Source organism: Argiope bruennichi, chromosome X1, assembly GCF_947563725.1.
Source record: "Argiope bruennichi chromosome X1, qqArgBrue1.1, whole genome shotgun sequence".
Lineage (NCBI taxonomy): Eukaryota > Metazoa > Arthropoda > Arachnida > Araneae > Araneidae > Argiope > Argiope bruennichi.
The window spans coordinates 67,521,790-67,640,548 of NC_079162.1; the positions used below are offsets into that span (position 1 = coordinate 67,521,790).

General features: G+C 28.2%; 1 protein-coding gene and 1 long non-coding RNA gene across 2 annotated transcripts; one reads left to right on the top strand and one right to left on the bottom strand.

Annotated features, from left to right (window-relative positions):
* Positions 1-24,997: 24,997 nt before the first annotated feature.
* Positions 24,998-78,519, top strand: LOC129958338 (calcium permeable stress-gated cation channel 1-like). Its single transcript, XM_056070755.1, has 23 exons — positions 24,998-25,148; positions 31,281-31,480; positions 34,609-34,691; positions 37,066-37,168; positions 37,250-37,287; positions 37,388-37,527; positions 40,777-40,828; positions 43,420-43,531; positions 46,648-46,721; positions 47,497-47,577; positions 50,898-51,015; positions 51,605-51,738; positions 57,572-57,697; positions 57,823-57,979; positions 65,359-65,465; positions 65,545-65,631; positions 66,630-66,683; positions 66,785-66,947; positions 69,807-69,912; positions 70,162-70,329; positions 71,202-71,314; positions 71,895-71,963; positions 72,796-78,519. The coding sequence occupies exons 2-23, from the start codon at positions 31,292-31,294 to the stop codon at positions 72,985-72,987; spliced, it is 2,466 nt and encodes an 821-aa protein (XP_055926730.1). The 5' UTR covers positions 24,998-25,148; positions 31,281-31,291; the 3' UTR covers positions 72,988-78,519.
* Positions 78,520-112,933: 34,414 nt separating this feature from the next.
* LOC129959021 (uncharacterized) lies at positions 112,934-114,263 on the bottom strand. The gene is made up of 3 exons (XR_008783381.1): positions 113,934-114,263; positions 113,684-113,837; positions 112,934-113,348 (listed from the first exon to the last, which is right to left on the bottom strand). It is a non-coding gene; the product is annotated as an uncharacterized LOC129959021 (long non-coding RNA).
* Positions 114,264-118,759: the final 4,496 nt, after the last annotated feature.

Here is a 118,759-nt window from a genome sequence, read left to right on the forward strand (position 1 = left end):
TAGCCCCTCTTCCCGAAGAAACTTATTTACAAATATGGCTGATGGAAGGAACATGATGTCTTCTCAATAAAGCAACCTCCTCCCAAAATCCGGTTCACATGACTGATCCCACTGGTCGGATCCAGATTCAATCTTTCGCTTTGCCGATCCGGATTGTTCTGGAATGAACGAAAAGTCACTGATATCCACTTTGATGGAGTTACAATTACAGTTATGCATTTCTCAAGAGAATAGAAAGTTGTGGATAGCGATGATCAATACATAGACTTGAAAAATCCTCAAATGGTCTGACAGGGTCACAGTGAGAATTTTCGGAATGTCATTTTCTTTTATCACAAATGCAGCTTGTCCAGAGGCTGATTTAGACATTTTGAGGTGCTAGACAGAGCACACCATAAAATCTTACTTTTAATATGCCGCTCAGTTTAGTTTCTCATTTCGTTAACTTCGCATCATATACTTAAACGGTTTATTTTATTATTTTAATAACAATGACGAAGTGCATATGTTTATTTATTTATTTATTATGACTTGTGGTTAGGTTCCATTCCCGTCAGTACACATAGTTATTTTAGCAGTATACATTATAATTGTTTATCTAATATATAAAAAGGAATTTTTGTTTGTTCATACCTTATGCACTGCCGTACCGTTCAACCGACTGCAATGAAACTTGGTCAACTTATTGCTTGTACTTGTGCGAAGATTATATTTTAAAATTGACAATTGAGAAAAGACAAACAGGAAACGGAAATCGGCACATGCCATTCGGAATTAATCGCACATATATCAACCAAAATAAAATTATTGTGATTGATGCCAATCAATGTGAGTGAAATGAAATCGAAAATATTTAATGCAAGCGCTAATTTTTTCTTTTCATTAATGAATTGTCATCTACACAGAATGTTGTCATTCATCTTACACGATATTTTGTCTGCGGTACACCACACATATTATTCAAAATTTATCTCACACATACAAAATAGAATTATTATTATCGATGCCAATCAAATTAAGTTGTATATATAATGGAAATTTTCCAGTGCAGATAGTAATTTTTCTATTTATTCAGTGAATCGACAAACGATATTTCGGTTATACAACCGTATATCGTGTTGATTACTTCGACAAAAAATATGTCACCAAGCGTTCGTCACTTAACAAATCTACTACTTAAGAGATCTACCACTTTGGCAGCTGCCAAGTTTGGTTTATTGGAAATCCGCCACTGACACTGTATTCAAAAATATACGTACAGCTGCAAAAGTGTCCATGCTTATTTTTTCCCGAATCCTCTTCTTAATGCATCTGAGATACTACATTGCTTGAAAACATGAAAACATTTTAACTAATGCTCGAATTGAAGATCGTCTCTCTTAAGTAGTAGAGCAGATCAATTGGGCTAATATCTTTGAAAAAAGTATTTGTGGAAAAAACAGATAATGTAAGTCCAGCACGATACAAATGCTTTATGACTCTAAAATGGACTTGCGTGCAAGTGGAGCAGCATTAAATTTTCGTTTAAATTTCCGCTATACCTGCATATTTATTTAACTTGGCGTGCTTTATTTAATTTGGTGCAACTATTGCGAAGATGGGATTTTGAAATCGATTTTTCACTCGCTTCCTGATGACCATAGTTCTAAAATTTTGTAGAATTGTGTGCTTCCGAGGAAAATAAACTATTTTAATATTTCAAAACTTAATTGACAATTAATCGATTAACTTAATCAAATTTTGATCCCATGACAAGTGGCGGGACTTGGTTGCAAATACGACGAAAAGATGAATTTAAGATTCCGTGATGATAAAAATAATTTCAATAAAAAAAATCTTATTATCAATGCACTAATAAAAGTGTGTTTCGAAAAATGTTTTTATTCAATTTATTTTAACAAATTACACACCAGTCTTTTTGCTGTGGTGAGAAGATTCGATGCATAGCCCTCTAATTGCCGATTAAACAAACAATTCCCAAAAGAAAATATAAAGAAAAACTTTGAGTTGACTGGATATCAGCGATGGCAGTTCGTCCATTTGGACTGCGGAGCTGCAACATTTTCTTAAATTATTTTAAAAAGGTTTTTTTTCCGTTTTTAAACTTATTTGAGGATTTTTTCCCACTTCGAGAATTCAATGAACAACGAAAATGAAAAATAATATAAACAATAATAACAAAGAAAGAAGATAGAAAATTAATCAATGATTAAACGGTGCATGAGCTGGAGCTGCGCGGTGACCATTTCCAGAAGACATCGAAATCACTCATCACGTAATAGCAAAAGTGTAAACATAAAATTCCTCCTTGAGCTTAGCTGTGATTGGCTGCTCTGATTTTCAGACTGGATATGGGAGTACGGCCATTTTTTTTTATTTTTTTTTTGTGTGTGTGTGTGTGTGTGTGTCTTACCCAAGTAAAGCAGGATTTTTTTATTTGTTTTTTTATTTATTTATTTTTTATTTGGTAGTTATTTAGTTCTTGTTACGCTTTTACATTATTCCAATGGTGACCCATCTACTTTAATATGCATTAATGTTCTTTTATTAGAATACACTTATCGAAAAAAGGTTTGGCGATAATTTTCTAAAATACAAATTTTAGGGTTTTTAGAGGTAAAGCCATTTTTAAAGAATTCTGTTCAAACTGCATTTTCTTGTAAAATATTTTTTCTCAGTCGATACTACTAGTTTCTGAACTGACGAATTGCGACTGGATATCAATTCTATCAAAGTATACAAATGTCTATTAATTTTATGATATTTTGAAATTAAGGATTGTTTTTACGATCTCCCTGTGTGATAAACCTATTAATCAAAGCCGAGAAGCTAATGTTTGTTCGACAATGTACTTCCTACAGCAAAGGTTAATATTTCTGTTGAAAACTGTTAACTGATCATACCTTATTCAAGTATTAAGAACAAATGATTATAGCTGATTCCAGAATATTCATTTGATTCCAGATAATTTGTTTCCAGAACATTTGTGCAATATAATAATAATTCCAAGGACATTAAAGTGTCTTTTAACCTGAGAGGTTCAACACAATAATATATTCAATAAAAAGCATCAATTTTTTTCTCTTAAAAATACTCCGTACATTTCCTAATCTGAACTATTGTGTTCTGATCAACAAACCTCAATGCCAGAATGGGCTGAAAATAATAATAAAAAGATAACAAATTGCATCTAAGAAAAATTTTAATAATTTTTTCCTTGAAATGCTTCAATCATTTTTCATGTCTAATATTCCGTTGACATTGATAGTAATAAACAGAACATGAAATGCAGTGCTTAGGCTGAATTTTTTCTATCTAAACCAATGCAATTAAGCAAAAAATATTTATCTGGACCTTACTTGGTTTTCAAAAATTCAGGTCAGTTTAGGACTCGGCATTTCTCCAGTATTAAAGTTTTGAATAATTACAGGAGACATTTTAAAAAATAAATAGACCAGAAGGAGAAATTTTCCCTTGTACTTTTTTGTACGTACTCAAGTAATATCACAAGCATTGTGTTTTTGTTTTTTTATCAAGTAACCACAAATTCTTTTACTCTGACATCTTATGATCTTATCAAAATTCTTATGACAAATACGCGCAACAGAATACCCCTATGAAAGCCAACAAGCTTATACAACCAATAGTTTCTATACAAAAATATAGATATTATAAGTGATAGCAAATAATTAAAATAAAGAATTTTGACAAATTTATGAAAAATTAATGAAAAAAGGGAGTGAAAAATAAAAATAAAATAAAGAGTAAATGGAAAATATAAAAAGAAAGTATTAAAAATTTAGAAAATGTTTACAAAAAAAGCAAATTGTAAATTATTGTAAAACTAAGAATAAAAAATAAAAATAGTAACATTAGAATATTTAACAGAAATAAATAATATAGTTCAGCTAAATAAAGAAAATGGAAATGAAAGAGAAGGTCATAAGAAAGCAGAACAAAAGTTTAAACTTTTCTCTAAGATGTCACGGAAAAACAGTGCCACAACAGGGGAATCTTTAAAAAATAAATAAACCTGCAGAAATATTCTTCTTTAGACTTTTGCGTGCATACACAATATCCCAAGTATTTTGTTTAGTTTTGTATCAAGTATTTAGAAGTGTTTATTCTGGCCAACCCAGACATTCTAAATTCTTATGACAAATAAGAGCTACAAAATATTCCTACAAAATCCAACAATTTTGTAGTCGATATCATGTTAAAATACACAATATCCCAATAAAAGACATTTTTAAAAAAATAAACCAGTATGAGTATTCTCCCTTCAACTTTTTCATATATACGCAATATCACAAGTACTGTGTTCAATTTTGTATCAAGTATTGTGTTTTTGTTTTTTTTATCAAGTAACCACAAAGTGTTTTACTCATATCAAGTATTGTGATGATAATCGTGCATACATTTTATACCCTTCCTTTTGTCTGATTTTGTCCAAGATTGACTCCGATCTACAATCTTAATGTAAAGACCCCGTAACAAATTTCATTTGTCTAGCTGGTTACGCTTTTGAGTATTATATTAATTTTTTGAATATTATAATATTATTTTGAATATTATGTTATTATTTTGAATATTATATGAGAGCTTATAATAACAAGCGTAGATAGATGCCAGACAGTCAAACCCTTTGGTAGATTTTATTCCAAATTTGATATAAATATTCAGTAGAAATCAGAAGCCAAATTACAAGAATCTACCTTCTTCAATTTTTATCGAGTTCATAGTCACTCGAATGGACAGACAAAGAGACAGATTTCCCGTTGAACTGAGAAGCTTTTCGACTTGTCAGAAGTATGATAAAAATGTACAATTTTGTTGTTTACACAGCAAGCCGAATTTCATCTTTTTAGGTTCTTGGACTTGTGAATCATAATGTTTCAAGACTGACAGACCAAAAAGGGTTTTTCAAACTCAATGAGGTTTAGACGGTGAAAGTTCATCGACATTTCGTTATTTAGCTTTTTGACAATTACGATACTTTCTCTTCGTATATTTCGTAAACAAGAAAGTAAAATGAATATCTTCATTCTAATGACAAAATAATTAGCTTTTCTCCAACTTTTAGGTGAAGCATCATTTAATGCGTAATGAGCCACGTGAAGAGGCAAGAAACGTAAATCATGTACATGTACTGATTCTCAGCAGATTTTGGAGGAAAACAGAGCGCATTTTGCAGCATGAGATCGTGATCGAATAGTTAATGCCAAATATGACTGATGAAATATATTTAAACTTCTTGTTCTACAAGTTTTTCAAGCATGCCAATTGAAATGTGAATAAAAAAAGTGAGGAAACTTATCATTCTCTAGATAGAAATAATATTGTGTTCTTGAAAATCAGGATATTTGATCATGCATTTCACAAGGACTAATAACCTTTTCTATTATAAAATTTGTCGTATTAGTTTCCTCAAAATCAACCTCAGTTTTCTTATTTTTAAAATGATAAACTCTGGTATTTGAAAGAAAAAGATTCAAAAATTAAGGAAAGATTATAGATTTTTAGGTCGAACAACTGAACTTTGCAATAGAGGTAAAATGTTATTTTTTAAATAAACTTTTACATTTAAATTATTATTAATTAAGTTATCAAACCAAACCGTTTAACCTGAAATTGCCAGATTTGACGTAGATGTACTTGGGAAGAAGGAAATGTGCATTTAATGCAATTTTTTAAAATTTTTAATTAATTAAAAATTAATCTAAATTTTTACTTTTTTTATGATAGCATCTGAAAATATCATTATGCAAAATGATTTTTATAACACTTTTTTAAAAAATGTAATGTATTTTTCTTGTTAAATCATGTAATTTTTTCTGAAATTTCACAGTTTTTTTTTTAATTTATAATTTTTAACAATTATTTTTTATGTTATAATGAAATTCAAAACATTTTCATTGTTCCTTCAAATATTTAATCTCGTGATTTTCCTTTGCTGCTGAAAGCTGAGGGAGAAATATTCTATTCATCATCTGTGCATATCACATGAAAAATAAGAAAGTGAAGTTACGGGGGCATGACAGACAACGTGCATTTAGAAGATAGTTTGTTCGGACAATTGAGGGGTTTGCTGTAAAAAGAAGGAAGCTCCAATTATTCAAGTTTGCAGAAAGGCTTAAAAAATATTTGAAAATTCCGAATTCTAAATTGTGTGAAGATTTTATTTTTGATCAATCTTCTTAAATGTTCCTAAATATTATGACAGTATTTTCATTCAAAAATATATTTTCCAGATGGCATGGCACATGTTGGAATGTTGGAGCTACCTCTTTCTTGCAACTAAATAGATAGTCTGTCTACCTCTATGAAAAATATTTCACAATAAAAATGCAATTTACTATTATTTTATTTAAAGTAAACTAATAAAATATATACAAAATGTACATACAACTTGGTTTCAAAAACAACAAATTATATTCCTATTAATCATCACACTACCCTTATGTAACGTCGGGCCCCTTTGCTACGTAGTCATTTTGTGGGACGTATTTACGAGCTAGTTCCATTACATTTTTATATTTTGCACTCTTAAGTGGAAGAATCTACAGGAGAAAGTGGCAGAAGCTCCAGGAACTACCTATATATTGCAACAAACTAATGAGTAACGTGAGAACTAACGATTGGAGCTACATCTTTATGGCACCAAACAAACAATTTTTTTTACCACATGATAGTAAATGTAGCTCCGAATTCCCCCAAATTGGAGCAAACCCTTCAATTGTGTTTCTAATGGGGTTATGATGTCATGGGACTTGATTCCATCAGGAAGCTTCAAGTACCAATAAACAGAAAAGGTGTAAGGCTATTAAATTAACACGGCTGTTATGACTATCACAATTTGTGGCTTAAAATTACTTCGTTGATAGAATCATAAAAATAAAGATATACATAAGAAATTGAACTGAAATTAAAAACAGCTAATGTTTTTAATTAGTCGCAATATACGGCTAGACACTAGTAGTTATCATAATGACTCATTCAGCCATATTTTTAGTAATTTGTGTAAGGTGCTGCAGCATCATTATAATCACCCAATTCTTGGGTAAGGCTTAGATATTGCACACCGTTTTTTAAGTATCATAAGAAATAAAAACTGGAAACAAGAAAATATTAAATGTTTTAAAAAATAGAGGGTTTATGAGTGAATTTAAAAAAAAGATAAGGTAATGTTTTATCAAAAATATGGAAATCAAAAGAAAAATCGTAACAGTGTGAGCAATAGCAGAATTTTGTATAACCAAAATGAATACTATAAGAAGCAAAAATCTCAAAACCAAAAATTTAAAAAGAAAAAGAAAAAAAAACATTATAAATTGTGAATACGATTTTAATTTAATTACATTTTTTCTATCTGCCCTCACTATTTTACGATTTATGTTTTGATCTCTAGTTTTTTGACGAAAAAAATTATTTGTCCTTTTTAAAGCACTCATGATAGCGAATTTTTTAATGTTATTTTATTTATAGCTTCATATTTTTCATTCATTATGTCTTTGCAAACGGAAAGACGAAAAGTCTTAAAAAACATCTGTAATATATATAGAGGAACTCAACGAGTAGTAGTCCGGAAATTCACCTCTAGACAATGACAAATAGTTTGCGGCATTAAAACCAGGACAATTTTGATGACATGTACCTTCCTGAAACATGAAACCAGATAATGGCCTATCGATTTGAGACCCATCATTCATTTCACACAAAACACATTTAGTAACAGCCGAAATGCATGAAAGAGCTTCTAAGATAGTAAATGTTTCAAATGTGAAAGGTTCTGTTTGCTTGTCTGCTTCGAAGGATTTTCTTTATTGCTACTTATTTAAGGCTTAACCGATTAAAAATGATTTTAATCAGTTAAGGTCCCGTTTAAAATTATAAGTTTAAATAGTAATTTCTTAACCATTTTCTATAAGCAATTCATTTTGGGGTAGATAAACATTTCACGACACCATTTTTATCCCAAATATATTGTACGTTCCCAAAATTGGAAAAAAAATAAACAAATAACTAATAGACCAATATTAGAAGCAAATAAGTGGCAAAGAGTATTCAGTTATTAAAAAAATGTCATAATCGAAGCAATTTCTTAACTCTTCTTACTTCATCTCATAAAAAGTTTACAAAGCATTGTAATCTCGAAATTCTGATAAATCTACATGTCCCAGACCTATTTGGGTTCATTTTGGGAATTTTGTCTGACTGCCTGTCGATTTGTCTGATTGTCGGTGAAAATAGACAAAACATAGTTCAAAAACATTTTGAATTATTTGGGTGGGATTTGGTATGTGGTCTTTGCATCCAAATTGTAGACGTCTTCCAAATTATAGATAAGATTCATTTAAGAAGCATCACACCATCCATCCGTATAAACTCTATAACTAAAATATGCTAAGTTTAGTTATATTAATGCCCTTTCAGAATCAATGGAAGGACTATATTTGAATCGACCTTTCAACAAAAATCAGAAAACGATGAAGACACCTGGGCCGGCTTATTCGCTCTACACCTAGCCAACGGAAGGACATTTGATCCGAGTCGTTAGATTTAACAAGCAAGCAAACATGATATATTTTTAGCGAAATCGGATTTCGAGCATGGAACCCTCCAACCCCGAAGGCCGCGATCGTTTTACTATAGCATCGCAGCTGGGAATGAATACGCAAAGAGAGAGACCGATCAAATTTAGTAAATGCTTTTATCAGCAGAATAGTGGATGGGGACCAAATTTCGGATTAAATCCGAGAACGTATTAACCGGCTTTTGGTTTGTATATTCTTGTGTATACGAATGTAATAACTCAAAAATGCAATGATTTGGAAAATATTTAGAAAGTGAAATCAAAATTGTAAATCTGTACCAAATTTTGAATTCAATTAGCCAAAACGCAGATTTCCAGAATGCAAAAGTGGTTTCCTTTCTGCTATGAACCCCTAAACGCGCCAGATTGCGCGAATATGAGCGATAATCAAAGGTAATACACTCTCACTTTTGATATCGGAAGCTACTTGTCTACTGCACAAATCGGAGACTTGATTTGCATGTGGCCTTCGGACTTTCTCTGTGACATGCCCAGAAGATGCAGACTAGGAGAAATGTGCAGAAAAGTCATAATTTGCTAGTATACGACAAAGTTTGAAGCAAAAAAACTACATTTGGTCGTTTACAAATATTAAAAAATCTGGAAAGACAAAGCTGTGTAAAATTTCCGTGGTTAATATCCTCATTTTCGGTTCGGACCTGCAGTTTAAAAAGCCCTGATTTAAATGATTGTTTTAAACTTTTAAAAGGATATGCTTTTTTACTAATGTAGAAAATTAAAATCTGGCACTTAAGCCAGTAATTTAATTAATTAATTAATTTGATGTATTCCTAAACCATTGTCTATTATTTTTTATGAGTCAACAAATAAAATTTTTCATATCCTTTTTTTTTTTTTTTTTTTTTTTTTTGCTTTGAGTTATTTCACTTCTAATTTAGAAAGCTACTAGTTATTATTTCTGCGGTATTCCCCTAATTCAAGACTATAGTCTCCTTCATTTGATCTGTCCAATTCAAGCAAACTGTCCAATCTGCGCAAATTTTGGATTATATATATATATATATAATCTTATCTTTTAGTTACCTTAGGAAAATTTTGTAAATAAAATGTTGCCAAATAAGTTTCATGTCTGATATAAGAACATATTTTACATTTTACTTAAAAATAACCTAGGTACTAATAATCTCCCGTTAAAACTGTCGATGATATCTAAATGTAAACACTTGCTCTTGACTGCAGTCACGTAACGTTTTTCTATCTAGTCAATATCACTGCTTTCTCCAAGCTGCTTTTCTCCAAGTCTTCATAAGTAAGGCCTTTGAGATCTCCAAACGGGAAATTAGTTAATGTAAAATAATATTCATCTATTATAAAATGTTTTGGGAGATAATATTCTATATTAATATACTAATTATCTTGATTAGAACAGTTATTTTTGTATCGAAAAGTTATAACAGGAGGAGAATCTATGATCCAAGGACTTTTTTTTCCACCTACTAGTGGAAGATTTTAAGACAAGTTGTTTAATTAACTAAAAGCTTTCGCTGAAGCTTGTTTCAAAAAATTTGAATAACTTACCCCTACGTACTTAAAAGAAGTTTTTAAAAAATTGTGTTCTAAAAATATTGCTAATAGGAAGGGGGGGAGAAAACCTTTTCTAACAGTACTACAAATCTCCACTTCATTTAATTTTAATTTTTCCTTATTGCTATGCATCATAAATAGTTTTTACAATTTAGGAACTGGAGATGCCACTTAAATGAATTAAAATGGGTAAATTCACAGTTTTTATTTCAAACTTTTCTTCCTTTCCGGTTTAAAGCAAAACAAATAAAACAGAGGCCGGTAATTAACAGAAAAAGCAGACAATTAATAGGGGAACCCATAACCTTAGGGGAACCCCTCAAGGAATTTGGGCTTGTGTTTTTAAGTGAATTAATTTTGTGCTTTCGTTTAGTTATAAAAGCCGTGCAGTCGAACATATACAGATTAAAATCAAGTACCCATTAAAGTAATTTTGGTACATTAGTCGTGCTATGTTTCTAATTAATCACCATTTACAAGTTTCCATTGTGTTATTTTTTCAAACAAAATACGGTGTTTTATAATTTTAAAAAGTGTCCGATCTTATTATTAAATATTATGTAGATAAAGTTAAGAAAAGTTTAATCATTCTTTCTTTGGGAGCTATTTTGTTTAAAACTACTTTTAAATTTTAGCTGAGCATCTTTTTATATTCCATATACTGAAATCAACTTTTTTAAAGTATGATCTACAATCAAACATTTTGCTATTGTGGCGAGAAACTCAAATTTAGACATGGGAAAATTTGACGGTTGTGAAAAATTTCACACCACGTGTTCTGTCAAAATTTTCAAATCTTGAGAAGAAAAAGTCTACCCCAGAAAAATCTGTCAGAAGCTTCGTATTCCCTAATACAAAGAATATTTTTGTAGATAAATCAAGTAATGAGAACGTTCCATAAAACGAGAATGGCAGCTTTCAACTTTTCAATCACATAATCACTTTTAATTTTGTTCTCAAAATAATGTAACTGAAAAAGAAACAAGCTCTCAGTCCAGCTTCTCTAGGCAGCCCGCTTTTTGAACAGTAAAATGTAAGGGCCTAATTCTTTTGTATTAGTAGTTACAAATTATTTGATACATTTTCATTGTTTATCCATCAAAGTTTTGTTCAAATAATAATACATTTTTGTGCTTCATTTTCGCTATTTTTTTCCCGTATTTTCCAATTTTATTCATTTCTTGGTTGCTTAGAGGAATTAATGCTTTCAGTATACAAAAAATTAAATTAATTCAATAAATAAATTAAACTTGACTGACATTGCTTAATTAACCTCTTAACTGTTTTGTTTTCCCTTCTGTCTAATAGATGACATTTTTCGCATCAGCAAGGTGATGTTTGATTCAACTAAGAATCCATAGAAGGCCTGAATTGTTAGAGGATTGTGAGCAATTGTTTGTATTGAATTATAGTGTCATTGAATTGCTGAATTTTTTGCTTAAAAGTTTAAAAAAGATAAATTGAAATACGCATGACGCGAGAGCACGATGGTTAAAGGTATTATGGAAATTAATTTGATGGGTGAACCAGAATTTTACCGAACACGAATCGATAACATTAGTTCAAAAATCTTTTATACATTGACCTTTAAGAGTTCAGGTACGGACGTTTTTCTAAGCTACATAAAAAAAAAAATGGCAGTAACATTAATATTCACAGTTTATGTACATGATAGTAATAAACTTCAAGAAATCTTATGCAAAAAGAATGGCTACCACTTTTATTTTAAAGAATTGAATGTTTATTTAAGAGTGGGAAAAAGAAGCAAAAGCCTAAACTTCATAATTTTGTGTGTAAGTTTTATCCATGATTGTTGATCCTCAGTTGTTATTGGAATTTCGTTGACAATATCCAGGAGAGTCTAGAAATCGTTTGTCCAATTTGTTAAGATGAGGGTGGTCGGATGGATGGATGTAAATGTAGTTGTCATGAGCTGATACTGCTAGCCGTCTCGATTTGTCTTGTAGTGTGGTCAAACAAGAACAGTTTCAATCTGAGGATTCTGTGTCTAAAAAGTAAATCATGAGCTAAAATAACTGCGGCAGACCTCTGCGTTATTTAGCTTTCCGCTAGATTTCAGTTTGGAATAACGAACTTTAAAAAGCTAAGCAAAAAGTAATGAAAGAGTTTTTATTTAAATATATAATCAACATTTATAATTTAACCTGTTAACTGGGTATGACAAAATATTTCAATGTGAAATGCGTTAAAAACAAATTGATTACCTAATTAACAGGTTAACTGCATTAAGAATTCTTCCACTAGTTTAGAAAAAAAAATGTTCTGATATTATTCTTACTAATTTAAGTGATCTGACATTATTGAAAATGCAAGGATATGGCTTGAAGGACGATGACACTTTTGAAAAGAAGCAAATCTCATCAATACTGGCTCTGATCTATGAGGGAAAGAAAAATCACAAAATATCATCAGAATTCGAGGGCTGAGGTAAATTATTACTACTCGCAATTAATTCCTTTTATAGGATAAACAAAATACAGATAGATACTCTCTTTATGCATTTATCTTAAAAAATACAAGCTGCTTTTGGCGACCAGCTATTCGGTCACATTAGTAATAATTCAACCATGTCAACAACTTTTTTTAACTTATATAATACTTGACCATAATAAATGAAAATAATATTTTAAAGCATTCTTGAACAATAAATATAGAATTGAGTAACTATAATCCAAAATAGTGAAATTAATTGGCGAATCAGAATTACAGGCGAAATCAGTCTAATGTGGTGTAGTTTTATTTTGCGATAACTTTCGAATGGGGTTATAGGAGGTAGGTAGGGCGATCTTCCCTGGGTTGTCTAGGCATCATGAGCTTTCATGTGAAATAGAAATTGGCGACATCGAGTCTGTGGTTGAGGTTCGTGACTGGTTAATTTTTCTCCTCGTTATTTTATATATTTAGAATGTTTATTTAATAATATCTTTTTGTTGTCTTGTTTATATCTTAGAAACATCCTGAATACAGCAACTTTCGAAGTTATTTAATGATTTGTTTTTTTACACCGTATTTCCATCAATCCTTGATCCCCCCACAAAAAAAAAAAAAAAAAAAAAAAAAACTTTCATTTGGCTCTTTTTATTCGTTTATTTTCTGTCTTCCTTTCTTTTTTTAAAGAAAAAGTAAAGGAAGAAAATTTTATGTTCAGACTAAAAGAGAGACTGTGAGTAAGAAAATTCGCCTCCAACATATCATTCCGATATACGCCGCAATTGAAGTCCCTATAAAACTCGAGACGCGAGGCGACCATCTCCACTGCTTGTGCAGAAAATCGCCACAGTATCCCTCTCATGACCATAGAATTTTGACCTTGAGTAAGGCCAAGAATACCTTGCATATCATTGACGAACAATAGTTACGAAGTATTAACAATTGGCGTGAATTTAGTAATTTTTACTGAATCTATCGTGTCATCCTTGGCAAGTTTTTTGACGATTACAATTAAAAGTATCCAGAAATCGAATTTGTATTTTGACGGGTTTTTCCTAACCGATTAAAATCAAAATTTGACACAGAAATACAATAGAGTCCTAAAATCACGTATCAAATTTGATATAAAGTCATTGCGTTTTTGAGTTATTGCTTTTAAATGTTTCTGAAAGTACAGACCGACAAACAATCAACTCATTGTTGGATTTGGTTCAAAATTTGGCAACGGTACTAACAATATAAGTGTTAAAATCTGTTTGCCAAATTTTATCCATCTAGCTCTCTTCATGTTGTAGTAATCGGGCAAACTTATATTTGAAAAGCGAGAGAGAGAGACATCTTCTTAATGGTTTTTGCTCAAAATTTGATAAAAATTTACAAATTTGGTGTAAAGAACATAACCCAAATTTCATCCTTCTCGCTTACAGTTTTTTTTAGTTATCTTTATCTCAGACAAACGGACAGAAAGACAGACAGAATGTCAAAAATGTGTTTTTCGAACACAGTCTGAAACGAAAAGATTCGTAAAAATCTCGAGTTCGGATTTTTTGAAGATTACAATATTTTCTCTATACTTCATATATGAGAAAGTAAAAAGGAGGAGCAGTGAAGAAGCTGTTTTTTCACTTTCCATTAGTACTGTTTCACGTAGACATGCCACTTCTAATAAAGCCTTGTCGCATTAAGTCTAATATGCAGAGTTAACGGTCCTCTCGCTGATGTAGTGAGGAAGTTGGGAGAGTGGGTGCCGTTTTCGCTGTCTGATGAAATCGAGATCCTTTTCAAAATAGCCGTCAAGCTGCCTCGAAGTGTGAGAGTAATATAGCTAAGCAAGTCCTTGGAAAAACTAAATAAAATCTGCTTTATATATCCAAATATTAAGCTCGCCATCCCATTATTAAACTGAGGAAGAACACGTGTATTTTTTGTAAAGCATAGTTTTTTTGTTTTTTTTTCCCCTGCTCAAAGTGAAAGCCAGGTTTATATACGACTTAAAGCTTTTTTTTTGGTGAAAAGAATCCACACGTGGCCTATGTTAAAGACAAAATATCGAGAAGAGTTTTTTTGTTTCTTTATTTATTTGTCTGTTTCTACTGAATAGTTCCGAGAACGCGAAAAGATTTCTCTTAATTTCTCTCCGCATCGAGTGGGATATAAAAGTATTCTCGGAAGTTCTTAACTTTCTACTCCACTGATGTGAAAAATTCGGCATTGGCTTTGAATTCGCAAATTAGAACTCAAATGGGCATAAAAATGTTTAGCCAGTTAGCAAAAAAAGATTCCTTTGATTGGTTTTTTTCAAGAAAGACCGGTTCTTGGAAATCAACTTGATAGAAATTGCACAAATCAATGGAAATTGTTTCCTCCAAACTTTCCTGTATACTCTCCAATGCAGATCTTATTTCCCTTCCTATGCATAAAATTGTGGAATTTGGTTAAAGCCACTAATACCTTTCATATAACAGGTGAATGATCGTTACGATATATAATTCTTTGGCGTGAATCTAGAACTTTTAATAAATCAATTGCAAATGAATATTTTGAATGCCTTTTATTCCGGTCGATTGAATCTAAAATTTGAAAAACATTTTAACATTAAAAAAAAATGAAGCTGAAATTGATAAATGATAAAATACTATCATATAAAATAAAATTTGTTTTGAAATTGTCAAATGAATAAAATTTAATTAAAATCAAATAAAATTTTAATGATTTAAGACATTGCATTTATGAGATATTGCGCTTACATGCATGCGAAATTATTGACCGACAGATGGTCAACTGTTTGACAGATCTGTATCTATATTTAAATGTTAAATCTGTGTACCAAAATTTATCTTCCTAGCTCTTTGCATTTTGTACTTGTAGAATTCACTTGTACTCGAACAGCCAATCAGACAGATTTCCTGAATGGATTTCGTTGAAATGTAAGAGAAATCTACGAATTTGGTCTTAAGTCCGTATACCAAATTTCATCCGTGTAGCATAATAAGTGTTTGAGTTATCGTATTCACATACAGACATAATACCAAAAATGTGTTTTTCTGTTTAAGGGAGGTTTGAAGCGTTTCTTTTCAGTTTCTGGTGGAAGGATCCGTAATGTAATGAAAAGTGATTGAAACTGAAGCTGGCGTATTTGAATTACTAGAAATGCTTGACAATAATGTGTGACAAAGTAAACAACTAATTCTCAATACAGCGCTGTGGCCGCCTTATAAGAGACAATAAAAAAACATTTCGAAGACGTAAGTAAAGAATACATTGTACTTAGAGGAAAGGAAAAATTAAGCGTTGAATCACATTTACCTTTGTTGGATATTCTATACCCAGAACTTTCATGGTGTCTTGAAGCATATAGTAAAGTTAATTTAATATTTAGATTTTTAATTAATTTCCCGAAAAGAATCAACATCGAAATTAAGGGAATTGCTCGAAAATTAAAAGAATATTATTCATAGAATATCGGATCTGAATTTGGTAATGAAATAGTACATTTTGAATCCTTCATGTTACAAATTCTCAAAAGAAATGAAGAAATAATAGTACTTGCAGTGAATTCTTATAAGTTGATGCATGATAATATGGTTACAAACAGCTTTTCCGAATGAAATGACCACGTTGAAAATTTATAGATGCCCAATAGCCACAAATACAAACAGTGAACAAAGTTACGCGAAACTTAATGCTGAAAAATTGTTATAGAATTATGATAAATCAAGAATATCTAAACTCTCTGACTATTATGGCCAATGAGCATAATACATCAGAAATAATTGATTTCCAAGATATTTTAACCGAATATGTATGAAATAAATCGAGGTAAGTTACAACATGAGACTCTAATGTAATAATAAAAGATGTAAATATAAAATATGTTTTGTTTCATAATTTTTTAACATAATATTGTTTTGAATTTTAAAAATGCCCAATCCTATAATCGAAGAGTATTTAAACTGCTGCAAAATATGTTGGTATCTTTCCATTATTTTGTTTAAAATAAAATATTTAAATAATTAATTTAATCTATTAAATAATTTTAAATTATTATATTTAATACTAATGAATTTAATAAGCTAATTTTAAAATAAGATAATTATTATTTCATTTAAGTAAGATAGTAAGACTAATTTAATTATTTTAATAATATTTTTACTAAAAAATTAACATAAATATGAAATTGAATAGAAAATATCATTCAGTCCTTAGGTCAAAGAACATTGATTCTGTTTATTCTAGTTCGAAAGGAATATAAATTGGAATATTTTCCCTTAATTGCTCTTGGTTTATAATAAAATTCATTCTAGTTCATAAAAAAAGGTTGGTGATTTACTAATTCAAGTCATTTTTTTTTTTTTAATTGAGTAAGTTTCCTTTTTTAAAACGTAATAGAGAAAAACAAAAATAATTTATTTATCAAGAATAAATTTAAAACTTTTATTCATGTTTAAATCAAAATTTAAATGCTTGGATACTGTAATGTACATCCCATTTAGAAAATCCAAAAAAGTAAAAAGAAATTACTGTCACTTTATCCTTTCAAAATTATAAAAAAAATAGAAAAAAATGAGGATAAATGACAAAAACTTTATTTATTTTATATATGTCACATAAATAAAATAAGCATAAAGATGAATTTAATAGCCTAAATAAGTTTAGTTCACTTTTCTTTATTATCATCAATACAATTTAACTAAAAGGATGCCTTAGAATAAATTAGTGCCTGTGGTCTTGTCAAAGTCCGTCACTGCATTATCTGATAGATGCTTCTAACGCTCCACGCTGCTAGCCAGTAAAAACTTCCATATAGAAGCCACTGCTACGAGTTTGTTGCATGTTAGATAATGTTCCTATTTTTTTTCTGATGAGTTGTAATTTTCAGTTTTTAATGTAAGATCTCATTGACTGGCAAAGAAGATATTTGGCTATTTGGTGTTAAAATGACGATGACATGAGGGATGTCTGTGCTTAGCTGTAGGGAAACTAGTGTTCATTTTTTTGATAATAAAAATACGCTAGTTTTGAGATATTAATTCACTAGGAACTGAACTTTTAGATATAATAGCCATTTTATTACATACTATTCAAAATATATTCTATTTTTATCAGGTTTGTTTATCTTGTCCCAGTACCAGGGCAAAATGCCACTTTTCCAATATCTTTTTAAAATAGCAAAATAATACTGATTATATTAAAATAAAATTTTATCTTACTGCATTAGAATAATAGACCATTCTAATAATATATGCAAAGAAAAACAATTTATCTCAAAAACAGAATTTATTAAAAATGGTCAATTGTTAAATTCTTCAGTATGCCCCGGTCTCATCAACTACTTAAAGAAAGACATGCTTCAATCATTGATACTTACTTAGTGACTTTTTCAATTACAGCTATTGAACCATGAATTTAATCAATTAAAGTATCCGATTTGATCTGCCCAATCTATTTAACATCGATAATAGGAATCCATCGATATTTAAGAAAAATAATTTTCAACATAGAGCTCTTGTTGATGTGCCTTGTAAGAAGAGACCTCTCAAGCAATCTCAACACTACCATACATCCACGTATAACAAATTTTCTAGAAATGATAAAGGTTGTGGTGTCCTGGTGGAATGGTTTCGGAACCGGAAGGCTTCAGGTTCGAGATCCGATTCCACCGAAGAACCGTCGTATAAAATGGGTCTGGTGCACGCTAAATCCGTCGGGGTAAAACGTCCTCCTGCTGGTGTGGTGTGGAAGTTTGGAGAGGGGGTGCAGCTCAGATGTCGTCCTCGTCATCTGATCGGCGTTCAAAATTATGAAATCCATCCCAAAATAGCCGTAGTGTTGCCTTAAAACGGGACGTTAATATATAACTAAACTAAACATCTAGAAATGATAAAGAGATAGTAGATGTTTTTCCGAGCATGACCAGTTATAGTGATGGTTTTTCGTCAAAGCAATAAATCATTGACAGCAGGAAGAAAAAAATGCTTTCACAGTGCTGTTCAAAGAGAAACTGGGAATTTTCGTAATCTTAGTATAATCATAACGTTATAAAACGTTTTCAGCAATATTGTGAAATCCTAGAAATGTCGATTGCTGTTTCAACAATTTTGTTATGTTGAGTTTTTAACAATATGCAAGAAGAACTCAAATTTTTCAAAAGCATTTTCACCATAAAATTCTAGCTTAAAAATATTAATATTAGCTTTATAATTTATTTTATTTAGCTGAAACAATTTTTCAATAAAAGCCAAATATTATATAATATTGTAACATTGTGTTCACAATATTGAAAATTCTGCATTCAAAATCGTTGAGTAATATTGCAAAAACTATACTGCAGATTCTACATTTATCGACGCTTATCAACGTTATAAATTATACATTTAGCAATTCATTATAAAAATTTATTATTCATTTTTGTGTATTTTACTTGAATTGATCAGACAACCTGGACACAGTTTTTGATAAGTTGATTTTGATTCTCTATATTGATTTTAAAATAAAACATTCGATTTTTAATAAAATACTCTAAATCGTCCTTTACCTATTTATTTTAATTAAAATGAATTGATGCTAACGCGTTCGCTGCCACGATTCACACCTGATATTCGGGTCACCTATCTAGTTAGATGACCCTTTCTTTGCTATCTCTTAAATATAGTAAAGAAAGGGCCATCTAATAAGATAGACGGTTTGGTACAATTACATATTGTTTCAAATCTGTAATGTTGCTTCCCAAAGTGGTTAGTTCAATCGTTGGAAAAACCATTTTACTATCAGCTCTGTTGGATGTTGATCGGATGACGAATCAGTGATCTCAGGGTTTGGCGACAAACTTGGAGAGCATTTGGCGACTTGGCGACGAATTTAACGAATTTGGTGAAAAAAATAGATAATACTGTTCCAGAATTTTAGTGATAGAACCAATAAGAACCGAGATATGCTTGATGGTTTCAGAACCTTCTCTGCCCGGCTCCAGCGAACTATAAAAAGATGGCAGTCTCAAGCCGAAGACAGTCGTAATCGTGAAAAAAGTGAAAGGCGGAATAGTTGGATCAGTCCAGCAAAGAGCAAGCGTTGTGTGGAACTCAAGCGATTGCTGAATTGAGCTGAGTGCCGAGTTTCTGGTGTATACTTTAGAAGCAGCGTCAAGTCGTGTGTGGAGTAGCCAGTCGTGTAGTAGTGAGTCGGCAGTTGGATACAGCTAAAACGAGGAGACAATGGAAAATTGCAGGTGTCTGGAGAGACAGTAGAGTGTAACTACGAAGATAATATAAACTAAATATTAATTAATCATCTCCATAATATGCAAAGAAACTTCTTGGTCCGGTTTATCAGGGCGCGAAGAACTATGTCGGCTAACAGACATCTCTCGTTCCATTTTAATTAAAGCAAAATATATTAGGTTCCTAATTTGGGTTATGGTCTCCAATGATTTCAGCAATTACATGGATTATCCAAACTTGGACCGAAAATTTTTCATCAAAAACATTCTGACTAAACAAAGACTTATTTCTCTGGAGCACGCAATCTTTGGTGCTAACTGTGATACATATATCGCAGTTAGTTATCTAACAAAAAATTTTGATTTTATGTTGAATTCCCTTAACTCTATTTTTCAGACAGAATTGGTCTCCAGAGATTTTGCTGTCAGATGGGTGGTCAATAAAAACACTTGTCTACATTTGTTCCTGTAGCCTTTCTTCCATCACTACTTGAAGAATGTTAATATCAGATGTGGCTTGGTAAATAAAAAGAAAATTCAATATTTATAAAGCAAAAAACTTGGTCTGCCTATTGTGCTATTGTCGGTTAAAGCCCACGTGGAAATCAAAAGTAGCTAATTAGCTGAGTTATATGCAGAAAAATTTCACATTCAGGATATTCTCACAATTCCGGCCCACAAGTCATCTTTCAAAATCAAATTAAGATCATTTTTCTTAGACAAATGGAGCAACTATAGTATTACCATGATTCTACTTCTGGGATCCCAGTGAAATTCCATGAAAGAATTCATGGACAAGGAAAATGATTTTTTAAGAACAAATTTTTGATATGTTTTTTGAGTTGGCATGGTTTTTTCCCAGTCCATTCGCTTTGAAATTCTAAACTCCCCTTTGTGAGCTTGCCGATAGGAAGGTGAAGCAGAGCATCCATCATCTTTTGAAACTTGCCAATGCGCACAAGAGGGTTTGGTTCCAAAATTTAATTCTTGAAAGGCAGACTGTCACGAAACTCAACAAAGTGTTCAAAATCAGCAGGAATCTATGTTTTTCACTGGAAGATTTTATAAATCTGGACTAATAAGGATAAGATCACAACACAGATAGAAGATTTAATTAAAAATCATTCCTCTAAGGCTTGAAAATTACTCATCGGCTGTGTATGAAGTGTGCGTGTGTGGGGGTGCGGGTGAGTTATTTCTTTTCAGTTACTAGGAATACGGTTTTGAAATTAAGAAACAGAAAACTTATACCTACATCATAGCTTCTTCGGGGCCATCGTTTCTCGTCATCCTGTAAAAGAAAAGAAAGAATTTAAATTTATACTGAAATGGAAATAATCAGGAGGAGGATGAGATAATGAAACGTGATGATGTGATGTTAGAGTCCCTTATGTTTAGGTTAGAAGAAATTTTAAAAATTTCCTCTACTACTTAGGCTTGCTCTGTAATTCATATCATCTGTGTTCTTTTTCTCTAGGAGTCCTGTGAGGGACAAAATAAAACACACAAACAATTTATTTGTTCAGAAGCACTTAATCTAAAGTCTTAATTTGAAAGCTTAATTAAAGTTATAATTATTTCACTTAGGTTTATTGGTATTGTTATATGCAGTTAGTTACAGCTCCCAAATAGCACACGATAGCACAACTTTAGCGCAAATGCCCACACTCACTCATCCTTTTGAAACAGAATGCGATAAAGGAAAAAATTCGATTCTTCTGAACGGGAATCGAATGTAAGATAGCTATCGCACAGAGTACATATACAAGGAAAATGCCTCTCTTGCTTACTTTGCATCTCTTCTTCCCCAAGTCGCTCGCAAGCCTCATAGGTTCATTACCTACAAGTTTGCCATCTATCTGCATGATAGGAAGCATATCCAAGTACTGTGCCATAACTGCTGAGTCAAGCAATCTGAACCCCGATGTCCAATCAGTTCCCAATTCTATAAATAGTCTTTAAATTAATTCTAATTACTTATTCAACTATGAAAAAAAATACTCATTTTTAACATATCTCTTGTCTAACCTAGTTGATTTGTATTCCTGCGTTTCTTTTGCCTTCAGATCGAAACTGGAACACTTTGGTCTGCGCACGGTGTGTTAACCATTGGATTAGCAAAACTTCAAAACCACATTGTTGATTACGGTAACTGTGCGTTTAGCTCGATAGTCAAATCGTGCATTTCCGTATCTAATTTTGGATTGTCCTTTTAGCTTTTTTCTTTTTTACAATTTTGAGGTTTGAGTAATTGCATGTCGAAGAGGAAATCACTCAACTCGTTAACTATAATTTGTTATTTCGAATAAATCATGGAAGTTAGGTTCAAAATTAATAGCTCTTAAATACAGGGGGGGGGGGGGCAAAAGGTCCATAAAAACTTTAAAAATTTATAAAAGCCAGAAAATTAAGCAGAATAAAAAAAGATTTGAAGGTATAGCATTCATAAGCCACGAGATCTTTTTAAGGTAAGAAAAAAAAATAATTCAAAAAACAGCCGACAAGTGGTGTTTTATCAATAAGACAGGCAAATAAGATAAATAAATAAATGAGAAAGAAAAGACAGGCAAACAACAAAAATAATGTTACAAAACTTTTATTATAGCAATGTGTATTCCACATTTAGATTCTGACGCTAATGTTTTCATTTCAGCTGCAACGCACGCTGCACGTGTTTGCCTTAGACCTGATTGTCCGGACCTTACACGATCCAGTTTCCGCAAATCTCATAACAAGCTTTATGAGACCTGCCACTCTTAAAGGCCCTTTTCCAGTCTTCACATTTTTCTGAAATTGGAATTTACGCATGCAAAAGTCGCTGATTCCTGCCTCATATAAAATGACAGCTTCACCAGCAAAGCTTTATCTTATCCACTCAGCATCTTTGTTCACATACATGATGGCATGCAATGGAGAACTGGTTTCGGATCAAGAGCGTAAGTATTTATAATCGTCTGTCACATTTGCATACATCCAACACAATCGTTCTTATCAGCGCCATCTATCGGCTGATTTCTGATTTTTTTTTCTTATCTTAAAAAAAATTCCGTGGCCTATCAATGCTAAACTTGCAATCTGTTTTTTATTTTGATTATTTTTTCGGGTTTTTTGAATTTTTTAAGTTTTTTCGAATTTTTTGCCCATCCCGTATACGGGAAATAAAAGCTATATTATTATTTCGAAACTATTTAACGTTTTTTCAGTTTATGAAAATTATAATTTAAACATTAGGACAAAGTAAAATAAAGTTAACGATAAAACAACTAAATTTTTGTAGCTTGCTTAAACTAAGTATTTGGGTATTTTCTATTTATAGTAAAGATTGGATCAAGAATTCTTCAAAAGCATTTTTTATATCTTTATGTAATTAATTAATTTCATTTTACTTCCTTAAATTTCCTTTATTTATTTTTCTTTAATTTTCTAACATTAATAGATTTTACTTTAAATAAATAAAGAGTGGTCTAGGAAATTTTATTGAAAGTCAGTGCAAAGAATCAAAATCTGCACATCAAAAATGAATTCGTGTTGATTCATCAGTTCAATCAAAGCTCATAAAAATAAATATTATACTATTATATTATATGGTTAAATACCCAACATACTGCACTCTCAGTACAACATTGATCAATGTTGATATAAATATTATAGATCACATTATATTTTTTACAACTTTGTTCGCTATAAAATTTCCAATATTATTTTCCCATTATTCTACATCATTACAAAATATTCGGCTTTTATACAAAAAAATTATTACGGTTAATTTATTGGAATAGAATCTCAAACTGAAGTTATAGCCATTTATTTTTGGAAGATTTTTATTGTATCAATGCTTTTAAAAATTTCAATGGCTTTAATTATTGTTAATATTGCACAGTATTGTTATACAATAATAGGTATTTGTAATATTATGTAATATTTCTGAAATATTATACAATATTGTGGTGCCACTGTAAACTTCGGAGGGTCCTCTGATCCCTCAAAAGTCATCTGATTTAAATATCAACACGAATTTTGGTCGGTGAGTTGAAGAAATATTAAAATAAGTTGAAAGTATCAAACATTAACTAAAAAAAAACCAAGAGGATCTGTATACAAAGGAAAATTTAATTTTTTTTTTTTTTTTTTCTTGCTCTGACATTTTTCAGGTTTGTTTTGGGAAATATATGTAATATTGAGAACTATGTTGTATAATATTGGGAATTATATCACACTATACTAAGGAGTTTAATATCGAATTTTATAACAAAAATCTTATATTCTATACTACGTCTATAATTTGAAACAATATTATACATTGTATTTACCAAATTTTACATAATTATAGAATGTAGTATATTACTAAAGTGAAAAATGAAAGGGGGAGTTATTAATTTTCTTCTTCATAAATCACTTAAATCAATCTAAACCGCATATTACTATAATTGGTATTATTTATAAGAAAATGCCAAAAGCAGTGGTAGTCGCAAGTATCGATTTGTATCGTGAGTCGATTTTTATATTTATGATTTCTGAGAGAGTGAACGAAGTTGATTTTACTCGTGGCACCATCTATTGATAATATGTAAAACTAAAAGCACTAACTTTTAGTTCTAGATATAAAAATTAATGAAAATGACAAATTTTCAATTTTCTATTTTCAATTTTTTTCTAAAAACTTTTCGGATACTTATTAAGACTTTCTAAAAACTAAAGATGTGATTAAAATAACAGTTAGAAGCATATATTTTATTTAAAAATAACAATAGCTACATTATTGATTATTCCTAAAAACCGTGAATTCCCAAAGGCTATTTAACAACATAAATGACACATGCATAATTAATTATCTAATTTTTTTTAACAGACTACAACAAAGGAAGGCTTTGAAAGACATGATATCTGGATCTCTATCATAAATTATGCAACCTTCGATCATTACTTTTGAATGCTATAATTCTGTTTACACTCATGCAATTGAGAGGGTCGATAATTTAGAAGGTTTTGCAAAATATAATTTTCAGCTTAAAATTGTCTTTGAAAATTCGAATCTTTAAGCACTTTAAGATTCGAATTACTGATATTCTTTACAAGACAGTATTTCACTTTTTACTCTAGAGTGACATTGATTTCAGTCAAAAAACTGTTTTATTAACTTGGCAACACTGATTTCTACAATATTTTTATCTGCTGTTTTGACAGAACGAAAACAAATCAGCGTATCGCAAGTATTGCAGCTCAAAATGTGAAGCTTGCAAGGGAAAAAAAATAATTGTTTTTTACTTGATTTCGCGTGTCATGTGCTGAATCGATCGTCGTATAAATTTCTTCAATAAATTTGTAATCGCTGGATTCTTAAAAGTTAGTAATATTATTTTGATATTGAATATCACGTTGTTATTATTTATTAATAATTGATGCATTCAAAATTTTCTTATATCTAATGTGATTTTTCGGGTTAAAACCTTTCTTAATTTTAGATGTTCAAGGTTTTTTTTTTTAAAGATTTGTATTATGTCCTTGTGTGTCAACATATGGCTTTAATTGAAAATATGTACGTCGTATTATTAATTCCCCGTGAATCATTCCTTTCATACTATTCGCCGGTAGATTTTTTAAAAACGAATTCTTAATAAATGTTTATAAATCAGTCATTCTATATTTCTATTTAGTTTTTCGCAAAAATTCTGTGAAGTTGACTTTTGCTTCCACCCCCCCCCCCCCTCCCGTATTCTTTCTTTCCTTCCTTTTAAAGTTACTTCGCATGTTCTTAATTTTTTTATTTAAAAAATACTATAGAAATTAATCACAAGATAGAATAATTTATTTCGAAATTAGAGTTTTATTTATTTTGGTTATTCATCATTAATTGTAAGTTTTTCATTCATAAATTTTTGTTTGAATTATTTTTATAAAATGGTAATGTTTTTAAATGATAATCATTTTTATTATTTTCACAGCATTGACATTTCATTTTATGATTTTATTTTATTTTTTTCTTGTTTCTCGTTTCCCCCCTCTAAATATTGTAATTATTTGATAATAAACTAGTCTAAAAGTTTATATATAAATGATTTACATACTAACCACACTTTAGGTCAGCATTGTTCTTAATTTTTGTTTACATTCAAGAGTTTTTTTATAAATCTATTACTAAAATTTTATGTAACTTTAGTGATATATTCATAATTTAAAGTTAATCATTCAAAAGCAACTAATTTTGTAAACATTGACACTTTTTTTCCCATCATGGAAAATAGTTTGTCCTCTTTCTTTATTTTCATTATTAATTCACTGTATATTAGCCTCTTTAAACTCTTTCTATGCATTGTTTTTTTTCTTTTATATAGTAGGGCATGTAATGAGAAATGATTCAGATTAGAGCTCATATAGAACACTGAAGTATTCAATTTATTAATGTGAAGTGTATAATATTATTGTAATTATTTATTAAAAAGTTTTTAATTATTTTGCACCGGTATTTGATTTATTTTTAAATTAATTTTTTTAAAATCTGTTTGCTTTCTTTTTTGTCTCAAATTTTAAATGTTTCATGAAATTGTTTTTATGTAATCTCTAGAATAAAAAGTGAAAGGTAAAAATAGTTTTGGAACAAGTATAATTTATAAACTAAGAACAAAGTTATTAAAGAATCTAACTGTACCTGTAAAATGCTTAATATGAATGTTTTTTCTCCTTTATTTCAAATGGCTGATTAGTATAGTACTTTATACTTTCTATAACTGTTAATTTTCATTGTAAGACAGTTTAAAAGTGTAATAGGAGGCTTATAAAACATATCAATGATATTTGCTATCATGTTTAGACAGCATAGATAAAGAGAAAGAAAGTTTTATGAAATAAGAGAGATATTTATCACTATATATAATAAAAAAAATCATATGAAAACTTCCTGCATTAATTATGTTCTATCTAGGTATAAGGATGCTCACTATATCTGTGCTGATGGAAAACTGATATTCACTTTTTCAAAAAGAATTGAGTTTTCACTTTCTGAAATTTCATTTGTGGTTTAGATGCTGCATATAATACTGGGAACTCATTTAATCATGTAAAACAGCTTAATTAATTTATATGCCATTTTAAGATTCAATATGTTATAAAAAAATTCTGCAAGTTGTTGCTATCAAGTCAATATTTTAAAAATAAAATCATTCATTTAGCATCGGAGTAAGTGTACGTGGATCTTACATTTATGTGTTTCAATATCTTTTCATAATCTTACTTGTGTAGTTGTAATTTTTTTTTTTTTTTTCAGTTAAGGAACTCTAGTCATATTGGTATACATGGATATATTAAACTTACTGAACTGTATGTACTTAACTTGTGTAAAAATTTAAAATTTTCTTTTGTTTATTAATTTTAAAAAGGCAAACTCTTGTTTATAAAGATTTGGGACATCACAATCAAATAAACCTGAGTAACAATATTAGTATAAAATTAACTTTAAGAAGTAACTTGTTTATTTTTATTTTAGTATTTTTTCTTTATTTATTTAATTACATAATGATGGAGATAACAAGTGATTTGTGAAGTAATTTCATTATCATTAATCTATCAGGAAGGAAATTCAGATTTTCATTTTTTTAATATTTTATATATGTATTGATTTGCTTTATTATAAAATACAACTTTTGTGTTAATCATCATAATTGCAAGCACTTTATAATCCCCATTTTTAAAAAATGGATATATTAAATTAATAACTTTTAGATAATTAATATTATTGAAGGATAACTGAAGTTTATATTGCAAAGAAAGCTTCCAATGATCATATCATTAATAATTGATACAATATATGATTATATGCGTGTTAAAGTTTTAGGAAAAGTTTGGTGGAATTCAATTATTTTTATTCTCCATCTAAAATTTTATTTGACTGAAAATCTGTTACCAGTGTTTAATAATCTTGCAACTAACCCATACTGACCTAACTGCCAATTCTATACTGGTGGGCTAGTCTTGGACCAGTTTCTGTTTCAAACAGGGGGTAAAAGATGTAAAGTGAGCACTTGGTAATAATTCACTTTACAATCAATATCCCCCATTTGAAATAAAAACTGCCCAAAAATCGGCTCACCGGTATAGAATTTGCATGGTCAGTTTGGACCTGATTAGTAGTGAAAGGATTAAAAGTAAATTCTGTTCAAATGTTCTAGTTGCTTTTTAGTTGTAATAGAATCATAACATAATTATTAAATGAGTTTAAGAGCTGCATAGCTTTTTTCATACTGTCAAATTGAGTTGTCATTTTCTATTGTTCATTTTGAAATATAAATCTATTACTTTTAAATAATTTAAATGAAAATAAAACTTCTTCTTATTTGAATCATTATTTTTTTTAAAACTTTTTTTATTTTTCTGAACATGCGTAATTTATCCTTTTTGTTGTCTTGAAACCATTGAATTCATTCATGAATAGATTTATGTACTCTTCACTGGAAATAGTGTTATTCCTTCTTTGAAGATTCAAATTAAATGCTATGTAATTCTGGCTATCAGGGCCTAATGGATGCCAAAATAGCTATGTTCTTTTGAATGATCTGAGCATTAAGGAAAGGTATAGAAACTCTATGAAAAGAATGAAATAAATTCATGAGAGCTAATGCTTAATGTGGTTTCCAGTAAAATATCTTTATTAGCTATAGACATGGTTTATCAAGTTTCCCACAAAAATGGAGCTCTTTAAAGCACTGATAGAACATTCCCTGCAAAATTTATTAAAGTAGCATAAAATGCCATGACCTTATTAAGCAGTTTCCTTGACCTGTGTAAAATTTGGGCATGGATCCTGAAATTTTAGGATTAAAAAAATCTACACCAAAATAAGTTCATTTTGTCACTACTAACTGTTACATTATTACAATATTTAAGCATTTTTATCTGGCTAACTTTTGCAGTTTCTGTTGAAGTTTGATGGGGGTGATGTAGGCATCAGTAGTAATTAAATAAATTTGATGCAACCTATTAAGAGAGTTAAAGAAATCTGTATTTGAAATTTATTTGTATTTGTGTAAGATTTCATGCAGTGCTTACTACTCCAGATTTTATTATTTTTGAATTCTTTACTGTATAAAATGAGCCATGTTGTAATTTGTCTGTTTCATTCAATTATTCTATTGCATTGTGAACACACATTCTGCTAATTTTTCATATTTTAGAATTTCAGAATCTGTACCTCTTGCTTGATATAAAAAATTTAACCATTGTATTAGATGAATAATCTTGTTGAGAAGTTCTCTTACCCTAATCAATAATCATAGATTTGTTTGATATAACTGATTCTCTGATCTCTAAAAATATGTGGTATACCATCCATCTACTTAAAATTTATGTCAGCATTTTAAAGAAAATAAAGTAGATAGAATAATGTAAACAAATTTGTATAAATTGCTGAATAAAGTTATTAAGCAATTTAGGATGGATCAAAGTTTATTTAAGTCACTGCCTTGTTTTGTTAAGTGATATGACATGAGAAATTTGGAGTTTCTTCTGAAATATCATTCTTTTTCCATGTCAAGAGAAGTCATTAATCTTCTCTTCTCCAAATTTAAAAGGTAAGCTTAGAAATAATAAATTCATTTTATTAAAAAAAAAACCCTTCAAAACTTCATTTAAATTGGGTGATGTTTTGATCGAAAAAGTTCAAGGACAGGTTAAAAATCCTTAATAATTTAAGTTCTTTATATTTGAAAAAGGTACGACTAAAAACCTTGTTTTAGATGAATATATATATTGAATGTTTTTTAAGAGCAAAAATGGTTATTTGAATAATCTTCAGTGTTTTGCATTTAATAAAGACAAATGAAGGTCAGTTGTTGCATTACTAGGGATAATAAAATGTATTACTAGGGATGCATTTTACTAAGTCAATCTGAACACATCTCATATTAACTCATATTTATCACTCAATAGTGCTTTGGCGATATTTCTAGTTGTTGTATAATTATATTTTTAAAAAATATCGAGAATTTGTTTATTGACAACAGTTTTAATGCTTATATAAATATACATTCTTATAAATGCTGGATGAAATAATTTGAATCCTAAGATTTTTTTAAGTATTTTAAGTGAATGCTTAAGATAGTGTTTTTCTTTTAAGATTTCCTGAATCTTTTCAAAAACTTCTTGTCTGAAAATACATGAAACTATTTATCTTGTAATATTATTATTATTATTATTATTATTATTATTTTGTTTAAAGTTTTAATTTCCTTTGAAGCTGTTTTTATACAACCGTGCAAGCTATTTTTTTCAATTAAACTATTTACAGAAAATGTGTTTCCAATTAAGATATGAAATGTAGAACATTTATTATTATTATTATTTTTTTTTTTTTTGCTATAAATAATATTGTTGTGAATAACTTTATCAGAGAATATATATATGTGTGTGTGTGTGTAATAATTTCAATTTTTCTGCTTTCTAAAAGTAATTATTTTCTAATCATTCAAAATCGGGTTCCACTTTAACTTCTGAGTTGTGTAGGCTCTTATTTTCCCACAATGGCACTCCATGTGCTGAAAACTAAAAATCTGTTATCTGCAAAATTCCATTTTAAAAGTATTGAAGTTCAAAATACTTTTTTTTCCTTCTGTCTTCTACTTTCTCTTTTGGATAGCATCTTCTGTTTTTACCAAAAAATCTTGATAATGGAGAAAAATTTAAATCTTGTCATGACAGCATGCAGAAAAAGATATGAAACATTTCCATGCCTGCTTCACCTTAAAACTCTTACCTACATGTAATGACCTTTACATATATACATATAAGTGTGTGTTTATTTTTAAAATAAGTGTACAGAGTTCTATGTTCCAGCAGAGCTCTGTACTCCAGCATTGGAACGAAAATTCTGATGTTTGTGAGAAATAAGTACATAATGTTTCAGAGTCGCAACACTTTTAAAATTCACTCGTTGAAGAGTTCTATGTATATATATATATATATATATATATATATATATATATTGTTCAATAAATGTTGCCATGTATCATGAATTTGCATGCTAATTTTATGTTGATGTTTATATAGTTCCATTATGAATTCAGCTCCTCATCATTATTTGAATGTATAAACACTGTCAACAATGACTTGTAACTTCAAAATTCAGTGGAATGTAAGAGGCTGAATTAAAATCTAACATAATTGATCGCAATAAGACAAGTTAAAAGTGGGGGGGGGGGGAGAAAGAAAAAACGTTTGTTGATATGATATTAATTCAAATTAAATATATTTATATCCGAAGTTCTGCTTGTTGAATAAATATTCTTAGTTTAATGTAGGGATGTAAATTGAATTATTTGGTTTTGTAGCATTATTTGGTTTTGTAGCCTGTTTTAAATGTTATATATTAAAAATTGCCAGAATCCCTGATCATTGTAAATTTTCATTGGCTCTTTTCCTCATATGTTTGTGAAGGCCTTAAATGTATATACAATTGTATGCATTTTCTTCTTCTTTTTTTCTTTTTAGTTGACATAAGAATGGAAAACAGTGAAACGTTTCATTATATTTCAAATTTTCATCATGCCTATATTTCTGATGATGATAGTCCTATGGATAATGATTCCTACCATTGCAGTGTTTTGAAATCAAATCGCTCTATATTAGTTCTATCTGGAAAATTTGAAGGAATACCTGATAACCTTGCTATAAATGTTATAACATGGCTGGTAAGACTCTGTTTCAACTGCATTAATTTCACAATATATGTTACTGGCAATGTGTGAAGTTTATATATATGTTTGAATGTTTTAGGCAAATCATAAAATATGAGAATTATTATATACTTTCCCTTGGCATTTTATATAATACCTATGCTCTATAGAATGACAAATGCTATTTTGGTGAAGTATGGAAAAATGATCATGATAATGCTACTTTTAAACAGTTTATTAATTTTGAAACAAAGAATATATAAAATATCATTTTCCTTATCGTTATTAGCACGACTTCAGAAAGTATGAATTTTTTAGGACACTTTTTGTATGCATGTGCATCACTGATTTTTTTAAAAACATACACAACAAGTATGAGAGAGTGAAATCTCTAAGTATGTCACCTTCTTGTTGGTTTAATCTAACATCGACTATAATTTTATCCATGTTTTTTTTAAATGGGCTCTTTTTCTTATATTGGAGATGTATTTCCTGCTTTGTTGGTTTATCATTTGACGTTCTATAGAATGCATAGGAAATGTTGAAGTATTAATTATTTCATACATTGCCAGTCAGTTTTTGGCAATCTACAAAATGCCTATACAGAATGCCAGATTTTTTCAAACTTTTTTGGCAACATATATACAAATTCATAAGAGAGACATCTACAATATCTTTTAAACATTTAATTTTTCTTTTGAAGTAGATTTTTTTCTAAAGGAGGGGCAGTAAAATTGGGTTCTTTTTATAACTAATGCTATCAGCATTTATGATCAAACACACATTTATTGTTCATTTTATAAAATTATAGATGAATTAAATTTGCTATCATTTAAATTTATAAATTTTTAAATAAATTAAAAATTTAAATTCAGTTTTATTTTAAGTATTTGATATTTTTTAATGCATTCATCACTATTTTTTTCTTCTCTCTGTTATATAATATTATTGCTTCTCTTTGAATTACTGTGGAATATTGCTTAACCAGCATAATTCATTCTCAAATTTTACTCTTTATGTGAAAAACACTTGTTTAGCAAAAAAGATCTTCACGTAAGAATTCTTGTAAAATAGAAAATACTTTCCATTCTGACAAAAAATACTTAAACAAATTTATGGTTATGTGATTTATTATGCTTTTTTTTATATATATAAGTAAATAGTTTTACGGCATTTATTTTTGGTTACGCTTCAAAAAACAGCGAAAATGAAACATAGTATTGTGTCTTATTTTGTGAAATGAATTTGTACTGTACATAGGTATTGCCTTATTAAGGTGGTGCTTCTCAAGGTATGATGCAATAATTTCCTATATTTTCAGCATCCCTATTATTTCTTTGGAAGATTGTTGCTCTGTTGAATCTATTATCTCTTCCTCTCAGGACCAGATCTCCTATACAGCTTTTTGATGGGATACACAATGCAACTCCATTGAGTTCTTTGGTAGCTCTGGCTGCATACCTTTAGCAACTCACTGATTTCAATGCTATTTTCCTCTTGCCACATAGTGTTGACCAAAGACACAATCTCATTGTTTAAGGCTTTACTGGACTTGCTTAAACTTCTCGGAGTCTTGCTATCTGATAAAACTTCTTTCATGCAGATATAAGGGTTCTGTTTAAACAAATTCTCAATGCAAGGCAACATAACCCAGTCTAGCATGTGACATTACAGTGTCTCCTCTCTGCTCATTCTGTGAAACATCACTTGTTAAGCAAGTTATTTTGTTTTACTAATTATGCATATTACTTGTTAAACCTGGTTTGACTGTATTTCTATTTTGTTAGGTTAGTCTTCAAAAAGTTATTTCATTAATTGCTAAAAGGGAGCCCAATAATTTTAGGAAAATTGCTATTTATTGTTCAATTTTTAAAGACGAGGGCTAAGAAAATTTTAACCTTATCAGATACTAAAAAATTTTATCACTTACTAGAAAACCTTATCAAATACTTAACTGTTAAGATGCTTAAATATGCATTTCCACTAATTCATGTATGTTATTATCTTGTATACAATGCTTATTTTTTACATTCTTATCTGGGAATCAAAAGTTAAACTCTCTTCCAAGCAGTCACCAATATTATTATACATCCCCCCCCCCAAAAAAAGTAACTTGTTTGAATGTGTGATAGAATATGTTTAAAATCTTTCTGGTAAAGTATTGCCAAAGAACTTCACTTTTCAGGGAAAATGATGCACTATCAAATGAATCCATCACTAAGATTTCTTTTCTAAATTTTTGTTTAATAAAAAATATATTGCACAGATTTTGGCTTTCTATTTCCTATAGCAATGATTCTTTAGAGATATACATAATTAACTATTGATAGACTTTATAAGTTAAGAGATATTTGGATAGGGAGTAATTCTTGTAATTCAATTCTCAAACAATGGAACTAAAATGATTTTTAAAATTTGTTGCACATTTCTTCAGTTTTATGTATGAAATTTACACAAAATTAAAATTAGAAATTTCAAATAACTGTATTTGAGTAAAAGTTAGGAATATTTAAAAACACAAATTATTGTTTAATATGTTTGTAGTTACAATTTTAAGTTTGTTTAAACCAGCAATTCTTTTTCAAAACACTGCCTTGCTGGTATTTTTGTTGCTAAATAAGTCAAGTTAAATACTCTAGTTTAATACTTTGATAATTGTAATTCAAATATAGTAAAATATGAAACAAAATTATTTATTTATATATGAATAGAATAAAATATTTAGCAATATCTTTAATTAATACTTTGTTTTTCACAAAATGTTTTTATTATATTTTCTTGCTCTTTTGACAGTACACTCTCAAATAAAATTTCATTCTTTTAATTTATGTGCTTATTTTGTAAAACATTAGAAAAAAAATATTCAAATATAGCATTGTTCCCGAATTAATTATTCCTCAATAATTAATTTTTTGTACAACTTTTGAAATTGAGTTTTGTACTACAAATTGCCTACTATTAAAATAATCAATCGAAAGTGCATGAAACATTTGTTTGTTCTTAATTACCAATTAGTCTTATCATACCTATCTACATATTTTAGTATTTTTTTGTTGTTGTTAATTAACTCCAGTTTTAAATATGTCTTTTATGAAACAAATAATATTTTAAAATTGAAATCTGACACAGTTTTGTTTTTGTAGCTGCTTCTGATAATTTTCACCTTCTTGAGAAAAAGAGCTTGGGATTATGGCAGAATAGCATTAGTTCAAAAAAATGACCAAAGGTAGGTATTGGATCTAAATACTTGAAACGAATTTTTTCTCTGTGAATGTGAGCATTATTGTTCATTATCATGAAGTATATAGTTAAAATTGTTACAAACTATATGAGAAAAACATGTTTGTATATTTGTATAATACATTTATAACTAGTTAGCTTTTTTATGTCTTCTTAGTAAAGCATTTACTTCTGATTGACGGATCTTGTAAATTCCTTGAATTTCATATAATTTTTTTAAGCATTTTTGAAGTTGCATGACTGTTCTAAACTTGTCATTCAGTTCTTTTACTGCCATAAAAATGTTTAATATAATTAATTCACTTTAAGACTTGCAAAAATTGTTATTTTTACTTTCATTGTGGTAAGTTACGTTTCTGTGGTTCCATTATAGCTAGGAGATTTCATTTTTAGTATCGAAAGAATGATTACATTGTGATGCAAAAGTTTAGACAATGAACAAATTCACAAAGATTTCAAATTACATTCAATCAATTTTCCTAACACAACTTCATTGTAAAGTACTTCATATGCAGTATGATAATAATAAAAGTTGACTTTAGTGTATAGCAAATTATAAAGGAATTAAAAACAAAACTAACATTCAGAAGTTTAGACAAAGGTGAAATTAAATTAGAAAAAGGAAGATTTAAAAACCTTATTGCACATCCATTTTGATTAGTTCATAAATGCGAGTTCCCATTAATAAACTAAACCTTGCATGATTTGAGGCTGTATTTCGCACCTTATAACTGCAATACACCTCTTGAATTCATTTACAGAAGAATATTGCCTAACAGTATTGTAAAGCTTGTGGCATGTGATGCCCCAAAGATTCTCAACTGAGTTGAGATCTGTGATACATATTGATCAATCAAGAACTTTTATATTCTGTGATTTAAATTAAACTTTTGTGTTGCTTGCTCTTTGAATTAAAACATTTTCTTATTGAAATTTCCAAGATGGGCCTCATTGAAGCTCAGCAAATAACAATAGGTTGCCCTTTAATCTCTTAGCATAACATTAAGATGTTTGCTGATCAATATAAAAACACTTATCCATTGTAGCAAAGGGCTGTCCAAATCATCACTGAGCCATCATTTTGTCTGCAATTAAAAAGACTCTGAGATTCCTTTTTTAAGTCATGACATTGCGATGCCCAATGATCTAAACTATCCAGATTCCACTTATTTTTTTATCGCTGAATATCACTGATTGCTCTTTTGGTCCATATAGCATATGATTTCAAGCACTTTCTTTGTAACTTATGACGAGGCTTCAATGCTGGTTTCATTTTAAAATGAACCATTGTTCCTACATCCAAATCGTAAATCGTAATATCTTAAAAAGGTTTGAATATTTTGAGTCTTTTTGTAATTATGCTGTTACTATTCTAAATTTTAAGGCTGAGTGGCGGCAGTGTCTTAATCTATTGCATCGTACTGTATAATAGTAATTTAAATAAAGCAATTTAAGTATTAATTTTATATGTTTGTGAAATTAAATTGAATTTAAATAACATTGTTGATGATTGAAAAACAATCTCAATCACAGATTTGCAGGCTTTTATGTGAAGAATTTAAGTACAGTTTAAACAGGTCCTGCTTTGTATTAAAAAATGTAATCTTAACTTTAAATAATTTCAGTTGTGTTTATACTTGGAATTATACAAAATTAAAATAGTATTTGTAATCATTATATTAACTAAATAATGATTATTTTGTCAAAAAATTAATTAAAATTTTATAATTGCATTTGAAGAACATGACTTAATTGGTTTCAAATTATCATTCTCCTGTCGTAATAACAACATCAACATCAAATCGTAATCTTTCAATCCTAGCGTAATTTAACATCAAAATTGAATTTCCCAACACACGGTTAGAGAGCTGCTAAAAGAGATGAGCCATGTAGCAAATTAGTACTAGGAATTTATTATTTTTTTTATTCTAAAAAATTAATGTGAAGTTGTTTATATAGTTATTTTTGTTAATTGCACAATGTATATTTTAAACATTATAATTAATTCATATCATTGGCTAAAATTTAATTTTGAATATATTTACAGTTCTATTGAATTTCCTCTGGTTTACAAAACTTTAATATTTGATAGAATTATAGATTTTTAAAAAATAATATATCTGTAGTTTATCAGAATCTAGATCTTTTCTTAATATGTAATTTTGAATTTTAATTTTTTGTGCTTGAATCAGAAATAATAAACTTGTGCTAAAAATTATCTGCTTTAATTTTAAATACATGTTTAATCTGGATAGTTAATGAAACATTTTACAACCTGTTTAAAGTTTGCATTATGTTATAAATATCTTAATTACTTGTTATTAACCTTTAAAAACTGATGTAATAAATATTTTTGTTAGATGGACTCAGTTATTTTATGGGGATGGCACTGCTTCATCACATCGAGTAAATAGTGAAGAAGGGTCTATAGATTCAGTTGAAATTGCTTTACACATGGATAAGGTGAATATATGTCATTTAGTCTTTTCTGCACCATTATTTTTTTTAAATTTTGATTATTAACAGTTCAATTTCATATGATAGGGCATATGTTCATGGCTGAGAGCAATTTTTGTATTAAAGTAAGTTTTCCCCTTGGTCATATTTCTTTAAGTAATTTCTTTCTACCATCTATTAGAATTTCGATTCTAGATTTTTGTATTTTTAAAATTTTTTTTTCAGGGATGATCAAATATTGAAAAGGAACGGTACAGATGCAATTCAATATTTATCATTTCAGAGGCATATTATTGTATTTTTGGCTATCATCTGCATAATATGCTTAACTATAGTGCTACCAGTGAATTATCAAGGCGATTTAGGTAATGTAATATAGTGTAACTTTGTTCTTTCTTTTATACTATATCCTTCTAATTTCTTTGTTATATATATATATAATATGGTATCAGCGATTGTTTTAAAAACACTGATCACTTATCGTTTTTGAAATTTTTTTCCCATTATTATTTTAAGAAAACATAGAGATATTTGTGTGTGTGTGCGTGCGTGCGTGCTTAAAATAAGCCATAATTCTCAAGATTTTTTGTTATGTAATAAGACTTTCTCAAAATCATTGTCATTTTCTAACACATATCACTGGTGAGTTTAGTATCTGAAATCACTGTAAAAAAAAGGTTACAGAAATTGGTGCATTAAATAAATTTATATTATATTAATGCAATATCTGAATTTCTTGAAGAAAAAATATTGTTGTAAAAAATTTTTAAGATTTTGAGCTGCTCATTTTTTGTGTTAGAAATTTATTATTTAGTTGTTTTTATACAGACCAAGGAAGTCAAATATCATATCAGAAGCTGAAAAAAGAAAGCATAGCTATATAATTGAAGAGTTAGATTACTCATTTTGTTTGTAAAGGGTACTAATATTAAAGTTTGAAAACCTGATTGTTTCAGTATGTATCATAACCATTGTCTTAGTGGCTGTCCGAAAATTCCTTTTTCAATTAGCATATGTAATTATTATTAACATTTATCTGTATATTTATTTATCATAATGAATATTTTGTCATATTCATTACTTATGTGAGTGAGGAGAAATGACACAGTAAATTGCTCTTAATGATTTTACTAGTGAAGAGCAAACTGAATTTATTACAGAATATTTGCGGTGGTGTAAATTTACACGTGTATGAAATAACGTAAAAGATAGTGGTATTTGAATTTGTTTAACGTTTTTGTCTTATAATTGTACTAAAAAAGTAAGAAAATAAATTTTGCTAGGAAAATCTTCTAGAGAAATTGAGAGCGATCATCACTTAATCACGACCATTTGAAATAGATATTCCTTCATAAATTTTGTATCAAAATATATAATATTTCATACTTGCTATTGTATATGTATTTGCTGTAGTACATTTTTTGATGCCTCAAGGAGACAAATGTGTTTTTCTTTATTACTCAAAAGTTTATCTTGAAATTCGTTTCAGAATTCTGGATTGAAAAGAGCAGGAATTGCTTCTGTTGCCTACCTGATATCATATTAACCTTATTGTGTATATTAGTTCATTACTGCTTAGTTGAAGTTCTTAACAGATTTTATTATATTTTGATGAATAATTCCAACATGAATATACATTTTTTTTGTTTATTTAGTAGAAAATGAAATTTTTAATGTTATCCGCATGATAAAAATATCCTTTGATTAAAAGTATTTATTTCAGAGCATGATGTATTCAAGTGTCATTTCGGCGATAGTGATGTATTGATGCCTTCCTCTCATATTAACCTTTAAAAATATTACTTCCATTTCTTAGCAAATGTTTTAAAGCAATAAATGTGAAACTTAATTTAAAGTACATAAATGGAGGTTTTTTTTTCTTTTTTTTTTTTTTCTTGTGTGTCAATAATCTAAGATGAAGTTTAAACGTATTCACAACTTATTTACTTTTAGTGTTGATTAGTATGATTTTAAGTAACAACACATTTTTACTTATGCAAAGATTAACATTGTCTAGAGAATATTTACCAAACTATCTGAATAAAACCTAAGAAATACTCTTTCAAATATTGAAAATAATATCATTTTTAATGCCTTCAGAACTAACTCTTGTCCTTCTTTCTTTGAATTATCTTTTCTTTTTGGTTAAATTTATAAATTTTTTAAAATATTTAATGTTTATGTTTAAAATTGTATTACTTTATTTCAAAGAATTGTTTCTTTTATCTCTTCATTTTAAATATATATGTTTATCAATACATATAACATTATATAACAATAATAATATATATAACATTTTAATGTCCTTTAATTTCTAACCATTAGTTTTTATTCTGTACAGCAGTGTAATTGGGTGCTTTAATTCAATGTCTTTTGTAATCCAAAATCATGTTACTTATCTTCAGATTTTAATTTTTTTTTTATACGAATCCTATTAGTCAAAATGTTGTGTCTGAAATATATTTCCTCATGGTGATTTTTTTTTTTTTTTTTTTAATATTTACTCGAGTAAACACTGTTTATAGACATAATTTAACCATTCAGTTTATCATAAAAATATAGGAGACATATGTAAAAATTTGTGCATTGTACATTAAAATTATTAATATAATTGTATAATTAGGACTGCTATATTTATTTTAAATTGTTAAATAAAGTGTAGCTATTGAGAATGCAACATTTACAATATTTATTTAAAAGGAGTTCAAGTGACTCGTTAAATGTAGATACTATCATTTTCATACTGTTTTGGAATACATTATGAATTATGATTTACTGTATTTATAATTTTAATCAACACTATTCTCGGGCCTGTATATTATATGAATTTATATTCAATACCTAGACTGTTTTCATTGTAGATATTTTTTAAACTTTCAGTTTGAGTAGCCTTTTTTTAGTGCTTATTGTGCACTATTACATTTGTGTGTTTAGAAATCAATACTTTCTTCATAAGCTGAACATTATATATTTGATGGTATATAATGTTCACCTTCAACTTTGTAAAATTCCTGAATTAAAGATCATTGAGAGATGAAAAAGTTTAAAATTATGTCGGATAAAAGAGAAAGCTGAAATAGTGTTGAAACAATTTGCTACACTTTTTTTTTTTTTCAAACTATCTTTATGGCTATTTATATGATCAATATTCCTCTGTAGTTAGAATCTTTAATGTCTTCTAAAGAACTGAATTTACTGTCACTCAGATTCATTATTGTAATTTCAAAAAGATTGATTAACCTTTTATTTGGCACTGTTGCTCAAAATGTTAAGTGTTTCATTGTGTGGGACATTTTTATTACTGAATATCTACAACCCCAAGGTTTTACATGGGTATTGTAATCATACTTTCACACACAGGTTTCTTGGCAGTAATTAAAAACAATTTCTAAGAATTAATTGAATCAAAAAAATTTCAAAGAACATGTTATTATATATATCATACTTACGTAGCATGTGCAGCCGAAACATTTTTTTAATACATCTTTTCACCATTTGCCAATTAAAGGGTTAATTTGTGCATTGCCTGTGACTGTAAATCTTGAAATTTTTTAATATTCTGTGTTGGCAATCATGCTACATTGTATTGTAAATATATCTTTCTGATATTTCAGTTGATGAAAACAACAGCTTTGGACGTACTACATTGAGTAATTTGGATCCAGCGTAAGTTTTTTTTTTTTTTTTTTTTCTTTCATGGATGTTGATATAGTCTGTTGTGTGGAATCAGTAGTTTTAATTATATTGCATTTTTATTCTGTACTTCTTCAATTAGTAAAACCGATCGCATTAAAGATTTTAATATAAAATAGACTAATTCAGTAAGTAATGTTATATAGTTACTCTTTTATTGTAAGTAAAGTATTATATTTAAATTTTAATTACTGGTCATCCGGTGTATGATTTATTCGAAAAATGGTGAATTATATGTATGTAATAATAATTACATTTAAAAACACACTAATTTTTCAGAATATTGTAATTTTTAAAACCTTTATTGTAATAACAAAATCACATTTTTTCTGTAAATACAGGATTAGCAAGAAATAAGATACCCACTTCAGAGGACTCTAAAATGCGTTCTATTGGTCCAAATAAGATAAAAGTTGAACTACGGATTATTCAGATGATGCGCTTTACATTTATTCATTTAAAAACGTACAAAAATTCACCAATAGTTGGCGCTGTAACATAAATGGCATTTATTTGCATATGTTGAAAATGTGAAACAAAATTTGTGTTACAGCGCATGTCTATTACCATTTTTCTTTGAATAACAAGAAGGCGGATTCTGCACAAACATTAGTTTCTTCTCTATTCGTCATGCTTACGTTGCAAGAAAAAGCGCTACTGGTGAAATTGTTCTTACAGAACCAACAAAACTCCGTTGCAGCTCTAAAGGAATTTCGTCGTATGAAGCAAATACGAAGAGGTCCAATGTCTCCAGATTCCCTACGCAAGATGATGTAGAAATTTGAAAAGGCTGGGCTACTTGACATTCTCCCAGGTTAAGGACGGAAAAAAAAAAAAAAAAGAAAAGAAATCCAGTCTTCCAGCTTCGAAAATGTTGCGACCGCGTTCGTTGAAGCCAGCAGTCAGTCGAAGCATAATATTGTGAGTTTTCCAGTTGTTTCTCGTGTTTTGGATATGCCGTATTCAACTGTACGAAAAATTGTACGGCAGATTTTGCATTTTTAACCATACAAAGTCAAGTTTGTGAACCTGTTGCAAGACGAGGACGTAGAGGTCCGTAAAACTTTTGCACTTCATTTCCTTGCTCGAATGGTGGTTGACACGACTTGACCATAGAACATTCTGTGGGGTGATGGGGCCCACTTTTTTCGCAATGGGCAAGTTAACACCGACAACTGTCGAATTTGGATAGAGAAAACCCCTCACGTTATCCAGGAACAACCCTTGCATCCTGAAAAGTGACAGTATGGTGTGGATTTACAGCTACCTTTATCATTGGGCCATATTTCTTTGAAGAGATAACTTCAAATGGAATCCAAACCTGTTCGGTCACAGGACAAAGGTGCCTTGATATGCTGAGGAATTTTGTAATCCCGACTCTTCTACAGCGTGGATGCCTTCAAGGCGATCATTTTCATGCAGGATGACGATTGTCATATTGATCGTCGTGCAAAGCGATTGTTAATACAGCATTTCACTGAAGCACGTGTTATCAGTTATCATTTCCCAATAGCATGGCCTCCTCGCTTGCCGGAGATCACCGCTTGCGACTTTTGATTGTGGGGTTATTTGAAGGACAATATCTACCGTCAAAGGCCATCATCTGTACCAGATCTGAAGGACAACATTCAGCGCGATATTTTTAATATTCCGGCAGACTTACTCCGGTCATCTATAGAGAATATGGTTCTCCGATTTCAACATATTGTAGAAATGAAGGAGGACATATTGAGCAATTTTAGTTTTACTTTATTTAACTATTATAAACCATATTAAATGGTTTTATGTGTATTACAACGCTACCTAATGATGAATTTTTGTATTTTTTTTAAAAAAAATTTGTATTTGAATTTTTTTTATATATAAATGTAAAGCGCATCATCTCAATAGTATGTAATTCAAATTTTATCTCATTTGGATCTATAGAACGCATTTTAGACCCCTCTGAAGTGGGTAACTTATTTCTTGCTAACCCTGTACTTGTTTGCATTGCTTTGTAGTCTCTGGTTAATAGATATTAGTTAGTTAGTCTGCTAAAATATTATTCTGAATCCAACAGCACTTTATTTATTATATTTAATGAACAAATTATCACGTCTCAGTTCCAATTTTTATTTGAAGTTGCCAATTCACTCTAAAGGAAATTTTCCTGTCTTTTTTCATTTATTTTCTTTAAAATTCGCTTGTGATTGCTGCAGCTCTAAATTAAACTCAACTTCTAAAATCAAAAAAATACTAAAAAGAAGTTTCTTTTAGTATTCATGTTTTACAAATGAAAGTAATCCCTAATAGCCCAAGAATAGTTAATGATAATAGTAAATAATTTCTTTATTTTTATGAACGAAGAAAAGTAATGGATGTACTAATATTTATTCATGCTGCAGTCATTTTTTTATGCATTTTAATTTCAGTTGAAAGTTGCTGAAAAAAAAATTATAAGTATCATTTCCATTTCATTCTGTTGTTTTGAAATTGATATTTGCATGCATTTTTAGTGTTTAAAATTTATGATCTTCATCATTTACAAAAATTCTGTTTCTGAATATCTGAGACTATTTTTGCAGGTCATCATATCTTTGGGTCCATGTTGGTTGCTCATTTTTGTTCCTCTTTTTGGGTATACTTGTAATGAGGCATTTTTCTGCTAATCTGAAACTGCATGAAAATGAAAGCTTAGTAAGTAAAAGCTTACGATATTTATCTGTGAATAAATGTAGTATACATACACTTCATACAATCTCTATAAAAATAAATAAAATTATTCATAATTTGGGGGCTTGTCTTGAAAATGCATTTTCTATTCTTGTATACTTGGCTGCATCTTTTTTTTTTTCTTTTCTTTTTATTATTTTATTAATTTGTAATAAGAACATAATGATTTTAATTCACTCTTTTGGCGTATTCTTTAATAAATTTTTTATTGGTAATTTGTATTATGTTAAGCTATACGATTACTTCATTCTTTACACTTGTTAAAATCTGCTTTTGTGTGGAGTATTGATTTCTGCTTGGAAGTAAATGTTCTTTCTGATATGCGTGTAAGACCGGATTAACCATGAATAATTACTCAGAATGTTAAAATTCAGTTTTTATGTATCTGTTACTACTTTTAATTTTGCTATTTCCAGATGGCTAATATAATTTTCTTTGAGCTTGGTCTTAAGTTAAATTTGTATATTTATCTGATAAGAAACAAAATGCGTAACTAGGAAACAAACTGTCACAAAATATTTTAATTTACCAAGTATAATACAACAAATTTGTTTTATAATTTTCATGACCTAAGATGGGGTGGGCAGAATTTTCCAGGGTACCGGGTATTTCTGACTTTTTGAAGGTGGTGCGGTCCACCCAGTGGTGTAGGTTTGGTGAGCTAAAAAATGGTCTACAATATTTATTACAACTTAATAATAAATAGATATGGAATATATATTTACCTCCATAATAATGATAGCCACAAATATAACAATATGGAATGATTCATTTAATTTCAAACTATTCAAAATACTTTAAAAAATAAATCGTTTCATCTAAAGCTAGTTCTAGTAGTTATAATTAATAGAAAACTTGGTCTGTATACTATCCTCCAATTTTGAATATATCGGTATATAACTATTAACTGCTTATCTTGCATTGGATTCTAAGTGGTAGTCTGTGAAATGAGAACGATATGTTATCTTAATTATATTCTTCGTTGAAAATATATAGATCCATATAGTAATACAGATAGTAGGTACAGACAAAGACCGATGTTAAATGATCTGCAACTTTTTAAATTGGGATGTTTTACTTTGTCCATTAGGTTCCAAAAGTTATTCTTAGGTCCTGAACTACGTGTCTTTAAAATTATCATTTTGAAGTAGAAAAACCTCGTTTTCTTTAAAGAGATAAAGATAATATATAATTTATATTTTCAGTTATTTCTTCCACATCAACAATGCCAAATGGGTAATACACAAATGTAACAATTAGTTTCTTTTAGTATGCGTATCTTATGTCTTAGTAAAGGCGGCCACCACAAAATGGCTTGGTGATCCGCCGGTCGATCGCGATCGACTTAATGCCCTCCCTTGTCTTAAGAGAATGGAGCCTTGATAATTTCGGTATATATATATATATATATATATATATATATATATGTTTTGTTTTCATCTTCTTCCTGTATATATAGGTTTTTTTTTTTTTTTTCTCTTTCATTTGGGTCTTGGTAGGCTAAAGCGTGTTTATTTTTGCTCTCTGTATATAATTGGTAAAATCAGACCATTTATTGAGGCTGAGGAATCCGTCAAAGTTTTATTTGTGATATCTCACAAAACTTTAAAGCAGTAGTGATGGTGAGGTGGTTTGCAGATCTTGATAATATACAACTGCTGTAAAGTTGATGTTAGAGTTACTATTCATATAGAATAAAAAAAGGCAAAATTAGTGCATTAATTGAAGCTGGAGATCTCTGGTGTGATTTTTCCCCCTGTAAATAATGTACAGTTAAAGTAGAGTTTCGGAGATTTGGATGGGGGTAGGGATTGGTAAAGGCAAACAACCATAGATGACATATCTAAGCGTTATGAACTTTCATATGAAATACAAAGTCTTAAAATCGAACCTGTGGTTGGGATTAGCGAATTAATTCTCTGGTTTTGATTAATTTTTTAAAAATGTATAGAATATATAAGTAGGAAAAACAGAGCTGAATGTACAAGATTAAAGCTTATTTCTTTTCCTATTTTTGAAACTTCCAAGTCTAATAATCTGTACAGTAGTGCACCAACAAATACCCACGTACATTCATTTTTAACATTATAAGATATTCATTAAGAATAATGCTTACAAATAAATCGTTTCATTTCAATTAAATTTCCAATGCTTTTTCCTGCTTTGTTCACAATTTTTGGAACAAGATATTAAATTGTGATTGCTATTTCATACTATTTTAAGAGCCTTATTCATGTTCTGTTAATTAAGTCTACGGATCAATTTGATTCAAGTTTGTATATTTTTAAAAATTTGAGCATAATTGTAAAAGTGGATATGATAAGAAATTGATTAATCCGGTAGTATATTATCTGGATTAAATATATTGATATGAAATAAGAGTTGCAAGTATAATAAATTTAATACCGGATTTTAGTGTATTAATTAATTTGTTTAAGTAAACACATTTGTATAAGGAAATTTGTATAAGGAAAAACAATTTACATGCCTTTGTTTTCAGCAATGAATGTGAATGCCTACAATTAAATATTTAAAGAAATAATGAAAGCAGCTGTAACTTCATTTCAAGAATAGAAGGCTTTGTTGTAGATTATATTTACTATTATGTTTTGTTTTTTAAATTATTAATATGAAGGAAAAAATCGTTTAACTATTAAACTGAAGTCTCAGCTACAAAATTAAATTGCTCAATGATATGAAAGTGTGATTCTGTGTTAAAGATTGTGTAAAATTCGTTTCTGTGCAATAAAATTTTTCTTAGTCGTTAAAAGCGCCATAATTTTGCTTGCTTTCCGGTGAATTAAAAACAGTTTTTATAAAATCTTATATATTATCAATTTCCAGCAGGTGATATATAAGAACTCCAGGTTCAACGGTCTGTCCTGAAGAGGAACACCAGTCGCAGAAATACGCATTTTCTTATTATTTTGCATGCATGTATATTCTTTCATTTATTTCTTAATTTGTTGTCAGAGAAATTAATAAATTTTCTAAAATAATGGTACAACAATTTTTAGAAATTTAAAAACTTTTCTTAAAGTTTTTTTTATTGCAGTTATGAATTATAATATCTGTTTTAGGTGAATCGCACATTACTGATATCCAATGTGCCTAAAGAACTTTGTGATGAAAGTATTTTGTTATCTCATTTTCAGTAAGTATGCTTTTTTATTACACTCTGAAAACTGTATTGCAATTTAGTTTTAATTTTTTAGAAAAACTGTTACGAAATTAAAAGTCTGTAGATGCCTTCCGTAGTATGAAGTGTTAAAAAGGGTTTTTTCCCCCCTTGTTTTGTTTTTCCTTGTTTGTAAATTATATAGACTGCACTCAGTGTTATATACAACAAAGATTTTTTTTTGTTGTTGTTTAATTCACTGCTTTATGTTATCGTAGTGATCTTATCCATTGCTGTGTTTTATGCCAGACTTTATCTTTACTTGTAACTGTCTATTGAAAGAAAATAATTCCTCCTTTACTAAATATTTTAATTGTTTTTGCATTGGTGCCAAGAATCTTAACAGCTAATGTCATAAAATTTTTATCAGTTGATTTTTCTTCTGAAGAGGTCTGCCTAGTTCCGGTCTTTTACTTTTTGCTATAAGATTGCAGTGTGTCTACATTTCATTTTAAATATATGCCTATTTATAAAAATTTTCTAAAACGCTTGGATTTTAGGTATATATATATTTTTACATATGTATGTAAAATATTTAAGTGATGTATTATTGTATGGATAGATATTTATTTTCAATACCTTATGTGAAATTTTAAGAAATATTGTAAGATGGTGTTATTTTCATTTTAGTGTAAAATATGTTATGATATTATTAACAAATCTAATATAATTTAAAAAATTGTTTTTAAACGTAAAAAAGTTGTTTAACTTTTTTATATTATAATGTGAATGCTTTTATGTGTTTTAACAGAGAAGCATATCCAGAGTGCCATGTTGAAAAGGTGCATCTAGCTTACGACATGAGGACATTAACAAAATTAGATGCTGCAAGGTATTATAAAATTCTAGTTTTATAAATAACAATAAATGTTTCAGTTCTTTTTTGTAATTAAGAATGAATTAGTGCACTTTAAAAAAATAATTCTGTAATATTAGTTTTTGCCACAAATCTTAGATCCTTGTGGCAAGTTTATAAAAATGACATTAATTTTCAAGAGCATGTGAAAATTTAAATGAATTTCATGATCAATTGTTAATACTCATAAGAGAGTTATTAAAAGGCAGATAGTGAAAGTTAATTATGAATATTTTCACAGATTCAGATTTTTAGCATACTTTTTAAGTGATACTATTTGTATTAATTAATAAAACAATTAAAATGGAACTATAAAATAAGAAATCTAACATTAAAAGTCTTACACCAGCACACCAATTTTTAAAAAATTGGTATTTTAAGTATAGCATGCAGTATACAAAATTTCACCATACTTATGGTGAAAGCTATTTACTAAGTATATTTAACAAATAAGTAGTCTTAAAGAAAAGTGTGAGTGAATTGCATTTAACTTTTTTTACCTAGGAAGTTATCTGAATACCTATGCTATTAGTTTAGACACAGCTTTAAAAAATATACCAATTGTATATAAGTAATTTGCCTCCTTTGGATATCAAATCTATGTCATATTTACGCAAGCGATTTTCTAACTATTTAGGTTTTGTTAGATACTTATTATGTAGCACATATTCATTTTTAGCATGTTTACTATATTGAAAATGAATATGCGCAATATTCATATTCATTTAGAATCTTGCCATGTCCACACATTCATTTTTAGACTGTTTAATGTTTTATAACAATTAATTACAATGGATGCAGAGATAGGCTATTACAGCATATGCTGAGTTACTCTACTTTTTGACTTAAAGGATGGGAAATTTTACTTAATTTTCAATTAAAACAGTTTTTAAAGTAGAATTCTGATTTGGAGTTTGATATGAATCTTTTCCAATATTTTATTATATCGTTTGTAAAAATAGTTTCAATAAAAGTGTTGCTCATTTTTATAAAACAAATTCCAACGTAAGTAAGGAGTTAACAATCGGGTATTTTTCTTCATATCCTCAAATATTCTTTATTTTTCCATTATATCAATTGATTAGATTTATATTATTGATTTTTCTAAGTTAAGAAATTTGGTTTTCAAATCATATTTATCTTTTTGAAAAAAATTTTTTTAATGCATTTACTGATTTTTTTATATTTATTCTTCCTTCTTTTTCCCACATGTAATTCATTCAACTTGATATATCATGGATGCCCTTATTACAATATTCGAAAATATTCAGAAAAATGACGGAACAAATAAAAACAAGCCATAAAAAAGTGATTTGTTTGATATTAAATACTAGCCGCCTGAGGCGGCCAACCGGTTCGCCAATCTTAATGCTTGTTAAAATTTTAATAATTAAATATTTTATGTAATTCCTACTTTAATAGCTTCTTCATTAAAATATATTAAAACTTCAAATTTTGATAGTCATATAATTCACTCATAATATTATAAAGGCCTTCAGTCATAACGTAATATGTATCTCTCTAATTTTCTGTTAGCTCCCGTAGAATTTATGCTTTAAATTAAAGTGGAAATGATTAATTTGCAATTAATATAATAATATTTTTTACTGAAATATCTCAAGAAATTTGTCAACAAAATTTTCTGATATCATCATGAGCAGATCGATTAATTAACAATGTTTGATTTTAAATGCATTAAACACTAAGAAAATAAAAAGAATCATTTAAAAAAATCGGTCGAAAACAGGTAAAAAAAACTACTTAAAAAAACAATATACTTAAAACTATAAGCATATACAAAAAATATATGACTAACATAAATACAATTACAAAAGCACAAAACTAACCTAAAAATAATTTAAATCAAGTCCACATCCGTTGAAAATAAATGTCAACAATCAGAACACAATGCGCATGCGTGAATTTTCAACGCCAATTATGGTAACGCAAATGCGTGAATTTTCTACGCCAGTTGGGGTAGCTCTACGCAGATTAGAAATTTTTAATTTCCTTTATTCTGTTTTATTTTAATTCAAAAGTACTTCAGAAGGAATACGAAAGATCGATTAATTAACAATGTTTAATTTTAAATGCATCAAACATTAAGAAAATAAACAGAATCGTTTGAAATAATCTGCCGAAAAATCTTAAGTTTAGCCTCATTAGTGTTGGGGAAAAAAACTGAAGCCTTATTCATCTGGCGATGGGGAAAATTAAGATTTTTTTGGCGGAAAAGTTAGTTTTTAATTAATAATTAAAATTCTAATTAAAAATTCAAAAAAAGGGACACCAGGTGCCCATTCCCGACCTCCAAGGTATGCATGTGCCAAATTTGGTAGCTATAGATCTAATGGTCTGGCCTGTAGAGCGCCAACACACACACACACACACATTGAGCATTGTATAAGTATAGATAGTTAGTCATTACTATCTCTTGGAAATTTTGTAGTAACAAAAAACATGCATTAACAGTGGAATATTAGAATTTATATTAGAAATATTGTTTTGAAATTACAAAATTAATACTTTATGTACAATGACAAGATAGACATATGCATCAAATTACTGAATTTTTAGCTTCAAATTTGTAATTATTAAGTAATTTAAAATGCTGAATTCATTTAGAAATGCTCAAATAGCTTAAACATCCTTCATATTATTACAGACATTAAATAAAATAGGATGCATAATCTAATTAGGAAGTTAAGTAAAGTTGTAGATTAAAGAGTTAACTTTTAAAGAGAAATGCAAATCCATTAACACTCATGAATAATTTATGACATGATAAACGATAAACAAAATGATTTTTGTTTATCGTTTAAATCTCTTCAGTTTGGCATCTTCCTTATGGCAAAATTTAGATAATCTTATGATTTCATTTTCCATTTTTAATAATGGAAATACTATTTAAAATCACAAAATTTTATTTCAGTAGATATGGCAGTTTAATGCTATGAATACAAACTTCAAAATTATTGACCAAAGCTGTGTGTTACAATCTTTGGTGGATTTCTTTAATTATTTATGTTATAATTAAATGAAACCTTCTTGAATGTTATGTTTTATTATCTGTTATCTGAATCTATGGCTAATTAAATTAAAATATTTGATAACAAATCCAGTGTTTCAACATAATAATTTGTTTTCTTAATTAATTTTTATTTTCTAAATAATCAACACAAGTAGAAGAAAATTCATTCTACAAAAATTTTGAACATACATTATCTGTCTTCGCATATATCAAATTTATTTTTCTTCTGAAATATGTTTTGATTTTTTTTATTTTCTTTTCCTAGAGAAACATCTACTCATGCTAGGTTGTATTGTGAAAATATATTGAAGGAAACTGGAATTCGGCCAAAAATGAGGCCGTATTATTGTGGTCACATATGTGTTTGTTCTAGATGTGAGCAAGTGAGTGGCGTGCAAAAGCAACTAAAACTAATTTATTTACTTCTAAAAGTGTCAAAAATTATTTTTTGTTATTTTATTATAAATAAAGGTACTTAAATGGTTTTCAAATATCTTTTACAATTTTTATGAACTTTAACATGTTTACAATTGCTTTTTTTATAAAATTGAATTAGTGGTGTAAAAATAAAGCTTTTTAATTAAAACATCTTAAAATTGGAAACATTTCTTTATTTCCATAGTTCCTACAAAATATGAAAAATATGTGCATTGTAAAATATCTTAGTTTAGAACATAAAATGTTTCCTAATTTATATGAACTGGATTTAACCTATATCCAACTATTTCAGCAGTAAAAGACGATCTGCAAATCAAAAATGTTCTAAGATAAAATGCATGAATTATAATATTATGATAAATGTTCTCATCCTAAAAATGGAACACTGTTTAAGTAAACATATCAAATATGTTTTCCTTTCTATTGTATCATTGATGTGTAGCATTTCCTATTGATAACTTAAGCCTGCAGAATTTGTATCTTTGTAAAATTTATTGAAATATACATGCGATATGTGATTTTTTGTCATCTTAGGTCGATGCTTTGGATTATTATGCAGAAGAAGAAAATGCCTTAGCTACTGCTGTAGATCGGCAGAGATCAGTTTCTCTGTTAAAACCTGTGGGACTTGCCTTTGTTACTCTTAAGACTGAGGAAATGGCGGAAAGGTAATAAAATTTATATTGTAAAACTACCAATATTCTACTACATATATAACGTTATTTTTTCAGATAGTTTGCTCTTTAATTACAAAAAATATATCAATAAAGAGATAAATAGTATAATTTTTAAGTCAACATGTTTTTTGTTGTTTTTTTTTTTTATGCTTATATGTTCTTATTTCTATTGGTACATCTTTCACTGAAAATATGTTTCTTGTATGTTTTATTCATATGTTTAGAATTCTTTTTCTAAAATACTAGATGATGTGCTCATCTAGATGACTTGTTATTCTGCAAACAGTCTCATATATGACTGTCACAGATTAGCTAACGAAAGTTATAGTATAATATCTCATGCTAGCGGCAGAGTGCTTAAAAACTGTGTATCTATATATCTGAATTTAATTTAAATTCTAATTAGTTTCCTAATTTTTATATAGTCCATGCTAACTTCAATCTAAAATATTCTTTTATTTTCTGATCGAGTTTCCATATTTTTATTTAATAATTTATGCTTAACAGAATTGCTGACACCATGAAACGAAGGGATAAAAATCCTTATCACTTAAACATCTTTTTAAAAGATACTTACGATTCTGTTGCCTAAATAGGCACGTGGCAAAGAAATCCATGTGAGAATCTCATAGTAAAATCACTGCAGGGACAAATTTTTCTCTCTATGCGCTTGTGTTACGACGTCGACCGACACAACTTTTATCTCCACTTCCCTCTACCTAAGATGCCGCCCGTGTAATATAAATTGACAAAAAACGGAATTCGTTTGATCTCACTAGAATACAAGACCAAAGTGACACATTTTTCACTTAAGCTAAATAAAATCGTTTCATATGTAAACATGCCATTTTATTGTTATTATGAAAACTCCATCTCGATTCAGAAAAGTAAAATATTAAAAAAAAAAGAAAGAAAAAAAACCTTTTAAAGTTTGCTGTAAACATAGGCTCTGCGGACGATGACTACTGTATGTATCAGTGAAATTTTAATGAGTTACGAAGTATGTGCCACCTTTAAGGCTCTCTAGAGGAAGATGAACAACATTTTCTTGCTTTTTTTTACAAAGATAAAATAAAGACAAAGATTTTTTTAAAAATGTTTGTTTTCACAATAAAAATGCAAAAATAAGTTTTTATAATGAATTTAGATTTTTCATAGTTTAAAAAAAATGTTTAGAATAAAAATTTAAAAAAAAAATACTTTTGGTTAAAGCGAATTTTGTAACAGATTTAATTTATAATGTATATACGTAAATTTTTGAAGTGCATTACGAAATTTAGATTAGAGCTTCTATAAAAAAATTAAAACAAAAAAATGCTTTAAAAGTGATGCCAACGTTCGATTATCTGCTCTGAATTTTAAGTTTAAATAAATGTATTTTTTAATGATAATAAAAATTAATATTTTAATGGGACCGTAATACCTTAGTTAGATAAATGCTATAAATGATGTTTAAAAAGTAAATAACGTTTAGCATCTGTTGCCGAACAGATCATTTGGAGTTCAATTATTTGTATGATTTTTAAACTTAAATTCATAAAAATATTTAAAAAAATTATTACAAAACTGTTTTTGCGAAGACGCTTCAAAAGCCAAGACATTCTAATGAAAGAATGGAAAGAGATATTATAGTAAAACAAGAATTATCAAAATGTTTAAAAAAAGTATGGCAAGCAAAAGGTTTTTTCCAGAAAAAAAAATCTCCTTAAAGAATATTCCAGGATTTGTTAAAAATATTATTAAGAATAATAAATTAAGCCATAAAATAGAAAAAATTAAAAAAGAAGATGGTCAATGGGTAAACGGCTGAAGAAAATAGAAGTTATAACATATAATTTGTAATCAGTTTTTCAGAATTGATTACAAATTATACGTTATATTTTCTTGGGTTGATTGAATATTCCCTATCAGAAGATTCATGGCCAGCATTATAGAACTTTTTCCATTAATTCATTTTATTTTTATTTTTTTTACAAAAAAAAAAGTTGTCATTCATAATTTGCATCACTTAAAAACCAAAATTTACATCTTGCCCCCCCCCCTTTTTTTCCCGCTGTAACCACCAAATTATAAATTATTTTGTAAGAGCTGGAAGTTCAAGTTTTACTTCTGTAAAGCAAAAGTATCATACATGGGGGATGGAATTATATTTAGTATTTTAAAAATTGTCTGATCAAATATTTTTCAGTACAGTTTTTTTAGTAATTTAAATAAGGTCTACCGAAATGTTATTTTCATACTGATACACTTTTTGCTTTTGATAAATATGGAAAAGCGATTCACTAAAGGTTTCTCTATATTAAAGAGCAAATATTAGTAAAGAGCTTAAATTTTAAATGAAATTATATGGATGGTAATAAAAAATGGCAGTAGCAAGATGGTGATTGAAATGAAGGTTAGGGTGTAATCTAAAATCCAAAGCAGTCAAAGTATATTTAATTTCATTTTTAAATTCCAAAGGAGTCTTGTAACAACCTTCACAGTCATACAGAATTAAATAATTTGAATAAAGAACCCTTCATAATATTTTGCCAAGGAAAATGACTCTTATATTTTACCAGTAGAAAGAAATATTATCATACAATAAGACTAATTCTTCTTATTTTGGTCAGAAAATAAGTAAGTTGTTTAAGATTAAAATAGTTCTTATTCATTATTTGCTTCAATATACTTCGAAATTGTTTTATCAACCTTATATCCCCCATGATTAGAAAAGGGTTTTTTAATTGATTTAATTTTGGAATTTTCTTTCTCGGAAAATAGAGAGTATATTTGTTCATGTATATTGTAATAAACGTTGAAATTAGTTGAACTCTCTTTCTCCACTTCTAAGATATTCTAAATAAAAATTATAAATTTCATCTTGTATTTCTTTGGTAATTTTTAAAAAATAAAGCTATAATCTGTTCATTATTGATAAATTTAATTACAGAGCTCTGTTTTGCAAAATTCCTTAAGGGTCATATTAGTGAGATAAAAAAATCCATAATTTATTTCCATCATTATGCAGTTCTCTTCTGATTCGAAAGATTAATAGGTGACAAAGAATTTTACTGAACATTTATGTACATATTTATAAATAATAAAATAATAAATCAAGACAAATTAATTTAAAAAAATGATCCGATAATTAATTTAAGGAACATGTATTATCAATTTCTGTGATATTGATAATACATGTATTATCAATTTCTGTGATATTGATGTATTATAGATTACACAAACTAATTTTGCAAATGAATAAAAATATTAATTTACTGAGAAGCTTATATGTATTAGAAAATGATATAAAATGAAATGGAAATCATTGTGTCTAAACCAAAAGCTCAGAGCAAATAAAAAATATAACATATGCTTTGTACAAAATAGCTTTATCAATCTTTTTCTTATTATTAGATTCGTTATAGCAGCAAAATAAACCAAACTTCATCTTCTTTGCGTTACGAGCAGATATTCTAAATTGCTTAAAAATGGCGGAATATTACTTGGCCCAGGTCATTTGGTAATTGTCACTTGAATATGAATTGACCCCATTGTAAGGTAGAAAAAAATTATACTTTTTATAAAAACTGAAAAAACAACTGTGAAGATGTGTAGCAGTAATAATCGATATTGAATATGCATTGTACAGTCACTTTTTAAAAAGTTGTTTTTGACTATAAGAAAATAATTATTTTGACTACACAAATGGATTATGTTTTTGATTAATATAAGATGATCTTACTCTAAAGAACTTACCGAATATTTCTTGTTTATTTGTAACATGTACACCAGCCATTTCATTGCTATTTCTTGATTCATAATGACAATTCATCGTTACTGGAAAAGTGATTTCAAATCATTTACAGTTAATAATTTTCACTGTTGTAAACTTCTGCTTGGATTTAAAATTGATGATATTAATGTAAAAAAATTATTATCTGAATGAAGTATTAATTGTTGGCAATGTAAATGGTGAATTGCCTTTATATAAACTTTTCTTAATGATTAGAAAACATAAAATATATCGCTGAGATAATGCTTAGGTGTTTTTTTTTTTTGTTTTTTTTTTTCCGAAATTGAATATGTATGTGTTAATTTTTGCTTCACCAAATACATGATTTTTTTAACTTCAAAAATACTTTTTGCTCAACTTTTTTATGGATACTTATTTTGTTTTGTTGATACTATTTTGTTGTTTTATCTGTACATCCATTAATATGATAGTGAAAGTCAAGCCTTAGCACCTATTTAGCACTTAAAGTAATGCAAGGTAAAAGAGTAAAAATATATAATTTTTGTTTTGCCCTCAATGAATATGTTACAGGTAGTTTTATTCAAGGAGGGATCTATAGAATGCTATATTTGATCTAGTAGGCATAAAATGTAGCTAAATTTTAGCTAAAATGTTATTTATATCCAGGGGCTGCCTTTAGTAGACTGGCTCTATTGCTTCCAATAATTAAAAGCGTCAAATTGCTACAAAGAGTGTGCTCTAACTTATTCAAAATAAAATCAAGTATCGGTTTATTTTTGATAATTTATTTTATAATTTTGCGACCCAGGCCTTGTACAGAAGAGGTGATGTATTTATGGCAACAAGACCTATTGCTATTTTGTCTATTTGCTTGTGGAAAGGCACGAGAAGTTCCCACGATTATCTGCATGAGCAAATTCTTAGTTTTCTCTCTTTTTCTTTCATATTCACAATCTTGGGGGGGGGAGGTAATGTGTAAGGGTTGCTGTTGGTAAGCTGGTAAACTGGCCAGTCTTCCATTTGTGTAATTCGATGATGCTTTCGGTTAACAACATTTGTGAAAAGGGGGCTCGAAGTAAATGGACCCTAAAAGATTTATGGCTGGAGCATGTGGTGCAGAAACTTTTATATTCTTATTTGACAAATATTTAGAACTGCTACTAATATTAGGGCAGCAAATAGGAACGGAAAAAAAAAACTTTCCCGCTTTAATACAGAAAATTGAAGCTGAAAAAAATTATGCAGCATGTGTTAAACCTATCTTTAAAAAGGTGCGTGAAATTATTATTATTATTACTTTTAACTTGGCTAATATAAAAGTTTTAAATTCTAATTCGTCGGCAATTTAAAATGTTCCTTTGAATTTCTTATAAATGTTAAAATATATCTATTTAGACGAATTTATTATGGCACAATCATTTATAAAATGTTTGTGCCATAATAATATTATTTGTTTTTTATGCACATAGTTTTTTCAAGCATATAAATTTCTCAGAGACGGATTTCATCCACAATTTAATACAGATCTGCGATTTCGGTGTACAAAACTCATACCAAGTTCTATTTATATAACTCATTTCATTTCGGAATTATCATATTCACAACCAAACTGGCATAATTCCAATTGTTAGAGTCAAGTTGGGTAACACCGGGGAGATTCATCAAACTATTGAGGCCTAATTTTTGATTATTGTTATTTTCTTTCTATATTTTGTATACGGGGAAGTATATATATATATAAAGTAGTAGCGATTTTGATTGTTCAATGCAAAGAAAAGGGAGACAGGCAAGGAGGTAAAAAATATTTCCTCGGTATTACATATATTCTTAACATTTTTGAATTTTTTAAACAGTTCATGAAATTGCTGTAATTCAGTGGTCTATTCAGAATAATATAACTTTGAAATATTATGTAGCAAAATTTGTGATATAATGTCATTATAAAAAAGATTCGACAAAGAAACGTTTAAAATCTAGTTTTATGTGTTTGATCGTATTCCATTTACTAATTAAAAAGCGTATTCTAATGTCCATGCGAAAACAAAGTACTCGATTTTTATTTCATTGTGACATTCGATCTTTTTGCAGAATTTATAAAGATCACCAGACACGATGCCAATGCTCTGCTAACCCATCTTCTTCAAGTTACTCACGCCAGTTAAATCCATACAAATGGAATGTAGATTTTGCACCACCACCAGAGGATATATTTTGGTATTTATTTTTTAGCATTATTTTTTCTGCGTTAATGAGCAGTTATTCAAGTTTCAGTTGCTTCTCAAAACTAAATAATGTTTAAATAGAGCGATGACATTTTTCTTTCCTTGTTCTGGTTTCAGGGAAAATCTCAGTGTCAGCAAGAGTCTTTGGTATAGTCGAGCTATAACAACAAACTTAGTGTTATGTATTTTGTTCATCTTTCTCACAACACCGACTGTAGTGCTCAGTTATTTAGATGTTCTTTATACTCCAGCAGTGAAAAAATTTGTTAGAGAGGTTTGTGTTGCTTTTCTAATTATTTCTAATCTTATCTACTATTCTACGTGAATAAAATAGAAGGACACAAGGGTTTTTTTTTTTTAAATAAATGAAGAACATTGAGTTTTTTTTTTAGAACAATTTAATCCGCAAACTTTAAAGGCCTATTTATAAACAGATAACTGTAGTTGAAACTTTTAAAAAAGTTAATTACAATTTTAAAAAGCCAGTTTTTATTATATCATACTCTGTGAAAAACCAGATGGGAACTTCTAGATAGTAAAAATAAAAGTCTTACTAACAGGGATTCTATCACCATTGGCTTTGATTTCTTCAAATATATGGTTCGGCATCAAATCATATTAATTAATAACAATCATAATCATCATTTGAATTTCTGTTTGGCAAAAATTCTCCCTTGCATCATTCAAATCTATCCAAAGCTCAACTATAGATTCAAGCTGTTTGCCTTCCGCATAAACGCGATAAATAATCCTTGACCATATATTCTCTATAATGTTGAGGTATAGGCTTCGGGGGCAGGGAAAACTCAAACATTATTTGTTGCAAACCAATTTTTAATCCCAATATTTGTGTGAATTGATACTCCATCAGGTTGAAAAATCCACTCATTCCCACCTAGCTCAACGTCATAAGGCAGAAGATACTCGCTTTAACGAGACTTGGATATTGTCAATTTTTTTCTGCCTATCGCTTTGGAATATAAGACTTGTTCTTCCTCCATTCCGACTGCCAACCAAACAGTTAAACTCCCTCCACCCATCTGTCGGGTAGAATAAGTTTTTTCTTCATTAGTGAGATAATTCTAATAGTACTGGTATTTATCTGCGTGTGCGGGCTTTCTTTTTCTGGATACAAACTTTTTGGAGGTTTTTATGTAGTTGTAGATAGAGCTATGTATATCTTCTTGAGACCTGATACCTGCATTATTTTGAGCTTTAGCAACACTTCCATCAGCTTTTTGTTGTTGTTTGTTTGTTTGTTCTTGAGTGATTTTTTTTCTTTGGTCGCGTTGCGTCAGATTTTTAGATCTGCCGATTTTCTTTTTGATCTCCTGATTACTAAGATTTCTTATAAAGTTCGAAGCAGTATTTGGACTGATATGTAGTTGGCTTGCAATCTCTGTTATACCATTGCCATCATTTTTGTAAGTGTCAATTATATCTTTTTGAAATTCATTTACAGATTTTCCTTTAAACATTTTTAAAAAGATTAAAACAACGGTTTGCAATAAAAAAAATAAATCATGTTTTCCTTAACTAAAACAGCTAAAAAGAAAGAAAAACCCACTTTTAAAGTTTACAGTATCTTCTCAATTATTTTAGCGCATGTCCTTCTACTTTTTTCATGTATTAAAATCGTTAAGTACTGTATTTTTAATTTTTATTAGTAGTAATTAAAATTTGCTTATTTAAAATAAAAGAAATTAATAGCCAATCAACATAAAAACGAAATTTAGAATCAATGGGATCAAAATACAAAGCATAATTTACGAAATATGACTGTCCTTTTTTCATGTAGTGTATATATCTATTTGCTTTAATTTTCTCTGTTTCCTTTTTGTAGATATCCAGATTAAATAATTTTTCAAATTTCGTAATATTTCCATTTATTCTTTCATACTGCCAGTTTTCAGTTATGCTTTAGTTGATTTATATAGCGATATCAATTTAGCTAAAATTCTTCCTTCATTGAATTATATATATGGCATTAAAATGCTGTGTCATCATAATCAAAATTGCCAATTCTTTCATTAAATAGTATTTCTGAGATATCCCTAATTGGTAAATTTCATAGATGATCATCTGACTACAAGATAATCACTGAGCGAACAAGCAGATTCCTTCTTCATAAAAAAAAAAAAGAGTACATATTTCAGTTTTTTGTATATTTTTAATATGAGATGACATTAATTTGTTATCTTCATCTTAAGAGGTTCATTGTTTTTATTCAAGTTTGAAACATGATGCATCACTTGTAAATTTAGTGGTAGAATTTTTATGAGATTTATCTAGAATCCAATTTTCCTGTAATCTGAATGAAAATATAGTTTTCTGAAACATTTATTTAAACAGATGCAACTGCCATTGAGTTATATTTCAGCTTACTCACTAGTTTATCATACTTCATTCAAATGTATCATGGAGTGAACTTTACATTCCTTTTTCAGAGTAAGTGATGCCAGGGATTAACGCTTGTGTGTGATAACCTGCTAGTCCTCTTTATTATTTTAAAAATGTAAACAAGAAGTTGTTTTTTGAGTTTAAAAAAAAGAGATAAGCTCTAGAAGTCTCTTGTGAAACCCCACTCTTGGAACTGTTGCAGATGTATTGCGATATGCTGTTTATTAATTTTACTGTGGATCAACAAGAATATCTTTATGAGAATCCCTTGCTGCTTACTCAAAATGGTTCGCCATAATTTCCGCAATATTTTAATCAATTTTGAAGATTCTGTCTAGAAACTCGCCATCTTCGTCATGGTTCTTTTATAAAAATGTCGATGCTGATTCCATGTGTTTGCTTTTATGTGGAAGTGGCAAGCTCTTCAGCACATACTTGGCGTGTGATTTTCAGCATAGCAGGGGTTTTTTATGACAGTTTCGTGCTGCCAAAATCGAGATCTTGGAGATTTTAGCATATTTGCTAGTTTTATTGACCTTCTATATTTAAAGAAACACACATCACATTTTGAAATAATTTGTGTGTACATCTGAAAATTTGATGAATATTTAACCATAATACATAACTAAAATCATGCAGCAGCAACTGTGCAATGATGCAGATATATTTTTTTAAAAATGAAAAGAAAATAAACTCGCTGTATAACTAAAAATGTACAAATACTGATGTGTGCAATGATGCTAAATCACGAGAATACAATTTTGCTACCATATCTTTCTGGCCAAACGCTGCGTCCTTCGAGGCATTTCTGGCATGACGATTCATCGCACCGCTGAGCACTATTTTGTATAAGCCGTAACATCTTGGTGATGTTGATACCTAATTCTACACCAGTCAATGACTAAACGGGATTTATGTACATCTTCTATTTACATTCTTTTGATAAATTAATATTAACTATGTACACTTAATTATTTACAGCCAAGAAGCTCTAAATAAACCATCATTTCAGCTCTAAACCCCTTTTCTATCGTTGACTTCCAGAAGTTTGCTATTATTCTTCGCCTCGTCTCCTTAAGTCAACTCCCCACGTTCCTCTACCCATATCCTTCACTAAAAATCTTGGGGATCGAAGAAAGTTCGTTAATCTGATTTGCTGTCGGAGGACACCACAAGGAATTTCCAAGGAGAACGGCCGAACAAGTCCATTCTTGCTGTTACGAAATGAAACCATTTTTTAGTTCCTTTGAATGTAAGCGAAAAAAACTGCAAAGAAAGGAATGTGATTATATTTTAATAGAATTTGAAAACTTTTAAAATTATATTCCCTGTAATTCAATAGAATTAGGAGAAATTGAATTATCTAATAATCAAGTTGGTAAGTTCCTATTCAAGCATTTAGAAGGATAAAAGTTTACCAGAAATTGTGAGAGGTAATTAACATGTTGACTGCCACATGACTTGCCTTTAGTTAGCACCTATTACCTTATTGTATCGAACCGTCTATTTAATTAAATGACCCTTTCTCTACTATATTCATGGGTAGCAAAGGATTTCTGTTTTTCTAATTAAATAGACGGTCTAAATATCAAGTATGGTTTTGGCAGTGACTGAGTTAAGATTCTGGTTATGTTATCCTATGAATTTAGAAGAATTGAAAAAAATCACTGGAATAGAGAATTTCTGAATCACAAAAGACGTAGGCAAAGATATATATTGATTATGTGTTTAAAAAATGTCCACTCTAAGTATATCGAAAGGATAGACCAGCAAATATTCCAATATAAAATAAGTAACCCTTTGCACTCAGAAGAGAAATTCGATGTAAAATTATTCATCTAATACAAGGGCTTGTTTATTGTTCAGAAAAATAAATATATATAATTGTTTCATATTGAATTTCCCCGAAAAGTTAATTTACATCTTTTTTCCATTCTGTATGCATTTTTAACAATAAAAATTGGAAAATGAATAAATAAAACGTCAAAATGATGCACCATCTTGGATGGTGACCATGGATCACCTCTCAAATGCAAAGGATTAAAAGAATAAAGGAGAAGAAGCGCATTGCAGCTAAATGATTTAAAATCAGAAAGACAGAAATTGGAGTTGCACTTTTTGTACTGCAGTTAGTTAACAAACTAGAAAGAAAGAATTGAAAAGAAAAATAAATTTCTTCTCAATGCTGAGCAAAATTAAATAATTTAAGGCTGTAATTGAGCAACGTATAAATTTAAAATATTTTTATGGCATATTCTTTTCAATTTATTTGTTTAAATGTAAATAAAGTTGGTTGATTTGTATCCGTCTCTTGCGATTTCCTTTCATTCTATTGAGAACTGTTCATAATAAGAGTAGAGATTCTTTTACCATTTTTTAATAATTTGTTTCGGCTAAAATGTTCACTCAATAGTTGTTTGTGTGAAATTAACATCTTATTAGTAGCTGAGCATTGATTAACGATAAGCATTATAATCTCAAAATCCGCTTTAATTGTAAGATGTGCCATGAAGGTAACCTTAGTACTCTTCACTTAAGAATCTAAAGATAATAGGTAAAAAAAAAAAAAAATGGCATATTTGAATTTTAATAAAAATATTATTTATTTATTTATTATTTAATAAAAATATTATTTATTTAAATATATCATTTGTATTTTTATGCTTAAAATACATAGTTTTATGATCCTTGAATTATTTTTTTGAATGCCCATAAAAGTCTTTAAAAAGTAATTGAATTTATTTCTGCAATAAGAGATGGAACTTTGTAAAAATGTAATTTAGGAAACTGTTCAAATATAACAACTTTCCTTTGCAAGACGATTTTAACTATTTATTACATTAAAAATCGGTAAGACTGATACTTGACAGGCATAGAAGAAATGTGTTATATTATAACATTTGCTTTGTGAGCATTGAAAAGCGGTGATAGTATATGCTATAATGTTTGTCATATTCATTGTCTTAGACGAATGAATAGTTGCCAGTTTATTTTTAAAATCTCATACCCTTTTATACATGTGCAGCTATCCTCGTGCCATTTTTTGATGGAAAAATCCAATGCCCATTATTCTTATAGTACCTAGTGTTATAATTGACTGATTTTTTTTAAGCATAATAAATCTACATGTATTATACTCTATACTGAATCAAAAAAGAGAGGAGCAAGTGTTTATTACTTTTACTATTGCAATTAGACATATTCTTCCAATTGCAAATTTTTATCACATAAGGTACTCAAATATGTGAAAATACTTTGGCTTATGTAGAGGAAAATAATAAAAACAATTTGTATGCGGTCCCCATAGCGGAAAAGTATCAATTATTAAAATATTTTTCTTATATCCATCTATGCTTATACGGACTTTCATACTTCTATCTATAAAATTTGCTCAGATATTAAAAGGCAAAAGTTATTTAGAGGCCATTTTTTATACTTCTAACAGGTGTTTAAGGGAAGCGTTCATTGTAATTTTTAGGAATACTGAACATATCACAAAAGTTTTTTAAAAGGGGAGAATCAGAAAATAAAAACACATTTATTATTCATTGAATTTTAAAAAATGGTCAGATATTTTGTTAATTTTACTTAAAAACTTGTTCAGAATGAACATTTTTAACGCCTATACAAAGTTGGCGAAAAGTTCAGGAAGAACTTTTAACAATATTTTCGCATATATGATCGCGTTTATTAGTTATGACTTAAATTCAGCCCTTTTGAATCAGGTGGCAAAGATCTGCAGACCGTGTACTGACAAAGCAAATTTCCTTATTTCAAGCATAATGCCAATCGAAACTAACTGAATATATCGGTCATCATTTAACATACTGTTGTATAAAATGTAACAAACCATAAGTTTTTAAAAATTGAAGTATATAATATATTTGTAGAAAATTCCCACTGATGATAAAAGCCTTTTGTACGAAGAATGGATTTTTTTTTCCCCTCCTCAAAACTGTAACTTTTGAAACGATAAAAATCCATTCTTGTTCTACTTTCTCAATTAAAGCACTATTGGGCTGTCCAAATTGTATTTCTCAGAAAAGAATTTGATTGTACCTATGATAGAGCCCAACTGTAAAATTCTAGACGGCGGGCGTATACTGTATGAATGTTAGTTATTAAGTTGAAATAGTCTGTACAATGTCGTTTTTGAAATGTTGTGTTTTGAACTAACTGTTCGTACACTAACATGAGGATAGCTTGAAAAATAAGTTAATATGTCAAGCTAGTATATGCAAACTTTCCTTTTTGCTGAAATATTTCATTCTTTCAAAAAACACAAAAATATAAGCATAGAATGTTTTCTTGATTATTAATCTCGTACTTCTCTGAGATATCTTAAATGTTCAATTTCTTTTTCCTTCTTTATTAGTCGCTGCTGCAACTGTCGACCAATAAAAGTGAACAACATTATGTGTGATTGATAAATTTCTTGGAAGTGATAACGGTTGGTTGATGTACTACTTAACAAATACTTACTTATAACCTATTTCTCTGTACTGAATAAATTTGCATTTATGAAATAAACATTTCCATCTAAATTTGTGATTAGTCTTTCTAAATTTAAAAATAAGCATGTCTCTGGTGATTTTTTAGATAGAAATCTCAAAATTATGTTTGCATAGATGAATGTAAGAGAAATATCTGACTATTTTACATTACGCAGGACATATAAAAATTAATTTTTTTAAAAACTTTTTACTGTCATCCTTTACAAAAGCCATAGTGTTTTCATACAATTTCCTAACTTATTTAATGAAACTTTGTAATTGGAAGTATGTGTCTAGGTGCCATGATTAAGGTTACTTGTTTATGGCAACAGAAATAAAGACTTGTTCCACTTTTTTGGGTTACCCTGATTATATAAGAATTTTATTTGGCTTCCAATAGTAGTAAAATAGCATATTCTGTTATTCACTTAACACTCTTATTCCTAAAAGTAAATTTATTGCAAATTAAGAGTCAGAATGAACATATTTATTAAATCATCACTATGCATCTTCATAAAGATTTTTTTTTCAGTAGAATTCGTTGGTTATCCGATGTTTTTTGTTTTTTTCTTGGTGTCATTGAATCTCAGAATATAAACATATTTTTGAATTTATTATTGACTTTTAATCCAAAGTTTTTCCTTTTTTGTACACCTTATGCATAAAACACTTATGCTTTCAAAATTGTATGAATTGTTTGATTTCGGATATATATTATCTTTCGTAACGATTGAAATTGGATTTTTATATATATACTTAGACTCCTGTAGTGAAGGACTTTTTCTCAACACTGATGTTGCTCCTGTTCTCATCCTTATTACCAGTCATTGTGTCCTATTCTGACAGATTTATGCCACATTGGACTCGGTATGCTATTTAGATTCTTACTTGTATTTGTGAAAAAAAAGTTTTATTAGAATGAATAATCTTTTATTATTTCTTTCAGGTCATCACGAAATCACTCAAAAATGTTACGTACATTTATATTCCTCTTGTTTATGGTTGTTATCCTTCCTCTTCTGCAATTAACCAGGTTAGATTGTCTTATTTAATTACTTCAACTTTCGGTGTTTGAATTCTAAGCTGTGGTTTTACTTACTTTATATAGATAACGCCAATAGTATGGAAATACTGTTGAAAGCAACAGCTACATATTTTCCTGAAAAAAAACAATTGCACTAATTAGTAGAAAAACAGCTGTATAAATGATAAATATTGTAATTTAATAGAGACTTTTGTTAGCTATATTCCACCCTTTTGTTACAATAAAGCTTTTTTATGGATAGATTATTATTTACCCATAAAAAACTATTATTATTACTGTTATTTGCTTTCGTTTCTGTTTATTTAAAATGTAATTACTAAGTCAGTAGACTACTTTCTTTTTCAGCATATTACAAGCAAAACAATGAATTTCTTATAGTTAACTTAAAACTGAACCATTGGTAGATGGGGCATGTACAATGAATAAGTGGATAAACTTTTCATCTTTCACATAGTCAAATATTTTTGTTGAATAATTTTACAAACTATATTTAATCGAATATTCGAATCCTCATTTTGAAATAGTCACTATTTCTGTTAGGGTGCATAGAAATGCCTATAAAAATAAGCTACATTCCCTTATAAGCTTTTCTTATAAGGGAAGAAAATAGTTTATCGAATTATTCTTCTGTTTAACAACACAGGCGAAAGTGAATATATATTGTTGAAAAAAATAACCACATAATACACTGTTTTTAGACCACTTAACTTTCGAATGCTATGATATAAATAATTTTCTCATCAATTTTTGAATATTTTCTTGAAAACAAATGTAGTAAAAATGTTGGTTTGAAGAATTGTTTTATTTCTTATTAAATTTATGAGAGACAATCCAAACTTATGATTTTGTTAAAATATATCAAAATTTTTAAAAAATCTCCAAATGTCTCCTTTTTAATTTTACTTCCAATGTATTGTCTTCTTTCAGTGGGATATATATATACACGTTTGATTTAGAGTGGACTAATTCATTTGTTTCATTTTTAGTGTTAACGCTCTGTTAGAATGGAGTATAAGAAGAGGTGAAACATATCGATGGCAGTAAGTGACTTAATATTTTTACATTTGTGAATGCATTTTCTTCATGATAATTTCAACTTCATGTTTTACATTAATTGGATTAAATGCAATGTTCTTTCTAGGTGCGTATTTCTCTCAGGAAATGGTGCTTTCTTTGTGAACTATGTTATTACTGCTAGTTTTATTGGTACAGCCTTGGATCTTATCCGTTTTCCAGAACTGTTCATGTATGCATTTTACATATGTTTTTCAAGATCGAGGGCAGAACAGGCTGGATTACGAAAGGTAGACAATTTTATTTTTATCAACATGTAAACTATTATTTATTTACAATTTTACTGTAATCTATTTTTATGTGTAGATTATTATTATTGAACGAACACTTTGTGGCAATTTTTTTATTTATTTCAAAGTTTTGTACATTTTTTGAAGAGCATTGTAATCATTTAAAACTTACTGTTGGTTAAATTTTATCTCTCCCTTTTCAAGTATTGTTATCAACCTCCCTTCATTCAATTTTTACTACATCAGGTTGATAAGCATGCACTAGTGATAATAATTTGTTTTTTAAATGGCTAGCCTTTCAAATATTGGATGGGATATTGGCATCATGTAGAATTTTGTGTGATTCCAAAATATTCAAAGTTTTATGTGGATTTCTAACAATATTTAAAATGTCAAATTGCTTTTTTTTTTTTTTTTTTTTTTTTTTTTTGCTAGACTCACTACTACCTACTACGATAACAAATACTAGGATTTGTTATCACTTTGACCTGAAGTCAATTTAACTAAATTCCATATTTATTGTTTTCGATTATCACGTGGATAAGCACAATAAGATTTCCTATATGGGAATGTACAGCAAAATTCTCAAAAATATAATGATTAAGCAAAATAAACAGTGATTAAATTTTTATCACTTTTAATATGATTTGACAATTTAAGATAATTATATGTATGAGTATGTAGTTTGATTAATAAAAAAATAATGTGAAAAAAGATCCCTGAGCTATGCATTATATTTATATTGCATAATTCGTTATAAGTATTTGCACTGTTGGTTTTGTAAGTTGCTCATTCTATGAGACCTTAAAAAGTCTAACTAAAAATACCGAAATTCATTAGTGTAATCTTTTTATTTTGGAGCTGAAGGCAATTAAAAGATGCATCTCCAAAGAATTGAAAAACGCAAGAAAAATCTTTTGTTAGATAGCAGTATACCTTGATTTGTAATGGCAAACTAAGCAGCAATATCTTGTATGTGCATACTGAAGTTACTTTAACCATTGGCAGTATACAATTTATTGGAACCGAGTGAAATGAAATTTCTTTTAATCTGTGCTGCGATATTTGCTGACCCAAGTCCTTGACAGGAATCCACTTGTATTAATACATTTCGCCTGTTTACAGATAAGTTCAGAAGTGTGTATATATATAACCAAGTTAATAGGAAAAAATCAAAATTTAACCAAATAAAAAAAGAATCCGGCCTGAAGACTTTTTCAAGGGTCACCCTCAGGTAGGGATTCAAAAAAAGGAATTTTTTTTCTGTGAAGGAATGCAGACTAAACAGTCTAATAATGATTCCTCGTGACACGAAAATCCCCTGGAATTAGGCCTAAGAGATATACCATTTTAACGAAAAGGAAAATACAAAAAATAAATAAATAAAATAAAATAAAATTGAAGAATACATCCACTAATAAGCAAAAATACAACAAAAATAACACAAAATAACCATATAATAACACTCAAGCTAGTAATGAAAGCAAAAAGGAAAGGAAAACAGAAAGGAACACGAAGAATCATTATTAGACTGTTTAGTCTGCATTCCTTCACAGAAAAAAATCTCTTTTTTTGAATCCCTGCCTGAGGGTGACCCTTGAAAAAGTCTTCAGACCGGATTTTTTTATTTTTATTTTATTTTATTTAGTTTTGATTTTTTGCTATTAACTTGGGTTTTTTTACTTATGTCTCATTTCATCTGTGTTTTAGAAGTAGCTGCATTTGCGCTTCCTAAATACTATTGTGCTTTTCCTGTTCCTATTTTGGTTTTTGTTTGAATAAGAAATAATGTTTAGTTGCGATTCCGAAACTATTTAGTTTCGTTTTCAAAATATTTCTAACTTTAGATTGGTTACTTATATATTAAAGCACTAATGTACATGGCACAAAAATCGTTCTTATTACTTACTTATTGTCGAATGGCAACAATTAAATGTAAACAAAAAAAATCTTCACAATTTTTTTCAAACCTCTTCATTTAAACACTTTTACTACTGCACTTAATTCAACACTTTGCTTAACTAATTAATGCAGTTGCAAAGTGTTTTGCAGCAATTGTCGGTTGCAGGCTAAAAATTTCATTCAGTCAGAGATAAAATATATATGTATATATAAATGAAATTAAGATGTTAGAGCCAAACATTAAAGTTTAAAGGTTTAATAATCGCTAAGTGGATAATCACAATGACTGACCTATGGAAACTGATGTTCATATTTTCTAAAACTATATTCTCACTAAGATGGATTTTGCTTTATCTTAAAATTCAAGATATTGCCTTTTTAGTTATATCAACTTCATTTCTATGCAGATTTTTTTCATTTTTTAAAAAAAAATTTACTTTTGTTTCAATCTCAAATAATGTTGTGATGAAATTAAAACTCATCCATCAAAATATTCAATCGCATGCTTTTGCCTGTGTTAAAATTAGGATTAAAAAATTGATTTTTTTGGTTATTACCTCAGATTTAGAATTTTCACTTTCGCTTTTATTTCTTAGTACATACATTTTTTTAAAATTTGTACTTCAGTAATTTGTTGTAGAATGATTCAATTGAATTCGCATCTTTTAGTCGTATCAAATTATACGCTGAGGTTTTTTTTTAAAATTGCATTCTATATGAATCGTCTTACTGCCTAAAAAGTCAATAAATTTGGGGAATAAGCTGATCGCCAAAGATGACTAGTTTTAAAAAAAACCCTGAAAATATTAGGAAACATCTGATTACCTTTTGTTACTCTGAAAACTTTTTTTTAAACTTTTTCTTCAATTATTGAAGAAAATATGTTTTATTGTACTTTTATTTTGAAATTTCTTTCTTTTTATTTATCTGTTTCAAAAGTAAGATTTTCCTCTTTAGGCAATCATGTGGGAATTCGAGTTTGGAGTGCAGTATGCATATTTTCTACTTATATTTTCTGTTGTCATTATATACAGTGTGCTGTGCCCCGTTATTGCTCCATTTGGTACGTAAAGAATAATATCTTGCATTTTACAAAATTATTTACTAATTCAATAATAGAAAAGTTTTTTAGAAATATGTGAGTACAATTTCTCTGATTCAAAAATTATTAAAAGAACAGTTCAGATATATTCTTTTGAGTGCTTTCATGTTGTATTTATTATAATGATTCGGAATCGGCTGTTTTTGTATTAATGTAGTATGATATGTATAATCATTGAAATAAGTTGTAACATTAAATTCCTGTTTTCAGGTCTTTTATACATGTGCCTGAAACATTACATCGATCGTTACAATATCTATTACGTTTATGGTCCATCCAAAATTAGTCGAAATATACACTCAACTGCGATAAATTTCGTCGTTATATCAATAATCCTCATGCAGATGTGTGTTTTCTTTTTCCTTTACTTAAGAAATGGTATGTATCCAATCTTTATTGAATTTTTATAAAAGATTTTACTTAGATGATTAATATGTATATATGTGTGTGACTATTTTATATTTTTATAATTCTCTTTATTTTTATGTATTAACGAGAATAAATTCCGTTCTTTTCTAGTTTCGTCGAATGATTTTTTTTAAATGAGATTATTTTTATTATATCCTTGAAAAATGTTAATACTTTTATTAGTAAATCTAAAATATTATTTAGGAATGAATCTGTAATTTTAACTGATAGCTAAGAGAATTTGTTAAAAAATCATAGAGATACATTTATTGGAGAAATAAAAACTAAAATTGTTATGATCGATTAAAATGTTATCTTTTATAAATTATTAGCATTAATTTACTTGTATGGCAAAGTGGTATGTATAATAATCATTTGCATACTTTTTTATTAAAAATTTACTGATGATTGTTCCGAAAAAATTGAGAGTAGAAAGTAGTTTTGAATATAAATCATCAGGAATTCAGACCTAAAAAGCGTACACGTCTTTCCAATATGCAGACTTTCAGTTTTCTGAACATTGAATGAGTAAATCATAAATCCAATTATTTTTCAGAATATTTCGTGTATAAGTTCCTATTGTTTTTTTTTTTTTTTTTTTTGTTTTGTTTTTGACTAAGAGAGATGTTACACTTTTGAAACTTAATTTTTAAGAATTGAAGATGTTATGCATAATTGTTGGGGCATTATTCGTTTATTTTTCTTTAGAATTTTTGTTTTTCAGTGTGGCAGTGTGAAATTATAAATTGTTTATTATTTGTTCTCTGGTAACTCTGTACGTCCCTGTATTTCCTGCCTGTTGCATTATAATATATACCAAATTATTTTGAAATATGTTTTAGGCTGGATGGAGATGTCCATAGTTTCTTTGGCAATATGCTTGGTAACTGTCATGATATTTATTGGTCAAGTTTCTTTCCAGTGGTTTCTGATACTTAGTCCGATTTCCTACAAAGTGAGTGCACAGTTTTATTATTTTTCTAAGTTCATAAACTACAATTTATTCCTTTTAAAAAGGAAAACTAATAGATGATTCTTGAAATACATTTTCAATTTTTTTGTGTGTTATGTGCTTATTAATTAAATCAACAGTCAAATATATTTAAATGTTTTAATACCTTATTTTGAAAATGTTGAAATAATTCTAATTATTAAATCTGTATTAATTTGTTGTGTGAAGCTCTTAATGGCTATAAATGACTTTATACGTCACTTTTTGCTTTAGAGCAAACTTTTATACTGAGGCAAAAATTATGTAATATTGAATGTTCTTGTAATAGTGAGCATGTTGGAAATATCTGTTATCTGTCAAAAAGTCTGATTTCAGTTTCCTTTAATTCGCTTCCCTCCCCCCCCCCCTTCTTTTACTGTCAACTCTTTGAAAGACAAAGTTATGCATTATTTTCTCAGGATAGCAAGTCATCATTGTTTTCTATATTTCATGTGAGAGAAAATGTAATGCAATATTTATAATAATAATTTATATTTTGATGATAATTACATTCTTTCTGATGTTGCTAATTTTTCTATTTAAGGCATTTTCTCGAAGAGATAGCGCTCAAATTTCGGAGATTTCAAAATCGACTCATGATATATCACAACAGGTTTGTTTTCATTCTATTATGACAAATGAAATTTAGTTTAATTTGAAATTTAGCAATTGCCTTTCTTTTAGAAAGAAATGGCTCATGTATTCTTTGATGTTCATTTCAGAGATCTCAGAATTAAATTTCTACTATAAGTTATTTTTATGTAAAAACTTGATATTTAAATCGATTATCAACTTAAATTTTGTTCTTATTTAGCGGTAAGTTGTTGTTGTTTTTTTTGACAATAAAAAAACTTGATTTCTGTAGCCTTCATGCATAAGGCGTTGACTTCATGTCTTATATCCTCATGCCATTATATATCTTATTCTTTATACATGTAAGTTTCTGAAAAATTGTTTTAATTAATTTCATTCTGGGACAACAAAAGTTTATAATATGTTTAATAAAAATTCTAAATTGTATTGTTTCATGTAGATAGTAAAAAAAATTTAACATCGGCAAATACTACAAAAGGTAAAAGGTGTTATTTAAGCAATATATTAATTTAAAGGCAAAAATAAGGGTTATTTGCAAAAAGTAAGAGGTTTTAATAAAGTAAGACATTTATTTAAAAGAGGTAGCATAAAAACTATTGAGATATTTGAAACATATTCCATAATTCTTCAAATATTAAAAAAAATTAATTATGATTTCTTATTGATGATTGAATAAAATATATATTCAATATGATGTTTTTAACATTTTTTGTCGGAATTTAAACACCGCTTTCTAATTACAAGCAAACATCGTTTTAAGTTCGAAATCTATATATGTACGAATATATATTTTTATTTTAGATATGATTTTTCTCAATGTTGCTTTTTTTTTTTTTTTTTTACTATTGCAGCCTTATTTACCATTGGTTTTGAAGCGATCGGATTCTAAGGGTGATATCTTTACAACAAGTATTCAAGATCGATCTTATGGTACTAATGAGGATAGTGTGCAATCCACTCCAGATGGTGGAAGCATAAATATTCCTGGTTCTGATGTTGATAATTTGGTGTCTGGGGGCAGTGAGCAATATCAAAGATTTTAATGTCCTTTATATTTGCTAAACTGTATCTGATTTACGGTAGAATATGTTGTGAAAGCTATAAAGTTAAATATTATTTTAACATTTCTAAAATAAATTCTAAACACCTCAAGGAATAACTTGTAGATTTAATACGCTTCAAATTTTTATCTGTTATATACTTTTATTTTTCGTGTTTTTCATTCATCAGAAATAAATTATGTAGTATTTTATATTAAATTATTAGTTCATTACTCGATTCTTTTATAATTAAATTTGAATTAATGCTAGCGAGTGAGTTTTTGTTAATATTATGTTATGTTCAAATAGAGTTTAATTAATCATTTTTAATCTAGAGTAAATTAAATTTCAAGAAAAGTAAACTTAAAAAAGCCTAATGCATGATAGTCTTAAAATATTGTGTTTTCATATGTGCGAGTTATATAATTTTATGTTCATGGTTGTACATTTTATCTCTGGTTATCAAGAAATAGTTTGCACACCATCTATTAATATGTAACGTAAAATATAAAATACATTGAAAAACCGTAAAACAAAATTGTGAACTATTCAAAGTAAATTGTGAATTTGAGATTCAATTTGGAAAAAAAATGCTTAAGTTGCTATAAAAAAGGGATTATGTTGAGTTATTCCATAGAATTGCTCGATTGATTTTTTTCACCGCTTTTAAATGAATTACGATTTTTCGGATTGACTTTTCCCATCATGATTTCAAAATTTTATATAATTATTTGCCACTTATATAAACTGAAATCTGCCCACAGCAAAAAATATATAAAAAAAATACTGATATTTCTTCTTCCTTTAAGTCACCTTTTCCGATACATTTTCGATCGACTTATAAATTGCCTATAAAGTTGTTAAGAGATGTCTAGAATTAATGAAACTCAATTACTGCCAAATTATGGAAAATGTGTATGTTATTGAACTCATTTACCTTCTAATTTGTTTTTAAAATGCTGGTGTATAAGTTTTTGTACTGGTGTTAGTTTTGTTATTTGGTTTCATGAGTGATGATGGAAATTTTTAATGAAGCATCTAGTATTCCTAAATATATATATTTCATTAATTGTGTTTCTTAAAATTTTTTCATACTTTAAATATAGAATTAATAGCAAAGACATTTTAATAAAAAATTTAGAGTTTTCGGCCCGACGAAAATACTTCTCAAAAATCATTTCACAAATATTTTTCACCTGAATGATTTTGACCAGTGCTATTTAAGTTATTCCAAATTTTGTTATTATATGCATTGATAATATTTGTTTAGTAATTTTTTTTCCAACTATACAGTAACTTTACACATAAAGGAAGTGGTATATTTTAATTCAGAGAGGAAACGAACTTTCCTTGCACATGAAACATTATTATTAACTGCAAAATAATTTTTTTCTAATGAAATTTCTGTAACACAAGTCTTACAATTTCCATTTAGCATAATGTTTCTCAATCCCTAGCCATAGCACAAATATACCGAGCCACAATAGTTTAACATCGAAATTTTAATTTTATTTTTCTAAGCATCTTCATTAATAAAAACGTAATAGTAGAATGAAAAAAAAGAAATTTGTAAACTAGTAGATTCACAAACTTTCTTCCAATCTAATAAAAAATACAAAAAATCGCCTATACCTTTGATCACATAAGTATTCATTTTAGGTTGGAAATTTTGGCATACCTAAATTTTAAGATGGACAAAAAACGGATGCTTTACTTTGATGTAATACTATGTTTGATATTTTTTTTTTTTTTTACTCTGCAAGTTTTCAATGAATACTGGAACAGTAATTCTGAATAGATTTGTCAGGATCAATCTCATTCATTATGTGTTAAAAAATAAAAATATCAATTATTACAATTTTTAAAAGAAAAATATTAGTTAAGAAATTATCTATTGGTGTAAATGAATGAGCACCCCCCCCCCCCTGTAGATTAAATTGAGTGATTTAAATGCTGATTTTTTCGCCATTTTACGAACATTTTTTTAATAAACGAAATAAATTTGTATTGATTTGATTAAGGGCAGCTGTTGTAAAAATTTCAGCGTCATTTAGATTTTTCATTGATAAAGTCATAGCTGTGCCACAATAATATAGCCTTCAGTTCGCCATGAAGCTTATATCAAGCATATTTGAATGTAATATTATCGTCATAAATTGTAAGATTTTGCTGCAAAATTTTTAGTTATGTCACAGTATTATGATATTATGACATGCAAAAGACCTGTTTTTGTCAGAAGCAAATATTTGTATTTTTTATTCATCTATGTCATTACTTTTTGAAAGTTGCCAAATTTTAAAATTCATACTAATTCAATTTTGAAACGTTTCAAATCTATCTTCATCTAGATCAACAAAACATAAATGCAGTTCCTTTCTCTAAAACATTTTACTATATACTTACTATAAGTATACTTCATGTAGCACCTTATACCATTTTTTATTGTTAAAATGGTAATATATATATATCAGAATTACTTTATTTACTGACTCCGCCTTACTTGATTCTATTCGTCGTTTTGGATTTTTTGTTAATATTTGACAGTTATTTATTTACCCATTTTAATAATAAAAGATGGTGTGCCTTTAAGATATATTCATTATTGCTCATACTTTCCTCTGCTCTTATTTGAATTTTTAGTTACAAATATGACAAGTGAAATTTATTTCAATAACAAAATACAATGCACAAAAAAATTAGTGACATGAAAAATATTAAATACATTTCGAATGAATCAGAAAATGTTTTTCAGGAATTTAATATGAATGGTAGATAAAATCTGTAGAGAGTTAGAATAAGTGTTGAATTGCTGAAAAATTCTTATAATTGATGTTATTATTAACTGCCCGAAAAAACCTCATAAGTTTATTTTAGATATCTAATATTCAATTAACTTATCTTTTTCACTGTGCAAGTTTGATTTTTCTTTAGCATGGGTTAGCATTACACTTTATATAAAGGTGAGACGCATGATGTCACAATCACTAGACAAATTTGAAATTCATTTATCTATTCAAATTGTTCATTATCGTACTTTTTGCATTATGATGTAATATTGGATGTAGTAGATGAAAAAAATGCAATGAGTTTAAAAATTTAAATGGGTGGTGCATTTGTTATGTATCACATGAGCACGAACTGACTATATTGCCTCTCTTTGATGATAACCCATGCATTTATGACTGCTGATTTTAGTAATAATAATTTCATTTTTAATATGAGGTACATGCGAAGAAAGTTGCAAGTTTGATAAATATTATTCTATTATGCATGTTTATATTTTTATCCTCAAATCATGTTTTCATTGTATGTTCAGAAGTATTTTGTATTTTCAAAACCCAGTTTTTACTGTCATAAACAACTTAAGAAAATATGGGAAAGTCCTTTATTCATATTGAAACATATTCCAGTATTCATTTTGCAAGACAAAATTTTTAATCCGGTTTTTCCGACTATTTTGTTGCAATTGTGAATAAAAGCACGTATCGCATAGTTAAGATTGAAACGAAAAAAACTATCAGATTTCAATAAATAGTTTGCAAGTGCAGCATTTTTTTATTGTCCGAAATTTAAAAAGACACATGTTGCAGTTGATGTAATATAGCAGCAAGAGATTTTAATGAACTTATAATTGATTTGAACGTCTATAGTATTCTTACGTATTTCAAAATTCAAAAGTTATCTTTCCCAAAAGGATAATGCACAAGTGACTAATTTTTCATCGTGCATTGTATAATTGCAGAATTCACTGAAATTTTGCCTTAAAAATTACAAATTTCATATTTTGTTAAATGTTCACTTTCAATGTATCTTGATTATGAAATATTTTAGTTATTACAGTTTGCATAAAAAATATCTGATACTCTAGTTGAATCTGAAACATAGTTGAGATTTCATGCTTCACCATGCGGATGTGCACTCACCGCGGCATTTATTTTATTTATTTGTTTATGCAGCTTCATTATATAAAAAAAGTTGTATATTTGCATGTTGCTGATGCATTCTGAGCTTTCTTATTTTATCTGAACTCTACTCCAAATAGACAGTGAAAAAAAAACATTTGCATAATTTCAATGATCTGAAAAGATATTATTTGAAATTTGGAAAAAAAAGAAAGCAAAATGGAATTTACGTTTTGCCAAAGAAATTAAAATTTTATTGTAAAAAGTACCCTAACTGCTGCTTAAAATGTTATAATTCATTATTTTTATTGTATTTGTGTGTTTGATATTTTATTTTTTTATGTGAATTCTTTTATTGAGCCTGACAATAATTTATTTCTGAAAGAAAGTAGTCTTTAAAAAAAAAGCTTTCAATAAACTTCTGGCCGAGTATGTAAAAGATGGAATATTTATTTAGCGTTTTAAAACTGGGAAAATTTAAAATTTGTTTTCATTTTTTTTTTTTTTCCTTACATAAATATTTCCATTATGTGAGTTCGTTTGCTTGGTTTTTTTTTTTTTTTTTTTTTTTTTTTTAATATATGTTTCGTCTTACTGATATTTGTTTGCAGAATGCATTAGCGAGAAGACTATAGAAAACGTTAATTTGCTATAAATTGTGATTTGAGATTTTGAAATATTAGAACAAAGGAACGATATTGATCGTAAGCTTATTTTTGCTTTATTTTATAGATTTAGCTTAATAAGGCAATTATTATAATATGTAAATGACAATCTGTTGTGCATCAAAGAATTTCCCGAGGCTTACAAATGCATTATGCTTTTGCTTTAATACTGATATAATCTCCTAACAACTTGGCAAAAGCACCTTCATTTTTCCAAATTTTTAATCAAAAAGAAGGAAAATCACCTGAGAAAATTTGGTTACTAAACAGCAGTAGGTTTTATATTTTCTAATTCATTCATATGCATTTCTTTCTTATGTTTGCTTATTAAAATATAAGTACTTTCTGTTCACTTCAAGCACTGCTTGGATAAATTTTAACTTAGATAATACTCTTTTCGATTATACCTCATTTCCTTTTTTCCTCTGTAATCTCTTTATTTTAAAAAAATAGTTCTGCTTACTTATGTAATGTATATATTTATATGATGGTTTAATTTATATTTAATTTTAGAAACAAATGTGAAATGTTCTATAATTTTCTGCTGATGCTTTAATAATTTGATTAGGTGAAGTTTATGTAATTACTGAAAAGAATTTATATTCTGACCTATTTTAATAGAATAAAATTATTTTAGGTGTGTGAATGTAGTTTTATACTGTTAATATGCATTGTTGCTTTAATATGAAATATATGTTAATACTCACTTTATTGGTATTTTTAAAATTAAATTACCAGTAAAAAAATAATTTATTGCTTTTCAATGTGTGCATGTGTGTGTTTTCGCCATTTCATTGCTACTTTGTTATTATATTATCACAGTGTATATACATATGAATTACTTCTTATTTATATTTACTTTCTTTTAATCTAGTTGATTATTTTTGTTATTAAACTCAGGTATAATGTTTCAGCTTAATTTTTTAGCTTTAATTTTCTGTCAACTGTATGCACAAGACAAAATTTTGTTTTTATTCTATAGTGTATCCTTCAAGACTTTTGAGCTTTATATATTTAAGCAAGAATCAAAACTGCAGATTTATTATTACAAAACTACTCTTTGTCTCTTTTAAGAACTTTAATAAATCTTTTCTAGAGCTTTTTTATATTATCTACAGAATCAGTTCTTTTTAGTGTTGTCTTTTAAGTCTCGATTATATGTTTGTTTTTAAAACGGCATTTATGTATGAATTTATTTAAAAAAAGTTTTATTGTATTGGCATGTGTAAGTATTTGGTTAAATTTTATTTTATTTACCATTTTTGATTCTTTTTCAAGTTGGAAATACGGTTTAAATTTCATTTTCCTGTATTCAATAATTACTAAGAAATTAATTGTTTGAATGACATTCTTTATTTTAGTTGCAGGTTGCTGCAAAATAGAGCTTTGTAAACCAAAATATGGTTATAGTCAAATAAATTTGTGCTATTCATTATTTTAATATGCACATTATTGTGATAATTATTTTCTGTACAGATCTTGTCTTGTGAAATGAGGAAATTAGAAAATAAGTCCTATTACTTGGAATTATGTACACGAAAAAAATCAATGAAATTATTAACTATGCATTATCTTAATTTCATCATTGGTAACTGCATCACTGCATAAAAATTATTTGTAATATATGTAGAGATTTTTTTCTTGCATAGTTGAATTTCAGCTTTTAATTCTTGAGTAACTATAGGTTGTGCCATTTGAAAAAATATATGCACGAAAATCTTATTTTGTAGATTTTTTTTCCATTTGTCCACCTCGGGGAATGTAATTTTAATGGCTTTTTTATTTATTGATATTGTTGCATGTATTTTTAAGATTTCGATTTAATAAAAATAGATTTAAATTTACTTTTTCTGTAAATTTATTGTGCATTTGATTCGATTTCATTCATTAGTACCAAATGATGACAGATACATGTGATATAGAAACAGAATATATTTCCTGCTGTTTTTTAATAAATAATTAGATCTTAATATAAAGTTCGATTTGCGTCATTTTTTGAAAGGAAGTCTGCAAAATATATGATAATTATATTGGAAGGAATCATATTAAAATATTGTTATCTGCAACTTAAAAAAATTAATAATCTGTAGCTTTATAAATATTGTTTTAGTCGAAAGAATTTTAGCTTAAATATTCATTTTCCTATCTTAGTGGTATTTTTTAACATGATTAAAAATTAATAAAATGTTTATGTAAGTAGAAAATTTCTAAAACAAACAAGAAACAGTTTTGATAAAAATTTGCAAGATGTTCAAAGACGCTATATTAATTTCTTTTGCCTTCATTTATGGATATTTTTTATTTCATTCTTTGCCAATAATTAGACATTTTGATTGATGAGATTATCAAGCTGCATTATAGTGACATAGTAGTAGAAGTTCTGCTTTGGGGCAGGAATTTTGTTAATTCAACGCTCTATTTCGCCAAAAATCAGCTGAATACGCGGGTTTGATACACGCTAAATCTGTCGGGATTAATCGTTCTCACCTCTGCTTCGAAGAGAGAAATCTGGAGAATGTATCATCTGATCATGATTCAAAATTGCGTGGTGCGTTCCAAATCACTTCCCAATTGCAGATATTAATTTAAACAAACTAAACGTATATAAAAATAAACGTTCTTCACAAATAAATATTGGATTCCATTCTTAAAATTTTACAATACAGTTCTAGTTTCAAGAAAAACTGCAAAGAACGACAATGTGAACTATTCTCAGTGGTTTCTAAATTTGTCAATAAACATTTTATTTTAAAGTATACTGGAATTCCATTTTACTCTGAAGTAAAAAAGGAATCCATCTCAGTAGAAGGGCGGATAGTACCTTTGTTCTATGGTGAATATATGCTGTTTATTTTTGGAAACTTTTGAGAATTTCAAAGGCAACTAAGTCATTTTATAGCTGTTTATCTACATGATCAATAGCCCTCTACAGTTAAATACTATTTATCTCCATGATAAATAGAATTTAACAGAAAATATCAGTTGTTACTGAGAATATTTTGACAGCTTAAGATAAATAGTTTTATTTGAATTAATTTATAAAATTTCAACTTTGTTTAAAGAATTGGGCAATATAAAAAAAAGCATCTTTTGTGAGATGGTGACTGTAATAAAAGAAAATAAAGCATCAGGTAAAGCAGAGGAGGCTACTGCCTCCCTGTCGGCAACGTTTTGCCGCCCCCCCCCAGCGAGAGATTGAGAGTTTCGTCGACAGAAGTGTTCACTATTTCAAAATGATTGTAGAGAATTGCGCTTTATCGAATATGATTATTTAAAAACCACCTTAAAGTTAATATATTGTAAACAATCGAAGTAACGGTTAAAGTGTTTTGACTATATTTGGCAAAATAATGGATAGGGTGGTAGTTCAATACTATGCCGTATTTTGCGGACAATTTTTGATAGACCGACTAGGAACTGAATGCAATGGATGTCGAAGAAATTAAGTTCACAGATTTTCATGCATCTGATTCAAATGTCTTTCATTAAGCTTATAATTTGTAGTACTTTTGGCAATATAACCGACAAAATAACAAGTGAATAAGATATCGACAAGGTGATAGTCTCATTTTGCTGGCAATTTTTAGTCGGCCGATTATGAATTCAATGCGTTGAATGTCCAAGATATTAAGTCTCCAGATTTTCAGACATTTAATTGAGATGTTGTTCATTTATCTTATAATTTGCACTAGATTTGGCAATATATTCAGCAAGTGAATAAGATATCGCATTCTGCCAACAATTTTTGGACGGCCGACTATGAAATGAATGTCGAAGACTATATCCACATATTTTTAGACATTTGATTCAAATGTCATTCATCAAACTTTTAATTTGCACTACTTTTGAAAATATCACCGACAAGGTGACATGTGAATAAGACATATGACATGTCGCCTTTTGTCAAAAAATTTTGAGTGATCGACAAAAAATTCAATGCGATGGATGTTGACGACGTTAATTCCAATTTCTCAGTCATCCTATTTAAACGTTATAATGTTTGTTCAGCATATTATTTATACTATATTTAGCAGAATAATCAATAAGCTGTCAAGTGAATAAGACGTTACATTCTCCCGACTAATCTTTGTCTTTTGGCTGAGTTTTTATCGTAGATTATGGAAAAAAAATTGTTTTCACCGGGCACTTCGATTATTTGCCAGTGGAATTATTAGAGAAAATGTTGCTTTTATATTTATGAATAGGACGATAGAGTTGTTTTCCATAATTCATATTCAAATTCAAGTTCTAAAATTAATCGTCATCTTATTCATCTAGTTGTTATTTCCTCGGTAACGAGCTGATAAATTTATATTATTCATTTCAGCATGAGAATTGTTTGATTAAAATCTAGTAAACGGTTACATTAAATTTAATAAAACATTCTTTTTTCTACACTCTTGTAAATATGCATGCTAAGAAGAGTTATTTTGCTGTAGCCAAATTATGTAAATTCGTTATAAATCACAGGAGTAAGTAAATTCTATAATTGTAAATTAAGTTTATTTAACAGTAAAATATTTATTTTCTTTTGCAATCTAATTTATCAGACTACCATTAATGCCCTAAAGAAATATCGACTGCAAGTGACGACAAAAAAATAAATATTTGTGGTATGATGGCTTTTTAGCCACACTAAAAGAGTTTATCCAAGTATATACTAAATTTCTTAAATAAATTACTGCCTAAATTCTTCAAATTCTGCATTCAATATTATGACTATGTAATCGGGGAACGTATCGATTTTTTTCTTTTTTCTTTCTTTCTTTCAATTACTATTCGCGGCAAAAACTATATAATTTCAAATACTCCTCAATTTTTAATAGACATTGAATAACGATGTCTTGATAAAAAGATGATTAAAATAATTATTCATAGAATATTCATAAATAACACATTAACCTTGACATACGAATTTACTTAACTTCCCAATTAGATGGCTGATCTTATTTATAACACAATTATTATCATTTTAATCCCTAGAATAATATAAGGGCATTTGAGGTAATGATGCGTTTTCAAGTGATTTTTGCATTTCAAATTACTTAATACTTTCATTTAATTACAGATTTAAAATTAAAAATTTAATAATTCCACACTTGAGTCAGAACTCGCCATTGTTTACGAAGGGGTATACAATGACGAGAACCAGAAACCAAGCTAATATTCCTTCCAAAACTAATTTTTTGGGAGGAATATTAGCTTGCAATAACTTCACATTAAAAAAGTACTTAACCATAAGAATGCATGCCTAAAAATGAAGACGGGAATTCATATTCAATATTTAACTGTTTTTTAATAAAATGTATTGGCTTTTGAAACCTAAATATATATTGAAAAATAAATGCATGGAGGATTTAATGTTTAAGCAGTCCATTTTTCATAAGAATAATTTTCATATCTTACATAAAATAGTAAGTTTGTACATATATTTACAAAATATTTTCTGCAGCCTTCTTAAGAAACAACATCATTATATCTTTTCCGCATTCTATATGATTCATGTCCGGACGATAGTAAATTTTTGTTGATTCAAAACACATCTGAATCCCTGCTAGTTATTTCAATCCTTACTTAACAAATATTTTAGGTAGAGGACTACGCAGAAAAATCTATTTTTGGCAAAAACATCGAATATTTTTTATTTATTACTCTGAATTTCTAAAAAAGTTTCTTTTATAAAACATTTTGTTTCAACATTCATTTTATATAGGTTCTGATATAAAATAGCAAGAGCATGCATTTGTTCATTTAGCATGACACATCATTCTGGCGCAATTTCTTTCAATCTCATATACTATAATCTATAATGGGATATAACCATACTTTTTCTAGAATTAAATCTCAGAAAAATTAAAACTCAAGAGTCTCATTAAAAAATAGACTCAAATATTGACAGTTTTTTTTTATAGTAAAAGAAACTGAGTAAATTTTTTTTGCAAATACTTTTGTAAATTTTTAACAATAAAAGAAAGGACCAAAATTTGAATAAAAAAGACCCTAAATAATACTTGATTTCCTGTAATTAAATGTAAAATTAATTACTAGGAGTTATTTTGAAGATATTGTACCTGACCCCCGGCCGGATTTCTCCCCCCCCCCGTCAGCAAATCTCTGCCGCCGCCTCTGCTATTCCCAACCTATACAGAATGGCCCATTTGGTCGGGGATAGTAAAAGCAAAGGAGTTGGCAGAAATTTTCCGACAATGGAGCAGGGCGATAACGGTGGGGGGGGGGATAAAATTTCTCTTATTTGCCTTTAAAATAACACAAAATAATTAATAACACATTTAAATAAGGATATTTATATATTTAATCGCTTATTTAAATATAATAAATTAACTATTTGTATGCCTTCAGGGATAATCGAACGTCGAGAAATAATAGAGGAATCAATAACATAACTGAAATGAAATGTACCATACTGATACTGGAAACAAATTTTTAAATTTTATAACAAAATAAATTAATAATCAAAACACTCAAAGATAATTATTAACTCATTATTAAACGATTATTTTTGGAAATTTTATACTAATTGAATTAAGCTTATATTAATTAAATAGTTGCAATATGAAACGAAATCACTAATATGAAATAAATTTCTTTAAAGTTCAAAAACTTTCCTTTCGATGTAATGTTTAAAAACTTTGCAAAATTAAATTTGGATTGTTCGTCAAAGCAACAATTACAGTTCTTCCAGTTAATTTTGGTGTAGTAAATAAATACTTAATTAAAATAAACTTACCATTTCTCTATAAAAGTTCTATAAAGTAAATATCATTTCTCTATAAAGTAGTGATACTATTTTCTTTTTAATTAAAAAGTATATTTAGGAGAATATTTCTTCTGATAAATTTAAATATTTTTTTACTTTTAAAAATTTGTATTTTTCCATTATTCAAGTTAAATCAATTATTAAGTTCTTTTAAAAGTAAAAATTATAGTGAGCAATAGGGCGAAGAATTCGTATGCTCAAAAATTCATGCGAATCTCTATTTTCTTTTAGTTTGGCATGCGTTAAAAAGTAACAGTAAAACATTTTCAGTTTGGAAACGAAAATTACAGTACTAAAATTAATTCATAAAATACAAAAATTATTCCATTTCAAAACATGGCAGTTGAAGAAAATTCCTTAATTATGAGACTTTAACTATACAGCTTTATTACCATTATTACCTTTAACTATAAAACTGTTTTTAATAATCTCTCCCTCCCCTTTATATTTTCACCCAATTACGATGGTAGCCAATGCATTCATTATTAGGAGGACATTTCATAGTGTCTGAGCAATGGGATCTTCTTTGAATTTAGATATAACAATAATATAATTTTCCAGAAACGCACTCTTTTTTTTTTCTTCTCATATTTAGACAAGAAATCTGCATATGTTATAACTGACAGAAAATATAAATTAAAAAGAAAGATAACCATTTAACTATAAATTTGTTTATACACAACCTACTGATAGTTTTGGTTGAGAATAGTTAAACTGAATCAATCTTCAAAATGCTTCACATATTTTATAATTCATCCCAATACTTTTAGTATGTATGCAGTTTCCAAAAAAATTAACTAAGAAATGCATCATATGAAAAATTAAAAAAAAGTACTTGCCATGCATCTCCTGATATTTAACAAGAAAAGCGAGAATATTCAATTTCCTGAAAACTATTGCATTCTAGTATTATATCCATCGAAATGTGAATTTGCAAGAATAATTGCTTTAATTTCTACCTCCAATTTACAATTTTTTCCCCTTGTAAAGATATATGTATATATAAACAGCGAAAGCAACATTTTCAAAAATTTCACTATGCATAAGATGAAATATAAATAGGATGGACACACAGATTTTTCCCCCCCTGAATGTAATAATCTTGAATATCTTCAATTGGCAGACACCTATTTTATTTCAGGGTGGAATGAAGGGACAGCATAGAGTGACATATTCCTAGAGCATTCGAACTTGTTTTGAGCTTTTATTCTTGCTTTTGCATTTAATTTTACTGCACTTTTTATCATTTGCTGCACCCGAAAATAAGAAAGTTAGAGCTCTCCAAGCGGCTACAGGAATTAATGACTTTTTGCTCACCTGACACATTAATTAGTTCTCTAAGCAGATCTATGATAAAAAATTTCATATCCTAAAGAAAAAAAAAATCACTATGTTTCTTTTTTGAAAAATAACTAGTGTTTTATACCTTGGATTTTGTATTGGCATTGTATGTAAATGTCGATTAAAAGGATATTTAAAAAATTTTTTAGTGGAAAACGTAATTTATAGAATTATTATCCTGGAATGAATTAATTGAAAAACAAGAAATCTGTTCTTGAATTTGAACTTGCCTTTCTTCATTTCTTATATGTGGTAGTTTATTTTCAAGAACTTTTGACTAAGTGCTATGGCGAGCTTGAATGTTCAAAAAATAAGTTTTTTTTTTTTTTTAATTAATTTTAAGCACTGGTTTTTTTTTTTTTTTCTTCCCCCATTATGGTAGATACGATTCAGTCAATTATTACTTTTTCTGTTAATCATCATTTTAACCAGATATGTTTATTCATGTATATTAAAAGAAATATTGGGATAATATTGTTTTCTTGTTATTGACAGAAGGTAAGAAAATAACATTCCCATTTCATACTAATAATATTGAATATGGTATCTGAATCATTTCAGTATGAAATCATTCAACAATTTTAGGGCATTCTTGGATAAATTCTTTAATTGTGGATAATAGGCTATCATATCATATATATATATATATATATATATATATATAGTTACTGAAATTCTGGGGGTTCTTTGAGATTTGTTGGTCGATGAAATAAGCAATCCTTTAGTAACGGACGACGACTTTTATTAAACACGAAGACAGGAATACAAAGAAACGACAAATATACATCCGAGATGAAAACAGGCACCACACAGCAGCACACTACAACAAACAGTAGCTCACAAGTAGTAATCGGTAGTAATAACAACCACAGCACAAAACGGTCAGGCAGAATTCAGCAGAAGGAGGGAATCTTCGTAGCCACACTCTGCGGTCTCTCTAGACGCCTGCAATTATTCACTGTCTCCTCGCTTTAGCTGTATCCAACTGCAGACTCACTACTATACGACTGGCTACTCTTCACACGACTTGATGCTGCTTCCGCAATAAACACCAGGACTCGGCACACAGCTGAATTCAACAGATGCTTGAACAACACACAACGCTCGCGCTTAGCCGGACTAATCCAACTATTCGCCGTTGCTTCGCTATCCTCTCGAAGACTCGTTTCAAGACTGACTTCGGCATGAGACTATCGGTCTTTTATAGTTCCTGGAGGTGGGCAGAGAAGGTTCTGAAGCAATCAGACATATCTCGGTGCCTATTGGCTGAATCGCAAAAATTCTGGAAGTTTCCGGTATTATCTATTTTGTCGCCACATTCGTTGCAAAGTTTATCGCCAAGCTCTGGAATCAGACTCGGTACCCGATCAACATCCAACAGATGTGATCGTAAGGCGGGCTTTCCAGTGACTGAACTAACCGTGCTGAGAAGCAACATTACACATTTGTATATATATATAATTGCTAATATTTTATTAGTGAGATCATTGTAGTTTAATGAATTAAATCGCAAAAAGGCGGATATTTTATATTTAAGTGGATCCCATTTCTATTTAAACATCTTATTTACATCATTAGTTTACAATGAATATTTATCATTTGACTACAAAGCAACTTTTCTCATCAAACCTATATTGCAAGAAAGTGGTGACAGCACTGCCTATATTTTTCTAAATTAGCTTTAAACATTGACCAGATACGGAATTATCATAAAGAAGTAAATTATAATAAGTTAGCAAATTTTGAAAATTTATGGCTGCAAAAAGAAACGATTGGGTAAATAAAATGTCGCTTCTTTTCTCAAGTCGGGGAAAGCAAGGGAAATGTTAGTGAATGATATTCAGGTATTGCTGCATTATTCTAATGTCCCAGTTTTGCATTATATGGATACTCTCACTTCTCTTAGCAATCCACTGACAAATGGCCAAAACTGTAGATGAAAAGGTCAATAAATACACATTTGCATCCATTATGTTGATTTTTTTTTTTAGTGGAATAACTAAAATAGTCAACAAAACACGACATTGGATTCATATGTCGACGGCAAATAAATATTTCTGACGTACACGATAGGCGCCAAACTAAGATAGTAAATTATTAAGAATATAGCACAAATAATTTAATTCAAAATTTGTTCTCACGTTTGAATAGTTTTGATACTACCTGCCGGATTAGCAGCGAAATATACATGAAGATATGAGTCATCTTTAATGATGTTTTCCATGTCAGAACAGTTAATAAAGCTGTGGCAAGTGAAGATAATATAACGTCTTGTTTCCGTGGTGAATTCAAAAATAATATTTGGAGAATTATTCAATATTTAGTAAATTTTGAAGTTGCTTTTCAGTAGAGGACATTTCCAACTGAGATGAAACTGAGTTTCAATCGAAATTTGGTCTGAAATTCCTTATATTTAAAAATTCGATCATGATGTGATTTTATGTAAAGTTTCATCTACTTCTAAATTTAATGGTTGATACCCATTAACTTACAAATTTCATAAGTTCTCCCCCCCCCCTTTTTTTGTTTCAACTGAGTACAATTCGGATTCATCTCGTGAATCCGGAATTACCTCTGCCTGCCCACGGTGCGTAGTGTGAAACTGCTGCAAAAATTTAGTACTTTTCAAGCAGGTTTTTACATACAGGCATGCATAAACATGAGTATTTTCTAAGCTTAGGATTTTTGTACTTTATAATACTGCATTTTTTATTGAAACATTTTTTTAAAAATCAGTTTTAAATGTTCATTTTTTAAATTTTATTAATATTTATTTCTGCAACAACAGAACACTTTTAATATTTATCTTTGCAACACTGCAGAAACACAATGTCTTCTATTACAACACAAGCTATTTCTTTTTGGTTTTTGGATGAATACATCATTTCTGAAAATGTTGACAATAATGTAGAAGCATAGCATGACAAAAAAAAAAAAAAAAAAAAAAAATGTATTTGATTTTTACAGTCGTGGCAAGAATTGTGAACATGTTTTATTTTTCCACATGTTCTCTTTTTATTCATTCTCACATTCCCTTTTCTGTTCTTTTTTTATGTTTTCTAACTCTGCATGCTTATAGAAAATGTTACATTTCACAAAAGGCAAACTCTTATATATCATTTTAAAGAGATTTTAATACTGATTTCAATACAAAAAATAATAATAATTGCAATACAAAACAAGTTATACTTACTTTAATCTGAAAAACAAATATAGTGATGAAGTGGACTGTAATTTCTAACTTTCCTGGCCAGTCATTGTTTCTTGTTCTGGGAACCAATCAAATGTTAGTAACTGATAGCAGAAGATGACATCATGTTTAAAGGTGGAACAAGTCATTATTGTTCTTTGTTCTGTAAAAGGAAGACTGTTTTATATGTAATCAAATTACAAGTAGGAATTTTTGTTAAACTTTTAAATATTTAGTAGGAAATTTTGTAAATATTTTTAATATATAGTCAAGAAGCAATGATATAAATTAAAAGAGTAGATTGGACACCTAGAAAGAGAATTAAGATCATTATATTACAAGAATATGGTCTTTCTTATGCTGAAATTGCAAGAAAGATGTGTAGTTCAGTGACTACATCTGGAGTTCGAAAGTTTTGTTTACGATATCAAGAGACAAATTCAATAAAAAGCAAAGCAGGAAAAGGCCAAAAATGGTGCACCACATGTGTTGATGACAGAAGATTAGAAAGACTGTCTCCAAGATAGAAGAATATCATCATTGGCCACCAGAAGTGAACTTAGTGATGCTGGTGTTTCCGTCAATTCAATAAAAATCAGAAGAAAATTATCAGATATTGGACTAAGAGGTAGAATTCCACGAAAAAAGCCTTATTACAGAAGGGGAAAAAAAGACGAATGAACACATTAATTGGATAGATGATCAGTGGTTGCAAGTTATATTTAGTATCGTAACTAAGATATTGTTATTCGGTAGTGATTGAGTGAAAATATGTAAGACATAGAGGCTATTCTACTTAAGTACTGATAACTCACTGTAAGCATCAGTATCGAATGTATCTCGATAATTATTGCCGCTTAACTTTTTCTTGTATTGCAAATATTAGAATTTTGTTCTTTGTATTGAAATCAATATGAAATTCTCTTTGAAATGATATACGAGAGTTTCTTTTTCGTGAAATGTAACATTTTCTAATAGCATACAAAATTAGAAAGCATAAAAATTTTCAAAAGTATCCACAATTTTGGCCACCACTGTATTTAAGCATAGTAACAAATAAGATTCGACAAAGCTGGACTGAAAATGTAATTTTCTTCTGTGCTAACTCACCATATTTAGCAATTCAAAATATTTTATTTGCTACAGTACAAAGCTAAAGTATTTCAGAGTGGGTAGCATCATAAGGTGGGCAGAACTGCCAAGAAATTGACGGTAGAACTATGTCACGTTCTAATCCAGTTTTACAGATGAAATTTTTTAACAGAAAGGAAAAGCAGCGTTTAGAAATGGCCACACTATAAAAAAATTACCTATCGCTTCTTACTTCTGAATTTTAGCAAGGAGATTTTTCAAAAATTTCAAATTTCAAAAATTCAATAAAAACCTAATTTTAACCTATATGCAAAAGAAACATTTTTCTTACTTCTGCTTTAAAAACGATAAAAAAAAAAGCAATTATTTATTTAACGAAAAAAAAAATGAAAATGCTTTAACAATTCTTAGTTTTCATAAATAATGGAAAGAAATTCATGAAATTAAAAATACGCCAGTTCCGTAATTAGAAGTAAAATGAAAATGAAAAATTTCAGTTAATGCATTTTTCAAAAAGTATTTTTTGAAGTTAGCTGAGACAATATATCATATATTTCCTCAAAAATTAACAACACTCATTAATTGAAGAAACTTATTCAATAAAGTGCTTTTAAGTTTCAAAATTTAAATTACAGCAAAAAAGCATTTTTTTTTAAATCACGGTGTTAACACATTTAATATAACTCATCAACTAGACGAAACAATGATATTATTTTGAATTTTATGACAGTAAAAATCAAATTACTAACTAAAGAAAAAATGCATTTATTCAAAGGGGAAAAAATGGTATACTGAAAAGCCACATTTTTTAAACTTTTAAAACAGTGTAAAAATCATTTTTGTACGACAATATGCTTTGATGTTATAGCGGAAATACTTAATATCCTGGTTTATTTTTTAATTAAGCTTCTAATAAAAAATTTCAAAAATCCGCTCTTAACAGCCTAAATAAACAGAAAATAAAATCTAACAGAAAACAGAGCTCTTAACAGAAAATAAAATCTTCTAGTACCTAAGAAGCAACTTCCTGCAAAATTTTTCATACTCCTAACTTCCCATGGTTGATGCTGCTCGTTTCTTTGTCAATCAGGACAAATCTTTGATTGTATAGAAATATTTCAATGGGAAACAAAAGGAAAAAAAAAGTTCCGAGTTACAAAAGAGAAAATGCAAAAATTGCCTCACATTTTAAACACTTTTCATGACGCTATGCTCCGTTGTGCTTCACTAACTTCAATGATTCTCTTAACTTTTTCAAATATTCGTGTGTTTCGAATACTTCCCGCATTTCAGCTGCTGATCTAGGCAAAAAGTATTTTAAATGTGGTGATACAAATGGTTCTGACTCTTCATCATCAGAAAAAAAAACCGCGATAATCTTCATGCTCATGTATCATTTTATGTCAGTTTAGTAAAGTTTTGTCCTTGTAATCTTAATAAATATATTTCATATTAATTCTGGTAGTTACTCCCTCCCCATATATATACATATATAGTATTAGTTTAAAATGAAGTCACCGGAAAGCGTCTAAATGTTTGAAAGAGAAAAACTCTAGCAATACTTAACTGATATTGGATCGTAAACGGATGGAGCACAAAAATAAAATCATTTAATGAGACCATTTCATAAAATCATTTATGTTAAAAAAAATATGTGAATATTACTCTATTCCTAATTATATTTTAATTAATAAAATTCTTCTAAAATACGAATTAGAAGAAACGTTCTTAATTATTTCAATTCGCTAAACAATGAGATTTTTATTGTAAATGGTGTTTGTATTGAAGCAGGACCTAATACTGTCATTTCAACTATCGAGAAATTGAGAAACAGGTTTAAAGCGATAGGTTTCGGCACAAATATGAGAATAAAATTAATTACAACAATAGTCTTTCATCTTAAGTGATAAAAATAAAATCCTTCTTTACAAATGCAAACTTGTAGAATAAGCACTCTCAAAACCCATGGATAAGAAGCATATGAAATCAATTTAGAAGATTTCATTGATAAAACTGATTATAAGGAATTGAATATTAGAGACTGCAGAATTTATTTTAATTTGACTGAGTTACATATCGGCGGAATTCTTAACAAAGAGCTGAAAAATGCAAAAGATTTCGCAAATAAAAGAAGTATTTCTCAGATTTAAAATACTGATAATATCAGTTTAAATAAATCTAGAGTAACAACTTTAAATATACAAAATCCTGAACTTTTATTTGAAAAAAATAGGTCATAAGAATTAAGATAAAAATGGCATCGCATGTATTAAAAAATGCATATTGTTTAAAAACAAACATTAACTGTTAAACTACACAAAATTTTTAATATTCTTTTAGAAGTTTGTAGCATGGAACATGATAAACAGTTTGAAAATTTCTTAGATACTCAAATTAATATATTCTGTAAAGAAAATTTTAAAGAAAGGATATGTAAAAATAGTTGTAAACAATATCCATACACATACACAAGAATAGAAATCACTTTGATATCATTACAACTAATTAAAAAAAGGGTTGTTGTGATCATTGTCATGTGACTTATAAGAGAAGAAATGAATATAAATAGCCATTAAAATATGACAGATGTTTTGAGAAGGAGAATAATTGCAAAGGCAAATATGTCTTCTGCAATCTGCTTTGCAGGCAGAAAATGTTAAGGAAATTATAACATATTTGTCTGTGAAACATTATGGAAATGTTTAAAACATAAGAAAGTTTTAAACAGAATAAAAAGGAAACCTGAAAATTATAAATGTGGTGAAAGAATGTGTGAAAATGGTCATGACTGGGTAGATAAAGATCATAAATGTTATATGAAAACAAAAAGAGCTCCAAGAGGTTTGTGCAAAACCGGTTGTTTTAAAAGAAAAACTTCCAAAGAATGTGGGTCTTACAAGCAAAGTGAAAGAATTAGGTGTATGAAAACCTGTCCAAAATCCAAAAATCTGATGAAAATAGTGATTAGTGCAATACAAATATGCTAATATTTCTGAGAAACATTTCTTTTTCAATTTTGAAGTTATGCAAGAAACAGATAAGCATGAAATCAATGTCATAATAAATCATGATTTTAAAGTTAATAAAAGAATTTTTAAGAATGGAAATGTGTATTGAAAATAGTTAAATAGAGGAAAAACATTTCAGCTCCACAATAGTAACTCATCATAATGGAAAAAACATTGAGTTGCAGTTTTAAGACATTTAAAAATAAGAAATATTTATAATAAATATATCAAGGAAATAACCTGATATATGAAAGCATTTGATTATAAAATAAGATTTGTCAAATCTAAGATTTAAAAAAAAAAGTTAATTAAGTCCTAATCAAGAATCCTACAAAAATAAAATAAAAACGATAGGGATTAATCAAATGCAAGGTAATTCCTCCTAGAAAATTATATCATAGTCTTTTGCCCTACAAAGAAGAAAAATCGATGTTCAGCTTATGTAAATTGTGTTCAATGACTACTGAAGATACTTCTTTATAAAATGGAAAATGAAAAGAAGAGATGTAAGTAATTTTATAAAATAAGAAAGGAGGAATGTTATCATATGTATAATAAGCAAGGTTTCATTAGAACTTGGATGACCACTGAAGTGAAATCAGCAAATAAAAAAGGACATCAGATTTTTAATGTATATCAAGTTTGGAATTTTCATACGAGATCTGACACCTTATTTAGAGATATTAAAATGTTTGTGAAAATTAAATGAGAAACAGATAATAAAGGGCTTGAAAATTTCTAAACTGAAGAATATAGAAAATGTGTAAAGAAGAAATTGGATACAGAAATGGAGAAAATCAACAGAAATCCTGAAAGGACATTTAAAGATAAGATTTGAATTCAAAATGGGGAGAATTTGGTAAATGGAAAAATATGTGACGAACAGAATATGTCATTTAATAGGATGACATTTATAGAATTACATTAAATGATAATATTAAAGATATGAATATTATATTCATGAACGATCATTGCATACAAATGAATTATAAAATTAAAGATGAGAACGTTAAAGACAATTTTAATAAAAATATCTGTATAGCTGCATTTTTATTTAATTCTACAAGAATAATATCATATAAAAGGGTGGATCAATTAGTAGATAAAGCACTTTATTCAGATAGTATAGCAGTGTGTATGTAAATGATAGAAGTAATAAAGCAGAATTAGGTTGTATTTGTGTAATTGGACGGATGAAGTAGCAGAAGAAATATAAAAACACGGATCTCTCCAGCTAATAAACACTATGCATATTTAATGAATGACAATATGGAGGAAAAATAAAAGGGTTTAAAATAAATTATGAGAGAGAAAATAAAATAAATAAAAGATACATGCTATGTTTGGATAAAGTAAGAATTTTAAATACCTTCAATACAATACAATTTGGATATCAATTTTTAAATATGAAATATAATAAATGCAGTTTTTTAGAGATCATATGATTAAACTTTGTGATGATCATCATGAATTTAATCCAGTTACTTCAGCTAGATTATGTAAAAATTAATATAATAATCATATTCTATGCAATGGAGATTGGTATCTAATTTATTTACTAATTTTGTACTATTTAGATATATTATAAGTACATAATGAATACTGTGCAAAATGATATATATATATATATATACATACATATATATATATATAAAAGGAGAAAAAAGACAGTAGGAAAAAATGAAGCTAATTCATTTGAATTTTATCTTTATCATTGTATTATTTCTAACTTTGATTTCCATGAAAATTAATCGTGCCTTCTATAAACCAGAGGCATGATTTTTTTTTTCACATTTTTACAATAAACTTCAATGCAATGAAAAGTTTTTTTCTTTAAAAAAAAAAAAAAAACTTAATAATCCCCAAAAAGTTTTATAACTGTTTGTCCTACCATTTCATTTTTTATTTACTTTTTCAACAAAGTTATCATCATTATTTTTATACTCATCATTAAATTCATTAATAACATTATTCGTTATAATATTATTAACTCTCATGTAAATTCATCAAAAATCTAATATGCTATCTGAGTAATTGAAAATTTAGCTACATATAGTTTTTTCTCTCCCGGAGTTCTATTGGCCAGAATTTTCTTCTAAATATTCAATTATTTATCATTTGGTAGCAGTCAATTTTCAGAGGAACTTGTAAACAAAGGCAGTTATAAGGAACAAAAGAAGAAAAGATTAAATTTTTTTAAAGAAAAGTACAATTTACCCTTGAAAGTACTGTACATGTTTTATCCTCTGATTGATTTTTACAGTAATGAAAGATATATAAATTATAATTATTTTGTTATTAAATTAAGTGAATATTAGTCTATTTCTAAAAAAATCATAATCAATAAAGTATTACTAAAATAAGAAACTTTTATTATTAATGGTGTTTATGTTCAAACAGGATTAAGATATGTCATTTCAACTAGCTATAAGAGATGTCGAGAAAGAAGTTTAAGGAGATAGCACTTTGGCTTAAATAACAAAAATAAAATCATTTAATGAGACCATTTCATTAAATCATTTCTGTTAAAAAAAATATGTAAATATTACTCTATACCTAATTATATTTTAATCAATGAAATTCTTCTAAAATACGAATAACAGGGGGGAAGGTTCTTAATTATTACATTTCTTTTTCAATTTTGAAGCTATGCAAGAAATCAATGTCATAATAAATCATGATTTTAAAGTTAATAAAAGAATTTTTAAGAATGGAAATGTGTATTGAAAATGGTTATTTAGAGGGAAAACATTTCAGCTACACAATAGTAACTCATCATAATGGAAAAAACATTGAGTTGCAGTTTTAAAACATTTAAAAATAAGAAATATTTATAATAAATATATCAAGGAAATAAGCTGGAATATATGAAAACATTTTATTATAAAATAAGATTTGTCAAATCTAAGATTTTTTTTAAAAAAGGTTAATTAAGTCCTAATTAAGAATCCTAAAAAAAATAAAGATATGAATTAATCAAATGCAAGGTAATTCCTCCTAGAAAATTATATCATAGTCTTTTGCCCTACAAAGAAGAAAAATTGATGTTCAGCTTGTGTAAATTGTGTTCAATGACTACTGAAGGTACTTCATTATAAAATGGAAAATGAATAGAAGATATGTAAATAATTTTATAAAATAAGAAAGGAGGAATGCTATCATATTTATAATAAGCAAGGTTTCATTAGAACTTGGATGACCACTGAAGTGAAATCAGCAAATAAAAAAGGACATCAGATTTTTAATGTATATCAAGTTTGGAATTTTCATACGAGATCTGACACCTTATTTAGAGATTATATTAAAATGTTTGTGAAAATTAAATGAGAAACAGATAATAAAGGGCTTGAAAATTTCTAAACTGAAGAATATAGACAATGTGTAAAGGAGAAATTGGATACCAAAAATAATAGAATTTAAAATAACTTATAAGAGAGCAAATAAAACGAAAGATATATGTTGTATTTTGACAAAGTAAGAACTTTGAATAGCTTCAAAACAGTAGAATTTGGATTCTTTTGGACAAATTTATAAATATGAAATGTAATAAATGCAGTCTTTCAGAGATCATATGATTAAACTTTATGATGATCATCATGAATTTCATCCAGTTACTTATGTAAAAATTAATATAATAATCATATTCTATACAATTGAGATTTGTATCTACTTTATTTACTAATTTTGAACTATTAGGTATATTAAATTTAATACTGCATATTATGAAACAGTGCAAAATGCTACATATATTTGTAGCATTATATATAAATAAATGAAATTGATATGTTGGAGGAATGAACCAAAATAAGTATGCACAAACAAAAATAATTGTAAATTGTTGAAGAATGAAACGGCTTTACAGTTAAGTTACATGAACACAAGTTACAGCTACATGAAAGATGTAATAATAAAAATTTGGAATAACGGAAAAAGAAATTAAACAACTCATTAAATTATCCGAATTTAAATTTATACATAAGGGGGGAAAAAAGGCTGTGGGGAGAAGATGTACAAAATGTATTTGAATTTAAACGTTTTTTTTTTTTTTTTTTGATTTTCATGAAAAATAAGAACGTCTTTTATATGTAGGTGGCATGTGCCCTACCACACACATTTTTTTCACTGACTTTAAACACCCAAAAAATCTCAATAATCTTTTGTACTAAAATTTTTTAACATATTAGAATGCATAACATATAGGTACTCTTTTGGATACTAAAAGAAGGGGTATTTGTAATGATAAATATTATTAAATCATTTCAAAAATTAATTTTTTGGTACTAAAGCGTTAAAAAAAATGTAAATGCCTTTTTCGATAGTTTTCATATGTTTTGTTTTCAAACATAATAACTTTGTGTCCTATAAGGGTATGTACATTGGCTTAAACAATTGGGAGTACACCTTACTTTTTACTTGATAAATCCAACTTTCATCATAAATAACTCATCACCGAGAAGTCTAACATGTTTTTCTTTTCCACAACATTGTGGTATTAATTTGACCAACTTCTTGGTGGTATCTGAAGATATTTTACCCTATTCTTCTTGCGACACTTGTTTGTGTCTAATTTTGTGTTTTTGGATCATTGTTTCAAGTGTGGCCCATAGATTTTCAATGACACTGATGTTGGGGGCTGTGGTGGCGTAAGTAACTGCTGTTTACGGAGAAAAAGACACAACATTATAACATTACATACTGTGTGTTTTGGATAATTGTCTTGCTGGAAAATGAAATTTTTATCTAAACCCAAAATTTTAGCACTTTTCTTTAGATTGTTGCAAAGTTTGTCCAAGTAAACCATATGATTCATAACGCCATCTATAAAAACCAAATTTCCGACCCTGGAAGAAACCATAGAACCCTGAACCATGATGGATTCATGGCCATGTTTGACTGTAAGACGTAAAATTTTATAATTCAAAGCAGTACGTGCTTTCTCCATATGGTGCAACATTGTTAAGTTATTGGTTCAACAAAAGTTATTGGTTCTGAATTGATGAGTTTTTGCAAACTCCAAACGCTTTTTCTGATTTTGCAAGCTGATGAACAGTTTCTTTCTAACAACTCAACTTTTATATCCAGCTTGTCTAATTACATTTCGCACAGTTTTGGTACTTAATACTTCTGCCTATAATTTGAGAAGATTCTTCAGCAAATTTGACTGTACTTACTTCAGGATGAATCTTGATTTCTTTCAAAATTTTCCTTTTTGCGACATCACTCAGAATACCTTTCCTTCCTCTTTCACATTTATTTTCAATCAATCCATCCTTTTAAAATTTTACAATGATTTTCTTGACACAAGTGTGGCTTCTACTAACACTTTCAGCTATTTCACAATAAGATTTTTCTTTTTAAAATAATCTTAATACAAATTTCCTTACATCAATACGTTTTTCTCTTTGACAAGAAATTTTCCAATTATTCAATAAATCAGAAATGCTCTAAAAGCCATGATGGAATAACATATCATGGAAATTACAATGTAGAATGATAGTTAAAAACAAGAGCTATCAAACTGAACATTTAAAACACAAAATATGAATATCAATTTTTCTGAATACTCCATAAAATCGTCTAAAAAATGTGCAATCACTCACTATATTCTCAATTTTTTTTTTTTTTGAGGCAAAAATCTGCATATGCTTATTTAAATTGCTTCTGAAACTTTTCAATTTAAAAGTTTTTCGTTGATTGTTCTTTATTTTTACTTTCAATTATATCATTTGTTATGTGTAAAAATAAAAACATGTTTGTACTTCTTGATAATGTGTAATTTATGATGGAAGTCGGATTTAGCCCTGAGATGTTACGTAAGATTCGATTTTTTGATGTTGCTCAATAGAATTCGGGAAAATTTTAATAAAACCATTATTAAATTTATTTTCTGTGGAGCCACAGACTTTTTGAATATCAGCTAACACCGTTTGATATTTGTTAGCATACCTAAGCATTATGGGTAGAACTTTAGTGGGCGTGGTTTCAGTTTCGTGCTGTTTTATATTTTCGATCGGCAAAAATCTATTTCTAGTGGTAATGTCTTGGTTGGAATTTTGAGAAAGGTTATTTCTTGCTGTTTTACGTTTAGTGGGGGATTGAAATTGTTCGTTCAATTGCGCTTTAAGGAAGGTTGGGGGATTAGGAGTTAAATTACATTTTGCATCCTGACAGACAAAAAGAGAAAGATTACCTTGAGCTTCCTCCAGTCTTGAAATGGTGTCGGCTCATTTGGCATCTATGTCCAGTAGAGTAGGGTGATCTTGGGGCAGGTTTGGGTTCTTTATTCAATTTTTCATTGCCTTTTTTAAACCGTCAACTTCCATTTGAATGCCAATAATGGCCATTTCTGTGAAATTTCTCTGTGCACATGTCTGGCAGGCAGGTGCATCCTGAGTATTTAGATCATTTTCCTGACGATTTATAATCATTCCATATTGGGTATCGGCGCAAAAGTGCTTGCTCCCAGCGTCCTGTATATCGCCACCGTTCATGACGGTAGCTAGCGGAAAAAAAAAAAAAAAAAAATGCGGAATGTGTCCAGAACTGGAGATCTATTAACTTAATGACAATTATATCAATTTAAAAAATTGTTTCTTATGGTGTAGAGATTTTTTTTAAATTTGACCGAATCTTTCACTGAAAACATTTAACGTAATTTAATTAATCTAAAAGATATTTATTACATGATACATCCAAATATATTATGAGCAAACATGAATGAATTTTTTTTGTCTTACATTTAATCTTACTACCTAAGAAGAAAGAAAAAAATTGGGGCGGGGCGAAAAAATGTTTCGGATGACAAATTATTAGCGAAAATAATCCTGTAATTAAAATTTGGCTGAGGTTTCGTCAATATAATAAATACAAGATGTCCAGAAATAGACTGACGATTTCAAAAATGCATAACAGAAAAACAGCTGAAGTTAAAAAAAAAAAAATCTTTCAACAAATTCTTGTGACAAAGAACTCCCACAGTTTTTGGTTTTAGTTCAAAAAATTGTCGATAGAAGGCACTGCAGACAGTAATCCTGTAAATAAAGAAATAATTGAAAATCACAGCACAATTTTTCGAAATCTTTTAATAAATGAAAATCACAATACAATATTTTCGAATTGGCGCTTAGACAGCAATGTTCGTTCACGAGGTAAATCATGTCAATAATCTGAAGCTGTAAGGGGGGGGGGTCTGAGAAAAATTCGTCATTCCATTTATTTCCAAGGACAATCTGCTGTTTTATTCGTTTTATACGATGAATCATTTGTAATTTTGTTAGAATATTCTATTTTCTCATTTTAATACAATTTACATGTGGAGATTTTAAAAATACATTACAGACAGTTCTACTCGAAAAAGACAGATGCAATTCCTTTTCATTTTGAGCAGATTGGTTTTGATAAAGAGCTCGGTTAATTATGGTTCCTTTTGATCGATTAGATAGAACTGATTTTTTATATATAATGTAATGGTCAGGATTTTTCTAAGTTATTCAAAACACTTTTTGAACGTCTTAATTGTTTTGCAATTGCTTTGGAAGACAAACCACATTCTCTGAAACTAAGAACCTTGCCTTGTTCTTTTGCACATATTTTTCCTCTTTCCATAATTGATAAAATATTATGATTTCATTAAAAATCATTTCTGCCGAAAACAGAGATAATGTTAATAACTAAGCAGTTTTTTTTTTAAGTAAGAGAAACAAAATAAAACAATATAATAACATAGAATATTTTTATCAAAACAATAATATAAATTTTGTTGCCAAAACATATGAAGGAAATGAAAACATCATTTGTGTTAATAAATTAAAATGCGCTGCTAAAAAAATTTTTCAATAAAATCGTTTGCTATTATAACTGAATTCTAGTGCAATAAAATTGTTTAGAAAAGCTACTGGTACCATCTAATAACTAATTCAGAGTAAAAATAAATTCAAAATAATGTAAAAATCTTAGTGGCTCTATTTTTTTTTTTTTCCCCATTTTTCACCCTGTACACATATTTAAAAAAATCATAATTTTTTTAAAAAATTAAAATATACTAAACTTTAAAAAAACATAACTTCTTTCTGCTAGATATTTAACTCCCTAAAAAATTTAATATATATTTTAAAATTTAGAAAATATTTCAAAATTATAAACGTGTTTCAATATCTTGTTCGGAACGCGTAATCGATGCCTGTACGGTTCAGGGGTGAACCAATTCTGTTCAATATCTACGTGAATGACATTCCCAGCCCCAGGAACTGCCAAATCGAAAATATGTCTATTTGCCAACGACACTGCCGTCATGAATAACGGTGCATTCAGAACGGTAATGGAAAAACTAAAGGAATACCTGGACACACTGTGCAGGTTGTTAATCATGCGGAAAATAAAAATTAGCGCAGACAGATGTCAAAAAGTGTCTTTCACCAGAAGAAAAACAATGCCTCTTCGCTTAAAATTATACAGAATATCAGTTAAATACAGAAATAATACAAAGTACTGAGAGGTAATACTCGATAAAAAATTAACTTATAAGGAACGTATCACGCACATAATTTTTTTTTTCTCATGAAAGCAAAATTATACCCTTTCATAGGTAAGAAAGAAAATCTCTCTCTGAAAAACAAACTTATCCTATACAACAGAATATTGAGACCGGTCATGAGCTACACATCCACAACACAGCCGCCAAACCACAGATCAATAAACTCTAAAATCTACAAAATATGGTTGCAAGGCAAATAACAGACTCCCCATGGTTCATAAGAATTAAATATATACAAAAAGATCTAAACCTTCCCTTTACCATATAGTTCTTCAAAAAGCTAGAAACTAATTTCTTCCATAAAGTAGGCAGTCCCTTCAATCTGGCCATCAAAGCAATACCAACTTACGACTCCCTGAACCCAAAAAACAAAAGAAGACCTCGCACCTTTATCGTTTAATTGAACAGCAGTGCGGCAAGCGCCTTCCATTAGCCTCTAAGAGGAAGCATCGTAAGGAAACGACACACTGGAACACGTCCCTCCCCCCAAATTGCCTACCAGACCTGAAAAAAGCTTTCAGGGCAAAGAAAATGAGGGTAAAATGAGCGATGAGAAAATGACAGCCATCTCAACCGGCTGAGCCGAACACGCCAAATGTTACACACAGAAAAATAACTTTTGTTGTTGTTGTTGTTGTACGAAAGAGAGTATGAATGTATATGCATATCAGATGATGAATGAATGAATATATGAGTGAATAATGATAAATGTTAATCCCTAATAAATAAATATCTGTTAATATTCACGATCATAAAAGTAAAATAGAAACATGGTTTTAATTGAATAAAGATTTTAAGTTAGAAATTGTGATCCATTGAAACCGACTATTCCGTAATATTATTCCATAACTAATCAAATATGTAATATAAGTATTTCCACCAATATATAGACTTCACAAAAAAACTGTAATCTATAAAAAGTGGTAGAATGTCTCGAAGAAATTATTTCAATTTTTAGCCGATCATATGTAAAGATGAGACTGCAATGGAGTGATTTTCTTCAAATCTAGTAAACGAATAATAAATTTTCATAAACAATGCATGATACAGTGACTAATAATTGAAAAGAACAATTTATAAGATGTCGTCCCATTACATTAGGCGTAGGGAGCTCTCATACAGTAATAATTTAAATTTGGAAATTATTGATGCTTGATAAGTCTATTCAAAAGAGGCGCTGCGATCGCATACTAAGTCCAAAATTAAACACAATTTCCTCCCCTCCCCTCCCCCCATTAAGTAATTTCGATAAAAAAAAATACTTTTCAATCCTTTTTTATGTGATAAATATAAAATAAGTAGTGTTGGTACCTGTAAGTTTTTGTTCTACTTTTATAAAGTAAAAGGGGATTTCTTTTTGCTTATGTCTATTTTCTAAATAGGGTTGACATTACTGTGCTCAAGCATTCAAATTTTCATTTAAAAGGGAATAAAAACTGAGAAATTACTCTTGACAAATGCATCATTTTTGTTTTTCTTAATCTACATTTTAAATAAAAATTTATTCAATTAAAACATTCGAAAACAAAACAAAACAAAAATTTCTTTATATATTGAGAACTTTTAAAGACGGATAAACACATAATCATCAAACAAGAGTTTAAAACCATTTTAGACATTTTCGTAGAGTCACATGAGTGAAGCAATACAGAAGTTATTACTTTCAAATGTGATCAATCTGCTTCCATGATTATGCAAAGCTCTACAGATATCAATTCAAAAAGAAAGTAAAAGTAAAATAGAATGTTTAAAATTTATTGCCTTCATAACTACAGAAGGAAACTAATAGAAAACATGAACGTGTTGTGAAATTCCTAAGCTTAATTAAATTGGAAAGAAAGCTATTTTTGCAAATTTCTGTAGTTGAAGCTGCTATCAAATTAAGAGTGATTGCTGTTAGCGCCATCTAAGAAATAGAGAAATCGAAATGTATTTCCAAATTAAACTACTACAAATTTCATGATTTTTTCTCCTTATCAGAAGAATCAATTGCTTTAAAAACGAAAAAATGTAGTGAAATTTTGAATTACAATTACTTGTGCTTTTAAATGCAGAACTTACCCTAATATCAATAGCAACACCGATATGTGAATTTTGATTTTGGAATTATCACTGAACCTTTGATTAACTTCTCTTAAAACTTCGAAAGGATAAGACAAATATTTTGTGCAGAAATGAAGTCATTTTGATAGACACATTATCAAGGTTTATACCCTCCTCCACGGGTTTCTTCTACATTTAGATTAGTAAGCCGCCAAATTTCTTATCTTTATCTTTTCTTCACACCGTCTCCATCACTTTGATTAACGGTCTTCGGTCCATTCGAGCTCTCTTACATTCAAGACCTCCCAAGTCCATATAATAAACGAAAATTTTAATGACAGACAATATACGTTGAGCACAATTTTTGAAATATAAAAACAATACTGGGTGACAATAAAAGCATATTAAACAATAAGATTCATATATTTAAAATAATTATCCCAAAAATATTCAGACCGAAATATTTTTGAAGAGATAGTAGAAACTCCTGAAATATTAAGGTGAGAATATCAAAATTCGCGAAGTCTGACTGTTTATGTGAAGAAATAGTTTCGAGTCGAATTTTATAACAGCTCATTATTTACCACTTTTATATTTTAGAAGACATTTATAAGTATTATCCTATCTACAATATCATTAGTAAGTTGTTTTGCAGATGTATCCAGTAACATTAGCCTCTGTGCTAGTGCATAATTCAAATATTAGGAGGTTTGCGGTCTCTAAGAGTTATGTCGCATCGTGTGAAAATTATTGGTCCTAGAATTAACTCTTGGAGAAGTCTGTGTTTGTTACTTTAACAACGAAATGGCGATCTTATATGAGTGAATGATTGTTTTTTTTTTATTATTATACTGATGTTCTTTAGATGCTCTACGGACATGACTGAAAGAACTTATTTCAATCCCAGGTGTTGACTCTAATATTATAATTAATTATTATCCAAACGATTTAAATTTAACTGAAACAACGAAAATCAGTGGAAAGCTACTTATATAACAATAAAAATTTGGTATTGAAAAATTTTGGTAAGTATTTATGATAAAAGTAATGAGTTTGTCATCAAAATTTTGTAAAAATATTTCTGATATTGAGGTTACAATCTTATTAAGAACTTACTTTTAATGATTTTCCTAAAAGCTATTGCAATATAAAAGTTTTAATAAGGAGGATTTATCTACATCCTAATATTTTCACAACTGTGGATATGGTCTCTAGTTTATTCTCTTTGGATGTTATTTATTTAGTGCTGGGAGAGTTTAATTTAAAATGTATGATGACGAAGGGCTTTAACCAAATGCCGTAGGCGGGTTCAACAGTAAGCGCATGAAAGTTTAAATTTGATAGTTCTACGGTCTTCAGAAATAAGTTTAGTTTTTCCCTTGTAATTTAGTACAAATCCTATTGTAGGATATTTACATTCAACTGGTATGTTTTCATTGCACTTATTCTTGGTTTTCAAACTTCTTGGCGTTTATGGTTTGATGCTAAACTCTTGTCTATTTTTTCGTACAGTATTTTGCTGTGGTTGTATTCAGCTTTGTATGTTGAGATTTGGATTTGAATTTTTGAAATCATTTCTTTGCTAAATTAGTATTCTTGTCTGATCCATGATTAAAAATTAGCTAGAGCAATTTATAAGACGTCGTTCCATTACATAGGCTTAGGAAGCTCTGCTATAGTAACGATTTTCTCTTGCGGATAATTATTTTTCACCAAGTTTAAAAAATGGGGCGCTGCGATCGTTTACGAAATCTTTCCCCCAAAAAAAAGCATTTATTGTATTAAGTGGATGAAAAATTCTTTGCAATTTTTTATGTTATTATATTATATATATATATGATATAAATAAAGTTGCTGCTCTTTTTTTATTCTATTTTTTATAATTAAAAAATAACGAACAGTCATTTCTTTTTATCTTTATTTACCAAATAGTAAGGACTTGTGTCGGAAGTCAAGTGCGTTCTATGGAAGTGTCCAGGAGTTCGAATTTTGATTTAAACAGGAATAAAAATCGAGAAATTTATTCTTAACAAATACATCATTTTTTTCTTTGTTTAGTTGTAAAAAAAACGAAACTAATTACATTTAAAAAATTTGGCTTGAGTTCATAAATTACTAATTTTTTAATGAACTGTAATTAGTTTCATAAACCGTGTTTATGCAATTCTCTTATTTCTAACAGTCATCTTTTGTATAATTACTCAGATCCTAAATATGCTAATTAAAGCTGTTTATAAATAGCGCTGCATGTATTCTCCAACTGTATAATTGGAGAGTGAATGTCGAGCATTCACTTTTTCTTCTTGCTGCAGTAGTGAAAGAAGTCAAAAAATTGCCGGCAGTTTGTAATGATATTGAACAGGCTGTGACGAGTGATAAGTTAAAATTTGGAATCTATACATTACTATACTGTAATGTTTTGCTAAAACACACTATGGGTTTTGTTGTTAAATGCGTTTCTTCCCTACACCAGCAGTTCTCTGCTTTGATACTATCTGCTGGATTATTGGACTTAAAATTTTCATAGTCATATATATTAAACTCTTAGCATTCATTTCGCCAATAAAAAAAAATAATAATTCATAAAACAATTTTTTTTTCTTTTGTTCTACCCGTTTGAGCTAAGTAAGATTTTTATTTATTATTATTCAAAGCTATCTCTCTAATGAATAAAGATAAATTCTACCACATAATTTGCAGAGCAGTTGGCAGCGTCTCTTGGCGTGACATATGGATAATATTGTTGCTTTTTTATACAATAGAAAAATCTGGACCTTTTTAATATTTCAATACCTTCAATTTATTTAACATTTTTTCGGATCAGTAAAGAATAGTTTCGTTTATAAAATATCGTTTGATCACATATCGAAGTATTAATCCAATAAGAATTTAGAGAAAGGATTTCCATCTCGGCCCGAGGGTCAGGATACTACGAACCATTTTCACAAGTGTTCACTCCACAACAAATAAAGTCCAGTTACAACCTCCAAGATGCGTATGTGAGAGAAAGAAAGGCAAGAATTTGCTTTAGAGGAGAATTGTTAATAATTGTCGTTTTTTATTTTTTTCACTAAATTAACAAAATAGCTATAAATTTATGTTACAAACATACACCTTCCGTAAAAAGATTGCTAAGATTCTATTACAGCAGTTAAGGTCCATGGAAAGACGGGGGGGGGAAAAATTAGCCTTTGTGCAGGAAATATGAAAGAGGCCTTATTAGTGGGGCCCTATTGGATACAATCGATTAAAGAACGGCCCTGCTTAATTATAGGCCATAAACTCAAGAATGTGTTTGATATTGTCAATATTAAGCTCCATTTTTATTTACTTTATTGTCGTAATTAAAAGAAAGGAATAATATAAAGATAGATTAAAATGACACCTAAAATATTATTATACTACGATATTTCGAAGTGAAGGTTCGAATCACCTTTGTATTTACGTCTTGTATAATTTCTGTGATAAATTTGAAAAGAGAATATAAGTAGTCTATAGAAAATATAAGAATCTCTTTGATCTGCTGTCAATGACATTTTTTCCTCATCTGTCTTCTCCTTGTAGATAATAAGTGGTCAAGATCAATTATATGTTGTCGTTTATACATAAGATTAATGGATTAAGGATTGAAAGGCATAATGTGATTTGACTGAACAAGATTAAATCACAATTCTTCAAAATTTGTTATTGTAGGGTGTCTCATTTCCGAAAACTAAAATGAACTACACTTCGGACTATACCGTGGTTTTTTCTGTGATTTTTCCTGATAGGTTTTCCTATATCCTTCTAATGACGGTGTCTGAAACGGTCATAAAAATAGTTTTTGATGCGAATTAAATTGGATTTTTTATTTCTTAAGACTTGAATTCGAATTGGAAGAATTTACTAACTTTTGATAAAAATGATCTGTCATGAATCCCATTATGGGTTTGAAGGGATACATATATTCCAGCTTAATTTCGTCAAATGTCTAAAACCAAGTTCATTACATTTTCAGAGAACAAATGTAGATTATTCAAAGAACAGTAGTTGATTAGAAAAGATATATAAAAATTTATAGATCAAATGAGATCCATGTTACACATTCAAGGTTAATGTAACAATACTGGCGCATATCCGACGGCTGAACATAAATGCTAAATAGAGGATCAGTCAATAAATGTTAATGTTTTATTTTAAGAGGAGTCAGAGCATAAGTAAGCAGATACTCTATGTATGTCATGGCTAGAGCCCAAGAAGGAACATGAGCTCCAATTTCAGCGAAAACTATTTAATATATTAAAACTGCCTTCCCCACTGATATACACTGTTTTTCTTCTCATTGAAAACACATTTACATTACAAGGATGATTATCGTAAGACTTATACGATGAAAATGATATCAAAATAGCGATGTACTAGCCGCTTTCGGCGACCAGCTACTCTGTCCATCATATAGTATTTAGTATTAATTTAATTACGTCAATTAATTATAAAAAGTTTGGAATGAATTTAATTTTTGTTAAATTAATGCATGAATTGCAACAAAACAACAAGAAGTAAATTAGAAAACGCAAAAGAAAATATCTCACTGGAAATGCATGAATTAACTACTAACTTTTTATGTATTTATAAGAATTTATTACATCTAATGAAGTAAGAAAGCAAATATGTTTCTTCACTTATTTAAAAGGTATTAGAAGAAAGATCCGATTCTCTTAAATGCATAAGATTCAATCGAAGTTTTTTTTTTTCCCTTATTTTTATCCTATATAGTTGCAAATTATCATGAGAATTACTATTTTTTATCATCTTATGAGAATTACCTTTTAAACAAACTATAATATATTAATAATTAACATAACCTCCGAAAAGAATGATCTTCCATTTGATGAAAAGATGATTTAAAAATTGAGCTAAGAAGAGAATATATTAAAGCTAAATGAAAAGCAAATTTTTAAATCCGCTTTTCATTCAATGCTGAAAAAAACCTTAAAAAGCTGATAAAATAATAAAAATTAACTGTATTTTATTAGGAAGAAAAAAAAAAGAATGTTTTAGTTGTATTCAATAACTAATTTTTAGAAAATTTTGAAATTGGTGACAATACATCAGCAGAATTTAAATTTACATAGTTAAAATAGTAATGATCTGTATACAAATTTCTATGTAAAATTTCCAAAATAAACATACTATCTAAAATAAATAGATAGTAAATAATAATATAATAATAATAAATAAATATAATAATAATAATCTATATTATAAATAATAATATAATATAATATAGATTTTACTATCTAAAATAAATAGATAGTAAAAAAGTAATGTAAATAAATGAAATGAAGTAAATAAAAGAATAAGAAAAGGAAATAAAAATGAAAATAATAAAGTAGATTTAAGTCTCCATCCACAACCTCATAGGAAGCCAAAGTTTTAGATTTGATTGTTTACATTTTTCTCATCTTTAAAAAAATCCGTTAAATTAAAATAACAAAATATGCACTTAAAAATGTATTTAACATCACTGAAATGCACATACATAGTAATATAGTTTACTAAACCAATGACATATTTTTGAAAAATGCACTTAATAATATTTTGAAAAATATTAAGATTAAAAAAGAAAAAAATTGAATTAAAGATATTACTGAAAAGGTAATTTATCGAATTTTAAAATGGTGCGAAAATGTTTGTGTGTAGCCATATGTTTCAAAGATATTAAAGAAAATGTTCCCATTTTGGACAATTTTTTATTAAAACTTGTATTTAAATTTTGAAGCACCACTTCTTAATATCTGCTATCCAAGAAGTAATTAAATGCCAGCCAAAGTTGAAAGCTCTAAGTCCAATAATCTTTCACGAAAAACTAAATTTACTGATAGTATGCCAGCCTATAAACAATATTAAAATTATGAATAATCTTATCTCATATTTTCAAACAAAAGAAAATCGTTCAACTTTGATTAAACAATGAAAATGGTTTCCCTTTCATTACATGGACAGAAACATTGTTGAAAAGCAATATTTAAAAAAAATTTGAAATAAAGAAAGAAATTCATAACTAAATTATTTACCATTAAATATACCAATTTTACCATTAAATATATATATATTTTTAAGATGAAGTAAAATCTATTTTTGTTTGCAAACGTTTTTGGTAGTTATTGCAGAAAAAGGTCACATTTTTTCAAAGTAATTTTTCAAAAGTAACCAACTTTTAACTACTCTTGAATTCCATGTATTATTTATTTTACTGCTGTGTTTATTGTTCTACTGATGTATACATTTTTTGCTCCATTTATCGATAGTCAAGGATTTTGGATTATTGCAGTGATTCCAATTTAATCCTGCACAGCATATTTTCTTTCATTGTTAGTTCTTAATGTCTCCAAGGTTTATGAATATAAACAGTGCTGGAAGCAATTTAAAAATCAATTTAGAAATAAATGAATTTCTTTACCACAAAGCATCCATTTTTCCATTAAAAAAATATGCAGCTTTATTACAGTTTAATTTTTTTTTAATTCAAAAAAATGTTAATATAAATATGAGTTGCTACATAATGCAATGTTAAAAATAAACTTATCTCCCATCCCCCCCCCCCCTCTGCTATTTTTAATAGTCTGAATCTTTAAATATTTATAGCATTTAAACTGTCAAAAAGCTTCAAGCAAAAAATTTCAACTAATTAAAGTATCAGACATTTTGCTCTTATTTGATATATTTATTAAGTGCTTCATTTTTTAAAAAATTAAACTAAGCAAATAGATTATAAACATCAATAACTAAAAGTAAAAGAGCAAGGAGATATGACAAAATTCGAACAGAATTTTAAAATATGTGATGAACTTTTATTATCTATAATGGGGGGGTCAAGATCCCAGGGTTTATTCTACTATAATTATGCTGCATTTTAAATGACTATTAATATAAAATTATACAACTCAGCCTAGGAACAAAAAAAACTCATCTTCATAAATTAATGCATCGTTCCAAACACCAAGGAGTAAAATAAGTATGATTAATTGAACAATAAAATGATTGAATTTGTACAAAAAATTCTTCTTCAGATATTAAAATTACAATAGAATTATTACAAAAAAGAAAATTCATTAATGCCAAGAATGAAAAAATTAGATTCTGGAATATTTGAACCAGAAATGTACTAGACCTGTAAAAATCATTAATTTCCCAATTTTTTTTTAAAAAATCTATCTTTTGCTTTCTATTTGTATAGAAATAATACTTAATTTTTACTGAAATATTTATGACCAAACTTTGAAAAATGCTTAGCTTATTCATAATGAACAAACACAAATTTAACACTAGAAAAATCTGACATTTTCAGACATAACAACCAATATTACAAAATTAAACAAATGATGTACTGCAATAACTGTAAATTATTTAAATATAAGTTGAATAAATAAAAAATATACCATTTACATTTACAATTGCAATTAATGAAAGCTGTAATAAAGAAGAAAATTACAATATTAGTGCCAAGCACATAGATTTATGAGAATAATAACATATCAAAGAAAACAATGTTACATTTTCTATAAATACAAATTTAGAAGAAGCTATAGTGTAACTATTTAAAAAGACAATTTATGTTTTGTAATTTTATAACAAACATAACTTTCAGTTAATTCAATATTTTTGAAAGCTAAAACATTCATTATACTTTTAAGCATCAATATAAACAATGGTATCACATTTTTAAAAATTTCTATGGAGAAAATATTTATTGAAAATAGAAAAATTTAATTTCATAACAAATAACAAGAAGCAACCATTTCAAATACATGTAAAATATTAAGTTTATCAGCAAAATATATAATGTGAGAATATATATAAAAAGTTTTTCTAGCCCTTAATAAATTCCAGACATATTTCTAGCAACTTAGATACTAACTCAATGTACTTTTTTTTTTCATTGCAGATATTATCTATATACAGAAACAAGAAAAATATTTTTCTTATAAGAAATTTTACAATCCAAGTAGAGGAACTATGCAAATAAATATTGTGATAAATTTAAGCGTTTTAATTGTGCAACATACATATAAAAAATAGAATAAATAATTCAAAACTTTTTCAAGAAAAGATTCTAAGCAAGTTTTTTAGCATTAGGTAAATATATAATATTTTCTGTGAGGTTATGCTTTCTTTTTAAGGGAATTTGAAGTCCTTTAGATGGATGACCACATGTTAGTCATTTGCTACCTCTTGTCATTCCAACAGCTCTTCAGGCAATGGATGATCAGCCGTAACATCAGAGCACTCTTTCTGTATTAATATTATTTATTCTAACATCACAGTTTTTTTTGTTTTGTTTTTTAATTTTGAGATTCTCTATTACAGAACTTCTAGACAGATATCTACAATTCATGGACAACCTTTATTTAATGAAATATCCTATAATAATAACTATAAAAATTTAAAAATAAAAAAAAATATGATTTTGCTTTGAAAAATACATCTCATTATTGATTCCTAAATGTAGAAATTCCTTTATCTGGAATAACATACTTCTAGCAAAATTTCAAAGATTTTACCTTTTAATTTTTGTATTATGAATTTTTTAATTTATTTGGTAAGAATAAGATTTTTTAATTTATTTGGTAAGATTCTCAAGTTAATCAAGTGGCATTATCTTATACATGCAAAGTACAAAACTAAACATTCTTCTAATTTGTTAACAATATACGTTGCAGAAAAACTTTCAAATTTTAAAAGTTGTCGTCACTTAACAAATAACTTTTTAGAAGTAAAATATGTAACAAAATATTTGATTCTTCTGAATAAGGTTACATTTTTCCAAACCATCTGTAAATAATTTCATCAATTTTTCATGCAATTCTTCCTTTTGTGAATTTTGATCATTGTATGAATGAATGTTATAATCTGAAGAATGGCTTACTGTAATGTGAAGAAACTCGGAAGTTAAAGGAGGAATTCCTTCAAGAGATTCGCTGTTCCTATTAATTGTGAGAATTTTGCATGCATCCAATTGGAAAGGTTGGTAAAAATCAATTGATCTCTTCTCCAAGTACCAAATAAGTTATTTGATGTTTTTGTTTTGCTTCAACTGGAGAAAAGTTTACTAAAACATGAATAAAGATTTTTTTAAAAAATTCAAAAAGTGTTAGTGATTTTCCAAAGACATATGTAATCTACAAGTTAGAGAATATATAATAATAAAAATATGTTTTTAGACAATAACATTTATTCAATATAAAAGTCTGAATGTCATTATGTGTGTATCATTTTCTATATTTTTTTCAGCCATTTAAATAAAATCAGTATATCTCATAAAATAATTAAACATAACCCTTATGTTTATTCTATCCAAATTTTTAAATCATAGCCAATTACTGAAGCACTATGCACTTTATTGGTCTTATTTATTCTTACATTACAAACTGTAACATAAATGTTAATGAATACATATAAATCAGAAATATCTTAATTCAATATTAAGCACAGATATGAAATATATAAATTAAACACACCACTGATCTTATGAAGTGATTAAATAAATACTGCAAATCAATAAATTAATGTCCCACTTAGTTCTTAAATTTAGAATTTGCAACTTATTTCAATCATGCCAGCCTCATTTCAAGATCCCAGATAAAGAAGTTTCCACTTTTCATACCAATATTCAATTGTTCTTCGAAAAAGATTAATCCTACTACTTGTCAGATCACTTAGCTGGAAATCCGACTTCATCTGCAGAACTTCTTTGTAGTATTTGGCTGCTACCACAGGTCCCATGCCATCACCAAAATAATCTCCGAACAGTTCTCTTAAGCCTTTAGCACCTTAGAAGAAATCTTAAAGTTTCATCAAAGTTCATCAGACTGTGTTTATGAAATAGAATAGTATTCAATTTCAATAAATTTCACTCATGCCAGTAGCGGTAATTTGATTACATTGTCAGATTCTGGAAATTTATAGCGAGATATACCCGAAAGATAATAAACAATGAAACTCGAAAAGATAGTAAACAATGTCTCTAACTATTTTTATAATACAGACAAAATAACTTAAAATAATTCAGTATAAATAACTTAACCAACTGAATTAATTTAAAATATGAATTTAATAAACTTAATTTCTGCAAACTATAAATTTTTAATCATTAATTTCAACTTACTCTTACAAAATCATTTTCCTTTCTCATGCGTGTAGTATTTAGTTTTATTTCCACCATAACAAAGGCAAGGCATTCAGCATTTTTTGAAATTCATTTCTTATTTTTGGTAAATGGCACCTTACTGAATGAGCTATGTTGGCATACAAATTTTTTTCTGCAATAAAAAGCACTTTATTAGAGTCCACCATGAGGTGTAAAATATATCTTTCTTAAAATGTAAAGCAAAAATTAATTTTGAAACTCAACTTACCAGCAAACAAATATTTTTCCTGAAGGGTATGATTTTCTACTGTTCCACTTATTATTAGTTGAATTTCCAAATTGTTTCATCCATTCGCTGATATCATCCATGGATTTTAAGTTGCACCAAACGGAAACTATTTCATTGTTTTCGACAATTTCATTTTCGAAATTCAAAGGCTAATTCTCGGCTGTTATATTCATACGAACATGCTCAGGCAATTCCATTTAGTTCGAAAAATAATAAGTTAAAAGAAAAAAGATAAATAAATAAATAAATATATATAGAGAGAGAGAGATGACGCAAGCACAATCACACATTAGTTTTTCAGAAATTATGAAGTACAATCAGTATTAGCAATACGAACTGAAACTATTTCGAAGTTCGTTTTTATAATGACGTCACACTCCCTTGGCAGAGTGCGCGGCGGTACGAACCAATGATGTTGCTCGATTTTCTTGCATACATGAAATAGCGTTGGCAATAGGAAGGCTGGCCCTAATTGAAACATTTGAGTAATTATGCATCTCAAATTTCATATTAATAAATTTTATAGGAATAATAAAAATATTAATAATTAGTTTTTTTTTCTTTCTTTTGTAATCATAATTCTTTAAGGAACAGTATAATATCAATTGAAATTTCACATGTGAAAAGTATTCATTTTAAAAGCATTAATTTTCAAACCTAAGTTTAAAAAAATTTCATATTATTTAAAAACTCAAGCATTAATGCCACTCATGTGAACATAGAAAACAAAATGTGCTTTATTAATACAGTCATATATGAATGAAAAAAAATATTTGAAAAAATTAACTGTGCAAATAAATAATGTTTGTCTATAATAATCAAGGCTGTTTTGTTTAAAGATGTGTTTTGTTAATAAACCTTCAATGACCCAACATTTGATACTAGACTCTAGAGCCAGCACCAAAATTTTGGTCATAGGGAAAAACAGTTTTTTCAGTCCACCTGATTTCTTTGTCAAATTCCTGAGCTGTATTGCTAATGCTGCATGTTCAAAAATGATTGGTAATGTGTCTTCGGAATTATGAAATGTAGATGTCTTTTATTTTAAGACAGTGTTATTGAATTAAACATAAAGACAGATTATGGCGTTCTTTTTTTATGAAAGTTAATGACAATATTTATATGAAAAATATGATGCTGGAAAAAGTTATGACATAAGTAAAGAATACATTATAAATTTCTCACCTGTGTCAACTAATTGATTGGTCAATTTTTTATTGTTTAATTAAATACGTAAATTAATTTGAGAGTAGCACAATTTATTTACAAATATATCCCAGAATATCGAATGCAATGCCGTGTTATTTGTTTAGGTGGAGTTTTTGTAACATACAGACAAATATTTTTTGTTTTATATTATAAATAAGCATCAATTGAAAGTTTTTCTATTTATTTAAAGAAAAATATGATTTGATTAATGTACTGTTATATATATTTCAGTGCCAGCATGTATTTTTAAGGAATATTTTTAAACATATAGTTGGGTATTTGATGCTATTAAATACATAGATCTGACATTTTAATTAAGAAATATGAATACATACGAGTTTGATCTTTGGATCTCATCAATAAAAAATAAATTTGTATATTAAAATACACATATCTCAGTTGCATAATTCAAATGAATTCCATTAAATTCCAATGAAATGATATTTTAATTTTTTTAAAGTTATTCATATTATCATTTTACAGAAAAACTAAAAATAATATTAAAAAGTTTTGAGTAACACATATTTAGACTTGATATCTGTATCATGGAAACGTTTCATTTGACTGTGACATTATTAAATTATTGTTAAATCAGTTATTATCTATCTGATGATCATGAAACAGTTAATTGCTTATCCTGAAATAAGAGTGTATTTTAATTCAAACATAATTTGATGGTTCTTTTTATCTTTTTAAAAAATTTTTGAATTCAGTTTTTTTTAAATAATATAAAATAAGAGCCTAATTAATGCTCCAGAATACAAATTAATAATTGTTATGTAATCTAAATTTGCATATGATTTAATTATTGGAAATATTATATATAATTGAAATTTTATGATTTGAATTGAAAATATTAATTTTTATTAATAAAATAATTTTTATTTGTTGACAAATTAGTAAATCATAAAGATTAATATTTAGAATTCTAAAATATTAAGATATAATAAGAATTTGATCATTGTAAAATCAAGCACATCTAAATAAACAGTGTTAGTAGAAGAAAATATAAAAGCTGTAATTACGTTCATCAAAATTTAATATATAAATATAGCCAATAAAAAAAATTATATGCTAACATTTAAAACATAATTATCAATTTTATTATATATTAGCTGCCTTTGCCGACAGGCTGGTTTGTCAAGATATTGGTTGTATTTAATTATATCTCAAATTTAATAGTATATGTCAAACGACCTGTAGAGGCTCTAAACACATACATTAATCTTTATTATTATTATAGTAGAGATCATTTTTTTAAAAAATGGATCAAAAGTGATAAATCTTGTGCTTTCTCCTTTTCTGACAGCAAAATAATTTATTATGTAATTTAAAATAGTATTTAAATATATATATTAAAAAGAAAAAATTGCCAATCAATTATTGATGGACTGCAGAAGAAAGCTCATGAAAAAACAGTCGCTGTTTTTCTCGATCTGTCCTCTGCTTTCGACCGTGTTTGGCGACATAAACTCGCCCACATTGCCCATGAAGTCGGCAAATAATAATTAATAATAATAATCAAATAATTTTTTTTTCTATTCACGAAATATCGACTAATATGTTAGTTTACAAGTACTTTTGTCAGAATAAAATTACTCGTTTCTTCATATTTAATTGAAGGAGAGAAGTGGAAGATATAAAATTTTAAGACAACAAATTTGAGTTTAATTAAATGTTGAAATGAAAAAACTTATCTCTAGATAATCAAAAATAATTTAAATTCAAATAAAATTAATTTTTAAATTAATACTTTTTTGACAGATTGGATACTTGAAAGAATTCAAGAGAAAGGAAGTAACTTTTTTTCTAAAACATTTGCGGTTGTTTTTTTAAAATCAGTTGTAAAAAAAAAAAAAAAATCGCGAACTTTCAAATAATTCTGTTTAAGCTCATTAAAGCGTTAATTTTTTGCATCATTTTGAAAAATAGAACAAATACTCATTTTAACTGGATAGCCTATTTCATAGGATGTCTTTATGAAATATAAGTATAATAATTATTCCTGTAATTATATCGGCTTTTAAATTTCTAAACTTATAAATAAAAATATATCGCAAAAAGATTACATACAGATCATGCAATAAATAACAATCAATCCAAATAATATCACTTCATTTTTTTGAAGAAGAAAATTATTTTAAATCAATCCACTTAATATATTGCAACGAATAACTGAAGAATATTAATAACTATAGTTTAAAATCATTCAAACTAAGAAATTTGAATCAAAAATAAAGAGTGACTACCATTGTAAACTTAAAATCTATGATAATTAGAAGTTCTTATACTATATGGTTGTTAATTTTTCAAGGTTGAAAGAAAACTGCAAACAATTGACTTCGATTAAGCTTCCTTTTTTATAATATTGTGAATTTCCTCGCTTTCAGGATACTAATTTTCTACTTTTTGATAGACTAAGCAAAATATGAACAGATGAGAGAAAAATATCATATAGAATCCTTATAAATATAGTGGAGCGTTTGTTTGCAGATAAAAGTTATAAATAAAATATCAGGAAATAAACTGGAAAACCTACGAAATATAGTAGCAAAACATATAACAGGTTTACCACCTATGGTTTATGAGACATTTATTACCACTAAAAACATTAAGTACGGGCATAAAATGATCAAATCTGTTCTCTAAATTTGTCGTGTTGCGGGAATCTCCCAAATATATTTGCGATGTTGTTCCTTGTGAAAAAGGGGCAAAGAAATGTAGGGCTCCTCTGCGACCGTATTTTACCCATCAGACGTTAGTTATAATCGATGAAGTCTCCTTTTTTTTTTTTTTTTTATTCGAGCGCGGCTGTACCGCGCGTCCTAGAACGATGAGTAGCTTGAGGAAGTCTCATAAATGCACTTCTTATAAAAATAGTGGTATAATTATTTGCAGATAAAAGTTATTAATAAAATATCTTGCTTTACAGAATTTCTAGTTCACATATATTAAAATAGTGAATTTAACGGTTTGGATGTTTCCCTCCTTTTATTAATAAAAAGAATGAATACTGTAATTGATTTGTATGATTATACCAGAAACATTTATTTATTAAAAAGTTGTTATTTATTAAAATGCTTTTATTTTCTCTTAAATGTTACTTCAAATTTATTGACTGTAAACTGTGTATAATTAAATGCGAATGTATATCAGTACATTTTTCTGACGGAACTTAATCAAGAATTCGAGACCATGTAAAGTTATTATGAAGCTTTAGCATTGTTTGTTTATTTTGATAGGATATACTTCTGGGGATAATGTATTAATCGATTTTTGATTGTGTTAACCCGGCAAAAGCTAAGAACTCGTTCAGGAGCATACGCCGGAAAACAAATCTCCATTTCTTCCTTCCATGTTAATCGATACATATCGTCAGGAAATTAATTAGAATGAACTTTCTAGACCGAGAGGCGCTGCTGCGCCTGTCCAACAAGAAGGAAACGACAAGAGCGCCTCTAAGTCCATTGCTTTATTCTGCATTACTTTAATTTACATAATTTTAATTTAAAAATTATTTTTATATAAGATTTTTAAAGCAGGGAACATATAGTAATATAACCATAAATTAGATTAATGTATAAAAATAATTATGA

Bases quoted from the DNA above. Each gene is read 5' to 3' on its own strand.
- LOC129958338 (XM_056070755.1), top strand. From the start codon at position 31,292: ATGGAAAACAGTGAAACGTTTCATTATATTTCAAATTTTCATCATGCC. The intron at 37,528-40,776 runs GTAATGTAATAT...CTGATATTTCAG, and splicing joins GAATTATCAAGGCGATTTAG to TTGATGAAAACAACAGCTTT. The intron at 43,532-46,647 runs GTAAGTAAAAGC...TATCTGTTTTAG, and splicing joins TGCATGAAAATGAAAGCTTA to GTGAATCGCACATTACTGAT.